A 144179-nucleotide genomic window follows, 5' to 3' on the forward strand; every position below is an offset into this window, starting at 1 on the left:
CTCTATTTTGCTAACACGCCACTCTAAGTCATGTATTCATAACACCTAGGCCTGACCAGTGGGTCCCTTCTGCCTGTAACTTGCTCCATGCAAACTTCTGCGTTTACTCTTTTCAGCAGTTTCACAGCCCTGTGGCCTCCATTCTACTTCGCAACTCCTGGTAAGTATAAATTACTGTCAACAGGCCTGTGCCTGGCTGTAACTTGTGCACTCAGAAATACTGCACTGAATCTAACATTTTCCTATCTTAAACTGTGGTGCCACCACATTCCTGTCCTTCTCACCATAACATCTGCTCACCACCCACCTTCGGCGCCCCACCCTGCATCCCTCCCAAGGTAGTCCATGACTAACATCACGCCATTGGGATGCCTACCGGGAATCCAATGCCACCCAGGTTGAAAGTCACTCTCTTAACTATCATCAACTCGATGACATCACCGACGCCTCGTCCTTCATTCAGAAGGCCCTTACTGAAATCTCAGAGGCTCATGTTCCTGCTAAAACCATTCACCCCCCACCATTCCACTCTCCCATCACGGACTGTCCTCCTCCTCCACCTCCTCCTCCGCAAATCCCGCCGTCTATAGCATACTTGTCACAGGGGTACACTCCACTGCCACTGGCAAATTCAATGACATGTTCAGAACCTCATTACAGGAAATAAACGCTGGGACTGGCGATAGACCTGTACACGACACAATGCCACGTTCCCTATAAACTCCTCCAAGTACTAGTCTGTCTTCCATCGCCTTCCTCGTTCCCATTCTGCACCTCATTACTACCTTCTCCATAAAGACTGCCCCCTTTCCAATCCCCTCTGTAATGCTAACCACTTCGCTTCCCACCTTTCCACGATCTTCCCCATCCCTGATGATCCCCACTCTGATTATTCCTTTTTCCCCACTGTCATGGAACGCGCCGATACCTCAGTTGCTCCACTCACTCCCAGTCTCCAGTACTGGGGGCAGTTACCTCCCTCCAACATCAACATTCCAATCACAGCAAAAGACATTAAATGTATCCTCCAGTCAAAATGCAACATGGCCACTGGTCACCTCAAAGAGTGCCCCTTTTCCTTCCTGACTGTCTTTGCTGCTTTATACAATATCATCCTCTCCACCAGCTTTTACCCTGACCTGTGGAAGACTTCCTGCATCCTCTTGTTTCTCAAACCCAACAAACCCCCTTCCACTGCTTCTTCCTATCATGCCATCTTCAGTAAGGTCTCTGAATCTATCCTCTTCCATCGTATACAGCACCACCTTAATCAACACAACCCTCCCTCTTACCTAGTGTGGCTTCCGACCCTCAATCTCCACTGAAGTCCAACCCCTTAATCTTGTCCATCTTCTGTCCCTCCAACTGAACTCCCATTGATCCACTATATTTGTTTCCCTCGACCTCCAAAATACTTACACCCACATTTGACATCCCAGTCTCCTCTTTAAACTCCAAACCTATGTCGCGCCTATCAATTTTGTCCATCTGGTCGTTCCTTTCCTCTCATGCCGTCCTTCCTATGTCACTCTCCACGATACCAGCTCCTGTATCTTTTATCCCATAGCCAGTGTCCTCCAAGGCTCCATCCTCTCCCCTTTCCTCTATCTCCTGTACACCGCTGATATGCCCAAGCTACCCCACCTGTATACCTCCTCCAATATGCTGATGAAACTGCCTTCCTGGCTCTCTATCCTACCCTTCAATGGTCCCAACACACCCTCCAAAGCCACCTTGAACATTTCACCACTTGTTGCAATCAGTGGTTCCCTCATATCAACTCCTCCATGCCCCAGGCAATCATCAAAGGCCACACCAACTGCTCCTTCCATCTCCATGATTTCTACCTCACCATTTATGCTTGTCCCATCCAGCACAGCCCCACCCTGAGATACCTCGGCCTCACCCTCAACTGTCACCTCACCTGGACCACTTACCTCCTGACCATCCAGCAGAAAGCCCATAACTGCCTCCACCTCTTGAAACTCCTGTCTGACCGGACACCGGGATTGCATCCTTCCACCATCCTCCACACTTACAAATCCCTCATCCAACCTATCCTCTGTTATGCTAGCATTGCCTGGATCTCCCTCCCCCTCCATTTTTATAAGGCCATCCAAATCCTTGAATACCATGTGCTCTGCCTTGCCTTCTGTCCCCCACACTTCTCCTATATAACCTCATCCCTTTTCCCCCCAACTCCTCCTTTGCCTCCAACATATCTATGTCCTTTATACTGTCCAAAGGCTTGATTCCACCCACCCCCTGGTGTCCTAATTACTCTCCAACCCCGCCCATTGCCGAGCCTCTATCGCTTTATCCACCCTCTCTCCATCTCCACACCCTCCATATACCTGATCAGGGCAATTTACAGGACCTCCTCCTCCTGGATGATGAACTTCACTTTGATGTCTACCCTTCCTACCAGCTGCAGCCTAGCCTTGTTCTCCCCCTCCCTCCCCAGGGTTGCACTCCCTCCTCAGCTGTTTTCCTCTCCCATCCTCCCCACCCTGTCCCCCCTTGGCATGTCCCCACCCTGTCCCCCTTCTCGCCCCTCCTCTAGCACCGCTCCTTCCCCCTTTTCTTCTCTCCCCCCTCATATTCCTACCCCTGTCAGATCCTTCCAGTTTGTTCTTCTCATCAGAGTGCAACGTCAGTGTAGCGATCGGTGCCGTTCTACGGTGACATCGGTTCTGTGGTTTTAATGGTGTGCTTGACCTGTATATAGTTTTGCTGTTCATGATTGTTCTGTGCTACACTGTAATTTGCTGTACTTTGTCTTGTGTTCTTTTAATCCTTACAGTGGTTTCTGTGTAAAATACTTTATTAGATTTTTATTTCCATTGTTACAGTCACCCCCTTTTGTATGCTCTGTTCCATTATGTTCCCCCTTTTTATACCTATGTTCAGCCATGTTTTCTCCTTTGTTGTTTTAAATATCTTCCTGTTATATACATAATGTCACTCTACTGAAGAGCAGCACCTACGCTGCTGCCAGCCCGTCCTGAATGAGGAATTGAAATACAATAAATAAATAAAAAACAAATTCAGTAGGTCACTTTTCCACTATTATTATTACCTGCTTTTATGATACTCCAAGCAGCAGCTATTCACTTGTAGAATGGCAGGAGGCTACCCCTCTGTACTTCAGTGATAGCTTGCTGTCCTGTCCTGTCACTATTACCCATCCTTCCTATATAGGGCTGTTGGCTAGACTGGCTGGAGCAACTCTCAGTGCTAGGCTAATAGCGAAAATAACCACCCACATCTAGCAGTTACTGACGAAACTGGCTGGAGATACTGTCTAGCACTCAATCAATGGCAAAACAAATTGTTTAAATAACCAATATATCACACTGTGTACAAAGTAGAGACTTACATCAGTCCTGTTGAATGACTCAGCACAGACTAAAGCTCTCTCACTAGTTAAGGAATGGTGGGGTGTTAAGAGAAGAGAGGGGAGTGGATGGGAAAGGGAAGTGGGGAAGGGCCAACAGCACCCTCTGGTGGTAGTGTTGTGAACTGGGTCAGTTGGTCTCTGAATCTCAAAGTGAATACAGAGAATTTGATATCCCCACTAAAACATTTCAGTTTCCCGCCAAAATTTTTATTTCCCACCATTTCCAGGGGTGGAGGGGGGCGGGGGAGTTTGTCAAAAGGACAGTTTATCCCCAGGTGGTCATAAATCAACACTCAGGGGGTCATAATCCACTTAACAGAACAATAGGTTAAGGGAAGCGGGAGATGTTATAAATCAAGTTTGCCCTTGAATGTATGTGCCCCACTACTGCTGTGCAGATGCATACCTGCTACAGATGACACCAACAGAGTCATTTGTTGAGAGTTTGGGACATATGCACGCAATCCTAATGTAGTGGAATCGATTTGAATAAAGTGATGAACTTAGTACAGATATGGTATCTATGAAACAGGACTAAGTTCTTTGGATACCGTTTTCTGATGTATTCTTATTGCATGTCCTCTGAAGGAAGTATAAAATATATCGAAGGAAGTTCAGTGCGTTAATGGTGTTTATTCAGCAGTCTCACACACTGTACCTAAAATCTCTGTGCCTGCATTTCTCTGATCATTTGGTTGACAGCTGTTGTGTGTGTGGGGAAAGAGACAGAGATTTTGGTGACTCAGTGTTCTGTTCACTATATTAGTGCCCCATGAACCATGGATCTTGCCTTTGGTGGGAAGGCTTGCAGGCCTCAGCGACACAGATAGCCGTACCTTAGGTGGAACTACAACGGAGGAGAGGCCAGACAAATGTGTGGTTCCCTGAAGAGGGGCAGCAGCCTTTTCAGAAGTTGCGGGGGCAACAGTCTGGATGATTGACTGACCTGGCCTTAACATTAACCAAAACGGCCTTGCTGTGCTGGTACTGCGAACGGCTGAAAGCAAGGGGAAACTATGGCCGTAATTTTTCCCGAGGGCATGCAGGTTTACTGTATGGATAAATGATGGCGTCCTCTTGGGTAAAATATTCCGGAGGTAAAATAGCCCCCATTCGGATCTCTGGGCGGGGACTACTCAGGAGGACGTCGGTATCAGGAAAAAGAAAACTGGCATTCTACGGATCGGAGCGTGGAATGTCAGATCTCTTAACTGGGCAGGTAAATTTGAAAATTTAAAAAGGGAAATGGGTAGGTTAAAGTTAGATATAGTGCAAATTAGTGAAGTTCAGTGGCAGGAGGAACAAGACTTTTGGTCAGGTGAATACAGGGCTATAAACACACAATCAAAAAGGGGTAATGCAGGAGTAGGTTTAATAATGAATAAAAAATAGGAGTGCAGGTAAGCTACTATAAACAGCATAGTGAACACATTATTGTGGCCAAGATAGACATGAAGCCCACGCCTACTACAGTAGTACAAGTTTATGTGCCAACTAGCTCTGCAGATGATGAAGAAATTGATGAAATGTATGATGAGATAAAACAAATTATTCAGGCAGTGGGGGGAGACGAAAATTTAATAGTCATGGGTGACTGGAATTCGAGAGTAGGAAAAGGGAGAGAAGGAAACATAGTAGGTGAATATTGATTGGGGCTAAGAGATGAAAGAGGAAGCCGCCTGGTAGAGTTTTGCACAGAGCATAACTTAATCATAGCTAACACTTGGTTCAAGAATCATGAAAGAAGGTTGTATACATGGAAGAATCCTGGAGATACTAGAAGGTATGAGATAGATTATATAATGGTAAGACAGAGATTTAGGAACCAGGTTTTAAATTGTAATCATTTCCAGGGGCACATGTGGACTCTGACCACAATCTATTGGTTACAAACTTTGGATTAAAACTGAAGAAACTGCAAAAAGGTGGGAATTTAAGGAGATGGGACCTGGATAAACTGAAAGAATCAGAGGTTGCACAGAGTTTCGGGGAGAGCATAAGGGAACAATTGACAGTAATGGTACAAAGAAGTACAGTAGAAGAAGAATGAGTAGCTCTGAGGGATGAAGTAGTGAAGGCAGCAGAGGATCAAGTAGGTAAAAAGAGGAAGGCTAGTAGAAATCCTTGGGTAACAGAAGAAATATTGAACTTAATTGACGAAAGGAGAAAATACAAGAATGCAGTAAATGAAGCAGGCAAAAAGGAATACAAACGTCTCAAAAATGAGATCGACAGGAAGTGCAAAATGGCTAAGCAGGCATGGCTAGAGGAAAAATTTAAGGACGTAGAGGCTTATCTCACTAGGGGTAAGACAGATACTGCCTACAGGAAAATTAAAGAGACCTTTGAAGAAAAGAGAACAATGTGTATGAATATCAACAGCTCAGATGGATACCCAGTTCTACGCAAAGAAGGCAAAGCAGGAAGGTGGAAGGAGTATATAGAGGGTCTATACAAGGGCAATCTACTTGAAGACAATATTATGGAAATGGAAGAGGAAATAGATGAAGATGAAATGGGAGATACGATATTGCGGGAAGAGGTTGACAAAGCACTGAAAGACCTGAGTCGAAACAAGGCCCCGGGATTAGACAAAATTCCATTAGAACTACTGACTGCCTTGGGAGAGCCAGTCCTGACAAAACTCTACCATCTGGTGAGCAAGATGTATGAGACAGGCGAAATACCCTCAGACTTCAAGAAGAATATAATAATTCCAATCCCAATGAAAGCAGGTGTTGACAGATGTGAGAGTTACCGAACTATCACTTTAATACGTCACAGCTGCAAAATACTAACGCGAATTCATAACAGACGAATGGAAAAACTGGTAGAAGCCGACCTAGGGGAAGATCAGTTTGGATTCAGTAGAAATATTGGAAAACGTGAGGCAATATTGACCTTACGACTTATCTTAGAAGAAAGATTAAGGAAAGGCAGACCTACGTTTCTAGCATTTGTAGACTTAGAAAAAGCTTTTCACAATGTTGACAGCAACAATCTCTTTCAAATTCTAAAGGCGGCAGAGGTTAAAATACAGGGAGCGAAATGCTATTTACAATTTGTACAGAAACCAGATGGCTGTTATAAGATCGAGGGGCATGGGAAGGGAAGCAGTGGTTGGGAAGGGAGTGAGACAGGGTTGTAGCCTCTCCCCGATGTTATTCAATCTGTATATTGAGCAAGCAGTAAAGGAAACGAAAGAAAAAATCGGCGTAGGTATTAAAATCCATGGAGAAGAAATAAAAACTTTGAGATTCGCCGATAACATTGTAATTCTATCAGAGACAGCAAAGGACTTGGAAAAGCAGTTGAACGGAATGGACAATGTCTTGAAAGGAGGATATAAGATGAACATCAACAAAAGCAAAACGAGGATAATGGAATGTAGTCGAATTAAGTTGGGTGATGCTGAGGGAGTTAGATTAGGAAATGAGACGCTTAAAGTAGTAAAGGAAATTTGCTATTTAGGGAGCAAAATAACTGATGATGGTCGAAGTAGAGAGGATATAAAATGTAGACTGGCAATGGCAAGGAAAACGTTTCTGAAGAAGAGAAATATGTTAACATCGAGTATAGATTTAAGTTCTCCTGTGTCTAATGTCTCTGATTCACAGTATCGTGGTATAGTACTGTGGCGGCGTCGGATTTGGTTGTTGTGTTTCCCATGGAGAATATGAATGGAAAGATCCACAGTCTGAGGAAGAAGTAGTTAATGTGACATTCATAGATAAAGATGGAAAAGAAATAAAAGTACGAGGGAAAGTTGGTGACAATGTCCTGTATTTGGTTCATAGATATGGAATTGAGATGGAAGGTGCTTGTGAAGCATCGTTAGCTTGCACAACTTTCCTTATTTATGTGCTTAGAGATTATTTGCAGAAACTTCTACCTGCTGAAGAACAAGAAGAGGACCTGGTTGATCTTGTGTGTGTGTGTGTGTGTGTGTGTGTGTGTGTGTGTGTGTGTGTGTGTGTGTGTGTGTGTGTGTGTGTGTGTGTGTGTGTGTGTGTGTGTGTGTTTTTTGTGGTTATTTTTAATGTACTCTATGGCTACAGTTTTGTATAAAAATGTTGTGCTCCAGCATAATGGGAATCTCACATAGAAAGCAATTATAGACATAAATGTTGTAAATATTTTGTAATGAAGAGTAATTGTAAAGTAATTTGCAACAGTATTTCATGAAAAGAAAATATTTTGTACGAGATGTAAATATATGTATATTAAAAAAAAAACAAATTTGGATATTATTGAAAGGGAAACAGGGCAACCAAGAGCACAGGAAGACTTTAGTGCCATAAAACTGAATGACAAGTGTACTAACAAACAATCTGAAATTGGAAATATTTTCAATAATCATTTTTTAAATGTTGTGGAGAAAGTAGGATCTAGATCTTCACTAGAAGAGGCAAGGCTTCTAATAGAAGAGGCCATACCTGTGCAGTTTGAAACAACTGTATTTCCATGAACCTCTCCCTCTGAAATCAGTAAAATAATAAACTCACTGAAAAGTAAAAGCTCTTACGGAATTGATGGCATTTCCAGCAAGATACTTAAAGCTTGTTCCCCACAGATAAGTAGGATTCTCAGCCACGTATGTAATACCTCTTTGGAGCAGGGTGTTTTCCCTGATAGACTGAAATATGCCAATGTAACCAAGAACTAAGTGATGTAATTGTAAATGATGTTTTTCACAAAATTATTAAGTGGTTCTCAGCAAACGGACTCTCTTTAAATTTTGATAAAACACAGTATATACAGTTCCGTACAGTAAATGGCACAACTCCAGTAATAAATATAGACTTTGAACAGAAGTCTGTAGCTAAGGTAGAATTTTCAAAATTTTTTGGTGTGTCCATTGATGAGAGGTTAAACTGGAAACAACACATTGATGGTCTGCTGAAACGTCTGAGTTCGGCTACGTATGCTATTAGGGTTATTGCAAATTTTGGTGATAAGAATCTCAGTAAATTAGCTTACTATGTCTACTTTCATTCACTGCTTTCGTATGGTATCATATTCTGGGGTAATTCATCGTTGAGTAGAAAAGTATTCATTGCTTAAAAACGTGTCATCTTGCAGACATCTATTTAAGGATCTAGGGATCCTCACAGTAACCTAACAGTATATATATTCACTTATGAAATTTGTTGTTAATAATTCAGCCCAGTTCAAAAGTAATAGCAGTGTGCATAGCTATAACACCAGGAGAAAGGATGATCTTCACTATGCAGGGTTAAATCTGACTTTGGCAAAGAAGGGGGTAAATTATGCTGCCACAAAAGTCTTTGGTCACCTACCAAACAGCATCAAAAGCCTGACAGATAGTCAACCGACATTTAAAAATAAATTAAAAGAATTTCTAGATGACAACTCCTTCTACTGATTGGCTGAATTTTTAGATAATTATTAAGAGAAAGAAACTTAAACATTGGTGTCATGCAATATTTTGTGTAATGTAATATCTTGTACAGACGTCTTTCATTAACCTGACACGTTCCACATCATTACGAAGTGTCGTATTCATGATCTATGGAACAAGTATTAATCTAATCTAATCTAGTGTCAGGAAGTCGTTTCTGAAAGTATTTGTATGGAGTGTAGCCATGTATGGAAGTGAAACATGGATGATAAACAGTTTGGACAAGAAGAGAATAGAAGCTTTCGAAATGTTGTGCTGCAGAAGAATGCTGAAGATTAGCTGGGTAGATCACGTAATTAATGATGAAGTTTGAATAGAATTGGGGAGAAGAGGAGTATGTGGCACAACTTGACAAAAAGAAGGGACCGGTTAGTAGGACATGTTCTGCGGCATCAAGGGATCACAAATTTAGCATTGGAGGGCAGCGTGGAGGGTAAAAATCGTATAGGGAGACCAAGAGATGACTACACTAAGCAGATTCAGGCGGATTCGGGTTGCAGTAAGTACTGGGAGTTGAGGAAGCTTGCACAGGTTAGGGTAGCATGGAGAGCTGCATCAAACCAGTCTCAGGACTGAAGACCACAATAACAACATTAGTGCAGCATGCTGTTTAAGTCTGGACATAAAATGCATGGACTGCCAGAGAACTGAAAGATGTATTAATAGCTATGTATGTAAAAATCTTGTACTTAAGAAAATTTGTAACGATAAACATGTTAAATAGCGCCAAACAACCAAACTATTACGATCACCACAGAGTGAGTCATTCTTTGACGTTGAAGTGGATGCAGGACTTAGATTTACTGGAAATATTAACAGGGCATTATATCACTTGCACCAGTATTAGTCGAAATGTGTGTGTGCCTCTTAGTTTCCCAGTTGTTGTAGTTTTGGATCTGTTGGACCAAATGAAGCACCTTAATGTTATAATAAAGCACACAGCATGCTCTATGTTCTTCGACCTACATAAAGGATATTCTGCATGCATGGGAGCTGTCTCCATTTACGAATCCCATATTCAACGATTTTCTGTACGCATGTCAGCTGTCTCCATTAAAAAAAAAAAAAAACATATTCAACGATTTTCTGTATGCAAGTCAGCTGTCTCCATTTACAAATTATGTGCATTATCTATTTTAAATACAAAACATTTTTTTATGAAGCTTCCTGGAAGATTAAAACTGTGTGCCAGACCGAGACTCGCATTTAGGACATTCCGTTTCTCAGGCAAGTGCTCTATCAACTGAGCTACCTAACAACGACTCACGCCCTCTCGTCACAGCTCTACTTCTGACAGTACCTCGTCTCCTACCTTCCAGACTTTACAGAAGCTGTCCTGCGAACCTTGCAGAACTAGCACTCCTCACAGAAAAGATATTGCGGAGACATGGCTTAGCCACAGCCTGGGAGAAGTTCCAGAATGAGATTTTCACTCTACAATGGAGTGTGCGCTGATATGAAACTTCGTGGCAGATTAAAACTGTGTGCCAGACCGGAACTATTCTTATCAGTTGCTTTGGGATCCTTGAATATGTGTGGCTTATGTAAAAGACACCAGGCACACTATGGCATCCAAACCAAAATTACTTGCATATTTGATACTGATTTTCCACAACAACGCCGTCATATGTGAATACAATATTAGGTTTTACTCCTTCAGGTGGTGGGACCTCATCACTTTGGGTGAAAGTCTTAAATTTAATACCACCAACACATGAAAATATTTCCTTAAGTAACTGGTTGAAACAGTGTTTTTGAAAATACATACACTTTTTCAAAGCAAATGCTATCTGGACACATTAGCAGGGAGATGAAAACATTCGTCCTTCTGCTGACAGATGGACCAACAATAATGAACCTGATACTGCTGGACAGAAGTGCCAGTTCTTGTTATTCTGTTTTTCTGGAGTATCCAGAGATCAGTCAGTTACAATGAAGTCCTTGTGAGGAGGATGTTTCGTCCATACATTCTCACTGAATACTATATTACTACACTAGCATACAGGGAGTTTTGTAGGAAACAAGAAGATATCATACATATGCTTCATTTATTTTATGGGTAGCAGGGTATATATACAAACTCAAATAAGATCGCAATTCTATGCCTACATCAGGTGTTGTAAACTCACATGTAGTTCCATGTGCTGACATGCAACACACTTCGAAATACTGAGTTACATCTTCTTCCTTGGTATTCTAAGTTTGTCACGAAAGTTCGAGTAAATTCGTCCACAATGTTTCATAGAATGTATAAACGTAAGGCTGCCAGCTCAATATCCGGTCGAATGTATACCATATGGGAAACTGGTGTACATTAAATCCTTGAAGGTCTGTTCCAAATGTGTGTCGATTATGTTTCATTAAATATTTTGATTGTTCATCGGAGGTCATCAGCACTATATTTGTGATTACTGTAGATGTTTGAGTATTTCGCCTAAACATGCCTGCAATCGCTATTGAGATGTCACACAACCTTCTGACTCTAATATGTTTACATTAACTTCTATTTAGAGTGAAATAATATTGAAAATGGATACGTCCTTCTGCTGAGACGCTTTTTTTATGGGGTACTCCACATCATCATCAGGAAATTAAAAAATAATATGTTAAACCATGGACTTACAGTGCTCTACACCTATACATGTACACAAGAACATAGACAATGCTTACATGGTGTTGATTGTTAGGTGGAACCTGGTATTTCTTGATGGTGATGTTACCTAGCTCATCATATATGTAGCTAATTTCGTTATGCAGTGTTGATTACTTCATGAATGGAATTGTGTGATAGCTGTATTGCACTTGTATGTGCGGGGAGGGGGGCAGGCTAACGTTAGAATCTTTGATAGGAATGACGACTGTGTTGCATGAACATGCTACTACAACTCTGTGTGGAATCTATGACGAAACGTATTGACTATACCCATCACATAACTTAAATCACTTTTTAGATGGATGATGGTCTAACAGAAATACTGTTAATGACTGAATTCTGTCAGTTTTGTATCAATGTACTCTCTGATTACCAAAGTATGTACTATTTATTCAGATTCCTGAGAAGTGAAATTTTCGTGAACCTGCTACAAATAGCACTGAAGGTTGACCAGCAATTTCTGTTGAGTGAGTAATAAGGAGGGGAAAGCATGTTATCAGCAATATGTAGCAGATTAGTTACTCTCTAAATAGCACATCTGAGTGAATAATATGTCAGAGTAGTTTCCCATACTGCAAAATTGCATACTGTAGGGTGAAAAAATGTAGAAATACCTATCAAGTTTACACAAACGTTCTTTGTCTTACATCTTTCTAAGAGCATTTTCATTTAGTAGGAATGTAGGATAGCTGTAAATTAGGTGAATCAGAAGCATCACAAATAACAGGCAGACTGTAGTCGGTCTGAGATTCCAATTACGTGGGAGAGCGACCAGCTATCAGCTTAATCAGATGCCCTGGCTGGTGCAGCAAGGTATCAACATCTACAGTTTATAACAGGACAGCCAACCATCACTGCACGTATAATAACGTCAAGTGGGAGCTTACACAATGCTGCAGTATCAGCAGGAACTGTTTAGTCATGTCTTGGCCATTGGTGAGCTGAGGGGGCAATGCTGTTGGTTGTACTGGCAGCTACTGGAAAGCAATATGGTGACGGAATGTCCATTGATGTAACATCATACGCCACATCAGTAGTGGACTCTTGAGTCTGCCCATGATCAGGGTGGCTAGCCCACTGAGTGTGGGTCACAGTGGAAACAGTGATGGCAGGCTAGTCAGATGAACTATTGGCCACAGCACCCACGACCTAGCCCCAGTGCAGAGCAATATGGAGGTTCACTGTTTGTGGCTGACTTTGTGGCAGTCCTGCAGCACCCAGTCAGCTATCAGAGATTTCGAGTGTAATGTGACAGCAGTGTGAGCAGCGGAGGCAGCAGCATGGAAGCAATTTTCTTCCTCAGCAGCCATTTTCCTTTGCGGTGTGTTGTTGATTCAGTACAAGTGGAAAGATCAAAATTTAGTGGAATTAAAGCTAGGAGGAGTATGCAAGAATTCTGTAAGTAACCACACACCTCTGAGTGAATAGTAGTTTGGGGAGACATGTTTAGTAGATCAACAGACTGACATCCTTTGTCCCACTCGCAGGCGTTGACTTTCAGGAGGGCAAAAAACATCTTTTGTCTTGGGATTGGTGGAGAGGGAGGAAGGGGAAGGTGACCTTGCCCTTTGTTCTAGATTCACTGACTTAGACCTGTAGGGGAAAAACATCCTTTATCTCAGGGGGAAAAACCCAGAAAATATTATGTCATAGAGAGGTGCCGGTATTCCAGCTCAGACATCTTGGATTGCCATCTTGGATTCTGACGTCATAGAGCCTGTGGCAATATTCCAGGTCAGCCACTTTGAATCAGCATCTTGGATTGTAATGTCATAGAGCTTGCAACAATATTCCATGTCAGTCATTTTGAATTCCAGCATGACAATGTGCCATGATATTTGTATTTCTCGCCAATTTATACTTAGAACAACCGACCTACTTCCATAGTGATCTCAAAGTAGAGGTGAGGAAGCTACTAACACAATTGGGCTATTTTTTTTAATTTCTCGCCATTTTATACAAAGAGCAATTAGCCTTTGTCAGAAATCTGGCAACAGCACATGATGTCATCAATGACATGATCAGAAATTTAGCAGCAACACACTTGCGCTCGTTCTCTCCTAGCTTAAATACTATCCATCAGTGTTTTTCAGAAACATTGGTCAGGACCCAATGAGATAGGTGAAAGGATTTGATTGTGTTGTCATATACAACAGGGGGGATGACATGATGTGTTCAGAAAGTGTATACTTTTACATAGACGGCACAGCTCAGCAGTGATTCAAGAACAACAAATAGAAGCTCAATAGCTGGGACAAATTCCAGGCCAAACAGAAGAAAGCATTTGGTGACAGTCAGCTGATATTATACTTGGTGGAAGAAAGTTTGAAGAATGCGGCCTAACGTCATGGGGAATCGACAGTCTTACACACAGTAATTTTTGACCCTATGTCATATTGTTAATTTGAATAAGAGAGATCTGACACAATATCACATTTGATGAAAGGAACTGCAGGTAACATGTACCAAGATCTTCTGGTAAAGGATGTCATAACAACAGAGGACTTCATCAAGAGGTGTTTTGAAATTGAGGAAATGCAACAGAAAGGGGTCAGAGGAAAAAGGTATGACCAACTCCTTAATGTAGTTCCCAAAGCAGTTGTGAAAGACCACCATGACGTCATATCTCTCATGTGGCAGATAGTATGAGAAGAGTTTATGGGTTTGTGGCAGCAAGAAATGTCAGTCTGCATATACAATACATAGCGCCCATGAAGGTCAAACCATTTGCCAGGAGGTAATGGAGAATGTTAAAGAAAATGTATGTTGACTGTGAGTGCCAATCACCACCAGCCGAGTGCGTTTTGAAGAATGGACTCAGTCAACTGTGAGTTATACCTCAGCCACAAAAATACAGCTCAGGTTTGGACCAATACAGGTACAACTAAACTCTCTGCCAAGTATAATGCCCTGCAGAGGAACAGACATTTGGATGATGGAGGACAACAGAACATTATCTTTCTACTGTGAACATCTTGGACACTAAAGCAACTGCAGTGCAAGTAGCCAAGTATTACTTCACAAGACTTCAAGCACCGTAACAGTTCCATTCACACCTGTCAGGTGCACACGATTTTAGCCGATTGGTGGGATGAGGGCCATCAGTTTACCCTGGATTAGATCGCTCCCCTAAATGCGATAGCCATTCACCATCACCATACAATTGTAAAACTACTCGCTTACCCACTTAATTCATGATAATTGAGTGAGTCTGAGACTGCCACAGATGAAAATACTCCATGGACGACATTTACCAAAATGTTTGGAAATCTCATCAATTTCATCATCGATGCACTACCTATTGAGACGTTAACCGACTTAGGGTTTTTTTTGTAATGTCAAATGCTTATCATCATGATATGAAGTAATTGTGCTGAAGGTCACAAATAAGAAATGTGTCCAACTGGCAGGAACAAAAATTGCAAGAATAAATATCAGTGACAGAACACATCCCACTGAACATATCGTTTTAATAGCATGTAGTCACAATGCTATTTTCAGGCCACAGATCACTAACAGCCTTAGACTGTGGGAGATCAGAGCTCCAGATTGACGAAGCACACATAACAAAGATTTGATCTGGCAGTTGTTTGCTGTTGAACACATTGTTATCCAGCTGTCATCTACAAGATGAGTTCTCATCGCCAATCTAGATGTTTAGGTGAAATATAAAACTCTTGTCGAGTGCAGAAAAAAACACAGACTTACAAGAGAAATCTACATACCAACAATGATCATATGCATTCCAGGTGGCCAAGGAGAACTTTGGATCACTTAACTGTCACAAGCAGCCACAAAGCGTCGCTAAATATATGTGGAGAAGTACAGTGGAATCGTTCTAGAATGCGCAGCTGAGTGCCATCGACAAAAAATTCTGCCCTCCTGATACAGATAATGCAGTGGAGAAAGCTACTATTGAACTGCCAATAGGATCTGGTCTGATTGATGAACAATGTAGGTGAGTAGTAGCCATTCTGCATCGATATTTTGATGCTTTCAAATCCAGAGTGGAGAAAAGATACATTTTCAACAGTGGAAATCATCACCCTGTTAGTCAACACACGTCCTAGGGGGGTTAAGGCTGAATGATGTGTAATTCAGCAAGAAGTGGAAAAGATGTGGCGAGATGACATCATTGAACATTCAGACAGTCCTTGAGCCTCTCTTTCATGGCCTCTGCGAAGAAGACAGAATATGCACTTCCCGTGATAACTTCAGATAACTGAACAAAATCAAGAAAAATTATTACTACCCATTCCATCAAATTGATGATACTCTAGACTGTTTGAAAGGAGAAAAGTATTTCTCAACTATGGACTTGCAGTGAAGTTACTGGCAAATAGAGACCAGTGAGGCTGATCAGTAAAAAACATCCTTCACAATATCTGATAGATTCTATGAGTTCACAGTTATGTCGTTTGAACTGCGTGATGGTCCAGCCACTTTCAATCGTATAATGGACAATCTGCTTCAACACAATAAATGGACGATGTGTCTTTTCTGCCTGGATGACAATGTCATTTTCCAAAGGCATCTGAAGAACATCTAAACTATCAGGCAAGATTTTTGGAGTGTGTTCAGACTGCAGGTCTCCTCCTGAATCCGAAAAAGCGCATCATCGTCACCCAACAAATAATAATCTTGTAGTACTTATTAATGGCGCTGGAATACGTCCCAACGCCGAGAAAAAAGATCAGTCAGACATTAACTGATTCTGGACATATTCGTGATGCAACAAGTTTATTTTGGGAAATGCTCGTACTATTAGCAATTCATAAAGTAATTCTGGACAAAGGCATGGGCCTTACAAGAACTACCGCAGGCGACGCCAAATTTCTGCGGAATGAGGTAAAAGAAAGATATTTTCTCGTACTTAACGACCTGCTAACACCTATTCCAGTGCTAGCATAGTATGGCGAGAATGTCAATACAGAATTTCACGCAGACATTGGCAGCGGGGTAGATGCAAGTATTTTGCAAAATCCAGAGTTGCTGCTTCCAGGGTATTCCCCAAGTCCGAGATGAACTATTCCACAAACGAAAAACAGTGCCTTGCAGTTGTCTGCACTGTCAACAAGTTTTGGTCGTATGTTTGGCAATCTATTCACCACTGAGACAGACCACCATGCTCTATGCTAACTGACTATCCTGGATGGTCCATCAGGTTGACTTGCAAGATGGGCACTGAGGCTTCAAGAGTATGTATCAGATTGTAAGACAAAATCAGATATAGACACAATGACATCAACTGACTTTCAAGGTATCCTTTGGTGGAACGTGACAGTGTAGATAAAATTCTGTCATTACAGCATGAAATGACGTTGCTGCTGAACAGAGAGAAGTTGCAGCACCGTTGTGAACCATAGAAACCTTGAAGAAGGAGGAATCGGCCAGAGGAGAATTCTAATTAATAAATTGAACATTGTATAAAAGAACCTATGATCTGATGGGTCAAAAATGGCTGTTCATAGTCCCAGTTCATCTACAGGCAGCTATCATGTATATTTTCATAATGCTCCAACATCTGGTGACACTGGGATTTGTAAAGACTATGCAGAATTACGTACAGGTATCACTGATGAGGTATCTAATAATCAATTAGACACCATGCCAGCCACTGCAAGGAATGCCAGTGAGGAAGCACACGCTGCAGTTTCCTCTGATTTGTCTGATGCCAATTCCGCCTGCAGAAGCACCATTCCATGTGGCTGGAGGAAGACAAACAGGAATTGATGGGTAACAGTCTGCACTGACTATCGCATCTGTTACGCTGTCAACACTTTTATGACTGCTGAAGCTCTATAAATTGCAAGGGTCATTGTAAATTTTAAACCACAGAGTATCCTTTGTGATAAAGTATAATAAATGGAAAAGTTTTCTAGTCGAGACTAGTGTTAGAGGTACTTCATATCACCCACAGCACGACAACTGTCTACCACACATGGCCTCACAGACACTTTAACAAGTCATTTACAGATATGCAATCGATGTACATTGATGAAGAACAGAGAAATTGGGATACAATGCTGCCCATGATTTCATTTGCCTAGAATACAACAAAGTGTGACACTACAGGCTTCACACCATTTTCTCTACTTAACGTTCACTAGACTGAAACGACAATTGATACATATTTCTCGTTTCAATTCGACAATACTCAGGATGACTATGTGAAATATCTCGTCACCAGAAATGAAGAAGGAAGACAGCTGGCTCTCATACAATCCGTGCCTGGCCAGGAGAACGACTCAGAGTGCTGTAACACTAAGCAACGAGCCACTGATATACAATTCAAGAGACTTGGTGTGGAATTTTACACCTTTACAGAAGGTAGAAACTATCGAAGATAATTACTAAAACGCCGTTTTTGGGCCACATCGCATCCTTTGTCTCTTGTCAGACGTAAAATATGAAGTCAACGGTTATGCCCCTTCATCCACAAGGCAAAAGTCCAAACAATGCATTCATGTCCACTATATGAAGTCCTAGCGCAGGTTAGAATCCTGCCTTGGGCATGGATGTGTGTGATGTCCTTCGGTTAGTTAGGTTTAAATAGTTTTAAGTTCTAGGGGACTGATGACCACAGCAGTTAAGTCCCATAGTGATCAGAGCCATTTTGAACCATTTTTGAACCAGTTACGAGAAAATATTTGTTATTCAATATTTCTCATTTACAGAAGGTTCTCAAAATTTCATTTGTTTGTAATGCTTGCATATTCAATAACTTTCGATGTTTGTATAAACAGCACAGCACTCTCCAGGCATTTCTGTTCTTACTGTATTTTTTCCTATTAGGAACGTGCTTTCAGTGCTATGTTTTGTACTTTACTGATGACACTCCTTTCGTATTTGCATTTGACTGTGCCTACAATATGATATTATTCCTACTTATAGATAATGCTGCGTGTAGAGGTCTAACACCCTAAATGAGTTGGAGAGATAGGGGTGGTGGTTTTTTCTACTAATATTGGAAGTTCATAATGTCTCATTTCACCTAGTTATGTTATAGTAATGGAATTTTTGTTTTATATCTTCTTAATCTTTTTATGACTTTTTCGAAGGTAATGTGGGATCTTGCCCACTCATCTCATATAGCGTGCCTAAAGGATGCTGCATTCTCAGAATGCTGTACAAAAATTCAAGCAAATAACATTAACAGTTCTACTTCAATAAATCAGATTGACAATACTTAAATTTGTGATTTAGAAATGTGTTGCGAGCGATGGACGACATGCAAATAAGTAATGTTCTTTGCTATAGAAAATTTCCAAACAAGCAATGGATGTGAACCACTAATAACTGATATCGTAGCACTATCTGCTAGGCCATGCTGATACTCTGCAAATACTGTCCACCAATGTCCGCCGAGGCTGGCAGGAGCGGTGGTTATGTTCACTTCGAGTAGATGGCAATCCTGTCGTGGTGACGTCATGGTCAGCGCGCTATTGGCCGTCGTAGTTTCACCACCTTCTCTGGTGTTGCGTTCTTTTTCTTCATTCCAGCGCTTGTGGTTATGCCAGCACATTCCTTCCCCCGAAGCGAAGGACCGTCGCCGTGTAAGGACTGCGGCCACGGGGGGAGGGGGAGTAGGAGTGTGGGCTCATCGACGCTCTGGAAGCTGTGGCTGCAAGGGACGTCAAGCTTCGGCCATACCCCGCCATCCAGCCAGCCCAGCACTCTGGGTGAACGTGCCCCAGAAAGCGACCAGAGTGGTAAGCATCCATCTCCTGCTGCCTTGAATCAGGTGAAGAAGGTGGCGACTGCTGCGGTGTAGGCGGGCCCATCTCCATCCGCAGGACGAGAGGAAGCAGAGGGGTCCTCCCGTGGTGTCGGGATGACACCCTTCTGGCGGCTGCTGTAGCTGCGATGCACTCTGGACCTGATAATCTGGGGGAAAGGAGACTGAAAGGTCTTCGTGTACATGACAGAAGCGAAGTTGATTTTGATGGCGGCGCTGCAAGTTATCTGGACCTGAAAGTAGATAATGTAAGTGCCAAGTCGACAGACTATCTCGCCTCGTTACCACTGTCTACTACCGCTAAAAACGCTGTAAAAGACAATATCATGCGGCGCGAAGCAATACTTGCGCCCTTCCTTCGGTGCCAGATGCTAAGGAGGATAGCAGCGTTCGATTTCGGCTGCCGTGAGGCAATTCCGCCGGCAGTGCTCCATCTTGTGGGTGCGAACGATATGAGGCGAGAAACGTTTGCAAGGCTTGATCCCTGTTGTGTGCGGAGCGAAGTGTTTGGCCTTCTGCTGCTCGAAGTTTCTGACAAAACGTTCCGCTTCGCCGTTTGACTGAGGATGGAACGGTGCACCAGTTAGATGCTGTATGCCATTTTGTTCACAGAATGTTTCAAATTCATTTGATGTGAACTGAGGACCGTTGTCTGACAGTATTACTTCAGATAAACCTTCTAGGCAAAAAATCGATGACAGCACCTGAATTATGTTACGTGACGTTGTGGAGTTTATTGGCACAGCAAAAGGAAACTTGCTATACGAGTCAACCATAATCAACCAACGAGTGTTCCAAAGAGGTCCCGCAAAGTCTATGTGCACACGTTGCCATGATGATGGCGACTTAGGTCGGGCAGGGAACTTTGGGGTGGCGCAGACCGATTTTCCACACATACACGACGCTGTGACGTCATCTGTTCTATTTGGGTGTCTATACCCTGCCAAGTACAGTGTCGACGCGCTAACTGTTTCGTACAAGCAATACCCAGCGTCCTCGGTAAAGTAACTGCAACACTTCTTTTTGCAGAGCTTTCAGGATCAACACACGTGACTGTCAACTGTCATTTTGAACAAGAGTTACATCTTTCTGTACAGCGAGGCTCTGCCGACGTGCAAAGTACCGGCGCACTACAGAGTCTCTTATGTTATTCACGAAGTGAGACCAAGATGTACGAATTTTTGTTATCAAAACATTCAAATCTGGATCAGCTTCCGTGGCCTCTGCAATTTTCTTGTAGCTCAGCGGAAAAGACTGAAGCAATTCAGAATCCTGAGCATCAATGTGACAACAAGATGCAGCGGAAGCATCAAAATCTGCGTCAGGGCCAATGGGAAGGCGTGAAAATGCGTCTGCATTGCCATGTTGAACTGTCAGACGATACACAATCTCGTACTGCTATTGAGGCAACAACAAAGCCCATCTTTGTAAGTTTTGAGCAGTTCGTTCAGCAACCGGTTTCGTCAGATGAAACAAGGACTGCAGTGGCTTGTGATCCGTTACTAAGTAGAATTTTCTGCCACACAAATAGTGGTGAAATTTGGTGTCACCATGCACAATAGCCAAGGCCTCTTTCTCAATTTGTGAGTAGTTACACTGAGCTTTGGACTACACTTTTAATGCGAAAGCAATAGGTCTCTCCCTATCACCAATTCTGTGCGAAAGCACTTCACCGATTCCATAAGAGACAGCAGCAACTTGCAGTACAACTGGTTTGGCAGGATCAAAGTGAACTGAGCATCGATCAATGAGCAATGCGGCTTTAAGTTTATGAAAAGCTACTTGGCACTCATCTGTCCGAACAAAGAGGATATTTTTGCGACGCAAATGGTGCAAAGGAGCTGAGATTTGTGCAGCATTCGGTATGAACCGAATATAATAGTTCATTTTCATTAAAACTGACTGCAATTCTGTGATATTGCGAGGAACTGACAAGGCTCCTATGGCTAACAAATGCGACTGAAGAGGATGTACACCTTGACTGTTTATCGCATGACCAAGATCTGCAACTCAGGTTTAAAAAAAAAAATACACCTGTCCAGCCTACACTTTAGTCCTGCATCAGATAACACACGAAGCAAAACATGTAAATTTGCAATATGTCCTTCAGGTGTTTGACCTGCTACTAGAATATCGTCCAAATAGTTCGAACAGTTTGGCACTTGTCCAGCCAGCTGTCCCAAATACCGTTGGGAAATTGCGGGTGCGGAAGCACTGCCAAAAGGCAAACGCAAATATTTAAGCAAGCCCAAATGAGTATTCATTACATACTCTTTTTGATTCTTCATCGACTGGTATTTGAAGATACGCATAGCGCAAATCAATTTTTGAAAATTAGCGTCTAGCGCCTATTTTGTCCATGAGGTCCTCTGGGCGTGGCAATGGATAAGTATCAATGATAGTTTGTGAGTTGAGTGTAGACTTAAAGTCAATACAGAGGGGAATGCGACCTGAATGGGTGCAATAACTTTGTTATCTTGCAATCCTTTAAGTTCAGCAGTGACTTTGTCCCGTAATGTAATAGGAACAGTTCTGGCCCGGCAAAATTTCGGCTGAGCATTGTCATTCAGAGTAATATGTGCAACAAAATTGTAAGCTTTGCCTGAACCTTCAGAAAATAGTCCTGAGAATTCTTTTAACAAGCTAGCTACACTGTGTTTTGCATTGAATGCAGACACTGACAACACATTGTACTGAATGGTAAAGCCAAACAAATCGAATGAATCAAGATGAAAAATGTTCTCACACTCGCGTGATTGTTGCACTATAAAAGTCACTGTTCACGTATGCGAGCAATACATGGAAGGCAAAGTACATGTTCTGAGAACGGGAATGTCTTGTCTATTATAAACCATCAGTTGTGTGCTAGTTGTAGACCGGCGTGGGGAGTCTAATAGTTCATACGTGTGACGATTTAGCAATGTGACAAAGGCACCCACGTCCAACTGAAATTGCCCACATTTCCCACAAATAAGTAAATGAACAAAAACTTTGTTTGACTGGCGTATCACTGAAGAAACTGCAAGCTTGCTATGTTTTCTAATGCCTGTTGTAGATTTGGAATATACTGCATTAATGACATGGGCCTGGTCACAAGATTTCTGTGAGTGGGTCAAATTCTTATGTTTGTTGCATTGCAAACACACAGATTGTACATGTCCTTTCCTACCACAAGCGTAACACTGAGCTTGTCGGGAGGGGCAGTCTTGGCGTTTGTGCTGTGAATAATACCTAGGACAAGACTTATTCTGCTGTCCTGTCTAGCCACCTGTGCAGCAAACTGCTTACGCGGCTTGGAAGGTTGTTTACTCAGTGTGGCTAGCGCACACCACTGGTGAGGAATGGGGTGATGGCAAGCAAGTGACTCAACCCAACAAATAGCTGGCTGCTCAGATGTATGAGCCGACAAGGCACCGGAATCGTACTGATCTAGTATTTGCACTGCCTGCTGAAATGATGGATCAGACTGAAAATCTGTTCTCTTTGTTTGACATTAGGTACATTGTACGTGATCGCATCACACAACATAACATCTCAATATAAAGCGTCACAAGCACATTTGAATTTTCATTTCCTTGTCTGTGACCCACTCGCGATAAGTTTGCTCTGACCGTTTTTTTGTAATTAAAGTATTGATACCTAACTGCTACCACATTCAGGTGTTGGTCATAATAGTTAGTCAGCAAAGACATAACATTGTTATATGCAGGTTCAGTTGGAGTGGCCTCAGGAAAGAGCTTTTGAATTAATCTGGGCACTGCATATCCTACCATGGATAATAGGTATGGAAGCTTCACAGCACCTGGTACATTGTGAGCTAGGAGGTGGGCCTGAAACTGGGACATGTGTAGGTACATGGTGAAAAACCCCAAGGATATCGTAAAGTTAAAATTTATTAGAAACAAAAAGGGGAAACATCGATAGACCATAAGTGTTGGCAAACATGTTAATTATGAATGCATGGTAAGGCGCAGAAAAATGAAGGAAGAAAACATCATTCATTTTTCCTTGTACATAATTTTGTTTCTCACTCTCTTGTATGTAGAAGTTTCTGTTAAGAAGTGCGGCTTGGAGTATGATTGGTCCACGAGTGTTTTGTATCATATATGTTGTGAAGCAACAGAAAATTTGATATCAGTGTTAAGTATTTTTTATTTAAGTGTAGTGAAGGAGGATTTTGATATTTCTGAAGTGCACAGGAATACTTGAAGTCCATTGCCTGCAACTGCAATTGAAATGCGAGAGAGGAAGTCCGATTTGCCAAAAATCGAACAATCACAACATTTCCAATAATGCAACTGTAATATACTTTAATTTAATTTTTCTTTCCATTCATATACATACCAATATTAGTATTATTATATGTATTTTTTTACCATCACACCACAACTGGCGACCTATGTGTCAGAACTTCAGGGCACCGCCAGTGAGCAGGGTTTGTGAGCTATTGGTATAGATGGAAATTTTTATGATATTATTATTGGTTATTAAAACCAATTGTCGGTATTTTCTGTTTATGTGAATCACAACAGGGAGCAAGTAAAGCAAAAAGGCAAAAATTGAAGAGAAATTTCTGGACAACAATAAGAATTGCACACAGGTCACGTAAAATTTTCTATAGTAAGCTGTTTTCTTCCCACGGAAAAGGTAGGACGGCTACGCAAATTGCTTGCACGCTTACGCTTAGTAACACCTCTTTTGACGTAGACAGAATCCTTTTCTTCATTATTCACTCCCCTGAATTTTTTTGTGAGGAATTTACTGGAATTTTTCATTGTGATTCGCATTGCCAGTAAAACATAAAGAACTGTAATACAACAGTTTGTGCATCATAATATACACAAAACAGGCTTTGACATCACGTAATTACAATTGTCAAGTGTAATAATTAACATATAAAATTTTAACATTTTGTGAAATTTTTATTTTTGCATACTTATAAAGCATGGCAAAAAAATATACATCCATTATTGATAGCAATAGCGAAAACGTGATCAGTCAAGAGGGCGTAAAATTGCGAGATCGAACAATTGAAGTTCAGGCACCATGCATGCCTACTGCAGAAGGTTTAATTAGGTCAGAGATAAGTGTCGCAGATGTGACAAATGATAGCGATGCTCCACAGCAGAATAGTCTTGACACCACAATGTTTACAATTGCCGAGACAATGTCATGCTTTTCCCACAGCGACGTACTGCTTATTAATGAAATATTGGAGAGCGATTCCAATATTAATTTTCATAACACGTTACGAACACCACTTTGTCATGACACAAACATTAACTCGGGAAGTCCATCTAACAGCAACCACAGTAGTGAAACTATTGCACTGCTGTGGCAGTTATTATCTAACATAAACACGAAATTTGATGGTATCAATACAAATTTCAGTGATATGAAACAATACATGACCACAGTAAAACAGTAACAAAACACTGTTACACAAAATCTAAATACAGTGAAACAAGAACAAAACGAGTATTCAAGGATTTTCAAGACACGGTATCACAGAAAAATATTCGCACTGAAGTCAACGAAAAATTGAATGATATGAAAAATAAGTAAAGCATGAAGTACTTTCTGAAGTGAACAGTAACGTTCTGGAGCTAAAATGGAAGGTAGATTCTTTTAACGACCATCGTGATCTAGTAGAGCAACAGGTAAACCAAATCACAGACCCACACACAAATACTGAAGCCATACAAAACCAGTTGGTTTTGACAGTTAAAATAGTAGCCACTGTCGTTACCAAACTAAATAAAGACTATGAAGGTGTACTATTAACTATAGAAGAGGTTACTTTAAGGGTAGAAACATTAGAAGTTGACTCAGCATATGCTAAGAAGGAGAGAGAGAAGATAAATGAAAATCTGAGCAATATCATTAATCAAGCTGAAGCAGGTACTTTAGATAAGGGTAAGATATTACCAAGCAGAATTACAGGTAACTACAATAATCACTTAAATACAACTGAAAATGCCAAGTGTCTATCAACTATTTTTGCAGAAGAACGTTTTCTTTGACCTCGACAGTTTCCTACATTCACTACCGAAGGTTAAAGAATGAATCAGATAGTACTTATCAGTGCTTTTCGTCATGTATTTCCACGCTTCTGGACGGAATAAGAGAAAATCAGAATTTTCGTGGGATATGAGCAATGTGACGTTCTTTTATGGGCAACTGAAGTGGCCGGACGCTGCAGCACTTATATCCAAATTGGACGAGCTTCCCTTGACAAATACTGGTCTGAGGCAGTGCAAGAAAGACTCAGATGTGAGGTTTTCAACCCTGCATCATTTAATGACAAATACAGTAGTCTACGTGGATACTTTGAAAAATAACTGTACAAGACACACTAATTCACGAACCCAATATCCCAGGTATGGGTGTTAAAATTTTTGAAAAGTCGTTTACCATCGCAAATTAGAGAAAAATTAGCCACAATGCCATAGCATGACACTGAATATTTTATATCAGTACTTGATTCTGTCGACCTAAACTATGAGGTAAGACCTGTACCCAACAGAGCAACAAAAAATTAGGCACATAGTTATATAAATCAGTCAGTAAAACGTGATCTAAATACACAGGATGGTAAACACAACAGCAAAGTTACATATCCAGAGGTAACGAGTGCTGTAACGGAAACGGAAAAAAACAAACGATTTAAAAGAAATTTTCAAAACAACAGGAGTAATTTCAATGCACAAGTGAATTACAGTCCACCATCACAAGGTCCTATACCAAAGATGAACAAAAACTGTCAGCCGCATAAGTGGGCGACGCGCGACAACAATTCCATGCCTTACCCTATACCGCAGCCGACCTTTGGGCAGCAAAATAACGGCAGAGCAGCTAACGACACAAATTGGTGAAGTACCCACACTGTTTAACTAACTGTAATTGCTTCTGCTAATGGATTAAGCCACATTAATCCATCGGAAAACACCAGTCGGTCGTAGTTAAGCCCCAGGCTATTGATCTCTCTGGGATTGGGGGCAAGGCAAAACCACGAACATATTCCATAAGGTTTGACAAACAAAGTGACACCAAGGATGATCTGTATCAGCATGAATTAGATGCGACAAATAAAATCCTGGAAGAACAAATATGAGCAATCATTAAGGTGAAAATATTTAACATTGATTCGCAGTTAATTTTAGATACAAGTTCAACTACCAACCTGAATTGAAAAAGAGAGGCAAAGTCCCTACATTTTCTGTACAAATCTGCAAGGTGCCAACTGATACAGGCAGTAAGACTAAATTGGTTCAGCATTAGGCACTTGTTCCATTACAAACTGAACATTTTACAGTGAAGTGCAACTTTCTTATAATTGACAAACTTATTGTTAATTGTCTTATTGCATGGTCATGTTTATAACATATAAAACACAGGTTGCCATAGATAATGGCAAAAGCCACTTGTTTTGTAAAGGATCAGATATTTTCTATTGATTTAGGCCAAACACCAAATCTAAGTAATGAAAACAAACCAGAGTCAAATGTAGTGGTACAACATTCCTTTCCAGCTGTGTATTTCACAAACAAATTTGATACTGCACAAGAAGAAAACACTGAGGTTAATTACCAAATGGCAGAGCAGAAAGTAAGTGAATCACAGATACTAAATAAATGGATATGAGCATATGGCATTGTTGGCCAGGAGGCCCCATGCAGGGGAATTCGGCGGCCATATTGCAGGTACTTTTTAGTTGACGCCACTTCGGCGACTTGAGTGTCAATGATGAGGAAAATGACACACAACACCCAGTCCCCTGCTGGGAATCGAATGCGGGCCCAATGCATGATAAGCGGAAATACTACTGCTATGATATGGAGGCGGACACATATGCTACATGATATGCAACGACAAGAACTTTCTAGCTTGTTGTTTAAGTATGCAAAAGTTTTTAGTAAGGAGCCAGGAGTACTCAAAAACTACGAATATAAATTTGAAGTTTATCCACATGAAACATTTTGTGTAATGTCATACCTTATTCCATGGGGAAAACAAGAGACCATAAGAGAAGATACCAATCATATCATTAAATGGGGAACTATAATCTCCTCCCTAACAAGCCTGAAGGCCCAGCGGAACTGACCGGCCGCCATGTTATCCTCAGCTCATAGGCGTCATCGGATGCGGATATGGAGGGGCATGTGGTCAGCACACCGCTCTCCTGGCCGTATGTCAGTTTCCGAGACTGGAGCCACTACTTCTCAATCAAGTAGGACCTCAGTTTGCCTCACAAGGGCTGAGTGCACCCCACTTGTCAACAACACTCGGCACACTCGATGGTCACCCATCCATGTGCAAGCTCAGCCTGACAGTGTTTAACTTGGGTAACGTGATGGGAACCAATGCTACCACTGCGGCAAGGCTGTTGCCAAATAGGGAGTTATACAATGTTCATTTTCACCCTATTTTGTAGTTCTATATTACCAATAAGTAAACCGGGCAGTTCTGTAAGATTAGTTCTCGATGCTAGACTTATCAATAAGATTATAGTACCAGTACATATAAGACCAGACAACTTGGACGAACAGTTTCTAAGGTTTTACAGTTCAAAATATTTCAGTATATTCGATTCAAGATGTCCTACTGGCAAATTAAGCTCCATTAAGAAAGTCGAAAATATATAGCATTTGTTTGTGGTGGCAGAAGTGATGAATTCCACTTCTACGTTTTGGTCTGTCCATTCTTGCAGGCGTGTTTATATGTTTATTGGACAAGATTTTATGACCAGAATTGCTTAGCAGAGTCACTGTTCATGTAACAGCCACACCCACTTAGTTAGAACATATCAGACTCATTGAACAGGTGCTACAATGATTTGTAGATTATTGAGTAACAGCCAGTTTAAAAAAGTCTAGTTTTGGTGGGGAGCAAGTCAAATTTTTAGGACATGTTGTTTCATAACAATGTATATTACCTGATCTGAAAAAAAACCCTTGATGACATACGCAACTGTCCAGCTCAAAGGAATTTAAAAAACTAAAAGCCTTTTTAGGACTTGCATCTTTTTTTTCGTAAATTCGTACCACAGCAAGTGATGAACAGCGATGCATTGCTCAATTCATAACGAAAAAATAGGCTTTGGATATGGGATGATAAGTGTCAGGAGGACTTTAATGATATTAAGCAGGCATTAGTCAAAGCAAACATTCTTAGCCACACTGATAGGTCCAAGGATTTTTGTGTATGCACAGATGCCTCATTCAAGGGCTGGGGCATGTCTGTTCTAGATGCGAGAAGTAGAAGGCAAAGAAGTACCCAAGGTCATCAGTTTTGCTAGTTGCAGATTATTAGAATCAGAAAGATCTTACTCTGTGTCACAATTCGAAAGTTTAGCTGTAGTATGGGCATTTAATGAGTTTGAATATTTTTTGTGGGGCAAGAATACCAAAGTTTACAGTGACCATAAGTCACTGTCATTTCTTTTAATATGTAAACTATTGCACTTCAGATTAGCTACATGGTGTCTATATTTTTACAACAATTCAATTTTGAGACCATTTATACTAAAGGAAGTCAGAATGTTATTGCAGATGCCTTGCTAGGCTACCACAAGGTTTAGAGGAATTTGGTGAATTACCAGAGCAAGATGCAGAAATCAAAATGTTTTTAATGCAAGATACAATACAACAGTCTGATTACCATAAGTTTTGCAAACAAATGAAAATTATACAACAACAAGATCGCAAATGGAGTAAAGTCATGCAAAACCTTATGCAGGATGTAGGTGGTAAGGTAAGTAAATGGTACGACGAGTAGAAGGGCGTTTTGTTTCACAGGAAACATGAAAAATCTGATCAGTGGTGTGTATGTATTCCTGAAGATTATATTGACCAATTTATAGGCACACACATGAAGTATGGGGACATTATAGAGCAGGCAAATGTACTGAAGAAATTGTCATTTTCGAAATTTGAGAAGGCGAGTCCTACAGGTAACAAGAAAGTGTGCAATATTTCAAAAATCAAAACAGTCCAATGTGTCAAAAAATATTGAGCTACACCCAATACTCGCATAAAACCCTCTAGATATACTATCCCTGGACATGTCTTGTCCATATCCAAGAAGTAAAGGAAGAGTAAGAAATGTAATACCACTGTACGATATTTTCTCGAAAATGTATACCTTTAAAAATGCAACAGCCACAAATATAAAAAAAACAACTGAGGGAGACTATTCGAGAAGAATAGGTAAACTAAAGGTATTACTAACTGATTATGCTTCATAGCTGGACAAAAGTGGAAACAATTTATGACCTTACAGGGCATAAAACATATATTAGTAAGTCTTTTTCACTCAGAAGCAAGCCTAGTAGAACGAGTCTTGGAAGAATTTAACCGGTTAATTAGGACATACACCCCTCACAAACACATCTGATGAATATAATACGTAACTCCGTTCATGCAAGTTGTCAATAATCTTCCACATACTTCAACAGATTTCACCCCAACAGATTGATGTTCTGGACGAAACAAACGAATGAGTGGGAGTCGCCCATACCAAATGAATCCACTACATAAATGACAAGACAAAATCAGACCAGCCATGGTTACACTATGAAACAGGGCCGAATATAAAAATAAAATTTACAATAAGAAACTGAAACGTGTTACACAGTTATTTGAAGGGCAACGAGTCCGCTTAAGGGCACACCATAAATCGACAAAATTTGGCAAACTGAATAAGAAGTGGCAATTATGCTATTCAGAACAATACGTAATTTCCAAAATACCATACTGTGGGACAAACATGTTTGTCTATGAGAAAACAGGGACAGACAAGTGTCTCCACCCTTACAAAGATATAAAAACCTTTATAGAATGATAAGCTACGAAGCATTTTTTGTCTATCACAAAATAATTGTACATAGTGTACATAACTCTAAGTGTAATTTTTCTTTTGGAGTGTATTTTAAGATAAAGTTATGTGTATAGGCATAAGTAATTCTTTTGATTTGTACACATAGGCATAAAATTAAGAGCAATAAGAAGTAATACATCATGCGAAACGAAGGTATAAACAAAAGTAGCTTATGTCTCAGCTATCCACACTTAAAAATATATTCTGACATAACTAGTAGGAGAGGAGGCATTGACCTATGTGCATGCACAACAGACTGTCAGAAGGCGCAACCAAATAATGATGCGGTATGCACAAGTACTTAACTTAAATACAATGTAAACGAAAATACTGCGCAATTACATCTACTGTCTAATGACTAAGGAACCTATTGATACACTCCTGGAAATGGAGAAAAGAACACATTGACACCGGTGTGTCAGACCCACCATACTTGCTCCGGACACTGCGAGAGGGCTGTACAAGCAATGATCACATGCACGGCACAGTGGACACACCAGGAACCGCGGTGTTGGCTGTCGAATGGCGCTAACTGCACAGCATTTGTGCACCGCCGGCGTCAGTGTCAGCCAGTTTGCCGTGGCATACGGAGCTCCATCGCAGTCTTTAATACTGGTAGCATGCCGCGACAGCGTGGACGTGAACCGTATGTGCAGTTGACGGACTTTGAGCGAGGTCGTATAGTGGGCATGTGGGAGGCCGGGTGGACGTACCGCCGAATTGCTCAACACGTGGGGCGTGAGGTCTCCACAGTACATCGATGTTGTCGCCAGTGGTCGGCGGAAGGTGCACGTGCCCGTCGACCTGGGACCTGATCGCAGCGACGCACGGATGCACCCCAAGACCGTAGGATCCTACGCAGTGCCGTAGGGGACCGCACCGCCACTTCCCAGCAAATTAGGGACACTGTTGCTCCTGGGGTATCGGCGAGGACCATTCGCAACCGTCTCCATGAAGCTGGGCTACGGTCCCGCACACCGTTAGGCCGTCTTCCGCTCTCGCCCCAACATCTTGCAGCCCGCCTCCAGTGGTGTCGCGACAGGCGTGAATGGAGGAACGAATGGAGACGTGTCGTCTTCAGCGATGAGAGTCGCTTCTGCCTTGGTGCCAATGATGGTCGTATGCGTGTTTGGCGCCGTGCAGGTGAGCACCACAATCAGGACTGCATACGACCGAGGCACACAGGGCCAACACCCGGCATCATGGTGTGGGGAACGATCTCCTACACTGGCCGTACACCTCTGGTGATCGTCGAGGGGACACTGAATAGTGCACGGTACATCCAAACCGTCATCGAACCCATCGTTCTACCATTCCTAGACCGGCAAGGGAACTTGCTGTTCCAACAGGACAATGCACGTCCGCATGTATCCCGTGCCACCCAACGTGCTCTAGAAGGTGTAAGTCAACTACCATGGCCAGCAAGATCTCCGGATCTGTCCCCCATTGAGCATGTTTGGGACTGGATGAAGCGTCGTCTCACGCGGTCTGCACGTCCAGCACGAAGGCTGGTCTAACTGAGGCGCCAGGTGGAAATGGCATGGCAAGCCGTTCCACAGGACTACATACAGCATCTCTACGATCGTCTCCATGGGAGAATAGCAGCCTGCATTGCTGCGAAAGGTGGATATACACTGTACTAGTGCCGACATTGTGCATGCTCTGTTGCCTGTGTCTATGTGCCTGTGGTTCTGTCAGTGTGATCATGTGATGTATCTGACCCCAGGAATGTGTCAATAAAGTTTCCCCTTCCTGGGACAATGAATTCACGGTGTTCTTATTTCAGTTTCCAGGAGTGTATATGTACACAGAGATTTAATTAAATAATAAGCTATATACATCATATTTACAAGCAAAAAGAAGCATTATGAAAAATTATATGAGAAGTGTAAGCTAAGGAGGAACGACAAAATACCATAGGAAATGTCAAATAATATTCTTTGCATGGTAAGTAATCATAAAGGGTAACAGAAAAACGAATGTCTATCAATTCAAACAAAGTATGGAAATATCTGTGGATGGATGTAATGACCAAATGTATCAGTGGTCATTGAGCTATGTAATGCAATTACTTTTAAGGTTTTTCTTTCAGCAATGTCACAGCGCAGAAGAAGAGAATTATGCCAAATGAAGAAATCGACCGCAGCTCGAGTAAACAGTTTAGTTATAAGAACATTTATACGAAGGTCATAAGACAATGAAAAATAAAAATATGCATCGTTACAGTACCTATTCGCTGCAGAGTACACATAAACATTTAAGCACGTATATTTGCAAAACGCATTAATTTTTATCATGTCATGTGAAAGCTTGAATAATGACATTTCCAGGTATTCAAGAAATATAAGTCTACGGTGGTCTAAACTTCATATTTCACACTAAGCTACACGTGCATTGAAGTAAACAACACAATCACATGAAGAAACAACATGATACTAGGTGAATAATTAGTCAATACACATTGTTTCCATGAAACAAAAGTTCCTTGGCAACTAATCCGTGACTGTATGAGTAACATTTCCCTATAAATCCATGAACCAGTAGATGAGTATTTCCTTTCTTCCCTCCCTAACAAAGGAGGCAGCGCCAAGTGTAGTTAGGCCACCAATGCGTAATGTTTTAGTTCTATTTCCATTGTTTTCTCCTTCCTCTACCTAAGGAAGAAATGAGCTCCCATATCTGAGAAAAACTTATTTACAAAATAAAGTATAAACTTATCATTTGCTGGTATTGTATCATATTAATGTGTTATGTAATTAATCTGTATATGTGATGTGAACTATGCTAAGTTAAAACTAACTGTAGTAACACAAGCCAGTTACTCAAAATTTAATAACGTTTTAAAACTTGAGAAATATGTGTTCATAGGATAAACGATGGATGGAATGGTTGCCATAGGTATAAACTGTCATGTTGTGTATATTGTTGTAACTCAATAGTTGTATGAATTTACTTTGAAAACCAAACTCCATGTGAAGAAATGAACTTTCAAGACAAGCAATTTATACAATGTTTTGAGCAGCTATATGTGTCTGGCAACAAATGGATGTAAAGTGTGGTGACATTAAAGTGCTTGTGCAACGAAATAATTTCTAAGTTTCGTGGCTCACAACACTTGGTACATTAGAAAGCGAACTATAGTTGTTCAAGCGAGTACTTACCTTGTCGACAGATGCTGTTGGCCAGGATTCTCTCCACTGAAAATGCGAGTACAACTGGTAATAATGGCACCCAGACCATAAAAATGGAGATCTTTTACCGTGGCGTCAGATTTTTGTACAAAAAAATAAACACACACCTATTGTACACAGAATGAAGACAAACGCCATGGCAATTGTGTAATATATGGTACTCAGGTGAAAGTGTGACACTCAACACTAAGAAAACGAGTACATGCACATGCAATGGTAGCATCTAATATGTTCACCATTAGCAAGTAGTCCTTAGCTGCCAAATCTGCCAGTGTGCAAGTATGCAAGTACGAAACACAGCAGCATGGGCAAGGAAAACTGAGCATTATTGCCAATGTGCTAAATTCAAATATGCAATGGACTGTCATATTATGTATATAATATTTTAATTTTTTGTATAACTGTAACATATGTAGGATAAGCTGACATATCCAGTCCACTAAATAAAAGAGATGACGACAATTAATAGGCCTTGATGTCTATCGAAAAATGTAAATAGGTATGTGAAAAAAATAAAAACGCCTTATGGCTCCATTGCATGTTAATGTTCGGTGTTGGGACAATTGTGTAGGGACATGGTGAAAGACCTCAGGATACCTTACAGTTAAAATTTATTAAAAACAAAAAGTGAAACACGGGTCAACCATAAGTGTTGGCAAACATGTTACATATGAATGCGCAGTAAAGAGCAGACAAATGAAGAAAAACAATCATTCATTTTTCCTTGTACATAATTTTGTGTCTGACTCTCTTGTATGTAGAAGTTTCTGTTAAGAAGGACAGCTCAGAGTATGGTGGGCTATGAGTGTTTTGTATCATATATGTTGTGAAATAAGAGAAAATTTGATATCAGTTCTAAGTTTTTATATTGAAGTGAAGTGGAACTAAGTAAGTAGGATTTTCTTATTTTGGACGTGCACTGGTGTACCTCAAGTCCGCTGCCCCCATCTACAATTGAAATGTAAGAGAGGAAGTCCAATTTTCCAAAAATCGTACGAGCACAACATTTCTAAAAGTGCAATTGTAATATAATTTAATTTAATTTTTCCTTCCATTCATATATGTAGCAGTATTAGTCTTGTTATAGTGTATTTTTATTTATCATTACAACACAGGCAACCACTCGAGCCATTCCTCTTCTTCATCACAAATTGTCGAGAAAGTGGTATAGCAGCTGTGGTAGGTAGGCGCTTGTTCTGTAGTGAGTAGTGCTGAGATCTCCTGCATCTGGAACTGAAAAATCTGTATTAGCTGTGTGGCATCCAACACTTGCAGCTGCGACGCCTGAGCAGGGGGCAAGATAGGTGTGGTGGGCATGTTAGAAGACACAAATGCAACAAACAGACAAAAATAGCTACAGAGAAATATTTTGCAACACCCTCCTGAAAACACGAATTAGCAAAAAAGGCAAGCTATTGTTAAAGCAATAAGCACTCCTGCAAAGGAAAGACAAGAGAGGATTAAGGCACCAGAAAAAAACCTTCCGTGGCCATCAGCACATAGTTTGTAGTTTGTTTAGAAGTCCTCGTCGCCAAATGTGGGGTCCTGCCCACCCGTCTCATGTAGGATGCCCAAAGGATGCTGCATTCTCAGAATGCTATACAACAATTCAAGTAAATAACATTAATACTTTTATTTCAATAAAGCAGACTGACAATACTTAACTTTGTGATTTACAAGCATGTCACAAGTGATGCGCGACATACAAAAAAGTAATGTTCTTCACAATAGCAATGTACAAACAAGCAATGGATATGGATCACTAATAACTGATATCGTAGCAGTCTCTGCTAGACCGTGCTAATACTCTGTGAATATTGTCCACTAATGTCCGCCAAGGCTGACAGGAGCGGCGCTTATATTCACTTTGGCTTGATGCCGCTCTTATCTTGGTGACGTCTTGATCAGCGTGCTATTGGCCGAAGTCATTTCACTGCCTTCTCTGGTCTTGCATTCTTCTTCTTCATTCTGGAGTTTGTGGTTACGCCAGAGCAGGTATCATGGAGACTAGATGTTTTACCTATCAGTGTTCTCACGTATGGGAGACTGAATATTTGAAAGCAAAAATGCTGACACACATTATGTATAGAAGATTGGAAAATCTGATAGAGGCCTGCCACAAGGAATAGAAATTTAGTTTCCAGAACAATGTAGGAACACATGAAGCACTACTGACCCTACAACTTATCTAAGAAGCCCAGTTTAAGGAACAGAAAAGTTACTAGATTTAGAGAAAGTTTTTGACAATGTTGGCTAGACTACAATGTTTGAAATTCTGAAGCTAGTAAAGGTAAAATGCAAGCAAAGTGTTGTTTGCTACTTGTACTAAAATGAAATTGCAATTGTAAGAGTTGAAGTACATAGAAAGAAAGTAGTGGTTGAGAAGGGAGTGAGACAGGGTTGAAGCCTATCCCCAGTTTTATTCAATCTGTACATTAAGCAATAAGTAAAGGAAGCCAATGAGAAGCATGGAGAGAGAATTAAATTTCAAGAAGAGAAATAAATACTTTAAGGTTTGCTGCTGATATTGTAACGTTGTCTGAGAAAGGAAAGGAGTTGGAAGAACAGTTGAATGGAATGGGTAGTGTCTTGCAAATAAACATAAACAACACAAGGGTAATGGTATGTAGTCGAATTGAATGAGGCAATGTCAAAGGAATTACATTAGTAAATGTGACATGAAAAGTACTAAATGAGTTTATCTGTTAGGGCAGCAAAGTAAGTGATAAACATGATAGGATTAAAAATGGAAAGAGGCTGTTACACAAAAAACGTTTCTGAGAAAGAGGAATTTGTTGATAAGAGAACAGAAAGTTGGAAATGAGTTGCTACAGAAGAATGCGGAAGATTAGATGGGTTGGTCAAGTAACTAATGGGCAGAAGGGGGAGGGTGTAATGAATCAAACTGAGGAAAATATTTGTGGCATAACTAGATTAAAAGAATGGATCAGTTGATAGGCACATGCTGAGGCATTAAAGAATCATCACTTTGGTAATGGAGGGAAATGTGGGATTTAAAAATTGTAGAGGGAGACCAATGGATAATTACAGTAAGCAGGTGCCAATGGCTCTATGTTAGAATAGTTATACAGAGATAAAAATGTTTGTGTAGGATACAATATCATGGAGAGCTGCAACAAACCAGTCTCCTGCATTTACATCTACATCCATACTCCACACAAAACTGTGACATGCATGGCAGATGATAGTTCCCATTGTATCTTCCTATTCCATTACGATATGGAGTGTGAATTGATTGCATATTTAATACCTTAGCAGTTAATCTAATGTTATCCCCGACATTCCTGCGGGAGCTAAATGTGGGGTGTTATACATTTCTAAATGCATCACTTAAAATTGATTCATGAAGCTTTTTAAGCATCAGAAGGCTTTTCTGGGATAGTTTGTTTCTATCTTCAAGTGTCTGTCAGGTCAGTTTCTTCAGTATCTCTGTAACAATCTCACACAAACAAAACCAATTTGTGACCCATGTTGCCCTTCTGTGTATACATTCAGTGTCCCTTGTTAGCCTTGTTTGGCACACATACCACCACATATTTCAGCAATACTCTATGATACATCACCTGAGTGTTTCACATGCAGTCTCCTTCGCAGACTGATACCATTTTACTAGTGTTCTAGCAACCAAATTAAAGAACACAACAACAACAAAAAATACAGACGTAAGTAGATGAAAAAGTATTGTAATGAAAGTTGTTTCAACAGTGCAAGTGTCAGCTCTATTGAAAGAGAAAACAGTTTTGTGTGATATTTGGCATTTAGAAATGAAACAAGGTATCATGAGTTCAATAAAAGAAGGCACTGTGTACTGCCTCCTGAGTTATTTAGTTAGTATATTTCATTCATTCATGGATCAGTTACAAAGTGATACAGAAATGCCATTTCAAATGAAAAAAGAAAGAAATTTTAAAAAATTAAAAAATTACTTTATTAAAACAATGACCTATTTTAGTATACAGTGAGCTGCTAGTTTTGACATGTTGAGTTCACCGTTTTAAGCGTTTTTACAAACACGTTTCTCATTAGTCCAAAAAGTACCCACTTTCCACTGGCATTAGAATGTTGAAGATGCTTTCACTGTTCTATTGAAATATTCATGTTGTCCCCTTGGTTACTCTGAATGTGCTGAGTCAACATCTTACCAGAATGAATGAGATGTTGAGCTTGTGAAAATGGAAGGAAGGTACAATTATCTGGCACAAATCCTGGACATATTATAAATATTGTTTGATGTGCATGCATAAATTTTCTTGCACAGATAAATGTTGATGTTTCGAAATGTTTGGACGATACTTAACCTTCCCTTCAGTCTGAAGCAGTGGGCAGTATTTATGATACAACCTTTGTCAACAACATCCACCATGAATTTTTCTTAGTGCATTAATAAATTCTATCATCATTGCTATTTACTTAAGACTGCTACTACGTTCCGATTTTCTATAAGAAGGACTGTCTGTCATAAACTCACTTTCACCATTCAGGAATCAAAGTGCCACAACCAACTTTCCTCAAGCTAGAGCCATTACAAGTGGCAACACTGAGTAGAAAGCCTATATTACTGATGCAGTACACAGGTAATGGATTCACGGACATACAAATTCTTTTGACTTCACAGCAACATCTGGTAAAATGTTTCCCTCCATCACAAAGGTTGCTTATCTGTCTGTAAAGGCGTATTTTTTACTCATTTGTTATTATAGAAACGAAATTTTAAAAAAGCTTATAAGTGTGGAGCCAATGAATAAACTGCATAAATTAATATGTTTGCAAAAAGTTGTGTGTTACTTGTCTCATAAACGGTATGTATTACTATTCATTAAATAACATTTTAGAGATGTCATACAAATACATTGTCCCAGTTATCGTTACAGAGACAATAAGAGTGGCACCATGGTATTCCATTACTCAGAAGATGCAGATACAAACATAGCAGTTCAGAGAAAAAGTTGAAAAACTCCCAAGAAATGTGTGGTCTCTGCAAAACATTTTAAAGAAGAGGATGTAATAACAATTAATACTTTTCAAGATTTGCAAATAAATGAGTAGAAATAATCCAACAACTTACCAAAATTACATGAAGATGTGATTCCAAGAATTTTCCCGTCTGCCGCATTATTTAATTAAACAAAAAAATCTGGGTCTGGAAAAGACCCTAATGAAACAATACGGAAGTAAGAACATGATCTTTGTAAGAGAAATGAGGAATTTCTATCACAAAAAGTTTTACCCATGTGTGTGAAAATTTACATAAGACTGAAGGAAGTGACAAGTTCTATCATGCCGTAGTAAACGATTCATTATGTTTCTATATGTTATCAGTGGAAGGAATTCCAAAAATTCAAACTATGTAAAGATTGTGCTGTTTGAGGCTTTCCTGGCCCTGCATCTGCTTGATAGGTTCCCAGGAATTACGCCGGATAATAATGTAAAAACCGCACAATATTTCAGCAAGACAACTGCTCGTCATTTTCAGGTGCAACTGTTGCATCGCTGAGAAGCTCATCAATTTATATGTTGGCTTTCTAGAACAGCGCAGGTGCCAGCGGGGGCATAACGTCACCGAAGACCAATCGTAGACAGCGTCGAATACCAGAGCCCTCTGCTGGAGAAACGGGTAGCGGTCTGGGGAAACGCGCCGTGGCGTGGGAAAATGCGGCCGGGAGCGACAGACCCCATTCGCGCGCGTGAGGTGTTGGCGTGCGATTTAAGCATCTGCGCCAAGGTTTCCCATCTGCGTTGACTTGGTACAGTTGCTAATCTGCGGCTGACGATTTCTTAGTGCCGCCAAGGCTGGCTCCGAGGCTTTGCTCAGGAGAAACCCCGTGTCTCTGTTTATTAGGTCACTGCTTATACGTATTTCGACCGCCTCTTTGATGATAGAGTCCCAGTATGTAGAAGCATATTAGAGGAGCTTGGTTTCTTCATAGTTCATGTCATGTCCTGTGTCAAGGCAGTGTTCAGCAACCGCAAATTTCTCTGGCTGACCCAACCTCATGTGACGTTTATGTTCGTCGCATCTGTCTTTAACTGTACGACACGTCTGGCCAATATAAGACTTCCCACAGTGGCACAGGATTTTATAAATTCCTGGACTCCTGAGGCCGAGGTTGTCTTTAACAGTACCCAGCATTGATTGCACTCATGCTGGAGGCCAGAAAACACATTTAATCCGGTATTTCTTGAAAATTCTGCCCATCCTAAAAGACACACCACCGATGTACGGTAGAAAAACCAACCCCATGGTGTTCTCTGCTTCTTCAGGTTGTTGTTGAGGTTTGGAGCATGCTGGTCGAAATGCATTCCGGATCTGCTTCTCGGAGTACCCATTTTGGGCAGACACAGAGTGGAGATGGCTAAGCTCTGATGATCATCTGTCCTGATCTGAGATGGCTCTAGCTTTTTGCACTAGCGTCCGTAACACACCTCTGCGCTGTGAGGGATGATGACAGCTCGTAGCTTGTTAATACAAGTCTGTGTGCATAGGCTTTCGGAGCACACTGTGACCCAAGGAGCTGTCTCCTTTTCTACAAACAAAACGGGAGCTCTCCATCTTTCTCTGCCTCCATGGTGAAACAGGTGCTTGGATGGAGGGAGTTCAGATGTTCCAGAAAAGAAGGAAGCATTGCTGTCCCATGCAGCCATACCACAAACGTATCATCTACATATCTCCAAAAACATTTGGGTTTCAAAACCGCTGTCTGAAGTGCTTTGTCCTCGAAATCTTCCATAAAACGATTAGCTATTATGGGAGACAGAGGGCTGCTCAAAATACTGGCCGTTGAATAAAAAGTAAGTCGAGGTAAGCACGTGTTTGAAAAGGTGTAAGATGTCCTCTTCTAGCTTAGCTCCTGTGAGTTGTAATGAGTCCATCAGAGGCACTCGTGTGAACTAAGAAACCACATCGAAACTCACTAGTAAGTCAGTATATTCAAGCCGCAGGTTCTTCAATCGTCGTTAAAATCTTCTGAGTTTCGAATATGGTGTTCACATTTCCTCACCATGGGACTCAGAAGAGAAACTAGTTGTTTAGCTAGGTGGTATAATGGAGCACCTATATTACCGACAATAGGGCAAAGCGGAACATTCTCCTTATGTATCTTTGGCAGGCCATAAAGTCGTGGTGGAACTGGTGATCGTTCTCTTAAACTCTTCTTCAGATGGTCAGGAAGTTGGCTGGATTTGAGAAGAGCGGATGTCTTCCGTTGTACGCCATCTGTCGGTCTTTGTACGGTTGAACACAGATGCGACGAACATAAACGTCACACTTGGTTGGGTCAGCTAGAGAAATCTGCGGTTGCTGTACACTGCCTTGGCACAGGACATGACATGAACTATGAAGAAACCAAGATCCTCTCGTATGCCTTTACATACTGGGACTCAATCATCAAAGAGGCGGTCGAAATACGTATAAGCAGTGACCTAATAAACAGAGACACAGGGTTTCACCTGAGCAAAGGCTGGGAGCCAGCTTTAGCGTCACTAAGGAATCGTCAGCCGCAGATTAGCAACTGCACAGAGTCAACGCAGATGGGAGACTTTAGCGCAGATGCTCAAATCGAGCGCCAACACCTCGCGTGCACGAACGGGGTCCGTCGCTCCCGGCCGCATTTTCCCGCGCCATGGCGCGTTTCCCCAGACCGCGACCCGTTTCTCCAGCAGAGGGCTCTGGTATTCGACCCAGTCTACGATTGGTCTTCGATGACGTTATGCCCCGCTGGCGCCTGCGCTGTTCTACAAAGCCAACATATAAATTGACTAGTTTCTCCGCGACGCCACAGTAGCACCTGAAGCTGGCGGGCCGTTGTCTCGCTGAAATATTGTGTGGTTTTTACTATATTGTCCAGCGTAATACCTGGGAACCTATCAAGCATATGTAAATATTAACAGATGTAAAATTAATAATTTCTTACGCAGTTCTTCAGGAAATAAGTCGAATAATCTATATTAATGTAATTTCTTGCCTTATTCTCACACATTACATTTATCGTTTTCCATGGATCGCTTGGAGAGGAGTCTCTGGGTTGTGGAAAGAGTCAAAGGTTTTAAAATATTCATCGATGGGGTAGAAGGAGTTGGCCAACAGGAAGTTCTTTAATTCACTTTGAAACCGATCTTTATCACTTACAAGACCTTTGATATGCTCTGGTAAGTTATTGAATATATGAGTACCCATGTAGTTGACTCCGTTTTGTACTAATGTTAAGGTTTTATAGTCCTTATACAGATTGTTTTTGGTTCTGGTATTAGAATCATGTCTTGCACTATTTTGTGTAAAAAAAAAAGACATGTTGAAAATGACAAAGGACATGAATGAGTACATGTACTGAGAATTAGTAGTTAGAATACCAAGTTTCTTAAAGAGGTCTCTGCATGATGATCTAGGACTGACACCAGATATAATTCTAACGACTCATTCCTGAATTTTGAAAATGTTCTCTTTGTGAGAGGAGTTTCCTCAAAAGATGAGTCCATAACTCATTAGTGAATGGAAGTAACCCGAATAAACTAACTTCTTCATTTTTAAATCACCTATTTCTGCTATCATTCTTACTGCAAATGTAGCTAAACTAAGGTGTTACATTAAGTCTAGAGTGTGAGTTTTCCAATTTAGGTTGTGGTCAATTTGTAGGCCTAAAAATTTGACACTGTCTACAGCTTTAATTTCATTCTTTGAACACATTATACTTAGAGGGTCAGATATTCTTTGTGAGGTACTAAACTGTATGTACTGGGTTTTGTCAAAATTCAGTGACAATCCATTTGCTGTGAACCACCCATTGATAAGTATAAATATTTCATTAGCTGATTACTCAGTGAGATCACAGGTACTGTTTTTATACCGATACTTGTATCATCTGTAAATAAGACAAAATTTTCATTTTATGACACTGCATATGGAAGGTCATTAATATGTAATAGGAACAACAAGGACCTAAAATGTAGCCCTGGGCACCCCTTGTCTGATGGTTTCATATGTTGAATGACTATTGTTACGTGGTAAGTCTGATACAGAAACACACAGTTTTCTATTAAAAAGATAAGATGAGAACCATGAGCCTACTACTCCTGTTATCCCATAATATTTTAACTTTTGTATAAGGATATCATGCTTAACACAGTTAAATAGCTTTAGCCAGATCACAGAATATACCAACTTTTAACAACTTCTGATTTATTGATTCTAATATATCATCAGTAAAAGTGAATATAGCTTGATCAATTGACAATCCTTTCCGAAATCCAAACTGACTGCGAATGAGAATATTTTTCTGTACTTAGTGTTTATAAAGTCTACCCCTTTTAAACACTTTTGAAAATATTGCCAATAATGAAATGGGGTGGAACTTTTCAACTGATGATTTGTCTCCTTTTTTATGTAATGGTTTGACAATAGCATATTTAATACTATCTGAAAAAGTACCACTGTGGAGGGATACATTACATAAGTAACTCACTATGACACAAAGTTCTGACGAGCAACATTTAATTATGGTAGTGCTGGTTTCATCATAACCACTGGAACATTTTTTTTAAAGAGAGCTAATAATATTAGAAATCTCTTTCTGTGAGGTAGGATATAGTTGAATTTTGTCAAACTTTTGCGGATATGCATTTTTTAAATATTTTAAGCAGTCTTCTAATGAACTATGCAAACCTAAGTTGCTTGCTACTGAAAGAAAAAATTTGTTGAATGTGTCTGCAATTTTGGAGGTATCTCTAATCAACTCATTATTTACATTTAACATAATTTCCTCATTTGCCTGATTAGCTTTTCCTGATTCATTTTTTACTATGTTCCATTTTTTATCTTGTTATTACAGGCGTTTATCTTTTATTGAAAATAAATACATTTTGATGTCCTGATTACTTTTCTTAGAATTTTAGAATATAATTTATAATGTGATTTAGCTCTGTAGTCATAGTTTTCCCTTGACATTAAGTACAGTCTTCTTTTTGTTTTTCAAGATACTTTTATTTCACTTTTTATCCAAGGTTTTGAAACATTTAATCTATTTGCTTTGATTACTTTGTTAGGGTATCAGTTTTTAATTTGAACTATGACTATTGGAGAAACAGTTATATTTTCATTTATCCCAGACGAATTGTATACATCTTTCCAGTCTGTATTCCTCAAACAGTTTTTATACTGTCAGTTTCTGTTTCATTTATTATTTGTATAGTTTCTTTTATTAGTTGTATCAGATCCCACTATATTAAATATAAGCAACTGGGCATCAGTATCTGAAAAGCCACTAAATATATGATTTATCTATGATTTGCTAGTGTGGTAGTATCTACGAAAACATTATCAATAGCAGTGCTGCTGGTACCCATAACCCTGGCTGGGAAGTGTACCAAGGGAATGAGATTATAAGAAATGATAAGAGACACTTGTATGGATCTTGAGTAACTATCCTACAGAAGATTTTCACCTGCTGGTTTTTCTGGTGTTGAAGGACCTGTGGCGATAAAGCAGAGTAAAGTGAAATATAAACCAATTTCAAACACCACATGAAACCTTAAACTGCCACAAAACGTATAAAATAGTTACTGAAATGGTAGTTGTGTTCACACTGTGCATCATTTCCTCAATTTTTTTTTTTACATTTCCCTTTCGAGAAATTGCTTTTGGACAAATACTGGTACACCAAAGCAGCACATCAGAAGAGTGTTGTTTGTCAAACCAAACATCTTGCTGTTTACACTGAGAATATAGATAATTAAATTTCTTTGAATGAAATGTTCGAATAACAATATTATAAATGACTTGATGCGTCTTGCATGCAATACGTGAAACTAATCTATCATTATCTTTTCATTATCTTTTACAGTTTGTGCTGTAGTAAAACTGTTTTTTACAAGATATTTGTGTTCCATACATTCTGCATTAAGCCGGGTTCACACAGGCAACAAAAGTATCGCCACTGCAAATAGTTTTCAGTGGCGTCATTTAAGAAGCGAAACTTTTCTCACGCCATAAAAAGTTGAACATGGTTCTCCTTTGTTGCGCCATTTTGCCTTCTCCACAATCAAATAACGTGATTAGATTTCTACCTCACGGCTTGATTCAAACCTTTCTAGTGCGTACTTGTTCGCAGATAGTGCTTTTGTTTGTGCGTTTGCTATTAATGTGTCGAAAATGTGGTCAACAGCGACAATTATGAGATTCTTGGAGGTGTATCAAGAACGAGAATGCCTTTGGAACCACAAAAGCGAATCGTACAAAGACAGAAATTTAAGAGATGCTGCATTAATTGAAATAGTAAACAGTGTGCGTGAATATGTACCTAGAATTGATGTTGCTACACCAAAGTTCAAAATTCTATGCTTTCAAAATGCTTACACGAATGAACATAAAAAAGTGTTGAAATCACTTAAGAGTGGTGCGTCTACAGATGGTATTTATAAACGCAGCCTTGCTTGGTTTGAAGCTGCAGACCGGTTCTTAAAACATGTAGTCGAGACAAGGGAGACGATAAACATTTTCGTAAGTAATATTTTACATTTATTATGATTCCAAAACATCTTATTTGGTAATATGTACAGCAGTTTGATCAGCTGATACAGGTGACGCCATTTTACAAACTGCACAATTACGAAGAATTTGTGGCGTACTGGTTGAACAGTAGCTCACAGCGCCACTTCAGAATGACTTGTCTTGTGGCGATACTTTCGTTGCATGTGTGAACCCGACTTTATACTTGACATCAGCGCAATGTTTAGTTTTCGTGTAAGGTAAATGGAGATATTTTCGTGGTATAAGTAACTTCATGATAATTTTTTGCTTGTGTTCAGCGTACAACCCTATGCAAGGAGAAAGTTGGACCTTGTTGTAGTATCTCTGTGCTTCCCGCCAGAGGGCACCATATGCCTGTTTCTGTTCCACCACACTTAACCCTTTGTTTCCTGACATAAGAAAAAATTTGCTTTTTAACAATTTATTTGCTGAATTTATGCTATTGTGGCCTCAAATGACGGTAGGATTTTTTGTAAAATTTTATTCAATTTTTCACAACTTTTTTCTCTCTTGGTACTCAGAAGTACTGTCAGACTCCATGGACAGAATCACAACATGTGCAGAAAAATGCTCCAATTTTTATAACTTGTATTTTAGTCAACATAAATATTAAATGTTTTTACATTAGAAAATTAATTAACAGAAACACGATATTTCTGATTTTTTTTAAATTTCGCATAAATTTATTCTAGAGCAACTTCACAATACATAGTAACTTAGCTATACATTTTAGACAGTATATACATATCACATATTTAGTGATACCTCATGAAATTGTAGGAAACAGTTCTTTTTCTCATTGCAGCACAAATACGCTTTACATGTACTACATTGTGAATGTGGTCTCGACTGAATTTTATTTTTTGCACACATTTTGCATAGTCCTCTTTTACAACTGAACACTACAAAATGGTTTCCTCAGTTGCCAAGACGTACATCCTTCGCAACAGAAAAGTTATCCTTCCTTCTCTTTGGGAGAGTTATTTCATCTTTACCAGAGTTTCTCTTTTTGAGATTTGACACTTGCTGTTCATTTCTTTGATCACTTTTCAAGACCATAAGTTGAACGTAATCTGTCTGCATGATCCACACCACCCATATTTTTATTGTAATCACATACAATAACTGGACATGGTATAGTCATACTAGTTCCATCTTTTTGTTTTCTTGTCACTACGCTCTGTTCAGTGCCATGGAAGTTTGACGCAAAATACACTACTTTATTTTCCTTCCGTTGAAATACTGTTAGGTCTAAAGATGACTCTCTGTGATTTGATTTAGACATTTTTCTTTGGTAAATTACCTGGCAAACCTTTCCTGGTTGTTCTAATTGTTCCACAGGCAAATGTATTTACTGATTTCTGTGTGAGAAAAAGTGGACAGAACAACTAGTGAGAGGTAACGCATTGTTGCTACAATAAAGTGTTCGCACAACCTGACAGTACTAATAAGTCCGCCTTATATTTTCTACTTTATCTCATTCACTTGTAACGTAATGCTTGAAACTATTATTAAAAAAACAAAGAAGGTAAGTACGTACAATGGAAATCTCAACGGAAGTTTCAATAAATTGCGCATAAATTCAGGCAACACCATGGAAATAAGCACATACAATCTTCTGTTTTCACAGCAGCGCGCGAAAAACAATTTCAAGCTCTGACCGCCAGAGAGGTCTATGTATTTCACAATAACATTTATGAAACAGTAGAGCAGAGTTACTGTTACGTACCGACAGGCTCTCATATCACGAAACTGCGCCACGAGAAATTAATGATATTCAAAACTTACTGGTTCTTTTAAGTACCGTCAGGCAACAAAGGGTTAAAGTCAACAATACAAGCTTAAGGGGAACAGTGAATTTCTTAGTAAATTCCACTGCACACAATGGTGTCTTTGTATGCGCTCTTATTTTGCGTTATTTTATGAATTGTAAAAGGATAACTTACTGTACTAAAGCAAAGTTATTGTTAACAGTGTTTTCTACACGTCTGTACTTCTTAAATTATGTTTTGACTTATCACGAAATTACCTAATTACATTTAGTGCAGGCCACATACAAGATGCCAAGGGAGCGTTCAAAATACCGGAGGTATACTATTCAGCAACTTCTAGCCGGTGCTGATTTAGCGAAAGTTAATAATGTGTCTATATACAAAGCTTCAAAGCAAATCGATGTTCCGTGAAGCACATTAGAAGACTACCTCTACAGAAATATGAAAGACAGCCAAGATCCTCCTAAATTAGGAAGACCATTTGTTCTAACACCGTGTCTTAAGACTGAAATATACTACCACACTATAAAGATGCAAGAACTGGGTTAATGGTTGACAGTTATGATGGTGAGAAAAGCGGCATACCTAGGCTCTTAAAATCAGCCTTCACGTTGTCCTCCCATCTACATCTCAGTCCCCCCCCACAGGATGTTTTCCTTCTAAGTGCCCTACCAGTACTCTGCATGCTGCCCTGCCTTTATCCATTCGAGCTACGTGACCCGCCCATCGCAGCCTACATAATTTAATAATACTGATGTGGCGATACTTGTAAGACACCGCTAGCCCACGCCTCTCGCGGTGTGCGTTTAACCCCATTTAAATGACGCGCCAAGCGCGCGCCCAGCGGCTGTACGATTAATTAAATAATCGGCGTGCCAATCACAGTTGAAATCTCTGGTCCAGAGGGACGTGAAGAGGCTGTGGTCCAGAGAGAGAGTCAGTCAGTCGAGTCTTGTTCAGTTTTAAGAGTCAGTCGAGCTAGAAAGTGTCTTGTGAAACGATCATTCTGTGGATAATATTAGTGTGATGATTTCTTTTATATGTGTTGTGTTGTCTTCTTCGATGAGTAAAAAAAAAAAATATATAGGTAAAATAAATTTTTGTGATGTCCATCAATAAGTTCATTCCAGTAAAAATAGAACCACTTCCCTTCACCTTTATTCACCCTTTTTTCTTTCTTTCCTTTCAACAAAACAAAAAAACAAAAAAATTACCACCCCTTTTTTTTTTAATTCCGGACATCACGCTGATTATGTCACGGCTTGAATAGAGTTCGTGAACCTCTTCGTTATGCAGTTTTCGCAACTCTCCGAAAGTTTTCCTCAGAATGTTGTTTTCAAATACTCGAAATCAAGGGCGTACCCAGGATCTGAACTAGGGGGGGGGGGGGGCAACTCATACTAGTCTCAGGAAACAAGGACTCGAGACAACATACAGCACCTTTTATTAAATAAAACAGTTAACCAGTGAAAAACTGCTTTTAATAAACATTTTAAATACAAAAATGCGTTTGTACAATCTGAGAAAACATGCAGCATTTTGTATTAAATAAAACAGTAAACTAGTGAAAAACTGCTAATATCTTCTGGGGAGGGGGGGCAGCTGCCCCCCCCCCCCCCTTCCTGCCCCTCATTGGGTACGCCCATGCTCGAAATGGCTTTTTATTTTGCACAGTGAGAGATGAAGTCTCACACTCATACAGCATAACTGGTAGAATAATAGTTTTATATATTCTAATCTTTAAATTCTTAGACAATATCCGTGGAAATTTCTTAACTCCGTTAAAGGAAGTGCCAGCTAATGGTGGTGGTTGAGCTACAACACGATGTACAATCTTACTTTCCAACTATGATTATAATCAAGATAGTTCGGTGGAGCAATGTGCTAAAGCATGAAAACCTTCAAAATTCATTAGTAAAACTCTCTCTGAAAGACTGGATTAATAGTGATTCCTCCCCCCCCCCCCCCGATCGTCTTATCATCCTCCTGATTGATTCTCAAGCATCGCATATTAATCCTAATGTCATAGCAGTGTCTAAAGTCAATCAAGTTTTGTTGTTGACATTTCCCGCCCACAAATCGTATCTGCTGCAGCCACTTGATGTGGGTGTGTATAAATCAGTGAAGGCTCACTGGGCCAGAAACCTGGACCAGTACATGAAAAAAAAATATCTGGCTGATAAGCCGAACAGAAGCAACTTTCGTATAGTTTTAAATCCAGCATTTATTCGGAATTTTTGTGCGCAGAAGATCCAAAACACCTTTAGAAAAGCTGGAATTTACCCAATCAACAGAAATGCTATTTCTGGAGAAGCTGCTGCTCCTTCACAGCTAACAAATAGGCGTTCAACCTACAAAAAATAGGCCTGTGGCACAAGTCAAGGAAAAATATCTGTTGACTCTGCTAACAGCAGCGATAAAATCCAATAGGCCGACTGTGAATCAGGAAAGAGTAAAAAAAGATTAGGGAGCGAAGTGTCTCAATAAAAAACTGCAACTAAAAGTATCTTCATCGAAATCAGAGATCACAATAACATCTCGCAAAAAAGACAAGACAGAAGATAATTGGGTTTGTAATACATTCCTTAAACTTTGTTCAAGTGATGAACGAAAAAAAAATGGAGCTAAATGTATCCATTGCTCGTTTTGCTTAACACCATACCATGTCCTTTGCTAGCATTCCGGCTCCGAGGGGGACGTTTATATATGCGTCATGCGACAACTGTTTGAGGATTCAGACATCGTAAGCAACAATGCCTAGCAGTGTGTTATAACAATAATGAAGACTTAAAACTGTGTGCCCGACCGAGACTCGAACTCGGGACCTTTGCCTTTCGCGGGGAAGTGCTCTACCAACTGAGCTACCGAAGCACGACTCACCCCTGGTACTCACAGCTTTACTTCCGCCAGTACCTCGTCTCCTACCTTCCAAACTTTACAGAAGCTCTCCTGCGAACCTTGCAGAACTAGCACTCCTGAAAGAAAGGATATTGCGGGGACATGGCTTAACCACAGCCTGGTGGATGTTTCCAGAATGAGATTTTCACTCTGCAGCGGAACTGCCAGGAAGTTTCATGTCAGCGCACACTCTGCTGCAGAGTGAAAATCTCATTCTGGAATAATGAAGACGGTTTTCTCTTTCATGATCATTTGTATTGTTAGTGTGTAAAAAAAGAAGACATGCAATAAATTTGTTGTGAAATTACCGTAATTATAATTTATCTCGAAATTAGATTACTACTATCGCAAAATTACCTGCCTATGCCATGAATTTGCATACTTCTTATCGTTTGGAAGATGCAGCAGTATTTATTCAGTAGCACTATTTAAATAAGAAATATAGTCTAAAACCGTTGTATTACGTCCGATTCCTGACAGGCAAGTATTCATAAAATATTAATTTCATAAACATCAGAAGTAATTAACAAAACAAATTTATCTCGAATATATCTCCCTTTACCCTATCGCGATTTTCGTTGTTTATCAATTGTCAGTTGTTGTTTATTTAAATGAGGAATAGTATTACTGATCTGTTCTTATGCATATGTGCTAATCACAGTGTTGCATTTATATACGGCCAAACGACAAGTTCTGTCATATATGGTATGGTACTTGATATCTTCATTTTCAGAATGATCCGTTTTGTGATTCATAATTTTGGACACCTGTCAAAATTATATTTACAGATATTTAAACAGGAAGATATCATTGATTCGTTCTTGTGTGCATGTGTTGAAAGAACAATTACTTCTATCAGAGAGTAAAACAGTTTTGCATTCTGCGAGGCCTGGTGTCTGTTTAACAGCTGTGCTGTGTTTTCATACTGGAGGCTCCGGATTGTGTAGAGTAGGTTATGAAACTACACACGGGGTCGAACAGAAGCCCCACAGAATACCAAAGTAGGCACACTCAGAACGCATACCGTTTTGTAAACGCAAACGACTACCATTGAGAAGCAGCCGGAGAAAATAATAAGGTGCTTGGTGCGCTTCAATAGATGCACAAGCTACGAATACTCGACTGAGACAAGTAAGTCGCTCGTGCAAAGTAGCTTTCACAACTGTCATGCCAGAAAGGCGCGCGAGTATAGTGTCTTCTAAATTATCAGACTCCATATTTGCTGCTTTTCATCTTTGGTTTGTAAATGATGTTTGGGTGAAGGGCGTGGCTTACGGAGATTGTCTGTTTATGTTTACAAAAGTTGAAATCCCTGCTTTACTATAGGTGACACGAGAACCACAATCAGAAAAATAATAATAAATAAAATGGAGTTGTAAAAGAGAATTTATGATGTTCTGAAATTAAAATGGCAGTTCTAGAGAACTATGTTCGTCTTTTAGAGAAAGATTCAAAGCTTGTTTTGAGCGCTTGGAAAGCTTTCCAGATTATATTTTATACAGTTATATTCTTCTCTGGAATTGCAACAAGTTATTGTGTCAGTGGTATAACAGAAAGTTTTGCAGGCAACTGTTTCCTCTTTAGCAACGTTACTTTTCTGCATAATGGGAACACACAAAATGAGTCTAGAAAGTTGCATTTACCAATTGATGCTGAAAAGACTTTATGGGGTAAAGATTCTACTTGCGAATTCTGTCAGTATGTACCTGTTGCAGCAGTTATATTTTCATTGGTGTGGGCCACTTTGTTTATGATGTGTGGTAAAGGCGGGAAAGCAGTATCAGGGTAAGCAGCAACACTTGGAGGATGAAAATTATTTTTTATCTAAGTTTGTATTTAATCAAGTTTTACAATTTTTAGGCTCCCACAGCCTTGGCGGATAGTATTCCCTGCATTTGTCTTCAACGTGATATACTTCGTTATTTCTCTTGTCGCCACAATACATCTCGTTAATGGAATTGATACTTTCTGCCTCAATTTTATAGAGAATAACGGCGTGGCACAGTACGTATTTTTTCAATAATGACAATAAGATGAAATAAGTTATTAGAACCTATTGTAATGGTACTTTAAGCCGCCTTTCCAATGAGAATGAACGAAAAGTGCTTTGAACTGTATTGCATTTACTCAAATAACTCAGCAATTGTGAAATACATTTTGCTCACAAACAGTAGATTTTTTGTGGGTTGTGAGTTAGGTGTTCTGCAGCAGATAACAATATGCAATGTTTGACTGCTTTCATTGCTGTCTGTTTTCTGTAATTTCAGTTGCAGTGTTCTGACAAAAATAGACTTGGCTGGTAGATCAGGACAGCTGACATATGACTTGATGGTGTTCTCAAAGGTAAAATTAAATAAAATTACTGTCGGAATCTAGGTGCATCTTATTAAATATTGAGAACTGTGTTTTATTTTAAAGAAACTGTAGGCTAACAGTTTTTTTACCTGCACCATTTTGGTTATATATTCTTATAATGGCTGTAAAGAACGCTGTAATTGTTACCATTTAATAATGTCTATACATATCTGTGATTAAGTGACCGTCAACATCACATCTTGAGAACAGGAGACACTCCATAGGAATTTTTAGCATATACTACCCACACTTTTCCAAATAAACTAAATTTTTAAAGCTTCGTCAGCAAGATCAGAAAGGATTCACAATTTAGTGTCATAGTAGTATAAACTGCAAACACTGTTTTTTTTCCCCTGGAATCCTGTATTCATATTGTTCAACTAACTTAGCATGCTTGGATTGAAATCTGCGTATTTCCCTTTGAAACATCTTTTCTGTAGAATTTATCTAATGTAACTGATGAAAAAAGTGAATGAGCAGTTAATTTCAAACATTGTGTTTAGACAAAATTCAAAGATTGTTGTTATGTATCTCAATTTCTATCACCTTTTTGGAAGTGGTTTACAAATTCTAGAATTTTGCATTTATATCATAAGTTTGTCAGGTTTGAAAGGAAAATTACTCATAATTTGGGCATTATGTGTATCAACATGCTCAAAGATGTCATATTTTATGTCATCTCCAGTGCCAACCTCATCATATCAGAGTAGCACTTGCAAACCTGTCTTCAACTATTTGCTGGATGTGTTCCAATCTCTGTGTTCCTCTACAGTTTTTGCCCTCTACAGCTCCCACTAGTATCATGGAAGTCATCCCTGATGTCTCAACAGATGTTCTATCACCTTGTCCCTTCTGCTCGTCAGTATTTTCCACATATTTCTTTCCTCTCTGATTCTGCACAGAACCTCCTCATTCCTTACTTAGCAGTCCACCTAATTATCAACATTCGTCTGCAGCACCACATCTCAAGTGCTTCGATTCTGTTCCGGTTTTCCCACAGTTCATGTTTCACTACCTTACTATGCTGTATTCCAGATATACATTTTCAGAAATTTCTTCTGCAAATTAAGGCCTATGTTTAATGCTAGTTGACTTTCACTTGGCCAAGAATGCACTTTTTGCCAGTGATAGTCTGCTTTTGATGCCCTCCTTGCTCCGTCCATAATTGGTTATTTTGCTGCCTTCATCTACTTCGTGACCATCACTCCTGATGCTAAGTTTCTCTCTGTTCTCATTTCTGCAACTTCTCATTACTTTCATTTTTCTTTGATTTACTCCCAATCCATATTCTGTACTCATTAGATTGTTCATTCCATTCAGCAGATCATGTAGTTCATCTTAACTTTCACACAGGATAGCAATCTCATCAGCAAATCATACCATTAATATCCTTTCTCCCTGAATTTTAATTCCACTCGTGAACCTTTTTTTGTATTTCCAGCATTGCTTCTTCGATGCACAGTTTGAATAGAAGGGGTGGAAGACTACATCCCTGCCTTACACCGTTTTTAATCTGAGCACTTAGTTCTTGGTCTTCCACACTTAGTAATCCCTCTTGGCTGTTGTACACTATATTACACTTCTGTCGCGCACTGCCATTTAAGATAGGAAAAGGTTAGCTTCGGCGCAGTATTTCAGAGCGTACAAGTTACAGCCAGGTGCGGGCCTGTTGACAGTAAGTTACGCTTCCAGCATTTGCATAGTAGAATCGAGGCCACAGGGCTGTAGACCCACTGAAAAGAGTAAACACAGTGATTTGCATGGTGCAGAAGGGGTCCACTGGCCCATTCCGGATGTTATGAGTACACAACTCGGAGTGGCGCGTTAGCAAAACAGAGGCGTGCAGCCACAAATAAATAGGTGCCGGTTCACTGACAAGGCATTCAAGTGTGACAGCTCTCCTGGACGACGGGGCGTTTGACACCACCAGCTATGCACATAAGCAGAAGGGGCACCAGTGTTCCAGTCCACAGCAGGTTGCTGGTTCGACCCTCTGAGGCCAACACGGGGTCTGCAGACAGCCAGTGGTGGGCCACGGCTTGTTACTGCGGGCAGTCTTGTTGGTTCCCAACACACGCTGGAGGCATCCCGAGGCGAGGGCCGCAGATTCGAGAAAGCGTGCTGTGGGTCGCCTTGCAGTTTCCTGTGAGCGGCACTGAGACAACGGGGACAGAGGCCGCTGAGTCAGCTGCTGGCGCAACCCGACGTTGTCATAACTCTGTGGCGGTACAAGGTCGACACACAGCAGTGCACTTCTCGGGTCTCTAAAACAGCCATTCCAGGCCAAGCCATTTCACAGACAGCGAAGTGAGGTCCTCAGCATTGCGTGACCCGGTGACACAGACCGAGAGGAACAGGGGCACTGTAATTGGAAAGAACAAATCACTTGGGAAACTGGGACAAGTTTTCATATGGCTCATCCTGACAGCCCATCCTCGTCCAACATACACTCTACATTTGGTGTCAGAATAGCGAGCGTTGGTCATCTGCATTGCAGTCGCAAAATGTCGTGAGTGTTGACCAGTTTTTTGTCAGAGTAAGTGTTAGCGTGTTTGGGGCATTAAGATGATGTTTTTCATGGCTTTTGATTACTTTTGTATTCGGTTGAGTATGATGATTTGTATATCTCCTCCTTTTACATCATCGCCTAAAACATAAGATGAGATACTGAGCTGTAGGAAGTCAGTTTATTTTTATAGTTAAATGTTTGGTTTCTGTGGGATTATATAGGTTGAAATGGGACTAACTGGGAACAAAAGTAACACAATGGTAGAGTCAGGGACGCGAGGTTTGTCGGCACCAGAAGTGGTACGGATTTTGTTGGACAAAGTGGCACAATTGACAGCAGACAATATGCAGTTGAGAAGTGAATTAACATCTAGGAGTGAGTGGGAAACTGCATCTAATCGGGCATTTTTGCTTTGCCTCAGCAGGGGATTGGTCCAATCGCCGCAAGTTTGATTATTCTGTTTTCCAGCAAAGCATCTGAGAATATGCGTTCATTTGTGGAAGACTTGGAAACTTCAGCTGTGATGAATTGTTACTCTGATTAACACTTGTTACATGTAGCCGATATTACATTAACAGGTGAAGCGAAAACATATATAAGGTATTCTGAGGCCTTAAGGAAGGCGGGACAGGTTAAGCAGTTGAAGGAGGGGCTTTTACGGAGGTACAAGTAACAGAATAGCGGTTGGTATTTCATGACAGAATAGCGCTTGGTATTTCAGGGAGAGGTTAAGTACAATGATGAAGCGGCAGGGGGAGACAGTAGAGAAATTTGTGGACAGGATAAGAGTATTTAATGGGTATACTTAATAGTTGGGTTGGAACATTGAAGCAAATTGTGTTCTGTTGCAGGAGGCCGAGCAAAGGGCACTTGATTTATTTTTGAGGGGTTACCGCTGAAAGTGTGTGAAGGGACACCAAAAGATTTGTATTCGGCTGGCAATCCAGTGTTAGGAAATAGACGTGGCAAAGGGGGTATGTGATAGACAAGAATTGTTTACAGTGGGAATAAAATGTTATAAGTGTGGTTGTATGGGACACCTGCAGAGGCAGTGTACCCAGTCACTGAAGAATAGAGGAAGGGGTGGAAATCAGCAGCGTGGCCAGACTTCTTGCATCAACATCATGCCAAAATTGACTTTTGACAACAAACTGTGGAACTTGGTGGAATGTTATTTCAGCTAGGGGAAACTGTTGTTGATGCAGGGCTATCGCGAGGGGCATTCAACATAATGAACAAACCAGTGGAACCGGTACATTAGCATTAAGGCTTAATTCACATGAGAGTGTGTCTAGTGGCACCTGGAAATCGCTTTGGGTAAGTGTAGAGTCAAATCTACCTGTGGGTACGGTATGTGTTATTGAACCATTGCAGGATAATGAATTTTTGGATCCATTAGGTTGTTTTGTGAAACATAGTATTGTACGCATACGAGAGGGAAACGATGGCTGAGTAGTCCTCATGGACGTGGATAATTTTAGCGCTGTAGATGCTAATTTCAGAACAGGAGTTTCAGTAGCGAATTTGGATGTACCAGATGAAGAAGACTGGTGTTCAAGAGGTAGGCGTAGCGATCAACCACTAACTGCTGATAGAACTGTATTGCATAACAAAGTTAAGCATTTGAAATGAGAAGAAAGAGAGCTCATGGAAGAATTGTTGTGGGAATTTAAGGATTTGTTTTTTTCCTGTTTACCATAAACCATACAGAATACCGAGGTAATTGCAGCGGATTGTGGAGGATTTCATTGATCAACGGCTTGCGGACAGAATTATAGAGCATAGTAATAGATACTGGGGAGCAGATATTGTTGTCGTGCCTATGGATGGAACTAAGAAATACGGGTTCTGTTGTGACTACCGATACCTCAATAATAAGACAGTAACAGACGCATACCCCATTCCAAACGTATAGGAGAATTTGGATCACTTAGTACAGTGTCAGTACTTTTCTACGATGGATTTGACAAGTGGTTATGATCAGTTTTAGGTGGTTCCAGAGAATCATCCTAAAACTACTCCCTCTACTCCAGTACATCAGAATGCCATTCAGTTTGAAAAACCCTCCAGCAACGTTTCAGAGGTTGCTAGACAGTGTATTAAGGAATTTGAAACCACGGCAGTGTCTTGTCTATTTGGATGACATTACAGTGTTTTCAAGTAGTATGGAGCAGCATAGACAGCAGTTAAGGTAAGTCTTTATGAGGTTAAGAGCAGCTCAGTTGACATTGAGCCTAAATAAATGTTATTTTGCATTAGAAGAAGTGAAATATTTAGGTCATATCATCAGTAAGGACGGAGTGCTAACAGTTCCAAGGTTGGCGCAGGCTGTAAGGGATTTTGGGGAGCTAAAAACAGTTAAGGAAGTGCAATCATTAGTCGAAATTTGCAATTTCTATCGAAAGTTTGTGAAGCGTTTTGACGCAATTGTTACAGAAGGATGTGAAATTTGAATGGAGAGAAGAGTGTCAGAAAGTGTTTGACAAACTGAAAGAAGTGTTCATCAAGTCCGGTTCTTGTGTTTTCAGATTCTGAAAAGGAATTTATTCCAGCATGCGATGCATCGAATCAAACATTAGGGTGTGTTCTTAGTCAGGAAATTGATGGGAAAGAACATGCTGTAGCTTAAGCGTCTAGGCAGTTGAATGCAGCAGAGAGGAATTACTAAACAACAGAGCAGAAGATGCTTAGCGAAATCTGTGGAGTCACATATTTTAAATGATATTTATATATGAGAAGATTTCGGATAGTGACAGATCATGCTGCTTTGAAGTGGTTGTTGGGGTTGAAGGTTCCGTCTGCTAGACTCGCTATGTGGGCTGTGAGACTGAGTGAATTCGACTACGAGGTGGTGCACAAGCCTGGGAAGAAGCACAGTAATGCGGATGCACGGAGTAGAAAGGAGGCAAAAGTAGAAGTCATAGGTTGTGACCTAGCAGTCTGGCAAGAATTACAGGACGCTGACAATTATTATAAATTGTATTGGACACAGCCACAATTTAATATGTGCGACGGTCTTCTGTGCAGGGAAATGAAGTTAGGACCAAGGGTAGTAGTGCCAGCGAAACTGAGAGATGGGGTTTTAAAGGAAGCACATGAGTGCATGTTATCTGGTCATGGTGGGTGTAGCCAAAACCGACTCAAAGGAAGGCCTCGGCACTTGTTGGCAACGTCATGTCAGCTAGGCACGGCGAACGCCAGGTCTGTTGCAGGCAGAAACGCCTGGGCATGCGTATTACTATAAATCTCTTATTTTTGCACAAAATGTTTGGTATTGTTTTGGATTCTGCAGTTTTATTTAGATGAAAGATTTTCTTACTATCGTAAAGCTACAAATGAAGATCATAGTTCTGTATTACTGAATCCTGTCGAAACAAATATAGATCAATATGAGAAGACACTTTATCCCATTGCAAGCTTCGGAAATTTTACATTCGAGTAACTATATTTATTGATCCATTTTGTTATCAAAACTTACCCCAACCCCCCCTTACAATGAAATCGTTTCTTTTATTTATTTATTTATTTATTTATATATTTTCGTTTGACATCGTTACTGGAAATATGAACTAATTTACATGTGTAAATGTCCAACTGTTGCCAGTCATTAGATTACAGTAGTTTTCAATGAAAGGAATTCTAAACAGGAAACAAAATAGCTTCATACATCGAAAATACTGCTGAGCTTAAACTTATTTAAACATGCGCGTTAGAAAAGATAAATATTCCCCTCTTGCAACTGAAAGGAGAAACTTTATAAGACAAAAAAAAGTTATTTGATAAAACAGTTATCTCTTTTGCCTCTTCTTCTGTCCCTCACCCCCTCCCCCAATGTGTACAATCACAAGACAATCACAAGATATTTCATTAACATTCAGTGGTCCTCACCCCATAGTCAACCAAGATATCTAAAGAAGAGCACCAATATGTTCACAGTTTCTTGTAAAAGCAACCGAGTACAAACGTAACTTCCTCAGATTTACAAGTAAGGTAAAGAAGCATGAATTCTGTTGCTGCTGGACCATGAAGTTGTTTTTGTATGTCGATACATAAGACAGGTGGAAATTTAAGTTCAGAAGTACACTATTTGTTAAGAAGTGTAATGAATTGCACAATTACTTGAGTGCAGAAATCTCTCAGAACAATGTGTGTTGGTCAACTACTGCCAATAGTTTCACATTTTCCTGTGTCAAGGAGGGAGACACCACCATTATGAGTATGCCTGCAACAGACCTGGCGTTCACCGTGACTAGCTTACGTGATGTAACAAACAAGTGCCGAGGTCTTCCTTTTGAGTCGGTGTTGGTGTAGAGTGATGAATAGGAGGGTGGCGGAGGGATATTAGTGGAGAGGTAGGAAAGTGGATGTGGATCAGTATATCAAGAATTGTATACCATGTGCACAGAGAGAAGATTTGAGACAGAAACAGGTTCAGCTACAACGATTGCTGAAAGCGACATGTCCATTTTCTTTCTTGGGAATTGATGTCTTAGGACTCTTTCTCCTCTCTCTTTCATTGTTCCAAGCCCATATGCTCCTGTAATCTTTTCTTCTTCTCCTTTCCCTACAACTGCATTGCAGTCCTCCATGACTATTAGAGTTTCAGATGCCTGGTTGGTATTTTGCATTATTTTAAAATTGTCAAGCACCTTAAGCAGTTTCATTTTTACTTTATACACTAGTTTTCATTTTTTCCACACTTTTTTGGTGCCCTCTTCTTGATTTTGTCACCTCCAATAATTTAACTCTTTCACAACAAACTCCCTTTCTATTCAGTACACAGCCTTTATGTAGTTCAAAGTAGACTGAATTGCTATTTCCTCTAAAATGTTTTTCTTGCTTTGGATGCCATCACTGAAAAATGAAACGGTAGCATAAACACTATTAACAAATACATTTCTTTTACCAAGATGGTTGTCAGCAACCTTTCCCCTACGCAGTTTTTAAAACTCACAATGAGTTCCAACATGAAGACATTTTTCTACATCTATACTCTGCAAGCCACCATGAGGTGCATGGCAGAGGTGTGTCCCATTGTACCAGTTATCAGGGATTCTTCCTGTTTCATGTATGGAGCCCGGGAAGAATAATTGTTTGAAAGCATATGTGCGTTAAATAGTTATTCTAATCTTATTCTCATGATACCTGTGTGAATAATACATAGGGGATTGTAGTGTATTCCTAGAGCCATCATGTAAAGCCAATTCTTGAAACTTTGTTAACAGACTTTTTAGGGATAGTTTACATCTATCTTCAAGACTCTTCCAGTTCTGTTTCTTCATTATCTCTATAACATTCTCCCATGGGTTAAACTAACCTGTGGCTATCCATGCTGTCCTTCTGTGTATACATTCAATATCCCCACTTAGTCTTGATGGGTACGGGTCCAACACATTTGAGCAATATTCTAGAAGGGGTGACACAAGTAATTTGTAAGTCTTCTCCTTTGCAGACTGATTGTACTTCCCCAGTATTTGACCAATAAACCAAAGTCTACCACCTGCTTTACCCACAACTGAACCTATATGATCGTTACTCTCAGGTATTTGTATGAGTTTGCTGATTCCAACAGTGGCGCACTGATGCTTCGTCATAGGGTACTACTTTTTTTTCATTTTGTGAAGTGCACAGTTTTAGACATCTCTGAACATTTAAATCAAGTTGCCAATCTTTGCACCACTTCAAAATATTATCAAGGTCAAGATTAATGCAGCTTCTTTCATATAGTATTTCATTTAGATAACTGCACCATCTACGAAAAGCCTGTTGTTATTATTAATATTGCCAGCAAGATCACTAATATACAACATGAATGGCAATGGCCCCAACACACTTCCCTGGGACACACCTGAAGTTACTTCTACATCTGATGATGACTCTCCATCAAATGTCGTCAACCTAGTCATAGATTTCACTTGATAACCCATACGATCGTACTTTTGACAGTAAGTGTAGGTGTGGTACTGAGTCAAATGCTTCTCAGAAATCAAGAAATGCAGCATCTCTTTGAAAGCCATGATCCGAAGCTTTCAATATTTTATGTGAGAAAAGTGTGAGCTGGGTTTCACATGACTGAGGTTTTCTGATTCCATGCTGGTTGGCATTGAGTTGGTCATTATGTTCAAGATACCTCATTATGTTATAGCTCAGAATATGTTTTAATATTCTACAGCAAATCGACATCAAAGATATTGGACGTTTGTTTTGTTGATCACTTCTACAACCCTTCAGGTAGACAGGTGCGACCTGTGCCTTTTTCCAAGAACTGGGCATGGTCTTTTGTTTGAGGTATCTATGATATAGTTAGAAGAGGGACTAAGACAGCTGAAAACTCAGTTTAGACTCTGATAGGGATTCAATCCGGTGCTGGAGCTTCATCCAGTTTTAAAAATTTCAACTTTTGCTCTTTCAAGTGGTATGATGATCGAATTGGAGCGATTCTCCTGGGTTTTCCTTTGTAAAGGAACATTTGAAAATGGAGTTAAGCATTTCAACTTTTGCTTTGCTAACCTCAATTTCAGTTCCTGTCTCATCCGCTTTGGACTAGACACTAACTTAAGTGCCACTAACACCCTTTACATATGATCAGAATTTCTTCGGGTTCTGTGAAAAATCATTTGGCAATATTCAGCTACGGTAGCCATTGACCCACATAACTCTTGTGAGAGCTCAATTTGTTTCATTCGGCATCTCTCTATCTATAGAGCTACGCTTTGTGTTACATTTGTTATGCAGGAGTCCCTCTTTCTTTATAAGTTTTTTTACAGTTACTGTATACCATGGAGGTTCCCTCCCATTAGGGACTGTTGTATTGGGTACATTGAGCCATAGTTCCTCTACATGCACCTGCCCTATGCTGAAAGTTTCAAGTTCCTCATTGAGATATGACACCACTGATTTTTTATCTTGTTTACTGAACATGTCTATCTTTCTGCTTATTTTAGTTGTCCTTTGCACTTTGGTAGTCATTGTTGCCACAACCAAGTTATGGTCACTGATACCAGTTTCGACGTGGAGGTCCTCGAATAGGTCAAGTCTATTCATCAATAAGTTTTCTTTTGAAAGGTTGCTGAATATAGGCACAATGGCTTTGATTACTGCTATTGATAAAGGATGCCTGTATTGACTTTATTGGTAAAAACAAATTCCCTTCTCAGAGCATTTGGTAGTTGGTGTGACAGTTGTTGAAGCATACTTTGCCATGCATTTGCTGCCCTGATAACATTGTTTATGGCTGAAGCAGTGCATTCTTGGCTTCTTGTGTGGTAATATATCACAGATGTGCATAAAACAATGCAGTGAAGTTAAATACAGAAAACTACATTGCCACGCTTTAAAAACAGTGAATGAATGCAAAATAATTTATCGCCATAACAGTGGAAAACACTAGTGATATTGAAAGTCCTTTATTCCATGCAAGCCACCTTCTGAGGAAAATATCCTTTATCTCCAAATTTCAGGGGGAGAAATATTTTGATATTTGATGGGAGAGCACTGAATGAAGAAACATGGCACTGCATCTTGGTACATGTAAGACAAAGTAACATATCCTAAATTACATCATGTGTGTGTTATTTGTCTACATCTGTTCTATGTAAACCATTGTGATGTGTATAGCAGAGGATTTCTTCCTACGCCATTCTCATTATGAAATAGCAAAAATGACTGTTTAAATGCTTCTGTGCATGCTGTAATTTATCTAATCTTGTCTTCTAGGTGTCTGTGGGAGTGCAATGCCTAGGGGTTTATTTATTCCTAGATTCATCCCTTAATACTTGTTCCTGAAACTGTGTAAATAAGATTTCACAGGATAGGTGGCACCAGTTTTCAAGCATCTTTTATGAAAAGTTTTTCAGCATCTCCATATCACTTCCCAGGTATCAAACAAACCTGTGACCAAATGTATAGTGCTTCAATTCATACAGCCGGTATTGCCTGCAAGTCCTATTTTGTGCAATATATTCCAGTAGGTTGCAAGAGTGTTTTGTAAGCTATCTCCTTTCTACACTGAGGGCATTTACCCCAGCAGCTTAACAATGCTCTAAGGTCTACCACTTCCCTGGGTTATGTGATCATTCTATTTTTGGCTGATTGATTTGATTTAATCAGACACACAAAATAACAATGGTCTTAGCCGCCACCCCCCCCCCCCCCCCCCCAAAAAAAAAAAAAAAAAAAAACAAAATTGCTTACATCGAAACTAAGTATATTGTGCTGTTTCTCTCCCTCTCATTCTAATAAAAAAAGCTCCAGAAGAGTGGTAGAAGACACTTTTCTGGGTCTTTAGGAATGAATGCACTAATATTCTGTGTCTGTGGCTCCCAGTGGTTTGCACAGGGAATTTAAATGTGGTTCCGTTTCATCCCCCACACCACATAGTTTGCACATAGGGGCTTTTCTCTCTAAATATACATCATGTGTAAGTCTTTCCTAAAGTTTCCATCTCCAATGGTTAGACCTACCATGATTAGGTAGGAAGCTCCCATGCTGGAAGCTATTGTATAGTCAGCTGGTACCTACTTGACAATTCCTTTTTTTACCACATTCATGATATTAGCTTGTGGTTCAGAATATTCTAAATGTTTCCAGTTTTTTTTTAACCTTTATACTCCTGCCGCTGCCTCCAGTGTAACCTAAAGACGTAATGTAGGCATGCCCAGTGTGGTCTCCATACCAGCAGTGGATATGCTGCCTTCCCAAGCTCCTTAGAACCCACCTTTTGTTCTGCTTTATTTCACCATTGTGCAGCCCTATATTATCATCATAGGTCATATTATAGATGTGTACACTGATCAGCCAGAACATTATGACCACCTACCTAATTGCCAATATGTCCACCTCTGGCATGGATAACAGTGACGACGCATCATTGCATGGAAGCAATTGGGCCATGTTAGGTCGCTGGAGGAGTTGGCACCACATCTGCACACACAAGTCCCTTAATTCCTGTGAATTCAGGGAAGGGAGGTGATGAGCTCTGCCACCACATCCCAGATGTGTATGAGTGGGTTCAGATCTGGTGAGTTGGGGGGCCAGCATATCAATTGGAATTTGCCCCTGTGTTCCTCGAACCATTACATCACACTCATGGCCTTGTGACATGATGCATTATCTTGTTGAAAAATGCCACTGCTGTAGAGAAACATGATCATCATAAAGGGATGTACATGGTCTGCAGCCAGTGTACAATACTTCTTGGCTGTCATGGTGCCTTGCATGAGCTGCATTGGAACCATGGATGCCCACATGAATGTTCCCAAGAGCAAGGAGCTGTTCTCCTGGACAATTCTCGCTCTCCCATTGGCATGATGAAGAAGGTATCGGGATTCATCAGGCCAGGCAACACTCTGCCACTGTGCCAATGTCCAGTGCCAATGATAACGTTCCCATTTCATTTGTAGTTGCTGATGTCGTGATGTTAACATTGTTACAAGCATGGATCATCAGCTGTGGAGGCCCATTGTAAGGAGTGTTTGGAGCACTGTGTCAGGGTGTTGTGATGTCCGGAATTAAAAAAAAAAGGGGGGTGGTAATTTTTTGTTTTTTATTTTGTTGAAAGGAAAGAAAGAAAAAAGGGTGAATAAAGGTGAAGGGAAGTGGTTCTATTTTTACTGGAATGAACTTATTGATGGACATCACAAAAATTTATTTTACCTATATTTTTTTTTTTTACTCATCGAAGAAGACAACACAACACATATAAAAGAAATCATCACACTAATATTATCCACAGAATGATCGTTTCACAAGACACTTTCTAGCTCGACTGACTCTTAAGACTGAACAAGACTCGACTAACTGACTCTCTCTCTGGACCACAGCCTCTTCACGTCCCTCTGGACCAGAGATTTCAACTGTGATTGGCACGCCGATTATTTAATTAATCGTACAGCCGCTGGGCGCGCGCTTGGCGCGTCATTTAAATGGGGTTAAACGCACACCGCAAGAGGCGTGGGCTAGCGGTGTCTTACAGGTATCGCCACAGTGTCTACGACCTGGGAGATCTGGGAAAAACCTGGGAATTTTGTTGAATTCTGGGAAATTTTCATTGCTTTTGTTCTCAGTTTAAATTTTTGTAATTTTGACTGGTAAGAACCAATACTCTAACAAAGAATATTACTGTATCCTGCTACTGCAGAATAATACTGCAGCAATAAATCATGAATGAGAGAAAAAACTGAAATAAAACTTAAATTGCATAGGAAATGCGCCAAATACAGCAACTAAAGATTGCTCATATAAGCGTCTGCCAACAGCGAAATCTGTCAAAGGCCTTAGGAAGACTATGCAATGCTTCGTAACAACAAATTGCCTCCGCCGAGCATGACGTCACAACTGTTAACATTAGATGTGTTTTAGCAGTTATGAGTGGGATCATATGCTGTCGTGTAGTACCTTATTCTGCTTGTGGCTACAGAAACATCGCTGTTGGCTGTGTAAGCAATCGCACCAAAACAAAAAGGCAGCTAGGTGCTGCTGGGAAAAATTTTACTGGCGCGCCCAAGCTGCCAGATTGTGCAGCAGAACATGGATCTAGGAGTGGGGGGCGGGGGGAGGGTAGCAAATTCATATTCTTGAGGAAAAAACCTTGTTTCATAAAGCGCCTAGCATCCAGCGCATGTTGGTCTATCAATTATACGTATGACTTTGAAACATGCCCCTGTCAGTTTTTGAACATTGTTGAACACATTCTAAGTTGATTTCTGAATGAATCATAAGTTGATTTGTGAATGCGTGCATAGTGTACGTGATGTCTCTGCCAGTATAATCGTTGTCATATCTAGAAATAAACTTTCCTGCTGACAAAAGGGGCTATACGAGCTGAGCAGATCATAGCCGAATGAAAGAAAGCCAACCACTGTCTGATTATGTGGTTGATTGGGTTTGCGAATGATGAGCGTTGTTATGATTACCAGAGAAATCCATAGATTCAGACTACCAGAGTGTGAATAAACGACTAACAGGTAAGAAAGATTATGTATTATCTTCTCGGTGTGCCCAAGAAATTGAAATTTTGACAGAAAATTTTTGGTCAGATCGATATACTAGCGAGGGCCAGTTGTACAGTCTCCAGCTAGGAGCCGCTTTAAGGTCTATTCTGGAAGTAGCGCGGAAAACGAGTTGTACTATCACGTAATAACGCCTAACCTGAGAATAATTGTGGGATAACTAAACTGGTGATTCTGGCAGAGTTAGTCAAGTTAACTGGCGAATAAGCTTTGACACTGGCATGAATAGATACAGAATTAGTGATGACAACATTGTTTGTTAGAACGAGGGAGGAGAAGAAACCGTGACATCTCTTAAATTATGCAGTAATATGATGATTTCAAATTTATAAAAAAAAATTCGCACTACTACTTTTCGATCTCATGCTTGAGAAACTGGAGCGTATGAATGAAGTGTAAAACTATTTCCTAATGTAAAGCTTTTTTGCTTGTTGGAGGCCTAATAGGCATTTGATATTGGTACTTTGTGAATTATATTCTGCTGTGTTATAAAAATGACCATTTCTGCCAAAACAGTCTAGTTTATTTGGTGTATGTTATAATTGCTGCAATGTTATAAAGGCCTATTTTGTTTTATTTCACAGGCAGTGACAAAATATAGGTAATCAGGTTGAGAAACCACACCAGTCTTGGGTCTATTTGTAATTACAGCTTTTTCAGTATTAGACAGCGACATTTCCATTTTTCGCGTAGAAAAACGTTTGACGAACTTTGATGAGGTAACAGATCCTTTCGCAGAAAGGAAAGCACGCCATGTACAGCTGTAGCAAGATTAGAGAGAAAAAAATTCTAGGAGCTAAGGATTGAAGAAATGTGTACTGTCTTGCTTGTCTCTTCTCTTTACTGGTTTTATGTATCCTATTTTATGTCACACAAAGCAAGCAAGTTGTTAGCTAATAGGGAATAGAGTGTGCAAATTTTCTAATTTAAAAATCAATAAAGAGGGCAGGATGTCAGACCGGCCGACTGGAAGCAGGAGAGGCACCATAGGACATTTTAATTTCCACTGTCCTGAATATAGTTTGATGGCATCCAGTACAAAATATACATGTTTCAGTGGCGTGCGATAGAAGAATGCTGTGTGAAGAGGTGTGGCGCTGCACTTTGGCACACTTAACATCAAATAACATGTCTTACAATTCCTCGGACATGTGTGTTTTATGTATCAGACCCTTCAACTCTTCAGAAAGATGTGCACTACAAAATGAACATATTTTTAAAAATTCGATTTTTTTTTTTTAATTTTTGTCGTTCTATCTCAAACGCTCTACTATTGCTCTGGTTCGGAAATATCGTAGATACGGGTGTGATGCGCAGAGCAGTCTGTGTTATAATAGGGAAGTGGGTAGTCTCAACGTGACGCATGTTTACATTTAGTGATTTTGTTGTTTCCTCTTTGTCTACTGCAATCACGTCAAATGAAAACGAAATAGATTTCTTTGGCCGGGAGCTATCATGTGAATTAAAATACATTCACATAATTACGGAAGGCTAAAATACGTTATTGGTTTCAGATTTGATTTGATTTCCACCTTTCTGATAGTCAAGCACTAATTCCCATACAGAACAATGAAGTTATTTTTATCGGTCTGCTGACGAAATTTTCTTTTGTTAATGTTTTCTGCCGAGGCAGTCAATATATTTGAAACAAAGGGTTTAATTTCAAACTATTGGCTAGTTTCAACTGTTAGGTGCATTTCTAGTGTACATTTTCATCTTCTAGCACATATGGCATTATGCCACAACAAAGAACCAGGCATGAGATAACAAAGTACTGGTACCCAAGGAAATTTAGATCCCGAAACCACACTGAAAAGCTTAATATCAGGTCAATGCCTACTTCACTGGGAATCTGGGACTCATTTAAAAATCAGCTCTTTGATGACGAGCCACGTAGAAGAATTTGTAGCCCAGAAGATCACACTTTTGTGTTGTTATTAAAAAATTTACGGCACATTTTGTGATATATCTTAAAATGTAATACATGAATAAAAGACCAATATTATATGTGAAAGCTTACCTTCTCTTTCAGTGTATTGGCCTGAGAGACCAATATTATATGTGAAAGCTATGTTTTTATATGAATTTAAACCATTAAATTTTCCTGTTCGTGTGTTTGCGCTACTTAACAGTGATGTTTCTATTGGCTGACTACACCACGTGTCCGAAGCTCTGAATATCCGCTGTCATCGGCTGGCGAGATCACATGACATGAGTTATGACTGACTTACAAATACGCATCGAAATCTCGATTTCAATGCTTTGGAAAGTGTTTGGTGGAATTCGAATTTGTACTTTAGTAATATGAAAAAATGCAGAGTACATGTTACTGCACATCAAACATCTTTCCAAAAGGTGTTTTTTCCCCTGAGTTTCATTTTCTAAAGTGCCGGGGAATTCTACACCCATGTATAAAACCATAACCATTCAAAGGATTGATAAGTTATACAGTTCCGAGAGAAAATATACTGTCAATTAACAGGAAAAAACTATGTTTCCACCTGGGAGAAAGTGTATTTTTAACCTGGAAATATGGGAATTTGTTTTCCTTGTCCATGTATACACCCTGTGTGTGTTCAGACACTCTTGTACTCTGCCCAGCGTGAAAGTCTGATGTTAGTTGTGCCACAATTCATTGCCCGTCCTGTTTTACCAGTTTGTCCAGCCTACGACATTCGACATCTGTAATGAGGGGTAGTTGCCTAACCACATGACGTCTAGACGTGGTTTCCCCACATGTTGAAGACACTCGGCAGAGCATTCCTGGAACACCCGACAAGTCAAGCAATTATTGAAATCCTCGTGACGAGCCTTGCTCAGACTCGAATAGATTGTGTACTTCTCCATTCCACAGACAGCACTCTCACTGATACTACATGCACCATGCGTGTATCTGACTAGCAGTCGTTCCTTGCCATGTGATGCTGGTATCACCTGAACAGGTTTATATTGATGTATGTCGGTGGTCGTAATCTTCTGGCTGATCCTTGCGTATCCAGTAAATTATCCTGGTACTTAGACCCCCAGTATTTACCGTAGGCACTTCCAAGTGCACATGAGAGCACCTTTTTCCTTGAAACTTACGTTTTGTATGTGAGGTGGCCATGTTAGTTTTGCGTTAAGGATTACTGTTATGTACACTATCCTCTCTACTGGTAGAATTTCATTGTAGAGCTTAAGATTCCAACATGGGTCCTGGATTTGCTTCTTTGTGAATGGTTCTAAAAGAGTTTTCCTGGGACTAACACTTAGATCCTGTTTCCTACACCAGTTATGCACAATGTTCAGTTTGTGTCACGCCATTGTTCTAATGCTACTTGGAGATTTGCCAAGTATTACTATGACTAAATGAACTAAGTATCCTTGGCAAAAGTAACCTCTGTCATTTAATTCTTTAATGAGTTCATTCACTACTACATTCCACAGTAATTGGGGACCAAACATTACCTTGATTGCCATTTTCACATTCATCGTGGTAGCTTCTGCCTATAATGTACCCAACATGGTCTTAATCCTCTTACATATAACAATCTTAATCCAATGCTCTTCCACACTGTAACTCTGGATTCAAAGCTCGTATTGCCAAAACTTTCTTCAACACCCAGGAAGATGTAGAGAGCAATTTCCCGGAAGCTGGTTGAATGCTGTTTTGTTTGATGTGCCTGACTGTGTGTGTGTGTGTGTGTGTGTGTGTGTGTGTATCAGTTTTCATTTAGAGAAACCACAGCTAAGCTCCATTCCCTAATGCGCACACCAACCATTTTTTCTAATGTCTTTAAAGAAAGGAGGACAGACTAATTGATTGTTTATCATAAGCCTTGATGTGATCAGTTATCCATGACTTTGGAATGAAAACAATCTTCACTGTCCTCCAGGCATCAGGAATGACTCCTGTTGCTAGACTGGCTCTATACAGTCTGTGTAGTAGTCTGATTAATCTGTCTCCTGCGAGTAGCAGCAGAGCCAGAAAGTTACTGTTTGGACTTAATAGCTTGAATGTTTGAAACATTCCCAACACCCACTGGATTTTCTTGAAATCAACACTCAGGCAGATTCCCATTTCTCTCTTTGGTTTAGAGACTGGATCTCGATTTGCATCTTCTGCCAGAGTGCATTGAGGGATATGAGTTTTGTCTTCCTTCTCTAGTGTGATTCCGGGATTTACTGTTATTCTTGTGAGCTTTTTGTGAAATTTGTCCCTTACAGTTGTACCTTGCATCTTCTCACAGAATATCTTCCAGGATGATTGCTGCACTTGCTTAATAGCAAGATAATATTCGACAAGGGCCTCCCAATATTTTACTCATTGTCCTTTCCTTCTTGCAAAGTTTAACAGTCTTATTACCTGCTTCCTTTCCAATTCAATACTATTCTTCCACAAAGGTACAGGGTGTTTCAAAAATGACCGGTATATTTGAAACGGCAATACAAACTAAACGAGCAGCGATAGAAATACACCGTTTGTTGCAATATGCTTGGAACAACAGTACATTTTCAGGCAGACAAACTTTCGAAATTACAGTAGTTACAATTGTCAACAACAGATGGCGCTGCGGTCTGGGAAACTCTATAGTACGATATTTTCCACATATCCACCATGCGTAGCAATAATATGGCATGGTCTCTGAATGAAATTACCCGAAACCTTTGACAACGTGTCTGGTGGAATGGCTTCACATGCAGATGAGATGTACTGCTTCAGCTGTTCAATTGTTTCTGGATTCTGGCGGTACACCTGGTCTTTCAAGTGTCCCCACAGAAAGAAGTCACAGGGGTTCATGTCTGGCGAATAGGGAGGCCAATCCACGCCGCCTCCTGTATGTTTCGGATACCCCAAAGCAATCACACGATCATCGAAATATTCATTCAGGAAATTAAAGACGTCTGCTGTGCGATGTGGCCGGGCACCATCTTGCATAAACCACAAGGTGTTCACAGTGTCGTCTAAGGCAGTTTGTACCGCCACAAATTCACGAAGAATGTCCAGATAGCATGATGCAGTAATCGTTTCGGATCTGAAAAATGGGCCAATGATTCCTTTGGAAGAAATGGCGGCCCAGACCAGTACTTTTTGAGGATGCAGGGACGATGGGACTGCAACATGGGGCTTTTCGGTTCCCCATATGCGCCAGTTCTGTTTATTGACTAAGCCGTCCAGGTAAAAATAAGCTTCGTCAGTAAACCAAATGCTGCCCACATGCATATCGCCGTCATCAATCCTGTGCACTATATCGTTAGTGAATGTCTCTCATGCAGTAATGGTAGCGGCGCTGAGGGGTTGCCGCGTTTAAATTTTGTATGGATAGAGGTGTAAACTCTGGCGCATGAGACGATACGTGGACGTTGGCGTCATTTGGACCGCAGCTGCAACATGGCCAACGGAAACCCGAGGCCACTGTTGGATCACCTGCTGCACTAGCTGCGTGTTGCCCTCTGTGGTTGGCGTACGCGGTCGCCCTACCTTTCCAGCACGTTCATCCGTCGCATTCCCAGTCCGTTGAAATTTTTCAAACAGATCCTTTATTGTATCGCTTTTCAGTCCTTTGGTTACATTAAACCTCCGTTGAAAACTTCGTCTTGTTGCAACAACACTGTGTTCTAGGCGGTGGAATTCCAACACCAGAAAAATCCTCTGTTCTAAGGAATAAACCATGTTGTCCACAGCACACTTGCACGCTGTGAACAGCACACGCTTACAGCAGAAAGACGACGTACAGAATGGCGCAACCACAGACTGCGTTGTCTTCTATCTTTCACATCACTTGCAGTGCCATCTGTTGTTGAAAATTGTAACTACTGTAATTTCGAAAGTTTGTCCGCCTGAAAATGTACTGTTGTCCCAAGCATATTGCAACAAACGGTGTATTTCTATCGCTGCTCGTTTAGTTTTTATTGCCGTTTCAAATATACCAGTCATTTTTGAAACACCCTGTACAATCCTCTTTTAGCTCTTCTTAGTGACTGGGTGATTTTCTAAATATGAAATCGCGATGGTAGATGTCATTTCATTTGCATTTCCTCTGAATCTAATGGATTTGCTATTGGAGGTCTAACTTAGGATAAATGTGAGTTTAGGTCTTTCCAGATATAAGTCCCTGTCTATTTTTCTAGAATTCCTATGAGATACAGTTTCTTTAACACCCATTTCAGCCCCAAACTTAACACCTTTTGCTACGGTGAACTTCTGTAGAAGTTGGGAGTGAACGTGCCACTCAGCCGGTCGACTGCTGCAGCAGTCCAGTGTCACCCAGCCGGTGGACTGCTGTAGCAGTCCAGTGTCACCCAGCCGGTGGACTGCTGTAGCAGTTCCACCTTACATCATATTTCTGCACATCACTACGCTCGACTTCTGTGAAAGTTTGACCTATCCACCATGTAGTTGCATTCTGTTTCGAAGCATTGGTTTTGCTAGAGTTGCGCTGCTTATTTCCTGCCTTGTTTCTAATCTGAAGTGACGTGTTGCTAACCTCAGTTAGTTTCTACTAGAAATGATATGGCAGATAAGTGATGTACTGTGGTGGAAGCTCTTTCTCTCACGCTGGGTAGTGACTTTGAAGATGAAAGCAAATTGTCATCCGAATCTGACGATGAACAGGGAACACTTATTGTAGTGCTTCTACATCAGGTACACGGGCTACTCCAGCTGTTCCATTGACATCCCCAGACTTGGACTTGCGCACAGACCGACATACAATATCAAAAACGTGTGTGTTTTGTATAAATATTGTCCTGAATAAATATATAATATAAAGTCCAATAATTGCAATAATACTAAGAGTGTGAGAGTAGGAGAGAGTAGCGCCACAGTGAGCACAAAAAATGCGCCGTACAGTGGACAGTGTCGGGTGGCACTGGCGCTCGTCCGCAGCGTATGACACAACAATCGCGGCATCGTCATGAAAGGGTTAATATTCTTGTGTAAGGATGGCTCCATTGCCTTATGCCATTGTTTGATAAAACTACCTATTAAGATAGGCCCAAAGTTTATGTCAGATACTTCTTCCCTCATATTCCTGAAGGGTGGTTCCTTACCTCTCTTCAAGATCTCTTAGGTTGCTCTACAATAGGTATTCAAGTAGGTTGCCACCTCCAGAAAGGAGGAACACTGTCCTTGTAAGGAAGGTGAGCCGAGGCCAGTATAATTTTTATGTTCCCTTCCACATGCTGTTTCATCATCATCATCTTCTTCTTTTCCTGGTGCCTTTGTACAATAGTGTCACAGGGTCGGCATGGTTATGTTCAGATTTGGCAGGGTTAATTTAAGGGGTGGCCCTATGCCCTTCCTGTCGCCACCCCGTTACGCGAATGATGACGAGCATGATCAAATGATGAGGACAACACAAACACTCAGTCCCCGGGCAGAGAAAATCCCCAACCCGGCTGGGAATCGAACCCGAGACCTCGTGATCAAGAGGTAGCACTAGACAACGAGTTGTGCCAGTTCCTCCAAGGTCTGATATGCCCCCCCTATATAAATCGGCTTCTTGGTTCAGAGCCACATCACCATACTGCCTTCCCACAAGACTTCTCAAGGTGATAGTTGCTCCTTTACTAAGCTGCAAGTTATCTGCAACACTTCAAGCTGCCAGCATGCTGCCATTGCTGATTCTCATGTCCTTAATCACCCTGACAGTAAGTAACCTGGAAGAACCCAAGGTTGGCATTTCATTTTATATGCCAACCCCCAAATTGGTGCACCCAGTTATTTGTGTTGGTTGACTGGTTCGAGTTGTGACTCACTGACATTGTAGTCAGAGGATATTATATTCAGTATGTGAAGTGCACAGTTTTACATTTAAGCAAGTTATGGACTATGCATCACTTTCAAAAACTTATCCATGTCTTATTGAATATTTATGCACTGTTTTTGAGATAGTACTTCATTATAGACGTCTATATCATCTCCAAAAACTGTGAGGTTATAATTAAAATTGTCTTTCAAATCATTAATATACAACATGAATGACAAGGGTTCCAGTGAATTTCGTTGGTGCATGCCTAGAGCTACTTCTCCATCTTTTGATGACTTTCCATCCATGATAACCTGTTGTGTCCTCCCTACCAAACAATCCTTTATCCATACAAATATTTTGTTTGATAACCTATATGATTAGGTTATCAAACAAAATATGTGTATGGATTTAGGATTATTTGGTAGGTAGGACCTACATGATCCCCCCCATGAACCATGGACCTTGCCGTTGGTGGAGAGGCTTGGGTGCCTCAGCCATACATATGGCTGTACCGTAGGTGAAACCACAATGGAGTAGTATCTCTTGAGAGGCCAGACAAATGGGTGGTTCCTGAAGAGGGGCAGCAGCCTTTTCAGTAGTTGCAGTGGCAACAGTCTGGATGATTGACTGATCTGGCCTTGTAACACTAACCAAAACGGCCTTGCTGTGATGGTGCTGTGAACGGCTGAAAGCAAGGGGAAATTACGGCCATAATTTTTCCCGAGGGCATGCAGCTTAACTGTATGATTAAATGATGATGGCGTCCTCTTGGGTAAAATATTTCAGAGGTAAAATAGTCCCCCATTCGAATTTCCGGGTGTGGACTACTCAAGAGGATGTCGTTATCAGGAGAAAGAAAACTGGCGTTCTACGGATTGGAGCGTGGAATGTCAGATCCCTTAATCGGGCAGGTAGGTTAGAAAATTTAAAAAGGGAAATGGATAGGTTAAAGTTAGATATAGTGGGAATCAGTGAAGTTCAGTGGCAGGAGGAACAAGACTTTTGGTCAGGTGAATACAGGACGATAAATACAAAATCAAATAGGGGTAATGCAGGAGTAGCTTTAATAATGAATAAAAAATAGGAGTGCAGGTAAGCTACTACAAACAGCATAGTGAATGCATTATTGTGGCCAAGATAGACACAAAGCCACGCCTACTACAGTAGTACAAGTTTACATGCCAACTAGCTCTGCAGATGATGAAGAAATTGATGAAATGTATGATGAGATAAAAGAAATTATTCAGGTAGTGAAGGGAGACGAAAATTTAATAGTCATGGGTGACTGGAATTCGGTAGTATGAAAAGGAAGAGAAGGAAACGTAGTAGGTGAATATGGATTGGGGCTAAAAAATGAAAGAGGAAGCCGCCTGGTAGAATTTTGCGCAGAGCACAACTTAATCATCGCTAACACTTGGTTCAAGAATCATGAAAGAGGGTTGTATACATGGAAGAATCCTGGAGATACTAGAAGGTATCAGATAGATTATATCATGGTAAGACAGAGAGTTAAGAACCAGGTTTTAAATTGTAATCATTTCCAGGGGCAGATGTGGACTCTGACCACAATCTATTGGTTATGAACTGTAGATTAAAACTGAAGAAACTGCAAAAAGGTGGGAATTTAAGGAGATGGGACCTGGATAAACTGAAAGAACCAGAGGTTGTAGAGAGTTTCAGGGAGAGCATAAGGGAACAATGGACAGGAATGGGGGAAAGAAGTACAGTAGAAGAAAAATGGGTAGTTCTGAGGGATGAAGTAGTGAAGGCAGCAGAGGGTCAAGTAGGTAAAAAGACAAGGGCTAGTAGAAATCCTTGGGTAACAGAAGAAATATTGAATTTAATTGATGAAAGGAGAAAATATAAAAATGCAGTAAATGAAGCAGGCAAAAAGGAATACAAACGTCTCAAAAATGACATCGACAGGAAGTGCAAAATGGCTAAGCAGGGATGGCTAGAGGACAAATGTAAGGATGTAGAGGCTTATCTCACTGGGGGTAAGATAGATACTGCCTACAGGAAAATTAAAGAGGCCTTTGGAGAAAAGAGAACCACTTGTATGAATATCAAGAGCTCAGATGGAAACCCAGTTCTAAGCAGAGAAAGGAAAGCAGAAAGGTGGAAGGAGTATATAGAGGGTCTATAGAATGGCGATGTACTTGAGGACAATATTATGGAGATGGAAGAGGATGTAGATGAAGATGAAATGGGAGATATGATAATGCGTGAAGAGTTTAACAGAACACTGAAAGACCTGAGTCGAAACAAGGCCCCGGGAGTAGACAACATTCCATTAGAGCTACTGATGGCCTTGGGAGAGCCAGCCCTCACAAAACTCTACCATCTGGTGAGCAAGATGTATGAGACAGGCGAAATACCCCCAGGCTTCAAGAAGAATATAATAATTCCAATCCCATAGAAAGCAGGTGTTCACAGATGTGAAAATAACCGAACTATCAGTTTAATAAGTCACAGCTGCAAAATACTAACATGAATTCTTTACAGATGAATGGATATACTTGTAGAAGCTGACCTCGGGGAAGATCAGTTCGGATTCCGTAGAAATATTGGAACACGTGAGGCAATGTTGACCTTATGACTTATCTTAGTAGAAAGATTAAGGAAATGCAAACCTAGCATTTGTAGACTTAGATAAAGCTTTTGAAAATGTTGACTGGAATACTCTCTTTCAAATTTTAAAGGTGGCAGGGGTAAAATACAGGGAGCGAAAGGCTATTTACAATTTGTACAGAAACCAGATGGCAGTCATAAGTGTCGAGGACCATGAAAGGGAAGCAGTGGTTGGGAAGGGAGAGAGACAGGGTTGTAGCCTCTCCCCGATGTTATTCAATCTGTACATTGAGCAAGCAGTAAATGAAACAAAAGAAAAAATCGGAGTAGGTATTAAAATCCATGGAGAAGAAATAAAAACGTTGAGATTCGCCGATGACATTGTAATTCTATCAGAGACAGCAAAGGACTTGGAAAAGCAGTTGTACGGAATGGACAGTGTCTTGAAAGGAGGATATAAGATGAACATCAACAAAAGCAAAACGAGGATAATGGAATGTAGTCGAATTAAGTTGGGCGATGCTGAGGGAGTTAGATTAGAAAATGAGACGCTTAAAGTAGTAAAGGAAATTTGCTATTTAGGGAGCAAAATAACTGATGATTGTCGAAGTAGAGAGGATATAAAATGTAGACTGGCAATGGCAAGGAAAGCGTTTCTGAAGAAGAGAAATTTGTTAATATCGAGTATAGATTTAAGTGTCAGAAAGTCATTTCTGAAAGTATTTGTATGGAGTGTAGCCATGTATGGAAGTGAAACGTGGACGATAAATAGTTTGGACACGAAGAGAATAGAAGCTTTCGAAATGTAGTGCTACAGAAGAATTCTGAAGATTAGATGGGTAGATCACATAACTAATGATGGGAAGTATTGAATAGAATTGTGGAGAAGAGGAGTTTGTGGCACAACTTGACAAAAAGAAGGGACCGGTTAGTAGGACATGTTCTGAGGCATCAAGGGATCACAGCGTGGAGGGTAAAAATCGTAGAGGGAGACCAAGAGATGAGTACACTAAGCAGATTCAGAAGGATGTAGGTTGCAGTAAGTACTGGGAGATGAAGCAGCTTGCACAGGATAGGGTAGCATGGAGTGCTGCATCAAACCAGTCTCAGGACTGTAGACCACAACAACAAAAAAAACAACCTATATGATCATACTTTTGCTAATAACAGTTAGTGTGGTATGGAGTCAGTTGATTTTCGAAAGTCAGGAAATATTAGATCTACCTTATTGCCTTATCCATGGCTTTCAGGATGTCATGTGAGAATGGTATGAATTTGCTCTCACATGACAATCAATGCTGGATGGAATAGGGGTGGTCATTCTGTGTGAGATATGTCATTATGTTTGATGCTGTGTCTCAGATTCTACAACAGGTGGATGCCAGGAAAATTTGGTGGTTGTTTTATGGATCACTCCTGTACCGATCATAATTCAAGGGATGTATATTAAATTACGATTAAAATAAGGTGGCAAATTCTGTATAGAATGTGATAGGGTTTCTATCAGGACCTGGAACTTTGTTGAATTTTAGCAATATCTGCTGCTTCTGAACACTGCTGACACTAACGTCTGTATCACTCATCTTTGGAATGGTATGAGAATTAAACTTGGATGGTATTTGTGGATTTTCCATAGTAAAGAAAGATTTGAGAACTAAGTTCAACAATTATGTTTTGGCTTTCTACCCTCAATTTCACTTACTGTCAGCCTTTACATATGCGCAGATTTTAATGGTAGTTGTAAAGGCCCCATACGTTGGTTGTCCTTTTGACAGTCAGAAGTGTTTCATTTAGCATCTGAGTATCTATGCTTCATGTTATTCCTATTGTGTTGTAGCCACTGATTCTGTAGCAGTTTCTTTATGGAGACTGTATACCATTGAAGGTCCTGCTTATCATCAACTGCCTGACTAGGTTCACCTCTATCCTCCGTTTGGCCAACTGTTCTTCTGAGCTTGAGCTAAAGTTCCTCTACATGCTCCTGCCAGAGCTAAATGTTTGAAGTTTTTCTTTGAGATAGGATAAGACTGCGCCTTTTGGGAGTCCCCTTGCCTCACACCATTGTGTTGCTTGATTTTGGTGAGTCACCTTGCCACTCACCATTGTGTTGATAGATGTTGGTGAGTCCCCTTGCCTTTCACCATTGGGGTGCTCGATTCTGGTGAGTCCCCATACTGAGCTTACTGAGCATGTTAAGTCTTTCTACTTATTTCATTGCCCCTTGTACCAGGTGATTAAAATGAATATTGGGATTTTAAGCCATAGTAACATTTATTGTATTCAGCTTAAAATTATAAATAATACATCAAATTAAAGAGCAACTCCAACAGTTTTTCATACATGTATTCAAACTGAACACCAGTCATCACATGGCACACATTGAGGCAGTAGGTGAGTTCTCCTAAACCTCAATCAGCATGTCTGAAATAATTTTTGCAACAACTGTGGGAGTTAGCAAAAGTGAACTATTTTGCAATGTGGGTTCTCGCACTATTAATTTTGAGACAAAAGGCATTCAGGCAAATTTTAACCACTCACTTTCAGCAAAACATAAGTGTAACTTTTAAATTAAATGAGGACCACAATAGTTACATTTGGAACTTCTAGATCAGACACAACCTTCAAGTTTGGTACTTGTGCCAAGATTACAAGTGTTAAGTACTGAGAATAGTTTCACCACTGCTGAACTGATTTGGAAAATGAAATCAGTGATTTCCAGTTACTCTGTGGATTCATCACATTATAATTGTAACGTTTCTAGATGATGTTCCCTGATAGTGTTCCTGAATATTTTTCACTTTCTTGTAAGAAAATGAGGTACCTGAGAACTAATGGACTGGTGTCATATTTCCAGGAACACGTGTGTTCATCATATTCCACATTGAGTTTAAGTGAGTAAATGTTGCATAACAGTGCGCCACCTAAGAGCTTTCTTTATCAGTAAAGCAGATGGTGAAGAATTTTCTCAAGCCAGATTGTCCCTATAAATACCTTATTTTGGGATCAGAGAGATCTAATGTAAAAAAGGTGTTATTAGGCTTTTAGATAGCTTTGTCCAGGAGACTCGAGGCAGACAACTTACAAACATTGGAACTTCTAACATTCTTGCAATGCATAATGCCTAAGAAATGAATTTGGAATGTTTAGGTGAATAAGCATCTGAATTCCTGGCCAATATTTACCACTATTTTGATGGTTGACCTGTTCACTGGGAAGAATTTGAAGAATTTCAGCCTAAATTTAACATTCCACATCATAAGTTTTTTAAGCATTACAACCACAAGGTGGTTTATTTTAGAACCTTCTGTCAACAGTATTTTGGAAGAATTAAAAAAATCTTACAGTTGCATTGTAAATAATATAAAAATATTCAATGAAAACAGAGCTTTATTTCATGATTATATTTACATAACTATTCAATAAATTCACCAAGCACGTTTGACTCAAAGTTTGAGTACAGAAATAGAAAACATACTTCAAACCTTTTTGGCTTGTGTTTTAAAGATTCCGGAGAGCTTCTAAAGTTCTTCATAATGAACTCTTTACTTTGTATAATCTAATTCCTCATGGACACATAGTTGTTAGTGGACAAGTAACTGAAGAGGTAAACTGGGAGGACATGACAAGTTCTGGTTTCTAAATAATGGTCAAAAACATTACATTGCAGCTTACAAACCTGTGATGGAAAAGACATGTATATCAAGTACGCCACTGAAAAGTTTTAAGTTGTTAGACCGCAAAGAAAGAATAAAGAGTAGGAGCTGATACGTTATATTAAAGGTTCTAAAAATTGTGTCATTCTATGACCAGTAAGATAAATAATTAGATGAGTACAAGGTCTACAGTTAGAAAAAGATGACCCAGCTTTAGATACAAAGGTATTGACAGTTACTGGTAGCAGCACACCTCAAAAAGAGACTCATCATCCATAAAGTATCCAGATGTTTCAGAACTTGTTAAGGCTTCTCTTACATTGTGCCATGGAATTTAGACATAGAGACAAGATACTTCAATTTGTGGCCTACATTAGAAGACAAGATCATAATGAATAAAAGATAAAAAAAAGCAGTTAAACGAAAGACCTCTTGAGGAGGAGGATTAAAAACCCAATAACAACATGAAAAATCAACTGACTAGGAGATAGCTCTTCTGGAAGAAAAGAAAAAAAAAGAACATCAGCTATCTATGGAGGCATGAGAAAAGCTTCTCTCTCAAGAAAAACTATTCCATTCTGTTGTGGCACTGTGATACAACAAACTTATTATGGCTATATTAAGAACAGTCATAAGTTGTACAGTTTCTTTATTAACTCAATTATTGAGTTAATAAAAAATATTGTTCAACCTATGACTGCTTTTAATGTTTTCTCTCTCAAGCTTCAGCTAAACTGAAGAAAGCACTAGAAAAAAAGATTAAAGGCAGCAAAATTGGTGCAGGATATGGGGTGTACGTGAAACTAGAAGAGAGAGCGAAAGTGGGAGAAAAGAGAATCTAGTATGATAACTTCATTTTTTAATAAGATTCTTAATAAAAAGTAATCCAAAAATATATTTTTTTGATCTCTTTCCAGTATTGAAGTGTAGAATTTCGTTACAAGTACCAATATTGAATTATCGATGTACCTGCATTTATAAATAAATATGTATGAAGGAAAAAATGGCCATACCCCATATAGGATTATGACATATACAGGATTATCAAAAATGAAAACAAGTCATTTGTGCCATATCTCTTTATTGAAATAATTTGTCAGTTTTTAAAATATCTTATCACATTTTAATCACTTTTTCAAATACCTTGTCACCTTCCTCATCTTTTTCAAGCGACACCAAGGCTGCTCACTCTGCAGTCTGCTGGGATGAGTGGTGGGGGTAAAGAGAAGATGTAATGTGGGGGTGGGGGACAGGATAGCAAGGTAGGGGTGGGGGAAGATGTTGTGCTGCCATTGGGAGCATGCAGGGATGTTGTGGGAACAGGATGGGCTGCTGGATGCAGAGTTGGAAGGTTGGGGAGTTGAGGGGAAGGGGGGTGGGGTAGGGAGATGAAGAGAGGGTAGAGAAGTAGGCAGAATACTAGTAGGTGCATTGGTAGGTTAGAAAGCACATGTAGTGCTGAAGTGGGTACAGGGAAGGGGATAGGTATGTGGAGGACAAATGGAGGGTGAAGCTATATAAGTTATGTGATGAATGATATGTTGCAGGGAGAGTTCCCACCTGCACAATTCAGAAAATCTGTTGTTGGTAGTCAGAATCCAGATGGTGCAGGCTGTGAAGCAGTCAAGATCTTGTGGGTGATTTCATAGTTAGCACTGGCTTTGATGTCTGTGATGGAACTGGAATAGGTGGTGGTTTTAGGCTGTATGGGGCAGGTCTTGCATCTCAGTCTGCTGCAGGGATATGAGGTGTGAGGCAAGGGGTTGGGGTCAGGGTTAAAGTAGGGATGGGCAAGAATAATGTGTATGTTTGGCGGAGAGCGGAATACCACCGTAGTTGGAGTGAAGAGGATAGTGGAGAAAATATTCCTCATTTCAGGGCACATCATGAGATAGTAGAGACCCTAGTGGAGAATGTGACACCATTTAGTCAATAGAGGAGTGCTCCTTTGTGGTCAGACAATGTATGCAGAAGGTGAGAGGTGACTGGAGAGACAAGGCATGAGATATCTGTTTCTGGACAAGGTTGGGAGGGTAATTTTGGTCCAGGAAAGCCTCAGTGAGACCCTTGGCGTATTTGGAGAGGGAATGCTCATCACTAAAGATGCGACTACCTGAGGTAGGGACTACTTTTAAGGAAAGGATGGCAGCCTTTCAAGTGTAGGTATTGTTGGTAGTTGGTAGGTTTGATGTGGGTAGAGGTACTGAAGTCCTCAGACGAGATTGCAAAGATGTCACTAATGAATGTGAACCAGCTGAGGGGTTTATGATTCTGGGCAGTTTCGACGGATTCTTCTAGATCACACATTAATAGAGTGGCAAAGGATGGCGCCATGCTGGTGCCCATTGCTGTACCATGGATTTGTTTATAGGTGATGCTTTACAAGAAGACGTAATTTTGAGTGAGGACGTAATTGGTCATGGTGACCAAGAAAGGAGGTTATAGTTTTGGAGTTATTTGGGCATTGGGAGAGGTAGTATTCAATAGTGGTAAGGCCATGAGGGTTTGGGTGTTAGTGTAGAGGGAGATGGAATCAACAGTGACAAGCAGAGCACCAGGTGGTAAAGGAACAGGAACTGTGGATAGTCGGTTGGAAGAAATGGTTGGTGTCTTTTTCACAGGAGTGTAGATTACGGGTAGTAGGCTGAAGCTGTTAGTCCATGACATCAGAGATCCCCTCTGTTGGGGCACGGTAAGTGGCCACAAGGGGGCGACCTGGTTGGTTGAGTTTATGGATTTCAGGAAGCATGTAGATCAGGAGTGTTCAATCTTTTAGCTTACCTGAGCCACAGTATTTTTGGACTGCGCATAGCCTGCTTAACATTAACCACTGAGGAGAAGAAAGAAAAGAAAAGAAGAATAAAACAGTATGGACCAATGAGAGAATAGCATTGTGTGGTGTGAGTTTCAAATTGAAATTTACTATAACTTTACATAAACTGAATATTATGGAATTTTTTTTTACCTGCTCACTTCTTGGATCATGTTGATTCTTTCTTTGGGACACATGCAGCCTGCAGGTTGAACACCCCTGATGTAAGAGGTAGGAGTGCAGGGAGTGGTGGGGGTGAGGAGCGAATAAGGACTCATGGGAGAGGTTCTGAGGTGGACATAATGATTTGTGGAAGGACTGGAGAGCCTGTTGTATTTCAGGAATGGAGTCACTGTGGCGGGATTTGTAGGTGGACATATCTCACAATTGTCAGAGGCTCTCCACCAGGTAATCCCTACAGTTCATAACCACAGTGGTGGAGCCTTTGTTGGCAAGTCGGATTTTAAGGTCAGGATCAGCTTTTAGGTGGTAGACACATCTACATCTACATTTATACTCCACAAGCCACCCAACGGTGTGTGGCGGAGGGCACTTTATGTGCCACTGTCATTACCTCCCTTTCCTGTTCCAGTCCCATATGGTTCGCGGGAAGAAAGACTGTCTGAAAGCCTCCGTGCGCACTCTAATCTCTCTAATTTTACATTCGTGATCTCCTCGGGAGGTATAAGTAGGGGGAAGCAATATATTTGATACCTCATCCAGAAACGCACCCTCTCGAAACCTGGTGAGCAAGCTACACCGCGATGCAGAGCGCCTCTCTTGCAGAGTCTGCCACTTGAGTTTGTTAAACATCTCCGTAACGCTATCACGGTTACCGAATAACCCTGTGACGAAACGTGCCGCTCTTCTTTGGATCTTCTCTATCTCCTCCATCAACCCTATCTGGTACGGATCCCACACTGATGAGCAATACTCATCTATAGGTCGAACGAGTGTTTTGTAAGCCACCTCCTTTGTTGATGGACTACATTTTCTAAGGGCTCTCCCAATGAATCTCAACCAGATACCCGCCTTACTAACAATTAATTTTATATGCTCATTCCACTTCAAATCGTTCCACACGCATACTCCCAGATATTTTACAGAAGTAACTGCTACCAGTGTTTGTTCCGCTATCATATAAGCATACAATAAAGGATCCTTCTTTCTATGTATTCACATACATTACATTTGTCTATGTTAAGGGTCAGTTGCCACTCCCGGCACCAAGTGCCTATCTGCTGCAGATCTTCCTGCATTTTGCTACAATTTTCTAATGCTGCAACTTCTCTGTATACTACAGCATCATCCGCGAAAAGCTGCATGGAACTTCCGACACTATCTACTAGGTCATTTATATATATTGTGAAAAGCAATGGTCCCATAACAGTCCCCTGTGGCACGCCAGAGGTTACTTTAACGTCTGTAGACGTCTCTCCATTGGTAACAACATGCTGTGTTCTGTTTTTGCAAAAAACTCTTCAATCCAGCCACACAGCTGGTCTGCTATTGCGTAGGCTCTTACTTTGTTTATCAGGCGACAGTGCGGAACTGTATCGAACACCTTCCAGAAGTCAAGAAAAATAGCATCTACTTGGGAGCCTGTATGTAATATTTTCTGGGTCTTATGAACAAATAAAGCAAGTTGGGTCTCACACGATCGCTGCTTCCAGAATCCATGTTGATTTCTACAGAGTAGATTCTGGGTTTCCAATAACGACATGGTACTCGAGCAAAAGCTCTTTTCCAATCATTTGGAACCTTCCGTTCCTCTAGAGAGTTGCGGTACACGGCTGTTAGAAGGGGAGCAAGTTCTTTCGCGTACTCTGTGTAGAATCGAATTGGTATCCCGTCAGATCCAGTGGACTTTCACCTGTTGAGTGATTCCAGTTGCTTTTCTATTCCTTGGACACTTATTTCAATGTCAGCCATTTTTTCGTTTGTGCGAGAGTTTAGAGAAGGAACTGCAGTGCGGTCTTCCTCTGTGAAACAGCTTTGGAAAAAGGTGTTTAGTATTTCAGCTTTACGCGTGTCATCCTCTGTTTCAATGCCATCATCAACCCGGAGTGTCTGGATATGCTGTTTCGAGCCACTTACTGATTTAACGTAAGACCAGAACTTCCTAGGATTTTCTGTCAAGTCTGTACATAGAATTTTACTTTCGAATTCACTGAACATTTCATGCATAGCCCTCCTTACGCAAACTTTGACATCGTTTAGCTTCTGTTTGTCTGAGAGGTTTTGGCTGCGTTTAAACTTGGAGTGAAGCTCTCTTTGCTTTCACAGTAGTTTCCTAACTTGTTGTTGAACCACGGTGGGTTTTTCCCGTCCCTCACAGTTTTACTCGGCACGTACCTGTCTAAAATGCATTTTACGATTGCCTTGAACTTTTTCCATAAACACTCAACATTGTCAGTGTCGGAACAGAAATTTTCATTTTGATCTGTTAGGTAGTCTGAAATCTGCCTTCTATTACTCTTGCTAAACAGATGAACCTTCCTCCCTTTTTTTATATTCCTATTTACTTCCATATTCAGGGATGCTGCAACGGCCTTATGATCACTGATTCCCTGTTCTGCATTTACAGAGTCGAAAAGTTTGGGTCTGTTTGTTATCAGTAGGTCCAAGATGTTATCTCCACGAGTCGGTTCTCTGTTTAATTGCTCGAGGTAATTTTCGGATAGTGCACTCAGTATAATATCACTCGATGCCCTGTCCCTACCACCCGTCCTAAACATCTGAGTGTCCCAGTCTATATCTAGTAAATTGAAATCTCCACCTAAGACTATAATATGATGAGAAAATTTATGTGAAATGTATTCCAAATTTTCTCTCAGTTGTTCTGCCACTAATGCTGCTGAGTCAGGAGGTCGGTAAAAGGAGCCAATTATTAACCTAGCTCAGTTGTTGAGTGTAACCTCCAGCCATAATAATTCACAGGAACTATCCACTTCTACTTCACTACAGGATAAACTACTACTAGCAGCGACGAACACCCCACCACCGGTTGCATGCAATCTATCCTTTCTAAACACTGTCTGTGCCTTTGTAAAAATTTCGGCAGAATTTATCTCTGGCTTCAGCCAGCTTTCTGTACCTATAACGATTTCATCTTTGGTGCTTTCTATCAGCGCTTCTATCAGCGCCTGTACCCTTCATGGCATCCGGAAGGACCCTTTCCACATCTGGAATGACTCCCCTCAGTATGCACACGGAGTGCACATTGGTTTTCTTCCCCTCTCTTGCACCCATATCCCTAAGGGGCCCCATTACGCGCATGACGTTGGAGCTCCCAACTACCAGTAAGCCCACCCTCTGTGACCTCCCAGATCTTGCAGAGTGAGGGGCAACCTCTGGAACAGGACAAGCAGCCATGTCAGGCCGAAGATCAGTATCAGCCTGAGACAGAGCCTTAAACTGGTTCTTTAGACAAACTGGAGAGGCCTTCCGTTCAGCCCTCCAGAATGTCTTTTGCCCCCTGCCACACCTTAAGACGACCTCCCACTCTACCACAGGTGAGGGATCAGCCTCAATGTGAGCAGTATCCTGGGCAACCACAGTCGTAGTCCGATCGGGGGATGCGTGGGACGAGCTGGCCGTCCCCGACAAACCCCCATCCGGACCACCACAGAGATGCCCATTGGCAACAGCCTCAAGCTGTGTGACTGAAGCCAACACTGCCTGAAGCTGGGAGCGAAGGGATGCCAACTCAGCCTGCATCCGAACACAGCAGTTGCAGTCCCTATTCATGCTAAAAACTGTTGTGCAAAGAACATCTGATCTAATCTACAGAGAGCGCAAACAAATCGACACAAAATTTAAACGGTTATTAAAATACAAGATTGCCTAGTAAATGCAGTATTGCTGCTACTTGCGCACTGCTGACACACTGCTCGGCGGCGGAAGGAGACTGCGCGATTTTACACTATTCAGGTACTAAAACGCGATGCTACAGCTCTCAAATACTATAATACGCCCGAAATTTATGAATTAAACAATGCAAGTACCAAAAACACACAAAAAAATTAAGAATTAAACTATGTAACAAATGAGTGAGCTAGGAGTATACACCTTGCTGCTGCAGCTGCTTATCCAACGGCGGCAGGGAGCAGGGAGCGGTTCTTACTGTGGATGAAAGTTTGGTTTCCTTATTGAAGGATTTGGGGATTGATGGGGAGACAGTATTCGAGACTATAAAATGCTGGAAAGTTAATAGGGGATGATGTGGGGCAGTGGGAGTGGATCATGGTTGGATGGAGGAGTGAACTGAGTTGGGTAAGGTTCACTGTTGGTTTTGGGTTGTGTCTGATTGGTAGGATTGGTGGCAAAAAACTATTTCCACTGTAGGGATACGAATAAGGAAAGAAGGTCTTTAGCAAGCCAAGCATGATGAATTTGAGAATGGAGTGAAAGGTACGTCTTTAGAAAGGACTGGTACTTCTATGGAACTGAGGCTTTTGGGGGAAATGTTCATGACAGTATTTCAGGTCTGTTTAGGTTCAGGATTCTGCAGTGGGATGGAGCTTCCGAGTGTGTGGTAAACATAGTAGGTGTGTCAGGCAGGGTTTGTTGGCTATGGGGGAGGTTTAGTGCAGGCTCTTTTAGAGGTCATGGATAGTGGTTGGAGAGTCTTTTTCGGAGGCATTGGGCATGCTGCTCTAGTTCCTGGAGGGCAAGAGTGTCAACCTGGATCGTGAGGTGCAGGAATGTGGGATTGCAAAGCAGGAGAATTTTATGGATGGAGAGAGGAGGTATTGGAATGAGGTTTGGGCCTGATTTATAAGATTTTGGGGGGCTAGTTTCATAAGAGTTATGGACTGATGGAATTTGAACAGATAAAGATCATTGCAGAAGGAAGGGTTGCAGGTGGATGTGGGTAATTTGATGGTTAGGATATTTGGGGGGATTCCATGGGCCAGGCAACAGTGCTGGAACAGTATGTGGGACTGAATTCTGGCTAAGGATGGGGAAACTTTTCTTTGTTGGTGCAGATGGAAGGGACAAGGATCGACAGCGATGAATAAAAATGCCTAATAAAATGCAAAAAATCGCAGAAACCCAAAATAGATGAAGTATAGGGAAAAACGGGCAATCCTGAGGACATTGGACCCATAGTGAAAGACGATAATGAATCAAAATTGACATAAAAACACATTGAGGTAAAAGAGAAAAATAAATAAAAAGATAATAATAGTGTGATGTGGGTCAGTGTGTGGACACATGGGGGGTAGCAGGTGAAAATGGATTGGGGGAGGTCAGTATGTGCATTCTGGAATAAGGGGGGAGAGAGAGTAGTAGGGAGGCTGTTATGTACAGAGTTCAGCGAAGTATTTGTGAAACAGCAACATATAGAAAAGCACATGCAAAAATGTGCAAGGATGTGGGAAGATGGGTGATCAATTTGAAGGTAAAGGAATAATTACATCAGCAGGAAAAATGTAGGACAAGAGATGCTGCATGAACAATCCACACAGTGATGTAGCCCTGTGTTGTGCACAGACGAGACTGTTGATACAGGGTGTCTCGGAAGTCAGAGTATCTGCAGGTCAAAAGGCAACAATGAAACACAAAGAAATGGATGGACATTGGGTAAAGTAATGTGTAAGGGAATAGTAACAAAGGAAAACACCACTAGATTGGGATAGAAGGAAAGCCTTTAAGCAAAAACCAAACCATGGAAAGTCCAGATTGGAATAACAGACAATTGATTGCTGAGTGTACTGCCCAACATGATGTGCTTCACTTAAGTGACTGCTTTACAGCCTGTGCCATTTGGATTCTTCCACTCAGCACCAACTTTTCTGAATTGCATAGGTTGGAACTCTCCGTGCAACATGTCTTTCATTCACATAACGCCACTGGCCCCAACCTTTACTAGTCCCTGTCCTCTACGTGCCGAGTCTTTCACCTTTCCTGCTCCCACTCCAGCACTACACGTTCTCAATCCCAGCAACATACCTACTAGTCTTTTCCCTTTTTCTACTTCTCCCCCCCCCTCCCCGTCTCCCTCCCTCAAATGCAGCCTCCCGACTCTGCACTTAGCAGCCCATCATGTCTCCACCACATCCCTGCACTCTCTAACAGGCAGCACAGCATCTGCCCCACCCCTATCCTGCTATCTCTCACCACACCATATCCCACCCCGTGCAATCTACTTATTGCTACCACCCACCCCAACAGACTGCAACACCCCTCTATCCTCCTCACCTCTCCTACAGAAGTATCTTGCTGTTCACCCTCCAGTCCTGTCACAGGCATCACATACCCCATTGAAGGCAGGTTATTGTGGAAGCAACATGATCTGCTTCACTTCATTGACTGCTTCACAGCCTTTGCCATCTGGATTCTTCCTACCAACACATGTTTTCTGAATTGTCCGGGTGGGAACTCACACTACAATATACCTTTCGTTCAGGTATGCCTCCCCCCCCCCCCCTCCCCCCGGCCTTAATCTTCACTAGTCCCTATCCTTCACCTACGTACTCCCTTCCCAGCTCACTGTCAAGCACTACACACGTCTACAATCCCACCAACACCCCTACTAGTCTTTTCCTCTTCTTTACTTCTCACCTCTCCCATCTCTCTTTGCCCATCAGCCCCTCTCTGGCACAGGAACCCGTCCTGTCCCCACCATGTCCCTGTACCCTCCCACAGGCAGCACATCACCTTTTCCCACCCCTACCCTGCTATCCCTTCCCTTCCTCACACCCCACCCCACCCCACCCCACCTCGACCCATCTCCCTACCCCTACCACCCACCCCAGCAGGCTGCTGCTCACATCAGATGGAATCACAATCCACAGTTTGGCCCCAGCTGTCAGAGACTGTGCGCATGTGTGTGTAAGTTGTGCTTGTGAGATTATGTGTGTATTCTCTGAAGTATCTTCTGTCTGAAACCTTAAATGTTTAGCAGTCATTTTCATTTTGCCTGTCTGGGACTCACTGTCTCCTTTATGTGGTGAGTAACAATCTAACATTTCCTTATTGTCGTTTACTTTTTAGAGAAGGCATTTGATAGTGTTTTGCAGGATGTATTGTCACACCCACTGCATACAAAATTGTAATCATCCCAATTGGTTGTTGAGTTATTGAAGCCTTCTCAAAATAAGACAATATGTTTGGAAAACATAATATGTGCTAGCAAGAATGAGCCTTTCTTTGAGGTTTTCAGTTGCAGTTGGGTGCAAGTCTGGTGGTTGACACAGGCTCCAGTTATAAGTTTATGCCCACCTTTGGTACCAAGTTTTGCCCAGACAGTCTTGCATGCAGCTTCATTTTCTATCTTGTTGGGTTTATATGTCTTATCTACCAAGATGAATGCACTGCTTCAATTGCCCATTAGTCTGTCCTTTTGATATACTCTTAGGTTAACCTCGAAAATCTCTGTTGTCAGTTTCATGTGTTAGTGAAACTCTGCCAGAAGTAGCATGTTCTCAGTTATCTATGTGCAACGAGGTGCATCCAACTTTCCAAAGGTGATAATGTGATACTATTAACTGGAATATACATTGCTTAACAGCAGTTGAGATAGGAATGCCTGTTTGCCAGTAATCAGAATAACTGGAATTGAAGTGATAGGCACAAGTTTAGGATGAGGTATTTAAGGGGGTAGGACGTCAAACGGGCCAACTTGGAGCAGGAGAGGCACCACAAGACATTTTATTTTCTACTGTCTACACTTTTACAAATAAACATAAAACTTTGTCAGCATGACCAGGAAGGATTCAGGATTCACACTCATAGCAGTGAAAGTGCAAAAACATAACAAAATAAATTTTTTTAGATATGAAATTTCATCATTTTTCGCTTATTGTTGGCTGCATTTGTTGCTATAGGTACATTTTTCTTCACAAGTAAGAGAGATTCTTTTATGAATTTTGCACAGCATACAAACCATACTTACAGGTGTATGAAGCTCTAGAATTTTCGAAATCTATTAAAAACTGTGGTAAAAAATGAGATAAGTAACTACAAAATTTGATTGTTTTTAACATAAAGTTTAAAATGTAACAGCTCCTTCATTTGTTCATTAATTAAATAGATTCTAGAGTTTCAGACACCTGTAAGTATGGTTTGTATGCTGTGCAAAATTCATCGAACAGTCTCTCTCACTTATGAAGAAAAGTGTACCTATAGCAACAAATGCAACCAAAGTAAGTGAAAAAATGATGAAATTTCACATGTAAAAAAATTATTTTGTTATGTTTTTGAACTTCCGCTGCTACGAGTGTGAATCCTGAATCCTTCCTGGTCATGCTGACAAAGTTTTATGAATTTACTTGTAAAAGTATAGACAGAGGAAATTAAAATGTCCTGTGGTGCCTCTCCTGCTCCAAGTCGGCCCGTTTGACATTCTACCCCCCTTAATGTGAAGATGACAGATTTTTATGAATTACTGCATACTGGTTTAGAAATATACATAATGAAAAGGAAGTATCTGTTACATAAGTTATTTTGATTCTATACAAGTGGTTTCCATTTTTAATGATTAGGTTTTGAAAAATGCCTTTTTCATCTTTCCGTTATCTTTATATCTATATGATGAATGAGTAAATTTCCAATCTAGTTTATTGTGAGTGCAGTGTATAGAACTTGTTATTTCTGTTCTTAATACAAAGTACCATAATTCATTTTATAGATGTTTAATAGTGCCCTTTTACTACTGATTATACAGATTTTTTTTTTTTTTTTAATTGATGAAAGAGTAACTGCAAGAAGAAATATTTTTAGTGTGCTTCAAAAGTTCAGTCCCTGCTCACCAGTTGTCATCCATCACTTTTATAATGCCTGCAACTTTTAAGGAGGTTCACCTAATTTCAGGAATATGAACAAGACCTTGTCATATGGTGGAGTGCACATGGGGTTTTTTTAGGTTAGAGACTTCCCTCCCTAGGCCCGACAAGACGCCTCCTGAGACGCGGCAAGGCAGGAGTAGGCAAAATGCAACAAGGAATAACAATATTAATGTGCTAATAGTAAACTGCAGGAGTGTCTATAGAAAGGTCCCAGAACTGCTCTCATTAATAAACGGTCACAACGCCCATATAGTACTAGGAACAGAAAGTTGGCTGAAACCAGACGTAAACAGTAATGAAATCCTAAACTCGGATTGGAATGTATACCGCAGAGATAGGCTGGACAGTGAAGGGGGAGGCGTGTTTATAGCGATAAGAAGTGCAATAGTATCGAAGGAAATTGATGGAGATTCGAATTGTGAAATGATTTGGGTGAAGGTCACGGTTAAAGCAGGCTCAGACATGGTAATTGGATGTCTCTATAGGCCCCCGGGCTCAGCAGCTGTTGTGGCTCAGCACCTGAAGAATAATTTGGAAAATATTTCGAGTAGATTTCCCCACCATGTTATAGTTCTGGGTGGAGATTTTAATTTGCCGGATATAGACTGGAAGACTCAAACGTTCATAACGGGTGGCAGGGACAAAGAATCCAGTGAAATATTTTTAAGTGCTTTATCTGAAAACTACCTTGAGCAGTTAAACAGAAAACCGACTCGTGGTGATAACATATTAGACCTTCTGGTGACAAACAGACCCGAACTATTTGAATCAGTTAATGCAGAACAGGGAATCAGCGATCATAAAGCGGTTACTGCATCGATGATTTCAGCCGTAAATAGAAATATTAAAAAAGGTAGGAAGATTTTTCTGTTTAGCAAAAGTGACAAAAAGCAGATTACAGAGTACCTGATGGCTCAACACAAAAATTTTGTCTCAAGTGCAGATAGTGTTGAGGATCAGTGGACAAAGTTCAAAACCATGGTACAATATGCGTTAGATGAGTATGTGCCAAGCAAGATCGTAAGAGATGGGAAAGAGCCACCGTGGTACAACAACCGAGTTAGAAAACTGCTGCGGAAGCAAAGGGAACTTCACAGCAAACATAAACATAGCCAAAGCCTTGCAGACAAACAAAAATTACGCGAAGCGAAATGTAGTGTGAGGAGGGCTATGCGAGAGGCTTTCAATGAATTCGAAAGTAAAGTTCTATGTACTGACTTGGCAGAAAATCCTATGTCAAAGCGGTAGGTGGATCAAAACAAAATGTCCATACACTCTGTGACCAAAATGGTACTGAAACAGAGGATGACAGACTAAAGGCCGAAATACTAAATGTCTTCTTCCAAAGCTGTTTCACAGAGGAAGACTGCACTGTGCTTCCTTCTCTAGATTGTCGCACAGTTGACAAAATGGTAGATATCGAAGTAGACGACAGAGGGATAGAGAAACAATTAAAATCACTCAAAAGAGGAAAGGCCGCTGGTCCTGATGGGATACCAGTTCGATTTTACACAGAGTACGCGAAGGAACTTGCCCCCCTTCTTGCAGCGGTGTACCGTAGGTCTCTAGAAGAGCGAAGCGTTCCAAAGGATTGGAAAAGGGCACAGGTCATCCCCGTTTCCAAGAAGGGACGTCGAACAGATGTGCAGAACTATAGACCTTTATCTCTAACGTCGATCAGTTGTAGAATTTTGGAACACGTATTATGTTCGAGTATAATGTCTTTTCTGTCTACTCTGTCTACTCTGTAGGAATCAGCATGGGTTTCGAAAAAGACGGTCGTGTGAAACCCAGCTCGCGCTATTCGTCCACGAGACTCAGAGGGCCTTAGACACGGGTTCACAGGTAGATGCCGTGTTTCTTGGCTTCCGCAAGGCATTTGACACAGTTCCCCACAGTCGTTTAATGAACAAAGTAAGAGCATATGGACTATCAGATCAATTGTGTGATTGGATTGAGGAGTTCCTAGATAACAGAACGCAGCATGTCATTCTCAATGGAGAGAAGTCTTCCAAAGTAAGAGTGATTTCAGGTGTGCCACAGGGGAGTGTCATAGGACCGTTGCTATTCACAATATACATAAATGACCTGGTGGATGACATCGGAAGTTCACTGAGGCTTTTTGCAGATGATGCTGTGGTGTATCGAGAGCTTGCAACAATGAAAAATTGTACTGAAATGCAGGAGGATCTGCAGCGAATTGACACATGGTGCACGGAATGGCAATTGAATCTCAATGTAGACAAGTGTAATGTGATGCGAATACATAGAAAGATAGGTCCCTTATCATTTAGCTACAAAATAGCAGGTCAGCAACTGGAAGCAGTTAATTCCATAAATTATCTGGGAGTACGCATTAGGAGTGATTTAAAATGGAATAATCATATAAAGTTGATTGTCGGTAAAGCAGATGTCAGACTGAGATTCATTGGAAGAATCCTAAGGAAATGCAATCCGACAACAAAGGAAGTAGGTTACAGTACGCTTGTTCGCCCAATGCTTGAATACTGCTCAGCAGTGTGGGATCCGCACCAGGTAGGGTTGATAGAAGAGATAGAGAAGATCCAACGGAGAGCAGCGCGCTTCGTTACAGGATCATTTAGTAATTGCGAAAGCGTTACGGAGATGATAGATAAACTCCAGTGGAAGACTCTGCAGGAGAGACGCTCAGTACCTCGGTACGGGCTTTTGTTAAAGTTTACAGAACATACCTTCACCGAAGAGTCAAGCAGTATATTGCTCCCTCCTACGTATATCTTGCGAAGAGACCATGAGGATAAAATCAGAGAGATTAGAGCCCACACAGAAGCATACCGACAATCCTTCTTTCCACGTACAATACGAGACTGGAATAGAAGGGAGAACCGATAGAGGTACTCAGGGTACCCTCCGCCACACACCGTCAGGTGGCTTGCGGAGTATGGATGTAGATGTAGATGTAGATATGGCCTTGGTGGTTTACCTAGCTATGTAATAAGACAGGTTGGTAATGAAAAAATATAACTGCTACACAATATAAACTTCTCAATGAGTACTGGCATTATCCTTCAACCATATGAAACCACGTCGATAGTTCCATTACACAATAAAGGGGACAAGCATGAGATCAGCAACTATTGACCTCTCTCCCTCCTCCTGACCCTTTTCCAGAATAATAGGAAAAATTATATATACTCAAGTACAGTTATTTCTTGAAAGTAACCCACTACTAACAGCACAGCACAGCAGTTTGGCTTTTTAATTGATCTTACAAATGCATTTGATCTTCGTCATCCACGTCCTGCTTTACTCATAATGGATTCTTATGGTATAAAAGCAATCTGTAATCAGTGGTTTTAGTCATATCTGTCAAATAGTGGGTAACTGGTGAAAATAACAACACATAGTGGAAGACCAACTCATTCAATTATATGTCACGTCAGGAGTTTCATGGGGTTCTCTTCCTTTTATTTATTAATGACTTTCCAGAAAGGCCACTTTCAACAGTACATATGTTACTTGCTAATGATACAAAACCTCTTTTATAATGTTTCTCCATGACAAACGACAGCTGACATGGTTGATAGCAATGAAAGGCTCCTGTACTGGCTATATGATAACAACCTCAATATTGTAAATTCCTATATGGAAAAATACGTAAAATATGGGGAAAGGCAACCAGTTACCTATAATGGATTGATGCATGATGTGCAGAAACACATAATAGAAAAAAGTCAACCCTAGCCTTTGAGTTCTTGTTCTTTTCCTAGTAAGAGTACACTCATTCCCCCACACAGACATCCAAACATGCAGACCCATGGTAGCAGCAAGACTGAGACCCATGGTTGCAGCAAGACTGGTTATTGAATATCAGTTACTGAAAGCAGTTGCTGCATAGATCAAGGTGGGGAGGGTCTAGGGAAAGACGCATGAGGAAGGAGAGGTAGCAGGGTAGTTTGAAGGAGATCTTTGACATATGGGCCAGTGGCTGTACAACCAACGGTTTGAGGTAAAGCTGTTGTACAACATAAGCAGTCTTTCTTGTCATTAGAGCTGAGTACTTTGCACCAATTGCCATGTTCTTTTTATGGTTTTAATTTCTGGGGGTCAATATATAAGAAAATGTTTGCTACGCAAAAACAAATTGTCAAGAGCATGATGATGCCACCACGTGCCCCTACCAATCCAACCTTCAAAGAGCTGAGCATGTGATCTGTCCCATGCATATATATCCTAGAGACTATTTCATTTGTAAATAACAGTCTCTGTCTCTTTGAAAAACGTGGTCATGTACATGTTCACCAAATGATTGCTAGTGATGACGTTTATCTGATGAGCCGGAGACAGATTAAATGTCATGACAGTGTGATATACATATGGAGCATACTCTATAATACGAGAGTTGGAACTTTAATAGTGGCAACTATTTATTTACAGCTCGTACAAAATAGATATGTGTTTCAAAGTTTACTGACCTTCAGAGTAGTCACCGACATTGTGTGTAACCGTTTGCCAGTGATGTGGAAGTCGTAGGATACTCTTAGCAGCAGTTGTGTTGACAGTTCAAGCAGTTGTGGTCTATTGCCCGACGAATTTGTAGCAGTTCTGAAATGAATGCTGTGAAGTGTTTCCTTCAGTTTAGAAAACGAGTTGAACTCGCTAAGGCTTCAGTCAGGGGAGTGCAGTAGGCGGTATAGCACTTAGCAGCCCCATCAGTCAAACAAATCAGTAACAGATTGCACTGTGTGTGCTTGAGAAGTGTCCTGCAAAATTATGGTCAGGTCCTGCAGAAAGTTTCATCACTTTTGTCTCTATGTTGTTCATTTTTGGAACACAACCTATGACCAGTTCGCTATACACCGGCCACATCAGCCATACTTTGGAACAAGCTGCCAAGTAAGCTTGCTGTTTATCACTATGTATTCTAGAAGCCACTGCATTTGTTTGACATCATCATGCTCTACTACAATTGGCTGCAGGTAGAAAACAAACATCCGAGGTGTTACAACTCGGCAGTTTTCACTGTATTTTCCAGTCTTTATTTTATTTCACCATGTGAGCAAGAAATTCCCTCAAAACTGTGTGTTTTAAGGTATAATTTGAGGCAATAGTTTGCTGGGAAATGGTTCAATTACCTCATACAGCATTAGCAAAAGTGACACTCTCTTCAATTACATACCCTACAGTACTACTAGTGGCAAAACCCATTTTTTTCCTAATAGGTCTAATATATAATGTAAAATTTTGAAATTTCTTTCTTGTTTGTTTATGAATTTGCAATTTGGTTATGTCAATTAATGTTATGAATGTTGGTACAATAGGTACCTGGGAGGAGAAGAATGAAATTGTTGAAGTCTGTATAGTTATTATGTAGTGAGCTAAACAAAGTGGCAAGATCATGTTATACATGTTTGTGTGGTGTGGTGGCTGCGCTGCCTGTTGGGTGACATAACAAGTCGTCAGCCAGTAAGAGCTCACTAGCCTGAAATGCACGACGTTTCCATTTTCTTCAAGGCTCAGTGTTTGAATTTAAAAGGTTGACACTTGATATTGTTGCTGAACACTGTACATAAGAAATACAAGCAAAAAGATGAGACCGAGTTATAAGTGGCACAAGAAAAGATAACAACTGGACGCCATCATCATGTATTGGCTCGGTCTGGAACATTTCGCATTGACTGTTATGTTTTTCCTTTGCTGCAACAATCCAGCAGTAGTTGTATCATAAATGTTTGGTAAAGCTAAACATTCCATGTTGTGTTGGCAATGCTGATCGTAGATTACATCACCATTTCCACTCTCACATCCCCCTTCTCTATAATGGCCTTAAATATTCCCTTTATGAGGAAAAAATGTAAAATCCAGGAATTTTTAGCATTGATCTTGTGGATTTTTCACAGAGGCTACGAATTTATGGTGATGAATTGAGAAAAACAAAAAATCGGAGAACGTAAAATTGAAGTTTCACTGTATTGCTGTAACTTATATTCCTATTATGAATATGAGTTCATGGATAGATAAATAAGTAAATAAATAAAATATTAATTCTGGAAGCCATGATAGTGTATGTACTCTTATACGTGCCTATTGGCAGCATTGATATGTGCCCTGAAAGTAAAAACTGGTCAACCATTCTGTCTCATATTTCATTGTTTTCTCAAGAGAATTTTTGCTTTTAATGAATTTTTAGTGCCCATAGATGGGATACTTATGTCTGGAGACAAATACTTGTTGAGAATACTTACTGAGACATGGACTGTTGTGTACTATGACAGCCCTTGGTTTGTAAGCACTACAGGTTGTGCTCAATATGGCTACCACTCATTTTTACACATTTTTCAGATCTCCTTCTCAAAGAATCAAGCACCCATTTGAACTTACATGGCTATGCTCAGATTTGAACTCATGTATGGGGTGTATGCTCCTCGAACGTGTACATATTGTCGGTGGGTGTCAAATACAGTCTTCACTTCAAATGCTCAGATGCTGTAACAAAAACATAAGTGATTAAGTTCTGGTGAATGGGGAAGACATGCAATGAGACCTCCTTGACTAACTCATTGCTCATCAAAAATTTTTGTTGTGCACACTCAAAGGAGGTGCATAGAAAATGGTGTGGTGCCATGTTGTGGATAATCATGTCTGATCTCTTCCAGCAAGGGTATTGTTTCCCAATGATGTGGATAATTTGTCATACAGAAATTGGTGATAAACAGCACCTTTCATTGCCTAGTTTATTTAGAGTCCTATAAGTCTGTCACCCATATTTCCTGCCACATAATGAAACTGAAATGAACCTGATGCCTTATAAATGCTAAGTTCAGAGACAAGTACAACCAATAGGAAATGATCACTGAACATCATCAGGAAGGCAGTCTATCTACTGAGAGCACTCACTGATATCAGTACAAAATAAATGATCCATATATCAGATTATTTATTGTGGACTAAAGTCCGTAACTGGACAGTGATTTTCCTCTGCAGTGCATAATTCATTTTTTTCCCATTAAGAATGGGAGGATAGTTTCAGCTAAAAGTGACAATAGAGGTGATAAACATTGATCTGTGGTATTGGCTGATGTTGGGATTAGGCTGGAAGATGATAGTTTGGATGTAAGTTGGCAAAGACAATGAATGCATAATGTGGTAAAAGTTCAGCAAGAGTTAGTAATGTTGTGAGAAATAGTTCTGCTCCAGTTACTAGATAGTTTAAATAATGAATTTTTTCTGTATGTTAGGTGCCAAGAAATTGTTTTTATTGTTCTGGCAAATATATTACAAATTTTCAGGATTAAGATCTCTCTTTTTCTGAATACATTGCTTTTTGTGTGGTTAAGTCAAGATGTAGAACAATTACTTCAACTCATTTCTATAAAATATGTTGTATGTCTCTACTCCCTCTCATTGCTGCTTAAATCCAGTCATTGATAAATCCCCTTGCATACCCATTACACCTCACAGTGAGTGCTGCCCTCATTGCATTACAAATAATATTAGTAATGGCAAACTCTGTTCTATAATCTTACTGAAAAAGAAGATTGTGTGTGTGGCGTGTATCGTAGAGGTGGGGGGGGGGGGGGGGGGGGGGGGGGGGTGTCTGTGACATAAATTGCCAATTAGGAAATGAAATTCAGATTTTCTGTTTATCTGAATCATGTTAGATTTTTGTAGCCACCAAATGACTTGAAAGTAGCTTATTTCTTTCTTCTATTGTCTTTCATTAAAAGTGTTCGGAAGGTATGTCCTATTTTTGAAACCATTACTTCAGAATAAAGCAGGTATGCTCTTTCACTCTTTCTGGTGATAGTTTTGCCTTTCAGGGTGAGCCTCAGTAAACTATCAAAGGAAATGCCTATAAATCTATAATCAATGCATAGAGGTTTTATTAATAACTCCAATAATTTGGCAGATTTAGAAAATAGGATACCACTGCAAAATGACCAAATAAAATATTGTGGAAGTTGGATGAAACATAGACATTATGTATCATGTTTCAGGTATCTGCTTGGATTAATACAGTATGTTGGTTACTGGGAACGTGCCTGCTTCTCTTACGATGTTTCTGCATTGCTGATTTTGAGCTTGTTGAAATTACTGTTTCAACATATGAACCCACAAGGATCTCGGTAATAAATCACATCAGTGTACATAATTTGTTATTTTATTTGTTGGGTGCATTTTTGTCAGTGGAAAAACATTATTATAAATTACCAGGCAGAATTTATGATCTAAACAGACCTTCAGCTCAATTCATTTATTAAGACATAGCAGTGACTGTGTAAAGTAAACAGGAAGCATGCACAAAAACTGCATTCAGTTACGGAATTGAACACAATGGATTGTCATACTGTGCTCCAATGAATACATTTTCAAGAGTTAAAAGTCCATTTACATTTATAGCCACACCTTTTGAGTGACTGAATTTCTTGGGTTTGTGTAGTCCTGGTAGTAAAAGGTTATTATTTAAAGTCATGAAAAATTAACAAATTATAGCATTTATTTTTGCACCTTTTCTCATAAGTCTTTGTTTTTTTATCTTTGTTTGTAATTTGAATATGATGTTTGTGGTTTAAAAAATAGCTGTATCTTAACAAGAATGTAATAATCCACAAATTGCACCAGCTTTATAACTAATGTGTGTACGTAAATGCACTGTTATCACATAGGTTCATAAGGATCTGAAAACATAGTGCAACATAGTAAAACAAAAGCTGTATTATGAGTAAGTTAACTTCGAATTGTTAGACTACTAGCTGTTAATTATGGCATGAATTTAGCAGATTACTGGCTGTTTATTATGACATGAATTTAGCACACACAACACTACAGTTGCAGCACCCACTGCTGTAGATGATTGTAAAGTCGATACATTCTACTGATGTCAAAGTCTGACTGAGGCCACGATACAAGAGAGTGTATACAGTTAAATCAGAAAGACTGATACTTAATAATGAAATTTAGTAAGTGATAACAGAGAGCAGTGTATAAAGCAATTTGATGTATGAAATGAGGTAAGGCTCTTGGAGAGCACAAAGTAGTTAAAGTTGAAGGTGAAGTGATACAAAAGGAACTTGCATAATTTTGACAGAGTAAGATGATTCTCCATAACTGGAACAATATTTTAATTATTGTATGTTGTTGTTGTTGTTGTTGTGGTCTACAGTCCTGAGACTGGTTTGATGCAGCTCTGCATGCTACTCTATCCTGTGCAAGCTTCTTCATCTCCCAGTACCTACTGCAACCTACATCATTCTGTATCTGTTTAGTGTATTTATCTCTTGGTCTCCCTCTATGATTTTTACCCTCCACGCTGCCCTCCAATGCTAAATTTGTGATCCCTTGATGCCTCAGAACATGTCCTACCAACCAGTCCCCTCTTCTTGTCAAGTTGTGCCACATACTCCTCTTCTCCCCAATTCTATTCAATACCTCCTCATTAGTTATGTGATCTACCCATCTAATCTTCAGCACTCTTCTGTAGCACCACATTTTGAAAGCTTCTATTCTCTTCTTGTCCAAACTATTTATCGTCCATGTTTCACTTCCATACATGACTACACTCCATACAAATACTTTCAGAAACGACTTCCTGACACTTAAATCTATACTCAATGTTAACAAATTTTCCTTCTTCAGAAACGCTTTCCTTGCCATTGCCAGTCAACATTTTATATCTTCTCTACTTCGACCATCATCAGTTATTTTGCCCCCCAAATAGCTAAACTCATTTACTACTTTAAGCGTCTCATTTCCTAATCTAATTCCCTCAGCATCTCCTGACTTAATTTCAAACTGATCTTCCCCGAGGTCAGCTTCTATAAGTTTTTCCATTCGTCTGTAAAGAATTCATGTTAGTATTTTGCAGCTGTGGCTTATTAAACTGATTGTTCGGTAATTTTCACATCTGTCAACACCTGCTTTCTTTGGGATTGGAATTATTATATTCTTCTTGAAGTCTGAGGGTATTTTGCCTGTTTCATACGTCTTGCTCACCAGATGGTAGAGTTTTGTCAGGACTGGCTCTTCCAAGGCTGTCAGTAGTTCCAAAGGAATGTTGTCTACTCCGGGGGCCTTGAAGTATAAATAATGGAAAGAGTTACATAAGTGCTGCATCTCCTGTTAGGCTTTATCAGGACAGTGAGAAACCCAGAATTGAAAGAGGGGTCATATAATATTCTGTATCATTAAAACTATTCTTAGCAGTCTCAGTACAAGTTTTCAGATTGTGAAACAGGGGAAACAAAGATGGGATATGAGTTAACGGAAAATGCAGTAGTCTCATTTTGCTGATGAGTGTTCAGTTCACTTCTTGTTCAGGTAAGTAAAGCATGGCTGTCATCAACTTCAAGATTGATTTGAACACCACAGAACTTTACTTGGCACAGCTTACTGGTGGTAGTATACTGTTGCCTTCCTCTGAACTAACTGACCCATCCACTTACAGGGGAACCCACAGTTTAACGTGGATTCTGAACCAAGGTGCAATTTGGCATTTTTCACTGTAACATATGTTACCAGAGGGGAAAGAAGTGAGAAGTGACAGGTAATAATTCTAGGCTAGACAAGATATCAAACCTGAGACTTTTGGATCCATAATCTGGCATTTTACCCTTGAGGTACAAAGCCACACCTTCAGTAACTGTTGCAATAACTTTGAATCATTGGAATAATTTACTTGAAAGAGTTTGAAAGTGAGACTATATGTCAGTTATAATAAAACTAAAATAATGTACAGTGAACAGAAAAAAAATGTACAAATAAACAATGATGGCAAAGAATCTTGGGACAAGTTTCTGTGTTTGGGGTAGTTGTAGGTAATGTCTAGATGAACCGCGAAAGAAAAAAAACAGAAGAGAAAAAATGGCATGAAGTGCATTTATAAAATGGAGTTTTGGAAACTAAGCATCTAGTGTACCTGGAAAAAGAAGTTTGCAATCAGTATGTGTTAAGATTTGTGACTGTGAACCATGGACTTTAAAGCTGCAGTGTAGAAACTGAGAATTGCTAAGTGTAGGTACAGAACATTTCCTGGGGAAAAATTAAAACAAACAAATGGATCAGTAAACAAACTGGAATCTTGAGTGGAAGATGTAATTACAACTGTAATGACAATGTGGTAGAATTGGTCAGGGCTTGTAACCAGGCTAACTGACGAGAGGGGAGCAAAAGAAGTTCTTGGCTGAATTTCGAGGGATGAGGAAAGACCTAAATGATGACCTGTGGTACATTGGCCAATGATATACAGGAGGAACATTTTTGTTTATAAATGAAGAGGTGATGCATGGAAAAGTTTATGTAGCACAGGCTGCCAAATGGCTGCTCGTAATGATTTTCCCAGTGATGGAAGGGGAAATGCTGTGAAATGCCCCAAACATGAGCTATTGATAGAACTGGCTATGTTGGATTATGAACTGGGGGAGCAGAAGATTTACATTCAGCAATGGCACTGGTAACAATGCTATTGAGTACTGACCACCACACTCATCTATAGAAAAAATTTTGTTGGATTTATTCAGAACTATTTTCAGCTAAAAGTGTTCTGTGCCTTTGTCTCCAACATTTTTATTATTATTTTCTTAGGAAGTTGGATGTGAGTGAGTCATTATATTGTTTTCTTCATTTGCTCCTAGCTCTATTTTCTTTATTGTTTCCTCCTGGCTTTAATACTGGAGTTCATTAATATATCTAAGTGATATAAAGTTCAGCATTGGTTTGCAGGAATTGTAGTAAACGAGCAACATTTTCTGCAGAAATTTATGTACTGGTTTGTTGATGCCATACTTTTCAAAAAAATCTCTTTCAATTGGCCCATTTTGTGTATACATGCTAGTAGTTTTGGCAACAGTGTCTTCTTTCTTCTTTGTGGCCATTTTAATGCAAAATACAGGAAAAAGTGAAATGTATATATTCAGCAAATTGTTCCTGCTGTTTGTTAATAATGGTATTTTTCTTCTATTTTCAAAGTACAATTCACAACTAGTTAAGGAGATCTGTTCTGTTAACTTCATTATGGGTAGGATGTTGAAAATTAGGTGAATTGATAATAAATGAGAAGATTCTCTGCAGGAGTGGCGAAGAGAGAGAAACATGTGGAAAATACTGTCAAGAAAAAGTTAAAAAGGTGATAGGACATGGGTTAAGACATTAAAGAATAGCTTCTGTGGTACTAGAAGGAGCTGTACAGTGTAAAAAATGTAGGAAAAGACAGAGGTTGGAATACTTACAACAAATAATTGAGGACATAGGGTGCAAATGCTACTCTGAGATGAAGAGGTTGGCACAAGAGAGAAATTTGTGGGTTTCCATCAGACCAGTCAGAAGACTGGTACTACTACTACGTGGTTAGGCCCAGGGGACCGCACACATCTACAAGTTTTCTCCTCCACTGTATTCTGTCCATTGCTGCTATCCGCCATTCGTCCTCATCTATTGACCCTTGGTTTAAATCTTCATGGAGTCCATCCCTCCAATGCTTCTTCGGTCTCCCTGGCGGTCTCTTTCCTGTAGGTATGAAATCCAGGAGCTTCCGAGGCCATCTGTGATCCTCCATCCAGGCCACATGGCCGGCCCACTGCAATCATTTGGCTTTGACAGTTCCTGCTATGTTGAGCTGCTGGTATAGTTCCTCAAGCTATTGGTTTTATCTGATCCTCCATTCCCCTGTATCTGCATCCAGAACCAGACCGAAGATCTTCCAAACCACTTTTCTCTCAAAAACAGGGAGCTTATGGAATTCCTGTTGCAGGATACTCAATGTCTCACAGCCATATAGAACAACAGGCTGGATCAGGGTTTTGTACAGTCAAATCTTGAAGTGTCTGGAGAGAGATTTGGACCGAAGCAGTTGTGCTAGGCTGTGGTAAGATCGGTTTCCTGCTTGTATTCTGGCATTGATCTGTGCTTCACATGACGTGTTCTCAGTGAAAAGTGTCCCTAGGTATTTGAATTCTTGCACTCTGTTGTAGGAATGGTCCCCAACCTGCAGTGATTGTAGATGATGACAATGACCATGCGTCATAACGAGGTACTCTGTCTTGGCTTCGTTTATGTTTAGCCCAAATTTGCTGGCAGCCTCCTTTAGTGCTTTGGTCATTTGCTCCAACTCCTCTTCCGACCTAGAGAGTAAACAGATGTTGTCTGCATAGGCTAAGTATGCCAGTCTCTTTCCTTCGATTCCAATCCCTTTGTTCTCTTGGAAGGTCTCGCGTATGATCTTCTCGACATCAAAGTTGAACAGGATAGGCGACAACCCATCTCCTTGCCTGAGTCCTGTCACAATTTCAAACTCCTCAGTTACCCGATTTCCCATCTTCACCTTTGCACGTGTTTCGTTCAGACAGATCTTTTTATCAGATTGATGAGTTTCTCTGCTATGCTAAACTCCCTTAAACAGTTGAGCAGGCTCTTGCGATGTATGCAATCACAGGCCTTCTTAAAATCAATGAATAAAATATGCAAATCTTTACCATATTCACCCAGTTTCTCAGTGAGATGGCGGAGACTGAAGATGTGATCTACTGTTGACAGTACTGGCCGGAAACCTCCCTGGTACTCCCCAATCACCGATTCTGCCACTGGCGGAATTCTATGTATGAGGCAATTGGACAGGATCTTATAGCAGACGTTAAGTAGGGCGATTCCTCGATAGTTGTCACATTTCAGTTTGTCACCCTTCTTATGTATTGGACAAATCAGAGCTGTTTTCCATTCTCCTGGTAGTTCTTCTTTGGCCCATATTGCCTGTATCAGTCGGTGTATTTTCTCTGCAAGTTTCTCTCATCCTGCCAGGGTCATTTCAGCCTGTATTCCATCTTCACCTGGACTCTTATTCTGTTTAAGGTGTCTGATTGTAGTTTTTATCTCATCCAGAGTAGGTGGGGGATAGTCTGCATCGGCTGTAATTGGGTACTGGAAATCAAACTGCAGTTAGGGTTCATCACAATTTAGCAGCTGTCAAAAGAACTCTTTCCATGGCTCAGCTATGTCCGTATCATTCATCAGGATCTTATCACGGGAATCTTTGACATGACAGATTTCTGCTTGGCCTGGTGACCTTTGCAGAGGTACTTCACCCTCAGAAACATTTCCCTAGTCTTTTGTCCTCTGAAGTCTGTTTCTGCTTCAGTGATGATATTCCTTATGTATTTCCTCTTTGCTCTTATCAAAATTGCTAGTGTAGTCATTCGGACCTCCTCAAATTGTGCTTTGGCCTGTGCCAGATTTGTCCCCTTGAGCCATTTGTTCCTGGCTTCCTTTCTCCTTTCCAGGGCATCTGCACATTCCTTTCCAAATCAGATCTTCTTGCCTACTCGGTTTCCCACGAGTGTTTCCTTTGCTGTATCCATAACTGAGCTCTGGATGTTTCCCCACATTAGTTCGAGGTCCTGATTCGCACCCATTTCACTGAGTGCTTCAAAGCGGTTACTAAGTTGCAACTAGTATCTGGTCTTCGGTGCCTCATCTTTCAGTTTCTCCATATGGTACCTTTCCACTCTTTTTAACTTAGGCCCCGTTCTTCCTTTACACTGTATGTTTAAACAGCCTCTGACCAGGAAATGATCACTCCCACCTTCGGCACCCCGCACTGTCTTAACGTCTAACACCCATCTCTTGGCTCTGTGATCTCTGGTCTATTTGATTTACAGTTCTCCCATCTGGTGATAACCAGGTTCCTTTATGTATGTTTTTCTGCTGGAAGTTTGTGCTGGAGATGAACAACCCTAATGATGTAGCGAAGCTGATGAACCTAACTCCATTGCCATTGCTTTGGTTGTGTAGACTGTGCCTACCTGTTGTGTCTTGGAATATTTGTTCTTTCCAAACCATGGCATTCATATCACCAAGGAGGATCCTCAGGTGTCCATTTGGTATAGCGTCCATCACTGCCTCTAGCTGTGCATAGAACTCGTCTTTCACTTCACATTCACTCTCCTCTGTGGGAGCATGACAGTTTACAAAAGTTGCCTTAATATGCTTTACGTCCTGTGTTAGAACAGATATTCTTGGGTTGACTGAAACGAATTCTGAAACATTAGTGGCCAACGTCTTACTGACGCAGAAACCAGTGCCTAACAGAGGACCTCGTTCACAGGCTCCATAAAGAATTGTACAGTCTTCAACATCAATGCTCCCAGCATCGTCCCACCAGATTTCTTGCAGTGCAACTAGGTCTAGTTCGTACCTCTGAATTTCCTTGACCACACTGATTGCAGCTCCTGTCTTGTACAGACTCCTTACTCTCCACATTCCAAATCATATACTGTTTCTTCGCCTTTGACGTCGTCTATTTTTGTCAGTAATGTTCCGAGGCTTACTTTTAGTCTTGAACACTGGTGACTAAAATAAAATAAAATAATCAGTATTGCACACAACTTCTTAATAGTTAAGAAAGAAAGATAAGTAGGAAACAACCGGCTTGGCCTTTTTTAAAGCCATTTGTGGCCACATTGGTTAGCGTGTCATTCAATTCTCACCGCATGTGGAAAGCATTAAGGCGACATTATTGTCGGCATTTGAAATTGTTTAAAGTTCTATGAGTACAGAGACTGCAGATGCTTACATGAAGTCATTCATCTCACAATATTAAGGCTGGTTCACACCATGCCAGTAATTTAGTCAAGTGGTGAGTGCTTAAATAACTAAATGTGAGTGAACAACTGTTTTTATTCAAGTAGTTTAGTAAAATGATCTTGTGGACCTGATCAAATGAGTTTGATAGTAGCCAGCCAAGTAGCTTCCTTTTCCAATTACTTACCACTGTGTGCGACAGGTTTTGAATACCATCTGTTTAGCAGAGAGCATTGGTTGTCTGTCTTTGTTCTGTTCTTGCATTTCAATTATTTGTTTGTTGTTAACTGACTCATTGGAATGACGAACAGAGTGATCAAGTTTCTTACTTCTGGTGTAGAACGGGAGAGCTTGTGGAACACGAAAGTCCCCTCTCCAAAGGAAAGCATCTAAGAACATCCCACTTGATTAGTTGGAAAAGGCAATAGGAATACCAGCGTTTCAAGAGGAATATATCAAATAGAATATTAAAAAGATAAGGTTATAAATGGTGGAAGGAGTAAACATAATGTCTCACCACATAGCTGAGATAATGAGTCGTTGATAGGCACATAAACAAGATGAGAATGTTGCTAAACTTTCAGATAAATGCTTCTTCAGAGCTAACAGCATGCATGTGCACGTACAAAGCGTCAGCTGACTATATTGTGGTGGTACACAGTTTGACTGAGGGTGGTATTGTGTCAGGTGGATTGAACAACAGGGGAAAAGTGGGAGGGTGAGAGGTAGGATTGCAGATTAGTGTGGTACCAGCTGGAATGGAGAGGTAGCAGGAACCCAGTATAGCTACGAGGCACCATTTTCCTCGCTTTGGTGCAGGCAAAGGACCAGTACAACAGATCCAAGATAGCTTCCACTTCCTCACTGTTGAGGGGGCCACTGTGATGTTCATGTGGGTTCCTGGTCAAGTTGCTGCTGCCAAGGCTGCAGTCCTCCTTCCGTGGCCTGCTAGTACTTCCATTCTTTTTGATGATTTCTGTGTTGCCATCTGGTGGCAGATGGTGTAACTCTCATATCACCACTGGTCTTCTTTTAAAGGTAACAAGTTCCAGGAAATTAAACCTCTCCCAACAGCTTGGCCAACCTCCTGTCAGCCCTCTCATCTCGAGGAGATCATTTGAGTTAGGTTGCAAATTACATCAGCATATTGGCCACATCTTGGTAGGTGATTGTTACAGTGCCTGTGTGGTTATGGGTTACATTTTTTCATTTGGGTTATCAAGCCAATGGCAGCACGAGATCTCTTGCTAGATTTGTCACAAGTATATCTAGGTGCTGAGGCAGGAGTAGCAGTAGCATTGTCAAGCTTTTTCTGCCTTAATCAGTCTAACAAACCTTCATCATGCTTCAGTATTCCAGATGATATGTCATTACACCACTCTGGTCTCAGGCTAATCCGTGCCTCCCACCTGTTGGTGTTGATGCCAAAGCTCTCCATATCTCGTTTACAGGAGTCCTTGAACGTCAATACAGGACTTCCTATGGGTCTTTTGATTGTAGAAATCTCTACAAGCATCACTTCACATGGTAATCTCTCAGGATCCAAACAGTAGACATGTCCCAGCCAGCAGAGTCGCCTCTGCTTCAAGATAGCTGAAATGCTGTTGCAGTTAGTTTTACATAGCACTGCTTCATTGATCACTCCAAGGATGGATCTCTGGCACCGCATGTGGAAAGCATTAAGGCGACATTATTGTTTGTTGTTTGGCATAGTAGTCCATGTTTCTGATGCATACAAAAGACTACTGAGGACGCAAGTTTGATATACAAGAATTTTGGTGATCAGAAAGTGTTGTTTTTCCAAACACATGCAAAGAGCTTGCTAAAAGTTGTCACAGCTCTTCCAGTTCGAGCATCAATCTCCCTGTCAACAGACATGTTTGATTCTACAGTGGGTCCAACATAGCAGAAGTTATCCATGACTTGCAGAGTAGTTCCATCTAATGTGATATTCGGCTGTGTATTAACACCCCGAACCATAATTCTGGTCTTACTGCAGTTTACACTCACCGAGAATAGGTGGCATGCATGACTAAATCTTGATAATAGCTCTTGCAGCTCTTCTGCAGAGTTTGCAACAATTGCAGCAGCATCAACATATAGGAGTTCATGAGCGATTATCTCATAGTGCTTTGTCTTACTCTTTAGAAGACTGACTTTGAAAAGCATCCAGTCTTTCCTAATATGCAAGTGTACTCCAACATTGCAATTCTCAAAAGTCAATTGGGACAGAACTGAGAAGAAAATTCCGAAAAGTGTAGGTGTCAGCACACAGCTTTGTCTTAAGCCACAGTTCATATTGAAGGATTTAGATGTACTGCCACTCAAGATTACAGAGCCATTAATATTGTCATGAAAACATCTTATTAAGGACAACAAAGTTGGTGGACATCCAATTTTTTCCCAATTTGCTGTAGAGTCCATCTCTACTGACGGCGTCAAAGGCTTTGCTGAGACCAACAAAAGCCACTTATAATGGCTCTCTGTGTTCACAGCACTTTTCTTGCAGCTGGTGCAAGGTAAATATCATGTCACTTGTGGATCTGCCAGCTCAAAATCCACACTGTGCCTCAGGGTACATCCGAACAGCCAAAGTTTCCAGTCTTTTCAGGATTATCCTTGCATACATCTTTCCAGCAATGCTCAACAGAGATATTCCTTTATAGTTGTTAAAATCACCTCTGTTGCCTTTTCCCCTGTAGACTGGTACTACATTTGCATCTTGAGGTATTGTGCCTTCTTCCCAGCACTGCAATAGGATTTGATACAATATCGGGGAAACACAGTCATGTTTGATGATTTCAGTCAGTAGGTTATCACGACCTGTAATGTTGCCTAGATTTAGACATTTAAGTGTGAGTTTTAATTGATCGAGGGTAGAAGAATCATCAAGGTTAGACATAACAGGGTAAGTTGGTAAAGGACCCAAAGCTTCTGAAGAAATGTTGACCTCCTTTGAGTATAGGTTAGCATAGGGCTGCACCCATCTATCTAGCTGCTGGTTTTTATCATTGATTGGGTCACCATTAACATCTTTTATTCCTGCAACCCACTCAACGCCACATGTAGTGACCCATCACTCCTGTGGAAACAGTTGTTTGAGTCGAGAGAAAGCTTAAATACGTCCCAGGTGATGCTGCCTGTGGAGAGCACACTCCGCCTGCCAGCAAGGGTGCAGATAACAACACCAGCAGTCACAGTTACTTACTGGTTTTAAGCCTTGCACTGAGGGACGTGTTGAGGGGCAAGGGATGGCACGTCAGTGGGATAGTCCAACATGGTTAATTGACTGGTTATCATCCACCTCAAGCTAGGCAGCCCCCCAGTCAGTAAGGTATTAGTCTGTCCCCCACCTTGCACTTCTATGGGTGTATGGGGCAGCAAGCATCCTGCAGTGCTTGATAATAGGTAGGTTATTGAGCACATGGAAAAACCAACAATAAAGTAGCTCATATGAACAAAACCAACAATTCAATAACACGATTTGCCATCTGAAATGTCAGAACTGTTAGCTGGACATGGCACTTCTACAGTTGGTGCCCTTGTAGTCACAAAAACAGCCACAATTGACAGAGAACTGCTGTGTCTTTGCACTGATTTGGTTGCAATTCAGGAAACTCATCTCTCAGGGGTATGCAGTGCATGAAGATAATTACACCTTGTTCTGGAAAGGGAGAGAAATTGGAGAAAGATGTTCTAACGACTTTGGACGACAATTAAGTGCGAAGTAAATATACTAGCTACCACGTCTTTTACGAGATGACTCACTTGACATGCTCGGCCGACGTGTCTCCAAATGTTACAAACAAACTAATTTACACATAAGAGAAAGTTGGCCTAAACACCATGTCCAGTCTCAACATGAACCTTAATACACGTCTTCCTTTCAACAAGGCTAAGACAAGAGTTTTTCTCAAGAGTACCTTCTCAACTGTTCTTGTTGTTATAACAATGGTCACTGGCACAATTAGCACAGAATAACATAGAAGAACCGTGGTTCTTCGGTACACTTTCACTAAAATTTCCATGGATCTCCCAGCAAGTACTTGTCGTTGCCGTTCGACCATCGCATCTACATTCTTGCGTCTGAATTTCAAACCTGCACACACAAACGTGATGTGCAGTAGGCTGGATTCTAGCATCCCACACTCACTTCTAAAATATCATGTGTTTGAGTTGGTTCTAGAATTTACACAGAAATTCTCAAAACACTACAATGTGAGCATGGAGTTGGCTTTGGGGTACGAAACATCGTCTTAGCTGCTGCAAACAACCAAAATCTATTTCTGAATTATTAACAACTTTGAGATTAAGGACATCATCAGAGCCCGTCACATTAATCTCAGCATATGTTCCCACTGTGAAAGCACCACCTGAAGTCAGACAAGTTTCACAGAAATCTGTGGAAATGCCTGGAGAATGTTCATGGATCAGATAAGCTCTTGTTACTGGGAGACTTCAATGCCAGGACTAGAATACATGGAAGAGCTGGCTTGACTGCATTGGCCCACATGACACTGGAAATATGAATGAGAATGGTCAGCGACTGAGGGAAATTGGCACCTCTCTCTCTCTCTCTCTCTCTCTCTCTCTCTCTCTCTCTCTGCATCACCAACACTTACTAACATGGAAACACCGATATTCAGGCCAGTGGCATCAGAAGATGTGACCTACGTCATGTCCTTAACTCCTATATATATATTACAGTGCTGACTGTGATACTGACCACTCTTTAGTTATTACCAAATCATGGTTCACACCCAAGAAGAGTCATTCAGCTGAGAGTGTTTGTCAAAGAATGAAGGTCAACACCAAAGGCTTCGAAGATGATGCGTTGTATAAAAAGTTCAGAGAAGATATTGAGATGAAATTGCATACTGAGCAATTGGTAACTGCACAGAGCACTGAAAAAAAGGGGCATCTAGCTAAATTAAATATTATGCGAACAACTATTAGAACATTTGGGAGGCAGTGTAGGACTCAAAGCGACTGGTTTACTGAACGTGAAAGTGGATTGCGCCCATATAGAGACAAGAAACCTAATGCTCGTTTACAGGCTGTGAATAATTCCTAAAGAGCAATAGCTGATTACAAGGCCTTGAAAGCAGATCTGCTACGAGTTTCTCATATTGTGCAAATAGATAATATTGGGCCAGCCTTTGAAAATCTGTTCAGATGTGGCAAGACAAAGATTGCCATGGCATGTATCTAGGCATCAAAATGGCCATTGGACCAACAGGCAGGAAGTATGCTGCAATAAAAAAAAATTAAAAAATAATAATAAAAAAGAGGTTGCATATTGGCCACTGTCATTTTAGTCATCATCATTTGTTAAGTGGTGATTCCCCACCACTTTGTGCTCATTGTCATCAGCCTTTGATGGTTTGCATTTTCCTAACCAAATGCTTTTTTTTTTTTTTTTTTTTTTTTAATATATATATATATATATATATATATATATATATATATATATATATATATATATATATATATATCGCTATGTTTACCGTCTGAGTTATCGGCAGTTTTAGTGAATGATGTGCAGGCTGTCAAATGCATTTTAGTTTTTATTGTTCGTAACAATATGGCAAAAGGCATTTAACCTTTGGGTTGTGACCTCCTCTGTCTCTACAGCGTATTTTGTGGGCCTTCTCCAAGGGGAAGTCATTGTTTTCAGCTCTCTTTCCTTCTTATGATTGGACTTAACATGTCACTTTTAAGTCTTACTTATTAGTGTTCTAAGGTTATGACAAGGGCGCTTATGACCTCAGTTGTTTTTGCGCCCTAGGAAAGCGGTGGGAGGGGGGGGGGGGGGGCGGGGGGAGCAGTGCACAGCACACAGTGACATGGAGGAGTGGATTGGGAGGCGGAGATAGAACCAAGAAAGACAGTGACTGCAGAGAGGAGGATATGAGAGCAGGATGAGTGAAACAGGTGGTTGTGGTTGCAGGGGTGGAGGTCAGTGTTGGACAGGGACTAGGAGAGATTGACAGGAAGAGTATTAGGTGATAGAAGGGTGTGTTGCAAGGAGAATTCTCATCTATGTAATTCAGGAAAGACTCAGATGGCATGGGTTGTGAAGCAGCCATTTAAGTTGAGCGGTATGCTATGCTGAAGGCTTTACTAATCCTTCAGGCAGTATAACCCCTCACACGTAGGTCACAGACAGATTTCCCATGAGATGTCCACACATTCCCTGTAACCCTCAGACCACTACCATGAAATAAATGCAAAGGAAAACCCCCTCATCATCCATTATGACCATGGACTGGAACAATCATATCCTTCACCAGTTATTCAGCACTTATCATTGTGCCCAGAAATGAGGAACATACTTTCCACAATCATTCCAAACCCTATCAAACTGCTGTTCCAGTACCCAGCTAATGCATGAAATATCCCAGGCCAACCTTGAGAGAGCCACCCATGACAAAACTATTCCACCAAGCAGGCAAGATACTTAAGACAGGCAAAATACCCTCAGTCTTCAAGGAGAATGTTATAATTCCAATTCCAATTGCAAAGAGAGCAGATGCTGACAGATGTGACTATTACCAAATCATCAATATAACAAGTCATGCTTGCAGAATACTGATGTCTAGTATCAGAAGAATGGAAAAATTGGTAAAGTCAATCTTGTAAATGATCAATTTGGGTTCTAGAGAAATGTAGGAACATATGAGGCAATTCTGACCCTATGATGTCTTGTAAGGTGGGCTAAAGACAGACAAATCTACATGTATAGCATTTGTAAATTCAGGAAAAGCTTTTGACAGTGTTGACTGGAATACACAGTTTGAAATTCTGAAAGTAGATACAAAATATTTTAAGGAGAACGTTATCTACAACTCGTTCGCAAACCAGAGAGCAATTATGGTATTTGAAGAACATGAAAAGGAAGCAGTCGACAAGAAGAGCAAAGAGTATGAGACAGAGCTGTAGCGTATCACTGATGTTGTTCAGTCTGTATATTGAGAAAGTGGTAAAGGAAACCAAGAAAAATTTTGATAAGGGAATTCAAGTTCAGGGAAAAGGTATAAAAGCTTTGATGTTTGATGGTGAAAAGCTAAAGGATTTGGATGAGCAGTCAAACAAAGTGGATAGTATCTTGAAAAGATATTATGAAATTAGCATCAACAAAAATAAAACAAGGGTAACAGAATGTAGTCAAAATAAATCAGATGACACTGAGATAGCTAGATTAGAAAATACTGAAAGTAGCAGATTAATTGTGGTATTTAGGTAGTAAAATAAGTGACAATGGTTGAAGCAGAGAGGATACAAAATATAGACTGACACTACCAAGAAGCATTTCTGAAAAAGAGAAGTTTGTAAATGTCAAATATAAATTTAAAAATTACGAAGTCTTTTCTCATGGTTCTCTGGAATACACAGTTTGAAATTCTGAAAGTAGATACAAAATATTTTAAGGAGAACGTTATCTACAACTCGTTCGCAAACCAGAGAGCAATTATGGTATTTGAAGAACATGAAAAGGAAGCAGTCGACAAGAAGAGCAAAGAGTAAACTTTGACATAAGCAGTTCAACCAGGAAGACCATAGAAGATTTTGATACGTGGTACTACAGAGGAAAGCTGAAGATTAGATTTGAACCCAACAATTACGTTTGTTATTGTCACATCTACATTTAAATCTACATCCATACTCCGCAAGCCACCTGACGGTGTGTGGCGGAGGGTACCCTGAGTACCTCTATCGGTTCTCCCTTCTATTCCAGTCTCGTATTGTTCGTGGAAAGAAGGATTGTCGGTATGCTTCTGTGTGGGCTCTAATCTCTCTGATTGTATCCTCATGGTCTCTTCACGAGATATACGTAGGAGGGAGCAACATACTGCTTGACTCTTCGGTGAAGGTATGTTCTCGAAACTTTAACAAAAGCCCGTACCGAGCTACTGAGCGTCTCTCCTGCAGAGTCTTCCACTGGAGTTTATCTATCATTTCCGTAACGCTTTTGCGATTACTAAATGATCCTGTAACGAAGCACACTGTGCTCTCCGTTGGATCTTCTCTATCTCTTCTATTAACCCTATCTGGTACGGATCCCACACTGTTGAGCAGTATTCAAGCAGTGGGCGAACAAGGGTACTGTAACCTACTTCCTTTGTTTTCGGATTGCATTCCCTTAGGATTCTTCCAATGAATCTCAGTCTGACATCTGCTTTACCTATGATCAACTTTATATTATCATTCCATTTTAAATCACTCCTAATGCGTACTCCCAGATAATTTATGGAATTAACTGATTCCAGTTGCTGGCCTGCTATTTTGTAGCTAAATGATAAGGGATCTATCTTTCTATGTGTTTGCAGCACATTACACTTGTCTACATTGAGATTCAATTGCCATTCCCTGCACCATGCGCCAATTCGCCGCAGATCCTCCTGCATTTCAGTACAATTTTTCATTGTTGCAACCTCTCGATACACCACAGCATCATCTGCAAAAAGCCTCAGTGAACTTCCGATGTCATCCACCAGGTCATTTATGTATATTGTGAATAGCAACGGTCCTATGACACTCCCCTGCGGCACACCTGAAATCACTCTTACTTCGGAAGACTTCTCTCCATTGAGAATAACATGCTGCATTCTGTTATCTAGGAACTCCTCAATCCAATCACACAATTGGGCTGATAGTCCGTATGCTCTTACTTAGTTCATTAAACAACTGTGGGGATCTGTGTCAAACGCCTTGCGGAAGTCAAGAAACACGCCATCTACCTGTGAACCGTGTCTATGGCCCTCTGAGTCTTGTGGACGAATAGCGCGAGCTGCGTTTCACACGACCGTCTTTTTCAAAACCATGCTGATTCCTGCAGAGTAGATTTCTAGTCTCCAGAAAAGTCATTATACTCGAACATAATACGTGTTCCAAAATTCTACAACTGATCGACGTTAGAGATATAGGTCTATAGTTCTGCACATCTGTTCGACGTCCCTTCTTGAAAACGGGGATGACCTGTGCCCTTTTCCAATCCTTTGGAACGCTTTGCTCTTCTAGAGACCTACGGTACACCGCTGCAAGTAGGGGGGCAAGTTCCTTCGCATAGTCTGTGTAAAATCGAACTAGTATCCCATCAGGTCCAGCGGCCTTTCCTCTTTTGAGCAATTTTAATTGTTTCTCTATCCCTCTGTCGTCTATTTCGATATCTACCATTTTGTCATCTGTGCGACAATCTAGAGAAGGAACTACAGTGCAGTCTTCCTCTGTGAAACAGCTCTGGAAGAAGACATTTAGTATTTCAGTCTTTAGTATGTTGCATTTCGAAACCTTTCTGTCATCTTACTTTCTATTTTTGTTTGTGCAAGTAGTTTCACTTTGTATTCACCTTCCCCTTTTTACTGTAATCTACCATACAATTTTATTCTGCATATATATACTCAATAATACGTAACTTACTTCCAAACGACAAAAAAAAAAAAAAAAAAAAAAAAAAAAAAAATGCCCTTTCTACACTACTGCTACTGTAAAATCCACAGTTCCCAGTACACAAACAATTCCTTTCACCTATTAATCAACCATTTCGGCTAGTTCTAACAACTTTCGCTTTATTTCCATTTTCGTTTTCCCCACATCACCGATCATTTTTTAGCCGCTTCCCATAGGTTTTAACGTCATTATTTCTTCACCAGACAATTGTTAGCCTTATTTCCATAATTTGCCACCACAAAACCACTCCTTTTAATACATTTACACGCAGTTTTTTCGAAATTTTCCCAAATTTCTCCACCCTTTAGCGTGTTTTGGAGGCAACACAACAACCTAACCTTTGTGCACCTCATTGTTTACCAACCTAAGTTCACCACAGGATCAACATAGCTCAGATTTAACCAACACTTTTACGACTTTTTTCGCACCAGATCTCCAGTTCACCTTTATCTCTCCCCATATATTTTATTTTCATTTCAGCCTCATTTTACACTTTCCACCTTCTAATACCATGTCACCCTCACAACATCCCCGCAAATGACCCCATTAAGGTTTATTTACATTCCCTCTGCAAACATCCCTTCGCCCTAGCCAGATTACGCTCCCACATTTTATTTACTCAGGCTTATCTGACATTTGGCATTACCCCCAAAGGCCTCATACTTAAAGTTCCCATCTCTGGCTGTAACCCTTCTTTCTATCGGTCCCTATACCAGTTCCAAACTGAACAATCCATAGCCCTCACCCGCTTAATCCTTCACCTACTCATCAACTCAGCCAATGAACACACCCATCAACTCCTATCCCTAATAAAAGTCCTCAATCTTTCCTCTTCCACATCCACACTGGCTGTTCAGAGCATCCTCCTACAGGCCAACTGCAAATTAGAACAGCATTCCACCCTCCACCTCAAAAAACTATCCAATCTCCTGGTTTCCCACCCCCGAAAAGGCAACTCGCTCACCCTTCACAACCTTTCCAAGAAACCTCAACCTCCTCTCATTGCACACAGACCCAGTCTCTCCCATCTACTCAATCTCCCACTTGCAGCTCCACTCCTCCCAAAACCTCAAAATTCTAATCAACACAATCTGGAACCACAACACCCCAATTCAGTAGTTAACCTTTCCTCCAAACATCTCTCCCAATCCAAAACCTCTGTCCTATCCAAAGGCCTCACCTTCAGCCCTACTCCCAGATTCAACCAAACAGCTCTTGTCAAAGATTTACTGTCCTACACTCATATTCTCTGCTGGAAATACCACTTCGTCATGAAGAAAAATAATCCTAATCCTACTCCTAATGATCCAACTCCCCAAGACACTATCCAAATTGAACCCTGCCTGGAACAGTTCCGTCCTCCACCACAGTGGGACCCACCTCCTCTTACTCAAAATCACCCTCTACAAACCTTCCAGGAATTTCTCACTTCCAGCGTTGCCTCTCAATCCTTCTTGAAAAACCTTAATCATACTCCCAACATCACCACAGATGAAGCCCAGGCTATCCATGATCTGAAGGCTGACCGATCCATCATCATTCTTCCGGCTGACAAAGAGTTCCATGACCAAGGTACTTGATCGTCGGGAATATGTGGCTGAGGGACTGTGTCAGCTTTCAGACAACAATACATGCAAAGTTTGCAAAGTTAATCCATTCCTGATATCCAGGTGGAGCTTCAAGGAATCCTCAGAACCTTAGGCCCCCTACAAAACCTTTCACCTGACTCCATAAACCTCCTGACCCCATCGACACACCGCACCCCTACCCTCTACCTAATTCCTAAACTTCACAAACCCAATCAGCCCGGCCGCCCCATTGTAGCTGGTTTCAAGCCCCCACAGAACGTATCTCTGCCTACATAGATCAACACCTTCAACCCATTCTATGCAGTCTCCCATCCGTCATCAAAGACACCAACCACTTTCTCGAACACCTGGAATCCTTGACCAGTCTGTTACCCCCAGATATCCTTGTAACCATTGATGCCACTTCCTTATACACAAATATCCCACATGTCCAGGGTCTTGCTGCGATGAAGCACTTCCTTTCACGCCGATCATCTGCTACCCTATTTAAAACCTCTTTCCTCATTACCTTAGCCAGCTTCATCCTAACCCACAACTTCTTCACTTTTGAAGACCAGACATACCAACAATTAAAGGGAACAGCCATTGGTACCAAGATGGCCCACTCGTATGCAAACGTATTTATGGGTTGCTTAGAGGAAGCCTTCTTGGTTACTCAAGCCTGCCAATTCAAAGTTTGGTACAGATTTATTGATGACATCTTCATGAACTGGACTCACAGTGAAGAAGAACTCCAGAATTTCCTCTCCAACCTCAACTCTTTTGGTTCCATAAGATTCACCTGGTCCTACTCCAAATCCGATGCCACTTTCCTCGATGTTGACCTCCATCTGTCCAATGGCCAGCTTCACACATCCGTCCACATCAAACCCACCAACAAGCAACAGTACCTCCATTATGACAGCTGCCACACATTCCATATCAAATGGTCCCTTCCCTACAGCTTAGGTCTTCATGGCAAACAAATCTGCTCCAGTCCAGAATCCCTGAACCATTACACCAACAACCTGAAAATAGCTTTCGAATCCCGCAACTACCCTCCTGACCCGGTACAGAAGCAAATAACCAGAGCCACTTCCTCATACCCTCAAACCCAGAACCTCCCACAGAAGAACCCCAAAAGTGCCCTACCTGTGACAGGATACTTTCCGGGACTGGATCAGACTCTGATTGTGGCTCTCCAGTAGGGAAACGACTTACTCAAATTCTGCCCTGAAATGAGATTCATTCTTCATGAAATCTTCCCCACTCCACCAAAAGTGTCTTTCCACCATCCACCTAACCTTCACAACCTCTTGGTTCATCCCTATGAAATCCCCAAACCACCTTCCCTACCCTCTGGCTCCTCACCTCTGGTGCAAAACCTGTCTCATACACCCTTCCACCATCACCTACTACTGTCCTGTAATCCGGAAGGTGTACACAATCAAAGGCAGAGCCACATGTGAAAGCGCCCATGTGATTTACCAACTGACCTGCCTGCACTGTGAAGCCTTCTATGTGGAAATGACCAGCAACAAACTGTCCATTTGCATGAACAGACACAGGCAGACAGTTTTTGTTGGTAATGAAGATCACCCTGTGGCTAAACATGCCTTGGTGCATGGCCAGCACATCTTGGCACAGTGTTACATCGTCCGGGTTATCTGGATACTTCCCACTGATACCAACCTATCAGAACTTCAGAGATGGGAGCTTGCTCTTCAATATATCCTCTCTTCCCATTACCCACCAGGCCTCAACCTCCGCTAATTTCAAGTTGCTGCAGCTTGTACCTCACCTGTCATTCAACAACATCTTTGCCTCTGTACTTCCACCTCGAATGACATCTCTGCCCAGCCTCTTTGCATTTACATATGTCTGCCTGTGTCTGTATATATGCAGATGGATGTGTGCTGCTTTGAGGAAAATGGAGAAGTTTATGTTCCAAATTTATGCATCATTAGTGTGTCAGTCTGTTCCAGAAAATGTCACTGTTCCCTCCTTTACCTCACAGCTTCTTCATCTGACCATTGGTGTTGAAAAAGCTAAATCTGTTTGTCCCATCCCCAGATGTTACCTCAATATCACCTTAGTGTCTTTAATATTGGTTTAAGTATTTCAGGATATTGCAAGCCACAGCCTGCTTCCCACACACATATCAGCATCAGAGCCTGTGCTGTGTGCCTCCCAGCTTTCCTTATGAACATTTTTAAGTAATCTCTCTTCTCACACATTGATTTACATTGTCCAAGATCCTCACCATCGCTCTTCATTTGTAACAATGAGACATTGCATTAAATCATAAAGTTCTAATTTAATATGATTTAGCCTCAGCATCATAGTATCCATAGTATTAAACCTCTAAGATGACAACTGAATGTAACATGTGAATGCTACACAGTGGATAAAATCACCAATAAAATTGTGTTGGCCTCCTGTCTGTTGACGTTTGGAATTTCTGCTTTACAGCAGAAAGATCTTTTCTTTCCTAATTCACAAAGAAAATTTGTATTAGGAGTATACAGAGTCACAAACGGGAAAAAGTGTTATCTTGCAGTCCAAACGTCATGTAGAGCAGTATTTCATGCAGCAGTCATTAGAACAGATTATTGTGATATTGATTTAACTTAATGACATAGGTATTAGAATATGTAAGAGCTATAGTCATCTAGATAGTGGCGATGACATTTAGACAGACTAAGTGGAAGAAATTATTGCCAAGTAGCAATTAAAATGATGGTACTGTGCATTTGTATACCAGATTGTTGTCTAAATTACAGCCAGTGACATAATGCACTAACACAATAACTACCAGCTTGAAGTATTAACTAAAGAATAAAAATTAATTAATTGGCAACTAATTTCTGTTTATTACGTATAAATTTGCTTTATTCTGTGTTTATAGATATCCTCAGGAAGCCGTCCAAGCTTAGAAGCTCTTGGAGAGACATCAGAGTCTGATGCACCATAAGACTACAAAGCTTTTTTGCTTTCACCAGTAATCTTACACATATATGAAAATTTTAAACAACAGTATTTGCAAGTTTGCTCACTGTAGCCCACTGAACTAATTGTGTGCTGTTCTTCTTGCATATATTGCAAACATGCTCTTTGCTCACTTTTCAACTGGCTGATGATTTTGATAGCTATCTAATCATCTCATTTTATATGTTGTACTTATATTTTATACAAATAAATATTTATTCCATACCATACTTGTTAGTAATATAAATGCATTTAAATGTTATTGCATTTTCAAATGGTTAACAGTATTTGATATCTTTGCTCACAGTATGTATTCCCTCCTCAAACGACAATATTTGATATTACAAATAACTTGTGCTTAAATAAAATGATTGTATTTAAACAGACAGTTGTTTTACTTTCTAGACTAAGTGAAGCTGTTCTCAACCCTCAGCCTCAAGGTTTGTTTGACACAGCAGTGCTTTATGAAGCATGGTCCTATTCCTGGTGGTATGCCCTGTTGGACTGATTTACCCAGACAGCCATAGGGGGAATTATACAATTTAGCCAGGGTGCCACTTGGCATTTTTTTATGCTTATGTATCATAACAGATGTTGCAAAAATGATAAATGATAGAATAAAACCTGGGACCAGATTAGGGATTGAACCTCCAGACTTCTAGAGTCCAGAAACTCAACAAGTTCAGATGCAAACTACCTCTTCCCATCTTGTGTTACGAGATTTCCCACACAGCCAACTCAGTCCAATTTTGATTGAAACTGGGGCAGGTATTACACTCCTATCATCCTTTCCACAACTTAGATAGAACATTAGAAAAGCAAAGTGGGATTTACATGCTAAACATCTGGACAAATGACTCATTTGGTTTCCCCCAAAAGTAGGTTGTTGGAACTATGATAACTACAGCAAACCAAGCAATCTCTAAAGGCTACCACAAGCAATGAAATGAAACTAACGTGAAACAGTATGGTGAATTTATAAAGAGTGGTAATCCAGGAATAGCAGACAAGCTACTTAGTAACCTCAATACAACTGTATGTAAAAGATGAATAGAGACATTTGAGTCCAGTCACTCTCCAAACATCATGTAGAGAAGCATGGTCATTGCTAAGGAAATTTGGTGGAAATGAAATAATAATAAGGGGCAACATTCATATATCAGTTAATAGAATTGCGTCACATTTACTGTCAACATCCCCAGGGGATAAAGCTCATACATGATCCATCAGGTGCATACTTATATCACTCAAAAAGAACACTAATGAACAATCTGAATTCTCAACAACTTTCTCTGTACCTGAAATTTTTGTTGCTCTTTAAAACTCAAACTGTAAAGGCATCAGGAAGCGATAGCAACTAACCCGAATTTCTTCTGCATTGTAGGAACCCTCTCACATTATTATGCTTGGTCAGTCCCATAGGGAAAAAAAAACCAGAGCAATACTCAAACCTGCCAAGTCATCTGATGAGCCAAAGAACTATCAGCCAACTGGACTATTGAGCACTTACCTAAAAGTTGCTTGGAATAATACTATACAGTTAGATTAGTCTAGTGACCTTTCAGAACCTTCTTGTTGAGCTGGATGCCAACCATAATGGAGCTGTGCTGATCAAGTCTTACCACTATCATCATTCACAGGAGCAGGAAATCAAATAAAGCAGAAAACATAAATTGCTTTTGTTGAGCTAAGAGCAGCAAATGAGTATTTGGAGGCAGGGGCTGCTTTATAAATTATTAAAAGTTATTCTGTGCAGCTGTTCAACAAAACTAACTGAGAACGTTATAGTTCAAAGACATTTACTGTCACTAGGAAGAGACACTAGGTGCCCAAAAATATTGAATAAGGGCTTACCACAGGTATCTGCCCTCTGTCCCCTCCTGTTTAATTGAAATATATCTGATATTCCTCCCAAACATAATGTCTTGGTATGCAGGTGACTGGGCAATAGCTACCTGACACAAAATCTTTGAAACAACTGAAGAAATCTTACCTTTTGATCTAGACATTTTACAGTCATATTCATAGAGAAGTTGGATGTTTTCATCTGTCCAATAAAATGGTACACAGAGCATTGGATGTCACTTTTGAGGGAAACAAACATCATCATAATATGCAACCAAAATACCATCACTTTAGACTGTACACTTTCTTTTAAGGAGCACTTGATGTGAATATTTGCTAAGCTCAAAAGCAGAAATAACTCCTTCTTAAACTCTGTGGCACTAGATAGAGCTTGCCAGTAGATACACTTTGAGTACCAGCACATGAACTGGTGTCCTCAACAGCAGAATGCTGTGGGTCTGTTTGGCGAAATATTCCACTTGTGAAAATGATAGAAGTACTGCTTGATGAATCTGTGTATTGTTAGTGGGTGAATACAATTTACTTCTACATACTGGTTATCCATATTGAGTCACATTCCATCTCCTGATAGCAGATGAAAGAGTACACTATTATTACGTAAATATTGGAATACTGTTTATAACCCTGGCCCTCCAATACTGAATGATGTAGCAAGAAAGATATCTCACTCTTACCACAGCTGAAAAGGGATTAAGTGCCACAGATAAGCAGAAATCTGATGGCAGCAAAATTGTACTGCACAGTGCCTGCTACTGTCCTGAATCGAGGAGAAATCCCCATGGATTTGACTAACCTCAGCCAGTTTGGACTAGTCTGAATCACATCTGAATGGGCCATAGAGGATGTGCAGACACTATCCAGTAGTATGATAAACTACATAAAACACTTTCAAATAACTTACAATAATGCAGCTGCATGAGGTCATCATCGACAACCACTGATGCTCTGCAAACCCAAGTTTTAAACTCCCTTGCACAGCACTGTCTTGTTCCACTTTTGCCTTGAAAATGATAGGGTAGTCATGCATTGAAATGTCATTGGTTTTCGACGACAGCACCTGGCTGCGTTTCCATGTTATTTGAGCATTGCACATGCTGGGAGAAACTCAGGCCTTATATAAAAGACCTTGATATTTGTTTATAACTATTGATTAGATTAGATTAATACTTGTTCCATAGATCATGAATACGACACTTCATAATGATGTGGATCATGTCAGGTTAATAAAAGAAGTAAATTGTTATTTGTACTATGTTATGCTGGGCAACTGTGTTCTAGTGTTGGGATGCATTAGTTTAGTAATCTTTGTAAATGTATAGCTATTCATGTGATTCAAAAACTCTTAATGTATGCCATACGATAAATAAATACAGTGTTGATGGGATCGTACTTACCCTCCATGGTACATAAAACAGCACAGAACCCAACTGCAGAAGGAAAAAGCATGCCATATTTAAAAGAATGGAAAATCCCCAAGATTGTTGAAGTTTTACAGAAGCTTGAAATTTAGGGTGAACTTCAATACGAGATCCCTTTAATAGTTTCCACACTGAAACCCTGTCTCGAAATCTGGCAAAAAATCCAAAGAGATTCTGGTCATATGTAAAGTACACCAACGGAAGGATGCAATCGGTACCTACACTGCACTGTAAAAATGTTGTTAATAATGACAGCGCCACTAACGCAGAGTCACTAAACACAGCTTTCTGAAATTCCTTCACAAAGGAAGACAAATTAAATATTCCAGAATTCAAATGAAGAACAACTGCCAGCAAGAGTAACTGAAAAATAAATATGCTTCGTGTAGTACAACAGCTTAAAACAGTTAAGAAAGGCAAGGCTTATGATCCAATCAGGTTCCTTCCAGAGAATGTCGATATAGTAGCTCCATACTTAGCAATCACATATGAAAGATCCGTATCCAGAGACTGGAAACTTGCAAAAGTCACATCAATACCCAAGAAAGGATATAGGAGTAATCCACAGGATTACAAACCTGTTTCGCTAATGTCTATTTGCAGTAGGGTTTTGCAATATAAACTTTGCCTGTACACTATGAATCATCTTGAAGAAAATTATTTATTGACAAATAGCCAATGCTGATTCAGCAAATATCATTCTTGTGAAAAACAATTAGCTCTTTATTGTCATGAAGTAATGACTACTATCAGCTGGGGTGTCAAATTGAGTCTATATTTTTAGATTTCCAGAAGGCTTTTGATGGCATTCTTCACAAGTGACTTCTAATTAAATTGTGTACCTCTGGACTATCATCTCTGTTGTGATAGTGGATTCATGATTTCCTGTCTGAAAGGTCACAGTTCTTAATAAGTGATAGAAAGACATTGACTAAAACAGAAGTAATGGCTGGCTTTCCACACGGAAGTCTTATAGGTCATCTGCTGTTCCTGATCTACATAAACGATTTAGGATTCTATCTGAGCAGTCCTCTTATATTGTTTTCAGATTATGCTGTCATTTACCATCATGTAATGTATCAGATGATAAAAATGAATTGAAGAGTGATTTAGGCAAAATATCTGTATGTGCAAAAAGTGGTAACTGACTGTAAATCATAAAAAGTGTGAAGTCACCCACATGAGCACTATAAATAATGCGCTAAATTTCATGTACAAGATAAATCACACAAATCTAAAGGCTGTAAACTCAACTAAATTTTTAGGGACTACATTCATGAATAACTTTAGGTGGAACAATCACATAGGTAAGGTTGTGTGGGGAGAAAATCAAAGACTGTGATTTTTTTGGCAGAACACGTATAAATGTAACATGTTTACTTTTTGAGACTGCCTACACTACAATTGTCTGCCATTTTCTGGAATGTTGCTGTGTGGTGTTGGCTCCACATCAGATATGATTAGAGGTCGACATTGAGAAAGTTCCAAAGAAGGGCAGCACACTTTGTATTATCATGAAATTAGGGAGCGTATGCCATGGATATGATACACAAATGGAAGTGGCAGCCATTTGAATAAAAGCATTTTTTGCTGCATCAAGATCTTCTCAAAAAATTTCAATCACCATCTTTCTCTTCAGAGTGTGAAAATATTTTATTGGTGCCCACTTACACAGGTAGAAATGATTATCATAATAAAAGAAGAGAAATGAGAGTCTGCACTGGAAGATTTAAGGTTTCACCTTGCTCATACATGTTTTAACAGTGGAATAAAATAAGAGAAATGAGAGTCTGCACTGGAAGATTTAAGGTTTAATTTTTTTCATGCGTGTTTTAACAGTGGAACAGTAAAGAAGTAGCTTAAAGGTGGTTCGATGAACCCTCTGATCCTCTGCCAGGCATGTAATTGTGAATTGTAGAGTTATCATGTAGGTGTAGATGTAGATGAGCTTGAAGAGTCACACAGAAGAGCAGGGGGCGGGAGGCAGCATGCAACTTCCAATCTAACCAAAGCAGTACTCCACTGGTTTCCAGTGATTTTGTTAGATCTTTCTTAGAGGTTAATGGTAATGAAAGACTTGGCTGCAGAGTATTTAATTACAGCTGAAAGGGCTACTTTGAAAAGAAAAACAGTCTGACTTAGGCAAATTGAAGGATCTGAGAGAACATTCATTTAGCATCTTTCCTCAAAATATAAGAAGCCGCACAAATAGATACAGTAAACTTACAGTACCAATACAGCAAAATGAAACTACAAGTAGAATACTGGCAAATGTATTATACACTCCTGGAAATTGAAATAAGAACACCGTGAATTCATTGTCCCAGGAAGGGGAAACTTTATTGACACATTCCTGGGGTCAGATACATCACATGATCACACTGACAGAACCACAGGCACATAGACACAGGCAACATAGTATGCACAATGTCGGCACTAGTACAGTGTATATCCACCTTTCGCAGCAATGCAGGCTGCTATTCTCCCATGGAGACGATCATAGAGATGCTGCATGTAGTCCTGTGGAACGGCTTGCCATGCCATTTCCACCTGGCGCCTCAGTTGGACCAGCGTTCGTGCTGGACGTGCAGACCGCGTGAGACGACGCTTCATCCAGTCCCAAACATGCTCAATGGGGGACAGATCCGGAGATCTTGCTGGCCAGGGTAGTTGGCTTACACCTTCTAGAGCACGTTGGGTGGCACGGGATACATGCGGACGTGCATTGTCCTGTTGGAACAGCAAGTTCCCTTGCCGGTCTAGGAATGGTAGAACGATGGGTTCGATGACGGTTTGGATGTACCGTGCACTATTCAGTGTCCCCTCGACGATCACCAGAGGTGTACAGCAAGTGTAAGGAGAAGGCTCCCCACACCATGATGCCGGGTGTTGGCCCTGTGTGCCTCGGTCGTATGCAGTCCTGATTGTGGCGCTCACCTGCACGGCGCCAAACACGCATACGACCATCATTGGCACCAAGGCAGAAGCGACTCTCATCGCTGAAGACGACACATCTCCATTCGTCCCTCCATTCACGCCTGTCGCGACACCACTGAAGGCGGGCTGCACGATGTTGGGGCGTGAGCGGAAGACGGCCTAACGGTGTGCCATAGCCCAGCTTCATGGAGACGGTTGCGAATGGTCCTCGCCGATACCCCAGGAGCAACAGTGTCCCTAATTTGCTGGGAAGTGGCGGTGCGGTCCCCTACGGCACTGCGTAGGATCCTACGGTCTTGGCGTGCATCCGTGCGTCGCTGCGGTCGGTCCCAGGACGACGGGCAAGTGCACCTTCCGCCGACCACTGGCGACAACATCAATGTACTGTGGAGACCTCACGCCCCACGTGTTGAGCAATTCGGTGGTACGTCCACCCGGCCTCCCGCATGCCCACTATACGCCCTCGCTCAAAGTCCGTCAACTGCACATACGGTTCACGTCCACGCTGTCGCAGCATGCTACCAGTGTTAAAGACTGCGATGGAGCTCCGTATGCCACTGCAAACTGGCTGACACTGACGGCGGCGGTGCACAAATGCTGCGCAGCTAGCGCCATTCGACGGCCAACACCGCGGTTCCTGGTGTGTCTGCTGTGCCGTGCGTGTGATCATTGCTTGTACAGCCCTCTCGCAGTGTCCGGAGCAAGTATGGTGGGTCTGACACACTGGTGTCAATGTGTTCTTTTTTCCATTTCCAGGAGTGTATTTATCTGAATGTCATTTGGAAACCACTGAAACTGAATGGATATATCCAGATGGATAACGTCTAATACCATTTTTGTATCCCGCCTGGATAAGAAGCGCGTGGATCTGCTCCTGTCAACTGCTTCTGCAAAATAGGCCGAGAGTGAAGGACACGAGTAGGAGCAGGAAATGGTGAAATGCTTCGGTACTGCATACAGGTTAAAGCTCCTTAACTGGTGTATGAACATATACAACTGATAATTTTAGTTAACTTCATGTACAGATCAGCACATAGGTGCGAAGCCGTTCATATATCAAAGCTAACAGCTACTGGAAGGCCAATCTGTTGTGGCTTGCCCACTATGAAATAGAAACAATGTTGCCTGGTCGTCTACTCGGGCTCAAATGGGCAGAATCTGGAGCAGCGCTCGTAGAGCTGCACAGTACCAGATAGAGGGCACTGTCGTCAATGTCGGTGTCATAGTGCCAACCTAAGAACTTTTACCTACGCCATGGCATCATAGCTATCGATACCACATTCCTCCCCCCTGAAACGGCACACTCGTTGAGTAGGGCTTCCAGTGGCAGGTGGAGGGACCCAGGGGCAATGCAGCTGAGGGAGCGGATAGCAAAACTGCTGGGGCATGCTGCCCACCAGTGACCCAGAATTGCTCGTGAGGGGGCAAGGAAAACGCCCCATGGAAAACCTGCCCAGGCTATGCACCGTCACTGGGTATGCTCAGATGAGGAGGCGGAGCAACAACCTTCATGAGCAATGATGTGATGGCAGCCTCAGCGTCCATCTGTTCAGGCACTGCGGAGGAACACAGCAGCGGCCGGAAATGGGGTCGTGGCGGCGGCGAGAGGTGCCCGCCTGGTGCATCACAAACGGATCTGGTTCCGGTGTCGCTTGACAGTGCCGGAGGGATCAGAAATGACAAATAAGGTGCGGCCAAGCTGGCGAAGAATGCGCCTGTGCTCCCAGCACTGCCTGCCAGAGAAAATGCGATAGAACACCTAATCACGTAGTGCCAAGCCAGAATGTGGTGAAGCAGCGGGAACCCGCAGTGGCGGGTGCAATAGCTGCAGGAGCGATCAATGGGCTCAGCCATGTAGCAATTCTGCTGGGGAATGGGTGCTGCACGGCTGGGAGCAATATGAAGCCAGGAAAGTCCAGAGCGTGCGCTCGCGAGAGTGCATAGCGTGCAACTTGCTCATCTGCGACTTAAACGTACACACAAAGCGTCCAGCCTTGCCATTCGACTGGGTGTGGAACGGGACTGAGGCCAGATGGCAAATGCCATTAGCAGCACAGAATGCTTCAAACTCAGAGAACACAAATTGGGGGCCATTTTTGGAGACAATAACTTCAGGAAGGTCCTCAGTACAAAAAATTACTGTCAAAGCCCGAACAGTACTGGCAGATGTAGTAGAAGACATAGGTACAGCAAAAGGAAAGTTGCTGTATGCATCAATAACTATCAACCAGTGGGTGTCCCAGAAAGGACCCGCAAAATCAACATGAACTCGCTGCCAAGGTGCAGTAAGAGTCAGCCACGCAAAGAAGCGCTGACGGGAGCAGATTGATGCCATGTGCAAGAGAGACAATTAGCAAGCAAATTATCAATGCCGATCCAAATGCAGTGATGATGCACTAATTGCTTCATCTGCACTATACCCCAATGACCAGTGTGCAGTAAGTGGAGGATTTCTGACTGCAACTAATGAGGTACAACTACACGATACTGATCATTGCCAGTTCGTAATAAGATAACACCTTGGTGCACAGGCAAGTGGTGCCGTTGAGCAAGGTAACGTCAAACAAGTGGATCATGAATCTGCGCAGCAGATGGAGGCCATTGAGTATGAATATACTGCAAAATAATCTGCAAAGTAGCATCGGCAGCTGTCGTAGAAGCAATGCGATGAAAATCCACCAGAAAACCATCAGCTAATTCTGAATCAGTTGTGAATCAATAAACATGCAAGACAATTTGGAAGAATCAAACACTGCACCAGGAGTGATAGGCAGATGAGACAAAGCAGCAGCATTGCTATGCTGGGCCATAGGCCGAAACAAAATTTCGTAATAGTTAGACAAAAACAAGGACCAACGTTGCAACTTTTGTGCAGCACAAGCCAGAACTGGCTTGGACGGGTGAAACAACAATGTCAAAGGCTTATGGTCGGTGACCAAATAGAACTTGCAACCATACAAAAAAATTATGAAACTTTGTCACTTCATATACAATAGCTAAAGCTTGAATTGAGCAACTTAGACGCAAAAGCGATTGAGTGATCAACAGAATGAATGCAGTGCGAGAGAACTGCTCCAATGCCATAAGATGCATCAGCAGCCAAAACAGCTGGTTTGGAGGGATTGAAAGGAATCAAACAGCGATCACTCAACAAAGTAGATTTGAACTTGTGGAAAGCAGCTTCACATTCCAAAGACCAAACAAGAGGAACATCCTTACGCTGAAGGCGATGCCAAGATGCTGCAATCTGCGCTGCATTTGGTATAAACCGAATATAATATGTAATTTTGCCCAACACAGACTGAAGTTCTTTCAAGTTCCTGGGTGCTGGCAAGTCTCTAATAGCACGGAAATGTGATAAGGAGGGGTGGATACCCTGTCCGCTAATCGTATGTCCTAAATACTGAATCTCAGTTTGAAAAAAATTGCTCTTCTCTCTGTAACACTTCAGTCCTGCCTACAAAAGTACAGTAAATAAGGCACACAGATTCTGCAAATGTTCATTAGGGGTGCGATCTGATAGAACTATATCGTCCAGATAATTTGAGCAACCAGAAACAGTGGCACACAACTGCTGTAAGACTGAAAAATAGCAGGACCGGAGCACAACCAAACAGAAGGTGGTGAAACTTGAGCAAACCAAGGTGGTGTTGATCACAAAATAGCGCTGCAACTGTTCATTGAACGGAATTTGAAAGTATGCGTCCCGCAAGTCAATTGTAGAAAAGAATTTTCCCGCACCAAGCTTATAAAAAATGTCTTCAGGACGCAGTAAGGGAAATGTAGCGACCACTGTCTGGGGATTTACTGTAGACTTAAAGTCAGCACAAATATGGAGACGACAATTTGGTTTCTTCACACACACTATAGGCGAAGCAGAAACAGGTTCAATGACACCTCTGTCTTGCAAATGCTTAAGTTCAGCAGCTATGCTGTCATGCGGTACCGGGTGTGTAAACAGGCATGGCATTGTCTTTAACTACAACATGCACTGCAAAGTCTGTGACACAACCAAGGCCATCAGAATAGAGTTCAGCAAAATCATTGCACAGTGCGGGAGCACTGTCTGCATGGTCACTAGCATTGATGCAAAGTACATTGTCCTGAATTGCGAGGCCAAAAAGTTCAAATGCATCCATGCCAAAAATGTTCGTAGCATCACTAGAGCGGAGCACATGGAAAGACACTGTATGAGTCATTCCACCTTATGTGGCTTGCAAACTACACACGCTGAGCACTGAGATTTCCTGTCCAGTAAATGCAGTCAGTGTGGAATGTGAACAAAAAAGTGGGGGGGAACCAAATAAGTCATATGTTGATCTGTTCAGTAAAGAAACTGATGCACCAGTGTCCAGCTACATGTGAACAGAACGTCCACAAATGTTGAAAGTCACAAAAAGTTTCCTCGCATCACGCTTAATGTGAGAGGAAGAGTCTGGCAAAACTTGTTTATTCACACGACGAGCTGTAGAGGCATGTGAAGCAGAAGGCATTGTATACATGGCATTAATGTCCATAGCCTGATGTGAATCATGATCACGGCGGTTTCCGTTGTGGTGATGCCCAAGCGAGTTATGCAAATGGGAGACAAGTTGTGAATTAGAGTTTTTCTGACTACACACATCTTGCACATGTTCTTTCTTAGTACATAAATAACACTGTGCTTGACGGAATGGGAAACTGTCCCATGGGTGGGCACAGAAACAGTTCGGACATGATTTCAGTTTATTAGTGGGTGCCAGGCTTGAAACTTGTTTACTTATGTGCGAGTGGCACGGCGTGGCGAGCTGTGCTGGGACCGGGCGGGAGGGCTCATGTTGTGCCCTGCTAACAGTACACACCCAGGGTTACGTCAAACGCGGAAGTATCCATATCTAATGTATCTAGTCTGTCTAGCAAGTCCACTACTTCCTGCAAAGACGGGTTTTTAAATTTGAGGATTTGCTCGCAGATGCGGTGATCCGCCACATTCTGCGTAATAGCATCTCTAATCATTATATCCGCATATGAGCGTCCACATGAGCAATTAAAGTCACAATCAGAAGTTAGTCCCTGAAGGTCCGCTGACCATGATTTATTTGAGTGAGTACGGCCACGCCTGAGATGAAAGAATTTGTAGCATGCAGCAACCACATTTACACTGTCACGGAAGTGGGAATTCAAAGCATCAACCCTTCATTGTAGGTTTTAGTTTCTGGGCAAGTGGTGGGAAACAATTTTACGAGCACACGGTATAACACAACACTCGTTTTGGCAATGAAAAAGACAAGCCGCTCTTTATCTGGTATGATGTATGCTGCGAAGTGTACCATGAGCTGTGCAATGTATTCTGGCCAGCATTCAACGTCCGGATTGAAGGCATGAAACGGTGGAACCGGATACGTTGTCGGCGGTTGTACAGGCAGAGGTGTTGGAGGCACCAAAATAGCTGCAGTTTGTAGTGTAAACAGTCCATTTCTGGCAGCAAGCAGCTGTGTCATATGCTGAGCCTAAAAACGTACAAGATCGGACACCGAAACATGTTCTTGTCGCTAATCCATGGTTGCTACAAATGAAAGTCTTAGAACGGAGGGTGGAAGCAGTCACACTGGGCTAGCACAAAAAGAAAGCAGTACCGAGCAAAAAATGAAAGATAAGAGGAGAGGAAAAATAATTTTTAATCCCATCCTTGTCGCCAGCTTTTGTATCCACCTGGATAGGCGGCATGTGGATCTGCTCCTCTGAAGTGCTTCTGCTAAATAGGCCAAGAATGAAGGATCCAAGTAGGAGCAGGAAAAGGTGAAATGTTTTGGTACTGCATATAGGTTAAAGCTCTTTTACTGGTGTATGAACATACACAACTGATAATATTACTTAACTTTGCGTACAGATCAGCACATAGGTGTGAAGTCATTCATATATCAAAAGCTAACAGCTACTCAAAATTACGAAGGCAAATCTGTTGTTGCTCACCCACTATGAAATAGGAACAATGTTGCTTGGTCGTCTACTCGGGCTCAAATGGGCAGAATCTGAAGCGGCACTTGTAGAGCTGCACAGTGCCAGCTAGAGGGCGCTGTCTTTGATGTCAGTGTCGTAGTGCCAACCTAAGAATTTTTAACTATGCTGTGTCATCACAGCTATCGATACCACAACCATACTACTAACTGACTGTCCAGTTACTTGTTTATCACAGTCTTCTGTCATACACAAAAAGGAATCAAACCTATCTAAAGTGTAAAATCAAAATTATTTTATTTGCAGCCACCCACTGACTTATTTTCAAAGTGTGTGTCAAGGTTAAAGACATTTGGTTGAGACCTGTATACATGTTTTGCCAAAACAATTAATGCTCTCCTAATGTCCTCCACCAGCAGTCCACATCATTGTTTGAGGGTGGAGAGCATGTGATGCACTGAAATATTGCTAAGGAGGCACAGTAACACCATTAGATGCATCGTGGAATGTAAATTTAAGCCCAATTTATGTTACAGCTAGAATTTGGAGGTATGCTATTAAGCAGTAAGTCTGTTCTGTATGCTTGGAAGTCACGTCAAAGCAACATCAGCATTCAGCCTTGAGCATCTGCACTTTGAAACTGCAGTTCAAAGTGGAAAAGCCTCAAACAACATGCAGCTACACTAGAGACCAGACTGGTTTGAGCCAGTACCAGGACTCGAAACACAGTGATATCACCTGTCATCACTGACATCACCAAGATCAAGATTGTTTAGTTTGAGGAAAGTGCCACATTTCAGTGCAACATAACATTGGATCCATTGCCTAGACCTACTCGGATACTGTTAGTGCAGCAGTGTTAAAGAAAAGTACAGAGAATGCTGAAGATGAATGTGAGTAATTCTGTGCCCTGAACAAATCATTAAGAGAATCTGCAGGTAGAGGAAGTTTTTTCAAACAGCTGATCAAAAAATCTGACACACTTGAATAATGTCAAAGGCACAATAATCTCAAGACTGTTCAGGATTCTAGAGAACAGCAGATAAAGTACAGATGAATTGGTGATGAATCTTGCCTGAGACAGATGACACTGAATGACATTGGCAAAAGTCATAGAGTAGGACATAGGATGCCAGGAGCTATGGAACTCGGACCCATAATCATGAAGTTTATGTCATAAACAAATAGTTTTGAAATCTTTGGAGTGAAGAAGAAACTTGTGAAGTCAGTTCTGGCCCTGTATATAGATCCCTCTCCTGAAAGAATATAAATTTTGAGTAGTTAGCAATGTCAAACTTCCTTACCCATTATTATTTAGTGGACTGATTTAGTATTTCACAACCTTGAAATGTTTCAGGTCATATAACCATGAATAATTAGTGCACTGATTTAGAATTTATAGGAGGAATATGTTTAAAACAAGCTAACAAAGTGCATTAGAATGAACTGTCTGCTGCCACAAGTGGAATAATAACAGGGGTGCATGATCGACTAATAACAGAGACTTACCTTCTGGTTCTGTATACTAGAAGTACATACACATATCCTCTACCTGTTAAGACCTACCTACCCTTACCTGGTTTGCAGTCATTCATATGTTGCACTCCCATGGGTTTGGCATAGTTAATCTTTGCAGTAACACAATACAACTCACGATGAGGTTTGTATGCCATTAAATAAATAACACACTACATTGATAAAAAATCGACTATAGACTATATTATTGAGGCCCTACATCCACTTATTGGTTTGGTGCTGATCAGTGACCAGACAAATGCAAAGATACAACTGCCACACACCAGAATTCCTAGTGCCTGTACAATAGCCCCTAAATCTGATTTGCAAGAAACGCTTAAATTTAACCCACTAGACACTCCCATCTGGTATAACAATACTCTTGCCATGTGGAACTTTGAAAATGAAATGGTAGCTTAGTTCTGAATCTACTTGGCAACGAAACCCAAAGTATTTTACAAGATAATGAAAATTGTCATCCACAGATACCATAAAAATGGCCATCAGTGACTATTTAACATGAGAATATTGACAACAAGATGATAAACATTTTCCTAATTACCATCAACAAACTTAGAGATGAAATAATGATGTGACATGAACTTTGTTCATCTAAGCTACCTATCACTAAGGGCTGTAGGTAACATCACATTAAAAAGTATATAATTGTGAAATGGCAATTAAAATCACTTCCTACATGTCTGTTCATATGTTGACTTTGCCAACATAAGATGAACAGTCAAATAGCTGTTTGTGCCACTGAAGTGACAATGATGGTGATGATGATGTTTGGTTTGTGGGGCACTCAACTAGGCAATTATCAGCACCCGTAAAAATTCCCAACCTTTGCTCAGCCCAATCTCACCACTGTTGTGAATGATGATGAAATGATGAGGACAGCACAAACACCCAGTCATTTCGAGGTAGGTGAAAATCCCTGACCCCGCCGGGAATCGAACCCGAGACCCGTGCTCAGGAAGCGAGAATGCAACCACGAGACCATGAACTGAGGAGTGAAGTGGACCTGCCATCAGCTACAAGAGCACTCCCAGACAATGTCCATCACGTGCTATCTCAATCAGGGGCCTGTGACCCACATTTATCATGGTTTAGCTGCTTGTGACATCAGACACATCACTTTCCCTAATATATTCAATTTTGATATGATAATGCTACACACTGGTTCCTACAGTAACGGGCTTTCTAGTAACACTGGTTGAAATAACTTTATGTTTGTGTTATCTCCTCAAAAACATATTTTTCTGGATGCTTCTCCCACTCATCCGGCTTGAGAAGAGTACAACCGCCTGCTGCTTAGGAGTGTCTGCAAATAGTGTCTTACCTATGGCTGCAGAACTCTCCTAATACTTCACTTTGGCCCTGCCTTGTGTGACTTTCATTTCTACTGGGTGCTCAGTGACCTTCACTGCACCAGTGGTTGGATGCAGTTGTTCCACACTATTATGATATGTGCACTCAATTAAAATTAAAATATCTACTGATCTAAAAATTAAACAGAGCATACACTGAGGCTATGTTCCACTATCAGTTCTTCTCTTACTCCACTGACTCGATTCCATAACATTAGTGTTAGGAAATGAGGGTGGCCAGTGAGACAGCAGATCACTGCTGTGTCTTGTACCCCTCCAGTCATTTTAAAACTTCGGAAATTTTGAAAATCAGCACTTGGAACACAACTCTCCATCACAACTTATACTTTACCATTTTTTCAGCATTTAATGTCTTGATATTTTCTCTTTTTTCTAGCTGGCCATTTATTCCATTTTGGCTATAAAAAGTTACTGTAACAGGCTGCTATAACACAAATAATCTGCAAAGACTTAACTGAAAAAAAAAAAAAAACAGTTTCCAAATTCCTAGTACTAAACACTTTTTATACCACTTTCTCTTTCTCCTTGTCTCCACTTTTTACTACTCTCTCACACTTACAACAAATACTCACAGCACTTCCTCTCAAGGCTATGACAATGGTCGTTGCATTTAGATTTGGTTGTGGAGGGACTCTTGGCTCTCCATCCATATTGCTTCCTTCAGCAGTGTGGCCCACTTAGAGATACGGGGCAAGGGAGGTTTATTCTTCTCATTACAGAGATGTCACCTCCTTCCTTGTAATATATGATGTCTGTGACTCTCAGTTCGCTTTTTCTAACTGGGTGCTAGGTTCACAAACCTGAGAACTTGGAATTGCAATGCTACCTTAATGCTACCAATTGCTGATATGTGTGCCAATGATTTGTTGTGGCCTATACCCAGTTTACTTTCTCTTACTCCTTTGCCATGATATCATCTCAGTTCTGTTCACTTGAACTGTTAAAACACTGTAAGCCTTTACCAATTCTTTCCGGGCATCTAACAAAAATGACAATAAATATAATCCCTTTAAAACTAGTCCTTCAAACATTTGGAATGAAACATTTTTAAGTAATGAAGCTTATGTTGTGTTCTGCCCACTTGTCTAATACAGGGTGCCTAGGAAAGCTGCTTTCTTGGATCGCTAGACAACAATTAAAGTGTATTGTATTAATGAAGTTCATTACAGTAAAATAAATGACAATACTTAACTTTGCATATTTACAAAAGTGTTTTGCAAGCAACTGGTGACATGTAAATAATCAATGTCCTTCAGTACATACAATTCCAATTGAAACAAAACAATACAGTTCATAAGTCACTGCTGTAGTGTTCGGAGGATGACTCATCTTCAACTTGCGCCACACACATGTGTGACACTGTGATGTCATCTATTCTGTTTGGGTGTCCATACCCTGCCAAGTACAGTGCCGACACGCAAACTGTTTTGTATGAACAATCGCCCAGTGTCCTTGGTGAAGTAACTGCAACACTTCTTTTTGCAAAGCTTTGGGGATCAACATATGTTACTGTCCAACAAGAATCACACCATGCAAAGCTATGCTGAGATGCAAAGTACTGGAGCTCCACAGAGTTCTTTATGTTATGCAAGAAATTAGGCTAAGATGTGTGAATGCATTTTAGCAAAATGTTAAAATCTGATTCAGCTTCTGTGGCCTGTGCAATTTTCTTATAGTTTAGCGGAAAAGACTGAAGCAATGCAGAATTCTGAGCATTGATGTGACAACAAGATGCAGCCGAAGCATCAAAGTCTGTATCGGGGCCAATTGGAAGATGTGAAAGTGCGTTCGCATTACCATGTTGAGCTGTCAGATGATACACAATCTTGTACTGGTATTGAAACAACAAAGCTGATTATTGCAATTTTTGGGCAGTTCATATGGGAATCGGCTTCAGATAACACATGAAACAAAGCTTCCAAATTGGCAATGTGATCTTCAGGCGTATGACCTGCTACAGCAATATCATCCAAATAGTTTGAGCAGTTTGGCACTTGAGCAGTCAGCTGTTCCAAATACCGTTGAAAACTGGCAGGTGCAGAAGCACTGCCAGAAGACAGACACAAATATTTAAATAAGCCCAAATGAGTATTACTACACACACTTTTTGAGATTCATCATCAAGCGGTATTTGAAGATAGGCATCATGTAAATCAATTTTTGAAAATTTGCTACCAGTGCCTAATCTGCCTATGAGATCCTCTGGGTGTGGCAATGGGTAAGTATCAGTCACAGTTTGTGGGTTGACCATAAACTTAAAGTCAACACAGAGGTGAATGTGACCTGAAGGTATGGGGAGCAAAACCAGTGGACTTGCCCATTGACTAGCTTGTATGGGTGCAATAGCTCCGCTATCTTGCAATTCTTTAAGACCGGCAGTGACTTTGTCCCATAATGGTTGGTTGGTTGGTTTGTTTAAAAGAGGAGGGGGGGGGGGGGACCAAACTGTGAGGTTATTGGTCCCTTGTTCCTGGTAAAATAATTACACAAGGGAAAGAAGGAAAGAAAGGAGATGTACAGCACAATAACAGGAGAAAGGAAGAACCAGAAGAACAACAGGAGGACAGCCAACACTACTGTGGACAAAACAGGAAAAAAACCACAGAGAGAAGCAAGAAACAGGTAGAAGTAGTAAAAACAAGAGAGCAGATGATTGTGGCTGGCCGACCATGAGAAGAAAAAGGAAAAGCCAGCCACTCTGCTACACATTAAAACATCCACCCTAAAAGCATTAGAGCGGAGAACACATGGGACAAAGGACAGAATGATAAAACACACCATCACGTATAAAATGTAAAACTAAATTGGCCGATGAGGTGTTGTCAGCTAAAATTAATACCAACGAGTCCGGTAGCTGAAGAGTCCATCACAGGGCAGCCGAAGAAGGACTGCTACCAAGATATGGGCCACTGTCAGCCGAGTGCCACACCGACATTGAGGTGGGTCATCACGGCGCAAGAGGTAGCTATGTGTCACCCAAGCATGGCCAATACAGAGCCAGCAGAAAACCACAGAGTCCTTGTGAGAGGCCCACATGGAGTACTGCCACACAGTCATAGTCTCCATAATGGCACACAGGTTGTTGGGCATTCTGAGGTTATGACAAACTCGCAAAAACCTAGCAGGATAGTACTGAATGCAGGTCAGTTGCAGAGAAGCTCAATAAGTGGTTTTCCCCTAGCCTGTTTGGACAGCCTGTTGGAAAGTTCATTGCCTGGGATTCCGACGCAACCTGGGGTCCAGGCAAACACTACTGAATGACTGGAACATTCCAGGGCATAGATGGACTCCTGGATTGTCGCTACCGAAGGATGACAAGGGTAGTACTGGTCGATAGCTTTTAGGCTGCTCAAGGAGTCAGTACACAGAAGAAGTGACTCCCCAGGGCATGAACGGACATGCTCAAGAGCACAAGTTATAGCTACCAGCTCGACATTGAAAACACTGCAGCCATCAGGCAAGGAATGCTGCTCAATATCTCCTCCATGGACATACGCGAAGCCATCAAGCCTTCAGTGTAAACCATTTCATGGCCTTGGTAAATGTCAAGAATCGAAAGGAAGTGGCAGTGGAGAGCAGCAGGGTTAACTGAGTCCTTAGGGCCATGTGAAAAGTCCAGGTGAAGCCATGCCCTAGGTGTACACCATGGAGGTGTACGTGAATGGACCTCAAGTACAGGTGGTAAAGGCAAGGACTCCACTTTGGAAAGAAGGGATTGGACACGAACTGCAATTGGAACCCTGACCTGGGCCGCCGGTGTGGGAGATGAACTGCCATGAGTGCAAAAAGAAGATGGCGATTCGGATGTGCAGGAGAACTACAAACAAGTGCATCATAACTGGCCAGCAGTTGTGCATGCCTAACCTGCAATGGAGGGACTTTGACCTCCACAAGGACGCTGGTCACCAGACTCATCCTACAAGCTCCTGTTGCTTGGTGAATGTCACGGTGGTAGACTGGGTCCCATAAATGCAATGCTGAGGGCACTGCCAAATCATAAACCAGACTCCCATAGTCCAGGCGAGATTGAACAAGGGCTCTATAGGGCAGCAGCAGTGTAGTGCGATCTGCACCCCAGTTGGTGTTGCTCAGGCAGCGGAGGTCATTGAGGTGCTGTCAGCACTACCACTTCAGCTGATGAAGGTGAGGAAACCAAGTCTAACAGGCATTGAAAACCTGTCCTAAGAATCAATATGTCTCCACTAAAGTGAGCGAATTATCATTAAAGTAACGTTCTGATTCTAGATGAACGGTATGATGCTGACAGAAGTGCATAACACACGAATTTGCGGCCGAAGACTGGAAACTGTGGGCTAGATTCCATGACTGTGCCTTGTCGATGGCTCCCTATAGGCACCGCTCAGCAACACCAGTACTGGTGGAGCAGTAAGAAATGCAGAGTTCGTCTGCATACAGAAAAGATGAGACAGATGGCCCTACAGCTGCTACTAGACCCTCCTGGATATAGGGGGAACGATGGGAGGCAGCAACTTGGGACAATGTGAAAGGGCACTGAGGAGCTCCCATTCTCTAAATGGGGCGTTATATGATTCACTGTGGCACATAGTGAATGAGAGGACTTTCCCTTCCAGCCGCCATTTGAGAATGCAAAAGACAGGAGGGGGGGTTAATTCTCCAGTGAAGAAGCTTGAACATAGTGCTCAGCAAAGTGTTTGGTAATTGCGTTTGCATTGGCAGATAACACGCCATTTATGTTAATACCAGGAACACCTGTTGGGTCTGGAATGATGGTGCTCTCCCGCCATTGCGATGGAAAAACGCCATCACACCAAATCCAGTTGAAGGTAACACGTTTCATCTTTGTCCAGACTTGGGATGGTGAGATATGGCACCCAACACTCCTGCTTCCATTATTTATAAGTTGGTGAATGCAGGCATGGAGTCATTTAAAGGCTATGAGGTGCTCCAGGGAAGGGTGCCACTTATGCCACTGTAGAGCTCACCGACTCTCCTTAATTGCCTCAGTGACTTCCGACGACCATTAAAGGACTCCCTTTCACTGGGGGCACACTTAAGACTGAGGGATCATGTTTTCTGCCACAGAAAGGATTGCTGTAGTCACCTCCTCAACCATCACATTGATGTTACCATGTGGGGGAGATTCAGCAGTGACAGCAGAGGTGAAAGTTTCCCAGTCTGCCTTGTTTAAAGCCCATCTGGACAGGTATCCATGGGTCTGATGCCAGGGCACTGACAGGAAGATGATCACTACCACACAGGTTGTCATGTGCTCTCCAGTGGATCGATGGGAGAAGTCCTGGACTGAAAATTGATAAATCAATGGCTGAGTAACTACCTTGAGCCACACTGAAATGTGTGGTGGCCCCAGTATTTTAGAGGCAGAGATCGAACTGAAACAGTGAAGTTTTGATATCTCTGTCTCGGCCAGTAAGCATGATGCAAGCGCACAAGGGGTTATGGGAGTTAAAGTCTCCCAAAAGTAGGAAAGGTTTAGCAAGTTAGTCGATCAGTGCAGTTAATATATTCAGGAATACTGCACCATCTGGAGGAAGATATACATTGCAAGACAGTTATTTCCTGCATTGTCCTTATTCTGACACCCACAGCTTCAAGAGGGGTTTAAAGGGGCACAGGTTCACTACAGACTGAGTTTAGGACATAAACGCAGACTCCACGTGACACTTGATTATAGTCACTATGGTTCCTGTAGTATCTCGTATAGCCACAGAGGGCAGGGGTCCACATTGCTGGGAACCAGGTTTCCTGGAGGGTAATGCAGAAAATAGGTGTAAAGCTTAACAGTTGCAGTAGCTCAGCCAGGCGGTGGAAAAAACTGCTGCAATTCCACTGGAGGATGACATCATCGTGAAACTGGGAAGGCATGCAACATTCAATGAGGCCACCTACTGCCACTGACTTTTTGCCTGAGCAGTCAATACCCATTATATCTGAGGGTCCAGCAAGATATATGTCCTCAGCAGATGCCAGAATCTCCACCTCATCCGCAGATTTAGTGCTTGTAGTTAGCGGTGGTGTGGGTCCCACTGCAATTCCCTTGGTCTTGGGAACCTTCTTGGTGGATTTCTCTCGCTGCTCCTTGGGTTTCCTCAGCTGGGAGGACTCCACTGATTCAGTCTCCGGGACTGAGGATGAGCGTAAAGCCCTACAACCAGTAGCTTTTGGGCTCTTCAGCCACTAGTGGGTGCCATATTTTCCACTAGCAGAAACATGGGAAGGGAGTGACCCAAAGGATCCCTTCTCGCTAGAGGAGCGCTTCTCTGGCTCAGAAGTGGGGACTGATATCCCTGATGGTTGGGGTGGGTGTTGCTCCCGAAGTAGGTGGTGCGGGAGCAACAGGGAGGGAAGTGCCCCCCTCCTCCCCCCACCCCCACCTTTAAGGGAGCAGGTGTAGTCTTCTGGTTCTGAGAGGTGACAGGAATGCGAGGAACTCATGGGGTGACAACTGTTCATGTAGCGGCGGTGTAAGAGGAGGTCATAGCCACAGGATGTAGGTGTTCAAATTTCTTCTTAGCCTCAGTGTAGGTCAGTCGGTCCAGGGTCTTATATTCCATAATTTTCCTCTCTTTCTGTTAAATCTGGCTCTCTGGCAAGCAAGGTGAATGATGCTCTCTGAAGTTGACATAGATGGGAAGCGGGAGACATGGAGTATTGGGATGTGATGGACATCCATAATCTTGACATATGACGCTGGAAGTACAGCGGGAAGACAAATGGTCGAACTTCCAGCACTTAAAGGTATGGTATTGATGGCGGCGAGTGAGTGACGTACGTTAGCTTGGCTCGCAAGTTTACGTGAAATCTGGAGGTGTTTTAAGCAGTTAGGCTAGTCTACATATACTAAAGCCATATATCTCCTGCCAAGTGTCGTATTTCACATCACATACTGAGCACCAATTACACGGAATCGCACTTAAAATGGAAAATCGCCGAACAACGCGCAGTGCAGCCAACGGCCAGGCCGGAGACAGCGCAGCCATGGAGTCTACACCAGGGGTTGCGGCCGCTTCGCCCGGCATCGCTGACATCGCCGCACTCGTGAAGGCTGAGGTGAGTGCCGCGATGCAGGCCAAGGAGACGCTCGGGCTCGTTTTTCAAACCATCACTGATGCTGTCACTGCAGCAGTGACGGACAAAATACAGAAAACTCTGGAGGCGAATGCGAGCGAGATCCGTGCACTGGACACATCGTTAAAAGCAAGTGAGGAGAAAGCACGACTGCTCAAACAGAAATTGATCGAGAAGACAGATGAGCTCGAACAATATCAGAGACGCAATAATCTCAGACTGTTCGGCATTCCAGAGAGCAGCAGAGAGAGCACAGATGAACTTGTGATAAACCTTGTGCAAGAAAAGCTAGGCGTGCAGGTGACTCTGAGTGACATTGAAATAAGTCATAGAATGGGTCGTAAGTTGCCAGGATCTACAAAACCAAAACCTATAATAGTGAAGTTTATGTTGTATAGGAAAAGATCTGAAATCTTCAGAGCAAAGAAGAATCTCGCGAAGTCGGGTCTGACAGTATGCGAGGATCTGACCTCTGAAAGACTAAAAATTTTGAAGAGCGCGATTTCGAAATTTGGGCTACAGAACGTATGGACAAATGACGGCAGGATAATGGTTAAGACCGAAAACGGAAAGAAAACAATTTGCAGTGTTAATGAACTTGAAAGCCTGTACGTTAGAAGCTAAATCATGTCTAATCTTAATACCACTAACCTGTATGTTTATACTGTTTACACTGTCAACTGTATCTTTTCTAATGTATTATCAAATTATTCGTTTCTCTACATAACTATTTTTTTATCTCTAATTATTTTTTCTCGTGTAATTTTTGTTATTATTTGTATTATCAACTTTTCGTTTCTCCACATAAATATTTTCATCTTTAATTGTTTTTCTCATGTAATTTTGTTAATTATTACATAAGGTAGTTTCACTTCCATGCTTAATTAGCAACCCACCATCATACTTTAGTTGTAATCCTCATGAGTGAAATTAATATCACACTCTGTCGTAACGTGTAGATTACTCCCGTTCCTTCCCCAGCGAGCCCACGGCTGCTTCCAGAACCATTGCAGACCTTGCTGACCTTGGCCGCAGATCCCGTTGCCTCCCCGGGGACCTACCCCCTCCACTTCCCGACCGCTTTCACTGCACAGAACTGGGAGGACACTCCCTCACCCCCCCTCTTTCACACGCCTTCCGCTTTCCTCATGCCAGACCCTCTAGTCACCGCCAACCACGACCCGCAAACATCGGTCGGCAGCCTCCTCAGGCAATCAACACCCGAACGCACCAAGTTGCATATTGCACATGCAAATGTCCAGTCTCTGCCAGCTAACTTCGACGAGTTCAAATATATATTTCAAACTGCTGATATACATGTAATACTTTTTGTCAGAGACTTGGCTCAAACCAAGTATTCCTACAACTTCCGTAAACCTGAGGCCTGGAAACTGGGACAAATTAAGCCACTGCCTAAAAAGGACATAGCCACAGCACCCTCTGACTACCGCCCCATCTGCCTTCTTCCTGCACTATCAAAGGCCTAAGAATATATAGTTCATGACCAGCTCACCATCTACCTCACTACTAACAACCTACTAGACGAATACCAATCAGGTTTCCGTAA

General features: G+C 41.0%; 1 protein-coding gene across 2 annotated transcripts; it reads left to right on the forward strand.

The window, feature by feature from the left end:
* The first annotated feature begins 50718 nt into the window (after nt 1-50718).
* On the forward strand, nt 50719-120864 carry LOC126359908 (uncharacterized). Of its 2 annotated transcripts, XM_050007666.1 has the most exons (5): nt 50720-51276; nt 51352-51495; nt 51759-51834; nt 98905-99033; nt 120401-120864. In XM_050007666.1, the coding sequence occupies exons 1-5, from the start codon at nt 50900-50902 to the stop codon at nt 120464-120466; spliced, it is 792 nt and encodes a 263-aa protein (XP_049863623.1). In that variant the 5' UTR covers nt 50720-50899; the 3' UTR covers nt 120467-120864. The 2 variants fall into 2 exon arrangements, with proteins under 2 accessions (XP_049863624.1, XP_049863623.1); XM_050007667.1 differs by lacking the exon at nt 98905-99033 and having other exon boundaries at nt 50719-51276.
* Nucleotides 120865-144179: the final 23315 nt, after the last annotated feature.

The sequence above is a fragment of the Schistocerca gregaria genome, chromosome 1 (genome assembly GCF_023897955.1).
Source record: "Schistocerca gregaria isolate iqSchGreg1 chromosome 1, iqSchGreg1.2, whole genome shotgun sequence".
Taxonomy (NCBI): Eukaryota; Metazoa; Arthropoda; class Insecta; order Orthoptera; family Acrididae; genus Schistocerca; species Schistocerca gregaria.

Bases quoted from the DNA above. Each gene is read 5' to 3' on its own strand.
- LOC126359908 (XM_050007666.1), top strand. From the start codon at position 50,900: ATGGCAGTTCTAGAGAACTATGTTCGTCTTTTAGAGAAAGATTCAAAG. The intron at 51,277-51,351 runs GTAAGCAGCAAC...TACAATTTTTAG, and splicing joins GGCGGGAAAGCAGTATCAGG to GCTCCCACAGCCTTGGCGGA. The intron at 51,496-51,758 runs GTACGTATTTTT...CTGTAATTTCAG, and splicing joins GAGAATAACGGCGTGGCACA to TTGCAGTGTTCTGACAAAAA.